The sequence below is a fragment of the Salvelinus alpinus genome, chromosome 35 (genome assembly GCF_045679555.1).
Source record: "Salvelinus alpinus chromosome 35, SLU_Salpinus.1, whole genome shotgun sequence".
Taxonomy (NCBI): domain Eukaryota; kingdom Metazoa; phylum Chordata; class Actinopteri; order Salmoniformes; family Salmonidae; genus Salvelinus; species Salvelinus alpinus.
Window position 1 is genome coordinate 16,862,588 of NC_092120.1, and position 113,782 is coordinate 16,976,369.

The following is a 113,782-nucleotide window of genomic DNA, read 5'->3' on the forward strand; positions in this document are numbered from 1 at the left end:
CCAACAGATCTGGTGCTCTTGCTTGAGTTGCTCAACAGTAATTTAAAAAGACATAATTGATGGGAAGTGAAGGGACATTTGAAATGCCTTTGGTTTTCATTGATGTATGTCAAGTGTAAAGAGGGAATACAGTGTTTTGATTTAGTATTTATAAAGAACATGATAGACAACAGATAAACTGTGGCCTACCTGATAAAAGGAGCAGAAAAATCACTCTAGTCAACCGATTAGAAAACAATCGGGTGCTCTCGTTAACCTCAAATTTGAGTTAAACTGAAAACAGTCGTCATAAAAGAAAAGGGGTGGATGACAACAATAAACGTGTAAAGTAGTACATCATTGACCAAATTTACCACCCATGTATGTTGAATGGATAAAATCTAAAATAAAATCGAAATATCACAATTATGCTCTATACGAAACATTTTACCTGAATAATTTATTTTCCGAAATCTAAATTCTCCCTATTTTTGTAGAATGGTACGGTCGGCCCTTGTGACGTTTTAGAAATTCAGTCGATAGGCACCGCAGTTGGCTGGCTCACTATCCCGGTTTCGGCAAACCGTTGTTGTGAAGAGAGGGAAACGGAAAAGAGAAAGTAGACTACAGCATTTTTAGAAGATATTTTTCGTTTATCTATCGTACATCTTCGTTGTCTCTTTTGAGCAGGCACCATGGCGTGTGGAGCTACGTTAAAGCGCTCGACGGAGTTTGAGGCCCTACTCAGTCCTCAGTCTCCTAAGCGAAGAAGGTGCAATGCACTACCGGGGGCTCCAAGCACTCCGTCCCCTCAAAGGTGCAACCTCCGTCCGCCAGTTGACTGCCCATCATCACACTCGATGTCTCCCCCGGCTATGGGAGGAGAGCACAGGCTAACTCCAGGTAAGAAATGGTCAAAAGTTGGATTTAGCTGCATTTCAGGGGGGTGATATGGGGAGGGGTGTTAGGGTGGAGTGGAATGGGTGGTTCGCGAGAATGGGGGTTGGTGTATAACCTAACGTTAGCTAGTTAGGTACCTAACGTTACAGTAGCTAGCTTAACGTTTGCTCTGTAACGTAAACGCAGTCAGATAGCTAACCTAACGTTATAACTGGCTAACTAGTTAGTCGTTGACTAATGTATATTAAGGAATTAATTTGAATTGCCTGGCATATTAGCTAGCTAGAACCATTATCTATGACACAAAGTAAAAAAAAAAAAAAGGCATGTTTTGTTGTCAGTTTGCTAAAATAGCTAACGTCAGTTTGCTAAGCTAACTGCATAACAACCCTAACCCAGCTAGTTAGCTAACGTAACGTTACATGTTTTCTTTGCATGGTCCACAATCAATGATTTGTTTCGTGTGACTAAAATAAAACATGCGAAGTTAGCAATGACCAGTTGAGTTTGCCTAACTAAATTAGGTACTTAGTGCTGTAAATTTAACCCACTTTATTCCATGAGCAGACTTCATTTTTATGTAGTAGAACGCTGCATTGAAACGTCCAAGCTTTTTCGTTTAGAAGTGTGGGAACGCAGGTTATTTTTTTTGTACCATCTCGCTTTTCCCTGGGCTGAGGGGATTGTTCTACTCCTTTATGTTCGCACCCATCCTGCCCACCCGCTTGAAAATGAGAGTTGAGCCAGTGTGGGGGCTGCAGTGGTGGCAAAATAATTTACCTGGATATCTCGACTGCAATCCAACAAAGCTCATTGAATGTGCCGTCACCTGGGTAGAGGCGAGCTATTTGACAGCATCTAATCTTCACAGCTGTCTAAACCCTAGTTAAAACTCTGCTCCCACTTGGCACAATTTGAACCTATTTCTTTGTTGAGATGTGTGTGTATAATATGTTAACTGGAGGATTACAATGCTGGGTGCCCCATCTTTCATTTTGAACCCCATGTTCGTTTCATGCAGATTTTTTATTTTTAGTTTGGTGCACACCAGTACGTCTTTTTTTTTTTTTTTTTTTTTTTTCTAGTCTCAAATTTAGCTGAGTATAACCCTAATTCAAGCCCTGCATCCTGCTGCAATTCAATGGATGGGCAGCACCTCCTGTCACAATAATAATTTCAATGACTCAAAAACCTAAGAGTTAACCAGATTGCCTCCTGGGCAGTCTGGTTAACTGGTTAACCCCCCTGGTTGGCTTTGTCTGGCCTCTCTCTTTAAATTGTTGACTGCTTTTCCTTCAGCCCCTAACCAAGGCAGTTGGTGGTTGCACCTTTTTTTTACATATTTGCAGGGATGCCAATTTATTCATTGTTTTGATCTCTTCACCATTATACCCCGATGAAGACAGCTATTTCTGTCAACATGTTGGTTATAAAATCATTGCATCGGAGTTCCTGGTGTGCAGCTCTCCTTTTTATTTTTCAAGTGTTCTGCTCCGCTAGCCAGCACCTTGCCTAACGGGTGTTTCTTTCACCTCCAGATTGATCTCAAAATAGGTCATCCATGTGAATCGTGTAGATCCGTAAGGGGGGATGGGGGTGTTGACCATGTTTGCAGACTCAGTATATTACCCATTGAGCAATACAAGAGCGGTTCAAACAGATCTTCCCCTGGTGTGATCACTACCTTCTCTCTCTCTCAAAATGACTGCGCACAGAATGCATCCCCACGTGTCCTACAACTAGAATATCAGAGTACGATGCCAGATATGGCATATCAGAATGAGTGCTTCATCCAATATCACGTGTGGCAGCTGTGAGCAGTCAGCCGCATCCCTTAACCAGCCATTAGTCTACTCAGCTGCTTTTCTCCGTCTGTTCTTTCTGTGCATCTCTCTATCAGTTTTAAAATGTTATTTAGCTGGGGTGTGCAGGCAGTACTTTATTTTGTTACATTTATTTAATTATTGGTGCGGCATGTCTTTTTAATTTTGCCTGTAACAAGCAGGCCCGTCTGAATAGGCTTCGCTGTCACGCAGCGTCAGAGTGCCACAGCCATAGAGGAAAAGCGGACCACAGTAACAGTCATGCTTGTGCCTTTATATCACTGGAAACCGCTCAAATGTTATGCCCCATATTACCGAAGTTACCTCATCCCGCAACAAACTCTTGTTTTGTCATGTTACCTGGCTAGCTAGCTAACAACTTACATTGGCTATGCAAAAATGTGGATGGCACTGGAAAAAGGGATAAATAGCATTCAATGTGTTGGATTGAGTAGAGGTGTGAATGTCAGGAACATGTTTTTGTGCAGCACACGTGCTGAACATATAGAATTGGAACAGGTGTCCTTGGTATCGTGATGGTGGGGGGGCGCAAACCCTGTGGTATCGTGATGGTGGGGGGGCGCAAACTCTGTGGTATCATGATACTACTATTGTGATACCAGGCCAAGTATCACATTATTAGTAAAATGTTGCTATTGTGACAACCCCACTCTGAAAATTGGCACATTTTTCTTGCATTTTACAAACTCTCATCTTCACCTTTTTGGTACATCACCAGTTTGTATCCCTGTATTTGTCCAACATTCCTATCTTCAGAATATTCCATGAAACTGATCTCTCATGGCCACCGGCTTCCTGCGCCCCACCTGTGGTTTTTATTTTTATTTAACCTTTATTTAACTAGGCAAGTCAGTTAAGAACAAATTCTTATTTACAATGACGGCTTACCCCGGCCAAACCCGGACGGCGCTGGGCCAATTGTGCGCCGCCCTCATAGCCGGATGTGATACAGCATAGATTCGAACCAGGGGACTGTAGTGTTGCCTCTTGCACTGAGATGCAGTGCCTTAGACCGCTGTACCACTCGGGAGTTGGTATTCTTCATGGCACCCATTGACCTTTTGAAAGGGGTGAGCGCTCTCCTGGAATGTTCCTAATTGAATGCCCACAGAGTGAATACCTAACATTCCCCAACCACTTTTGTCCTCTGATAATGTTACTCCAAAATGACAATGATATCAAAAAAGGTGAGCGGATATTAGGGGGTAGCTTTGAAATCTTCTGTCCTTGAGATATTTGTGCTTGGCATGAACTGTGGGTTCCCACAAAAGCTTTGACTTGTTGATAGTGAAATGGGAACCGTGTGACTGGCGTCCCAGTTCTGGACAAGCCAAACAAAGACAGTTGGCCTGGTCCTGTCTAGTCTAGCCCCTTGCACCAAATCAGATTGTGCAACTGACATGTAGGCTAGTCCTAAGCCTGTTTGTTTGGACAAGGACTTGTTTCATAGCTACATTTTCTCTCTTTTGTAAAGGAGAAGCTGTGTATCCAGGGTTTATCTGCCAGTGAAATCATTGGGGGCTCCACCTAAGCATTTCTTCGGGACGCTTAAGTCCAAACAGAGTGTATTCATTTTCTGGATGGGGAATAACGCTTTCTGTGTAAAATTAAACAACTGAAACCAGATATAAAGTATGTAGATATCTTTTGAGAACTAACAATCACTGAAATAAAATCTAGGAGTGAATTAAATTCTATAACAATACATTTATTCAGTTTATGTTTGAGCAAAATTAAAACTGCATAGGCCATGGCAAAAGGCAGGAAAATAGCTTTAAAAAGGCAATTCCCTCATCTCAATGGCAGAATGTGTGGAATCATAGGAAATTTGCTTTAAGGGGGACTCTAGAATTCACAAATTTGGCTGTGCCAACAGACCCACCACAGCCCCCACCTAAGCCCCTCTTTGATCCAGAAAAAACCCTGATCCATCACAAGATAAGGCTAATGGCACTTTTGATGCACGAAGCAGAAAATCTAGTAATGTCACAAGGGTGTTGGCAGGTTTACTGTACACGCATGCAGGTTTCAACAGCTGAAGAAGCTCGTGTAATGGGCAGATGGAGGAAGAGGTGTTTGTCTGCCTTCCTGTGTGCAATGCACACAATCTCCTTCTGCAATTTAGCCCCTTTCTCTTGATTAGTTGGGTCTTCTTTCACCACTTTAATGGCTTTTGTGTATGTACAGGCCAGCTATCCTCCTCAATGTACACTGGCATTTTACTCAGTATCCGCCTCGCTTGCTGAATTGCATACTGCAGAGGGGAAAGGAATGTAAGATGTTGGTGTGTCTGCAGACATTGGTTTGCCAGTGAAGGCAGTTTCTTCTGTCCAGCCCCCCCCTGCATATTTATTGGCATTCCCTACAAGCCGGTCAAGTTTCCTTTGTTGTAGTTCCCAGGGCACATGGACGGGTTCTCCTCCCTCTTCAGCCCACTTGATTGGAATAATTAACTGATCTACGAGACTTTAATGAGGACCAGTCAACCTTTTTCATTCAGGATGCAGAGTATTAAAACTGTCACCTGTGATAAAGTGAATGGCGCTATGGTAGAAGGTTTAAGAGTAGTGGCTGCTGCAATCTGGTAAATAGTGTCAACAACTGTCAGGGAAGTTGTCTGTACAATCTGTTTTCTGCTATTTAGGGAGAGCCTAGATCTATTTCAAAAACAAAAAAGCCTGCTTTAAATCTTGGATTTTTAACTAGCTCATCCATGTTTTTTTTAAACATGAAGTCTTTGTCAATCCAATGCTGTACTGGTAGAGAGTGAATTCCTTGACTCCTTCCATGTCGACTCCCATTTCTTTGCGCAAATATTTTTTTATTGAACCCGCATAAGAATGGTGTATATGGACGGTTGAGCAGTTCCAGATGTAGGAAGATGTTCTATAACTTGGCCTCTAATCTGTAGGTATCTGAAGAAGTTACTTTTGGGTAGATTACAGGTTTCCCTTAGCAAATCAAAGGAGGCAAAGTTCCCTTCTATATATAGATCCCCTATGGCAGGGGTGTCAAACTCATTCCACGGAGGGCCTAGTGTCTGCAGGTTTTTGGTTTTTCCTTTCAATAAAGCCCTAGACAACCAGGTGTGGGGAGTTCCTAACTAATTAGTGATGTTAATTCATCAATCAAGTACAAGGGAGGAGCGAAAACCCGCAGACACTCGGCCGCCCGTGGAATGAGTTTGACACCTGTGCCCTATGGTATTGATCCCTAGCTCTCCCCATCGCTCAGTCGTTATCAAGGTAAGCGGGGAAAAGGAGAGATTCCTCACTATAGGTAGGCCAATATCATTCCTGCTAAGGTAAAAAAATCAAATTGCTTCTGGATACAGACTGTGGTATGTATAATATGATTATTACTATAGAGTGACATCACCAAATTGATGGGACATAACCACAGCACCAATAAAGGGGTGGCAATCCTCACGCTCCATACTAAGTGAGCAGCCAAAACATAACAGCACAGAGGTTAGCGGCCCAATAGTTAAATATAACATTTGGAAGAGTCAGTCGGTAGGCCGTCATTGTAAATAAGATTTTGTTCTTAGCTGACTTGGCTAGTTTTATAAAGGTAAAACCAAGGTGTTTAAAAGAAAAAAACATCTATGTTTTTTATAATAGAGTCCAGTTGTTCATTAACCTCTCTGGGATATGTGGGACGCTAGGGTACCGCATGGCCAACATCCAGTGAAAATGCAGAGCTCCAAGTTCAAATAAATTAGTATAAAAATTTCACTTTCATGAAATCACACATGCAATACACCAAATTGAAGCTACACTTGTTGTGAATCCAGTCAACGTGTCAGATTTCAAAAAGGCTTTACGACGAACGCACACCAAACGATTATGTTAGGTCAGTACATAGCCACAGAAAAACACGGCCATTTTTCCAGTCAGAGAGGAGTCGCAAAAAGCATAAATAGAGATTAAATTAGTCACTAACCTTTGATCTTCATCAGATGACACTCATAGGACTTCATGTTACACAATACATGTATGTTCGATAAAGTTCATATTTACAGTAATCCCTCGTTTATCGCGGGGGTTACGTTCCGAAAATGACCCGCGATAAGTGAAATCCGCGAAATAGAAAACTTTTTTTTTTTTGTTTACAATTAGCAACTATTACATGTATACAAATACAGTGACTCACGTGTAGGCCGTTTCGTCGACATTATGGGTTTAGGAGATGTTCGAAATTACAAGATAATTTGGCCAACTTAATGTAAATTTGCCAAGCTGTTTTATGTACGTACACATAACTGCACGAGACGACAAAATGATAGCACAATTCGTAGCATGTTTTGATACAAGAAGCGGGAGTGAGTTTTTAGCGAATCAGAATGCAGAGCACAATGCACCAAAAAAAAAAAAAAAAATGCATTATGAAAATCCGCGAAATAGCGAATCCGCGATAAGTGAACCGCGAAGTGGCGAGGGATCACTGTATATCCAAAAATCTAAGTTTACATTGGCGTGTTTATGTTCAGTAATATTTTGCCTCCAAAACATCCGGTGATTTTGCATTGAGCCACATCAATTTACAGAAATACTCTTTATAAATGTTGATGAAAATACAAGTGTTATGCATGGAACTTTAGATACACTTCTCCTTAACTTCTCTAGGGTAAAATTCTGAATTTTGGATGAAAAGCATGCCCAAATTAAACTGCCTGCTTCTCGGCAGTTTTGGATAGAAAACACTTAAGTTTTCAAAACTGTTTAAAATAGTGTCTGTGAGTATAACAGAACTGATTTGGCAGGCGAAAACCTGAGAAATCCATTCGGGAAGTAGTTTTATTTTTGTTTTTTATTTTTCTATTCAATGCCATTACAGTATCCATTGACTTAGGACTCAAATTGCAGTTCCTATGCCTTCCACTAGATGTCAACAGTCTTTAGAAATTGTTTCAGGCTTGTATTCTGAAAAATGAGGAAGTAAGAGCAGTCTGAATGAGTGGACCCTAAAGTGTCACAGAGCTTTTTCATGCGCGCGACCGAGATTACCTTTCTTGTTTACCTTTTTATATTGATGATGTTATTGTCCGGTTGAAATATGATCGATTATTTAGGCTAAAAACAACCTGAGGATTGAATATAAACATCATTTGACATGTTTCTATGAACTTTACGGATACAATTTGGATTTTTGTCTGCCTGTTTTGACTGCGTTTGAGCCTGTGGATTACTGAAGAGAACGCGCTAACAAAACTTTATTGAGTAAATGAATGTCTGCTGAGTGCAACCATATGACGATCATCAAAGGTAAGGGATTAATTTTATCTCTATTTCTGACTTGTGTAACTCTTCTACTTGGCTGGTTACTGTTTGTAATGATTTGTCTGCTGGGCTATGTTCTCAAATAATCGTAAGGTATGCTTTCGACGTAAAGCATTTTTTAAATGTGACACCGTGGTTGGATTCACAAGAAGTTAATCTTTAAACCTATGTAAAATATGTTTCGTTTTCTGAATTTTTATAATGAGTATTTCTGTATTTGAATTTGGCGCCCAACAGTTTCACTGGCTGTTGAAGAGGTGGGACGCTAAAGTCTCACGTACCCAAGAGAGGTTAATGCAACCGCTGTGTCAGATTTCAAAAAAGCTTTACGGAAAAAGCAAACCATGCAATAATCTGAGTACTGCGCTCAGAGCTCAAACAAGACAAAAGGATATCCACCTTATTGTGCAGTCAACAGAAGTCAGAAATAACATTATAAACATTCACTTTGATCTTCATCAGAATGCACTCCCAGGAATCCCAGTTCCACAATAAATGTTTGTTCGATTATGTCCAAATAACTCAGTTTTGTTCGCGTTCAGTACACAATCTAAACTCACAACGCGCGGGCAGGTCCAGGCAAAAGTTCAGACACAAAGTCATATTACAGTCCGTAGAAACATGTCAAACAAAGTATACAATCAATCTATAGGATGTTTTTAACAAATCTTTAAAAAAAAAAACAACCCGAGAATTCCTTTGTCTTCAGAAATGCGATGGAACAGAGCTCGCTCTCACGTGAACGCGCATGTTCAGCTCATGGCAGACCTTACTTAATCCCCTCTCATTCGGGCCCACCTCACAGTAGAAGCATCAAACAAAGTTCTAAAGACTGTTGACATCCAGTGGAAGCCTTAGGAAGTGCAACATGACCAATATCTCACTGTATCTTCAATAGGGAATGAGTTGTACAACGACCAACCTCACATTTCCTGCTTCCTGGTTGGATTTTTTCTCAGGTTTTTGCCTGCCATATGAGTTCTGTTATACTCAGACACCATTCAAACAGTTTTAGAAACGTCAGAGTTTTCTATCCAAATCTACTAATAATATGCATATTCTAGCTTTTAGGACAGAGTAGCAGGCAGTTACCTCTGGGCACCTTTTTAGCCAAGCTACTCAATACTGCCCCCCTGTCCCAAAGAAGGTAAAGGACTTGGGTATGAATACCATGATGTTCTGGATTAGGTAAAGCATTTGCAGGAGGAAGACCATCTTGCTGGCATTCATTCTTCTGAGCAGGGAAATTGGGAGAGTTCTCTAAAATGTATGTTTGCCTTGAATTTTTGCATCGTAGTTGGGAAATTCTATTTTAACTTATGGCTGCAGTCCCGGTAACGGGATCGATATAACAGCCAGTCGAAGTGCAGGGCGCCAAATTCAAAAAACAGAAATCTCATAATTAAAATTCCTCAGACATTCGTGTTTCTTATCATTTTAAAAGTAATCTTGTTGTTAATCCCACCAAAGTGTCCGATTTCAAATAGGCTTTTCAGCGAAAGCACTACAAACGATTATGTTAGGTCACCACAAAACCACAATCACAGCCATTTTTTCCAGCTAAAGATAGCTTCACAAAAACCAGAATAGAGAAAATGAATCACTAACCTTCGATTATTTTCATCAGATGACACTCATAGGACTTCATGTTACACAATACATGCATGTTTTGTTTGATTAAATTCATATTTATATCAAAAAATTTGAGTTTACATTGAGGCGACTAGATTCACTAGTGGCAAAAACATCAAGTGACTTTGCATAGCCACATCGTTTCAACAGAAATACTCATAAATATAGATGATAATACACGTGGAATTATAGATATACCTCTCCTTAATGCAACCGCTGTGTCAGATTACAAAAAAAGTTTACGGAAAAAGAAACCCACGCTATAATCTGAGACGGCGCTCAAAAGTAAAACACCACAGCCGCAAAGATGGCGTCAACATAAACAAGAAAATATATGATAAATATTCCCTTACCTTTGATCTACATCAGAAAGCACACCAGGAATCCCAGGTCCACAATAAATGTTTGTTTTGTTCGAAAAAATCTGTTATTTATGTCCAAATACCTTCTTTTGTTAGCGCGTCTGGTTTACATATCCAAACGCTAATTCTGGTCAGCGTTATATCGGACAAAAACTTCAAAGTGATATTACCGGTCGAAGAAACATTTCAAACGAAGTACAGAATCAATCATTAGGATGTTTTTAACATATAGCTTCAATAAAGTTCCAACCGGAGTATTCTTTCTTGTCTTCGTGAGCAATGGAACGCAAGTGACTACCACGAGGAAAAAGCATGATCAGAAAATTGATGCTTGATGGACACCTGATTGATTCTGCTATCATTCTCTCCCACAACATCATAGAAGTCTCATTATAATTTCTATTGATGATTGACATCTAATGGAACCCCTATGCAGTGCACAATCATATGTCAAGGTGATTTCATTAGGGACTCTGAATACATACAAGCTCAGCTTTCTGACTTCCTGTTTTGATTTCAACTCAGGATTTTGCCTGCCAATATGAGTTCTGTTAATCTCACAGACATAATTCAAACAGTTTTAGAAACTTGAGTGTTTTCTATCCAATACTAATAATAATATGCAAATATTAGCAACTATGACTGAGGAGCAGGCCGTTTGATATGGGCACCTTTCATCCAAGCTACTCAATACTGCCCCTTCAGCCATAAGAAGTTAAATACAAAAGAGCGTTGTTTGGTAACTACTATTACTAGATAGGAAAACATTTCTGAAGAGCGCACTTAAATGGAAGATGTTCTAACCAAGAGGGGTTTTGCAACTGACTGGGCATTAGTTTGCTCTTGTTCCAATTGGTTCTATGTCACGAGACGGTACCAAACAGGTTAATCAAATAAAAAATAACAAATACTGGATTGTGGTTCTGTTACATAGAGAATGTCATCTGCATATAGAGGAATCTTATTTACAACGTCTTTAGTATTATAGCCTTGTTTTGTTGTGTGAGATCTGACCTCTTGAGCAGGGTTCAATGGCTATAGCAAAAAGCAGAGGCAACAGCGCACAACCTTGTCTTGTCCCTCTAAAGGTTAAATCAGGGCGACTGATTGGTTTGTTGATTATTCTTGCACATGGGGTTCCTATATAGAAGCTGGCTCCATTTATTTATTTTATTTTTATGAACGTGTCTCCAATATTACATTTCTGTAGAACCACAAATAGGACCACTCAACTTGGTCAAAGGCTTTGTCAGTGTTTAGATGTAACGACAAGGTCAACGTTGGGTAACCTGAGAATACATAATGTTGAAGAGGCACCTGAGATTGAAGAATGAGTTTCTGTCAGGGATAATGCCGGTCACCTGCACCACCTGTTCTACTCCAAGTCTCAGAGCGAGTGACGTTTGAAACGCTATTAGCGCGCACCCCGCTAACTATCTAGCCATTTCACATCGGTTACACCAGCCTAATCTCGGGAGTTGATAGGCTTGAATTCATAAACAGCAGAGCTGCTGGCAAAACGCACAAAAGTGCTGTTTGAATGAATGCTTACGAGCCTGCTGGTGCCCACCATTGCTCAGTCAGACTGCTCGATCAAATCATAGACTTAATTATAATATAATAACACACAGAAATATGAGCCTTAGGTCATTAATATGGTCGAATCCGGAAACTATCATATCATATATCATATCATATCATATTATATCATATCATATTTAACCTTTAGAGGGACAAGACAAGGTTGTGCGCTGTTGCCTCTGCTTTTTGCTATAGCCAACTATCATATCGAAAACAAAACATTTATTCTTTCAGTGAAATACTGAATCGTTCCGTATTTTATCTAACGGGTGGCATCATCAGTCTAAATATTTCTGTTACATTGCACAACCTTCAATATTATGTCATAATTGCGTAAAATTCTGGCAAATGTTCGCAATGAGCCAGGCGGCCCAAACTGTTGCATAATCCCTGACTCTGCGTGCAATGAACGCAAGAGAAGTGACACAATTTCACCTGGTTAATATTGCCTGCTAACCTGGATTTCTTTTAGCTAAATATGCAGGTTTAAAAATATATACTTCTGTGTGATTTTAAGAAAGGCATTGATGTTTATGGTTAGGTTTGGTTTGGAGCGAGTAGTTGCATTCCGCTTTGCTCCACAGGTAGTATTACAGGTAGTATTACATTTCATTTCATTACAGTACAACAGTTTGATTTGTTTGATCTTAGCTGGCTACATAGCCGTCTTTGTATCCAAGATAATTGTGTAGTCTAGAGTAATTGTCGAGGTTACCTAGCCAGTTAGAGGTTACCTAGCCAGCTACACTTTCAAACAAAGTCAACAACGCAGCCACTGCTAGCTAGCCTATTTCACCAGCCAGCAGTACTATATCATTTTAGTCAATAAGATTTTTTGCAACGTAAGCTTAACTTTCTGAACATTCGAGACGTGTAGTCCACTTGTCATTCCAATCTCCTTTGCATTAGCGTAGCCTCTTCTGTAGCCTGTCAACTATGTGTCTGTCTATCCCTGTTCTCTCCTCTCTGCACAGACCATACAAACGCTTCACACCGCGTGGCCGCTGCTACTCTAACCTGGTGGTCCCAGCGCGCACGACCCACGTGGAGTTCCAGGTCTCAGGCAGCCTCTGGAACTGCCGATCTGCGGCCAACAAGGCAGAGTTCATCTCAGCCTATGCTTCCCTCCAGTCCCTCGACTTCTTGGCACTGACGGAAACATGGATTACCACTGATAACACTGCTACTCCTACTGCTCTCTCCTCGTCTGCCCACGTGTTCTCGCACACCCCGAGAGCTTCTGGTCAGCGGGGTGGTGGCACTGGGATCCTCATCTCTCCCAAGTGGACATTCTCTCTTTCTCCCCTGACCCATCTGTCTATCGCCTCCTTTGAATTCCATGCTGTCACAGTTACCAGCCCTTTCAAGCTTAACATCCTTATCATTTATCGCCCTCCAGGTTCCCTTGGAGAGTTCATCAATGAGCTTGACGCCCTGATAAGTTCCTTTCCTGAGGATGGCTCACCTCTCACAGTTCTGGGTGACTTTAACCTCCCCACGTCTACCTTTGACTCATTCCTCTCTGCCTCCTTCTTTCCACTCCTCTCCTCTTTTGACCTCACCCTCTCACCTTCCCCCCCTACTCACAAGGCAGGCAATACACTTGACCTCATCTTTACTAGATGCTGTTCTTCCACTAATCTCATTGCAACTCCCCTCCAAGTCTCCGACCACTACCTTGTATCCTTTTCCCTCTCGCTCTCATCCAACACTTCCCACACTGCCCCTACTCGGATGGTATCGCGCCGTCCCAACCTTCGCTCTCTCTCCCCCGCTACTCTCTCCTCTTCCATCCTATCATCTCTTCCCTCTGCTCAAACCTTCTCCAACCTATCTCCTGATTCTGCCTCCTCAACCCTCCTCTCCTCCCTTTCTGCATCCTTTGACTCTCTATGTCCCCTATCCTCCAGGCCGGCTCGGTCCTCCCCTCCTGCTCCGTGGCTCGACGACTCATGGCGAGCTCACAGAACAGGGCTCCGGGCAGCCGAGCGGAAATGGAGGAAAACTCGCCTCCCTGCGGACCTGGCATCCTTTCACTCCCTCCTCTCTACATTCTCCTCTTCTGTCTCTGCTGCTAAAGCCAATTTCTACCACTCTAAATTCCAAGCATCTGCCTCTAACCCTAGGAAGCTCTTTGCCACCTTCTCCTCCCTCCTGAATCCTCCTCCCCCTCCTCCCCCCTCCTCCCTCTCTGCTGATGACTTCGTCAACCATTTTGAAAAGAAGGTCGACGACATCCGATCCTCGTTTGCTAAGTCAAACGACACCGCTGGTTCTGCTCACACTGCCCTACCCTGTGCTTTGACCTCTTTCTCCCCTCTCTCTCCAGATGAAATCTCGCGTCTTGTGACGGCCGGCCGCCCAACAACCTGCCCGCTTGACCCTATCCCCTCCTCTCTTCTCCAGACCATTTCCGGAGACCTTCTCCCTTACCTCACCTCGCTCATCAACTCATCCTTGACCGCTGGCTACGTCCCTTCCGTCTTCAAGAGAGCGAGAGTTGCACCCCTTCTGAAAAAACCTACACTCGATCCCTCCGATGTCAACAACTACAGACCAGTAACCCTTCTTTCTTTTCTCTCCAAAACTCTTGAACGTGCCGTCCTTGGCCAGCTCTCCTGCTATCTCTCTCAGAATGACCTTCTTGATCCAAATCAGTCAGGTTTCAAGACTAGTCATTCAACTGAGACTGCTCTTCTCTGTGTCACGGAGGCGCTCCGCACTGCTAAAGCTAACTCTCTCTCCTCTGCTCTCATCCTTCTAGACCTATCGGCTGCCTTTGATACTGTGAACCATCAGATCCTCCTCTCCACCTTCTCCGAGCTGGGCATCTCCGGCGCGGCCCACGCTTGGATTGCGTCCTACCTGACAGGTCGCTCCTACCAGGTGGCGTGGCGAGAATCTGTCTCCGCACCACGTGCTCTCACCACTGGTGTCCCCCAGGGCTCTGTTCTAGGCCCTCTCCTATTCTCGCTATACACCAAGTCACTTGGCTCTGTCATATCCTCACATGGTCTCTCCTATCATTGCTATGCAGACGACACACAATTAATCTTCTCCTTTCCCCCCTCTGATAACCAGGTGGTGAATCGCATCTCTGCATGTCTGGCAGACATATCAGTGTGGATGACGGATCACCACCTCAAGCTGAACCTCGGCAAGACGGAGCTGCTCTTCCTCCCGGGGAAGGACTGCCCGTTCCATGATCTCGCCATCACGGTTGACAACTCCATTGTGTCCTCCTCCCAGAGTGCTAAGAACCTTGGCGTGATCCTGGACAGCACCCTGTCGTTCTCAACTAACATCAAGGCGGTGACCCGTTCATACTCTACAACATTCGCAGAGTACGACCCTGCCTCACGCAGGAAGCGGCGCAGGTCCTAATCCAGGCACTTGTCATCTCCCGTCTGGATTACTGCAACTCGCTGTTGGCTGGGCTCCCTGCCTGTGCCATTAAACCCCTACAACTCATCCAGAACGCCGCAGCCCGTCTGGTGTTCAACTTTCCCAAGTTCTCTCACGTCACCCCGCTCCTCCGCTCTCTCCACTGGCTTCCAGTTGAAGCTCGCATCCGCTACAAGACCATGGTGCTTGCCTACGGAGCTGTGAGGGGAACGGCACCTCCGTACCTTCAGGCTCTGATCAGGCCCTACACCCAAACAAGGGCACTGCGTTCATCCACCTCTGGCCTGCTCGCCTCCCTACCTCTGAGGAAGTACAGTTCCCGCTCAGCCCAGTCAAAACTGTTCGCTGCTCTGGCACCCCAATGGTGGAACAAACTCCCTCACGACGCCAGGTCAGCGGAGTCAATCACCACCTTCCGGAGACACCTGAAACCCCACCTCTTTAAGGAATACCTAGGATAGGATAAAGTAATCCTTCTAACCCCCCCCCTTAAAAGAGTTAGATGCACTATTGTAAAGTGGTTGTTCCACTGGATATCATAAGGTGAATGCACCAATTTGTAAGTCGCTCTGGATAAGAGCGTCTGCTAAATGACTTAAATGTAATGTAAATGTCATTGAAAATAAGAATGTGTTCTTAACTGACTTGCCTAGTTAAATAAAGGGATATAAAAATATAAAAAATTGGCGTCAAATTACAGATTTCCGTTTTTTATTTTGAAAACTTGAAATCGGCCCTAATTAATCGGCCATTCCGATTTAATCGGTCGACCTCTACACATGACCACCTCTCTGGTATCCATCCACTTTACAAACAGCAGGCCATCTTCACGAATCCATCGCATGGTACCCCGCTCAGCCCGCTTAGGCATGTCGTTCACCTTTGTTTTTGGAAAGCCCACTCTGTTGGTCCAAATGGTGCCACAAGCCCACACATTCTACTTCCTCAGCTCTGTAAACAGGGTAGGGCTTGTGTAGAAGTTGTCCACAAACAGTTTGTAGCCCTTCCCCAGCAGTTGAAAATTCAATATCTCCATAATGGAATCATAACTCAGTCCATTACCGGTAGCAAAACTGTTTTCCCCCTCATAAACAAAAGTAGAAGTGTAGGCACACACAGAATCAGCCAAAACAAACAGTTTGTAACCCCATTTGGTTGGATTGTTACGCATGTATTGTTTGAGGCTGATTCTGGCCTTAGAGGCTACCATCTTCTCATCGATGGACAGGTTCTGGGCAGGCTGAAAATAGGTCTTGCAGGCCTCAATGATGCTGGGGTAGAGGTTTGATTTTGCAGAGCCTATCAAACCTTGCTGTGCCTCTTCTTGTCATTTTTCCCATCAACTTCTGGGTCACTGATGTGAAGCGCCCGTGAGATAGTCAAACCTTTTAGAAGACATGACAGTGGTGGGGAAAGGCAGTTGATAGAGAGCTGACGTTTTCCAGTAGTCAGAGTTTTCAACTTCACCAGCCCCATGTAAATGACCAGTGAAAGAAAGCAGAAAAGGTCTGACATGGAAATGGGCTTCCATGCCTCTTTCTTTCCTGGCTGCTTCTTAGCACCATACTTATTGGTGTTCGCCACCAGGGAATCAACAACTGATGAGGTGAAAAACAGTTGAAAAAGTTGAAGGGGGCTGTACTTTGCGGTCATGTCTAGTTGAGGTCCTGGCTGCCTTTTTAGTCTAAAAACTGGTGGAAGTGGTTCCACATCATCTTACAACACAGAGTGCCAACGACCCTCTGGCCCTCTGTCTGCAGGTTTCTCTCCTCCCCACCTCCGCTTCTTTGTCACTGACTTCAAACCTCTAGATGGCAGGGTAGGTGTGGGGCCAGAGACAGCAGGGGTCCGGCTGGATGAACAAGCTTCAGAGGGGGATGGACACCTAGACATTGGTGGCGCATAATCAGAACCACTGCCACTGTGGGGGGAAAAATTGTTTCAGTAAGAATACTTTCACGTATGAGCCCTGTATCAACACGTAAAATAAACAGATGTATTATATAGAGTACAGGGAACATAATCACTATGGTGAAGTGCTGTTCCACTCCATGATTATTTATATATATATATATATATCAGACACACACACAATGTATAGCCAATGTGTACCGTACACATTTCATTATTGATATTGATTAGATATTGCAAATAAAATAAGAAAAAAAAATAATAATTCTCAAATGATTTAATATTTTATTAATTTCAAACAATGACATTAGCATGAGAATATTTTACCAGTCCAGCATGGCATCCTCTCCGTACAGAAACATGTCTTCCGCCTGGGAGTCAAAACTTGCCTCGCTGAAAGATTAATCTTCCTGAAGCAACTTGGTTTCGCTTTCTCTATCAATTTCTTCTATAATTTGGGTTACATCTGTATATCTAGACTTTGTTTTAGCTTTTCCTGATTTATTCGCCATAATTTAAATATATAAAATTGCTGAAAATGCTCTTCACTATGTACTGCTATGCGTAACTCGTGGCTCCATCAAGTAGGATTTGCAGTGGAGAATGAACCTCTTTTACGCCAGAGTTTACGACAAATGCTGGTCTTCGAACGTATAACCATTACATATTGCCGTTTACCTAAGCTCATTGGCTATCTTCCATGCTAGATTTCAAGATGATCAGTGGTCATTGGGCCAAAATACAGTCAATCACCGATAGACCGCTCCTACCATTGGTGCGCAATGTGGTCATTGATTGGTGTCTTCAAATCGGTTTGTTTCGGTCAATACGTCCTGTCTTGCTAATTGCCTATAATTTCCACCTTTTGTCTATTCCATTTGCACAACAGCATGTGAAATTTATTGTCAATCAGTGTTGCTTCCTATGTGGACAGTTTGATTTCACAGAAGTGTGATTGACTTGGAGTTACATTGTGTTGTTTAGTGTTCCCTTTATTTTTTTGAGCAGTGTATATCCAAAATGTCAATTTTATTTGGCGCGTTTGATCCAGAAAAACACCGGTTCCAACTTGTGAAACGTGACATCAAAATATCTCCAAAACATTTCAAACTACTTTTGTAATACAACTTTAGGTATTTTTTAACATAAATAATCGATAAAATTGAAGACGGGATGATCTGTGTTCAATACAGGATTAAAACAAACTGTAGCTAGCTTTCTGGTCACGTACCTCTAACAGGAAGGACACTTCAAGTGACCCTCGTTCAAGATGGCCGTACTTCTTCATTACACAAAGGAAAAAAAACTCAACCAATTTCTATAGACTGTCGACATCCAGTGGAAGCGGTAGGAACTGCAAGCAGGTGCCTTAGAAATCTGGATTCCCAATGAAAATCCATTGAAAAAAAGTGACCTCAAAAAAATAAAAATAAAATCAATGGTTTGTCCTCGGGGTTTCGCCTGCTAAATAAGTTCTGTTATACTCACAGACATGATTCAAACAGTTTTAGAAACTTCAGTGTTTTCTATCCAAATCTACTAATAATATGCATAGCTTATCTTCTGGGGATGAGTAGCTGGCAGTTTAATTTGGGCATGCTTTTCATCCAAAATTCCGAATGCTGCGCCCCTACCCTAGAGAAGTTAATGGTTACCTGATTAATTTAATCACTTAATTATAAACAGTTAATTATTCAACAAATAACAATTATCACATTAATACCAACGTCACGACACCGTCCAATAAGTTGACTCCCATTTCTGAGTATCAAGATTTGGAGTCGACTCCTAAGATTCAGTATTTTTGGAACGGAGGAGACTGATCTAGTTGCCGTACTTCTGCGAGCACACACACACACCTTTCCTAGCGAGGGACACAGTATAGGCAGGTCGACCACCAGGCAGGCAGACAGAACCTTGCACTAGGCCCATCTATTGGCAATCAAAAGCTGCATCTCGCAATGGAACTCTGTCTTGCATTTCTTCTCTTGCAATGGCTCGCAACTTCAGTAAAGTAGGGCCTATCATCAATGAATAGGCTAGAATATTCTACACACGACTGAACACGTTCACATCCCTACTTGTGGTACGTGTGCTGTATTGTCATGACGGACTGCTGTCTTCAGTGGGTCACTGAGTTGGGGTATGTTGGATTTAAATATATGTGCAGAATTCTTAAGAATACTTTCCAGGTTCTTACCTTGTGCAATAACTGAAGCTGGTTTGTGTTTTGAAGAATACTGCAACCTGACCTACTTCTCTGTGCTAATGTTCAGCACAGCGTGAGCCTAGCTAGTCTAGTCTAGTACTCGTCGCCAGAATTTTCCTTCAATTCATTATACCCCAACTTCCCGGCAGTTAGTAAGCCCTGTGGCCAGTTCCCACCCATAGCCATGCTCTAGTAGCAACCAATGATGTCTCTATACTTTAACAGGGTCTTTGCTACATCAACTTGGCCTGACCCACAATACAGCCTGCTTCCTGGCGGCTTTGCAGTCCGTAAGTCCCCTCACTATACTTCAGCAATGGAGGGTGAAATGAGTCAGACTTTTTTTATTTATTTTTTCACCGCCAACCGTTGTCCCCCACGTCCAACTTATCTGGCCAATCTCTTTCCTTATACACTGTTTTTGTTTGTACTCCCTAATCCTTTTAGCTGAGGCTTTTCCCTCTCGCAGGAAGTCTCTGTGATTGATTGCTTTGGCCTGGCCGTGACAGGGTCATTGTTGCTAGGCAACACCCTAAGATTGGTATTCTGGTGGTTGGCAGTGCTGGCCTGGCTGGCAGTGACTGGCAGCAGGAGAGGGATTTCACTTGTCACTCAAAAGGTTACCCTGGAGCTCTGAGATCATTCAGCACAGACACCCAAGTCCAGATGTGCCCTGATTCGGAAAAGGATGTCTCTTGTCAACTTAATGCGTTTGATCAAATCAGGTGGAGAAATTAAGGAGGTCCAGTATGGCATCCCAGCCAAATAAATAGTGGCGGTACGCCATACTGGTAAAACATCGCCTATTACAATAATTAAAACAATGTCATAAAAACAAGGCTATTACACCATTATTTAACATTAGCCACCTGCATGTCAGAGGCATGAACAATGAGAAAATGTACTTTATTAAAATAGGTGGTATAGCCTACGCTCAAATTCAATGTGGTTCGATGAGAACAGTGACATTTTGCCACGGCAGAGATGAATGGCTTACGCTCGGACAGCAGTGGATGCATGAATTCTGGCCTAATGACAATCGACAAAATGTCATTACACTCTGTGTTTTGCCTAACATGTCTATTTCCATTCACCACTGTTTGGATGTTGGAAATATGTTGCAAGTAGATGAATGTGTGTGTGTGGGTAGCCTAGTAAAGGAGCCCTTTTTGAAGTGGTTTGTTTGACAATCAGATGAAAATATCACAACATGTTGTTTATGCTACAATAACAGGTCATACATCTCAAAAGCTAAATGATGAATCTTTACATCGAGGCCCACAGAGATCGGTTAGTTACATAGAATCCCAATATTAATTCAATGTTTTTAATTTTGTGCACTAAAAGGAAGTCCCGTACGGGGAGGAACTGAAATATACTTTCACCCATGTATCAAATGGAGTGTCTCAATGTAGCCTACAGGAATGGAGATTGAGATTCCGGTGACTTTTGCTGTCATGGCACCGACATAAAGAATCAAACCTTTTGACTACTTAATGTTAGGGAGTGACTTATGACTTGGGCTTAAGCCTCATTGTAGGTAAGCTATTTAGATAAACAATGCGACGCTCATTGCACCAATCTGTTTGGGGTAGCATTGGCAGACAATCTGACAGTGGCCTTTCAACTAGTCCGTTCATGCAGCATCGTGAAACATTTTGAGTCACGCCTCAACTGAGCTTTTCAAGGGGGAAGTCATCCAGGTCTAGTCTAGCCCCCTTCATATACTCCTGTCTCTGGGATAAGTACAGCTTTTAAGTTATGAAAGTTTAGCAATGGCTAAATAAACAAAGCCTGTCAGATTAGAGCTGCATTAACACAGGAAGGCTTCAGCTCATCAACCCCTCTGCTGCTTTTATCATGTACTCTGCTAATTTGAAGCTTCCAGCTTGATAATACAGAGCTAGCCATGTGACTGGCAATCTCACTCTCAAAATGACATCTGAAAATGGCTAGTTTTCAATGAATCTTGCCTAGATTCAGTTCTCTTGTTGCCTCTACAGAGTGCATTGGACACATTCGATATGTCCCTCCCCACTGACTACTGCTTATGATGCATTTTGAGGAGGTGAGGAAAAATGAATTGAGAACGTGCCCATCTAGGCTGGCTTCCCCCGCAGAACAGCTCATGGAGACATGCGTGTGTTTTTATTTTATTTAACCTTTATTTAACTTGGCAAGTCAGTTGAGAACAAATTCCTATTTACAAAACCCACTGTTCCTAGGCAGTCTAACTGCCTTGTTCAGGGGCAGAACAACATCTTGTCAGCTCGGGGATTTGATCTAGCAACCTTTCGGTTACTGGCCCAACGCTCTAACCAATATGTTACCTGCTGCCCCCACACCTCATGTTTGCTCTTACCTTGATATGGCTGTTGCTTTCTCAACCCAAGATAAACGAGGCAGGCCTCCCTAGAGTGGTGCACACAGGCCCTTTGCCCTTTGAGGCAGAATAAGGATAAGTCCTCCTTTCACACTCTGGCTATCAACACTTTTCCCCAATATATATTTTTTTACTTTACACCCAATCTGTGAAATTTCAGTTTAGTACCAGGTTGATGGGTTTACTTGTCTTTGTATGTTTGCTAATGCTTTTATTGAACATGCCTAGTCAAAAACCTTGCAAGTAAGGTGCCAGAAAAGGTTTCCAGTGGGATATGGACTCCTTGCCAAGAAAAGTCTTCACCAATTAGGGGCTAGCTACTTCCCTCCAGGGTTGTTTGCTGAATATTGGAATTGGCCCTGAACTGAAGTCAAAAGGCTTTAGGTGCTCTCCCACTGCTTAGGCTAAGAAGAATGGGTACCACCACTGCCTGAGCACATGTAGGGCCTAGCTCTGCCCACAGATCTCTAGGCTCGTCCCAAGGCTTAGCGGTGTTGCCAAAAACCGGATGCATCCGGTTTTCAAAGCGAATGCTAATTCAACCTAGCTTCCTTTTCCGTTGAGAACCGGATGTGGGAACTCCGCTCTGGTGTTTTGTCTTTTACGCCTGCTACGTTAGATTACCTCACCCCAAATAGCACCCTAATCCCTTTTTAAAGCCTAGTGCCCTACCTTTGACCAGGGCTCTACATGGAGAATAGGGTGCCATTAGGGATGCAGCCTGGCTGAAGCCCAGCTCTGCAGTGATCAAAGACCTTGGAGGATGAAACCCAACCCAGTTTCTCTGGGAAGGAGGCTGTAGCATGTCAGACCGGTGCCCTGTTTCACACTCCTTCCTGCCCTCTGCATTGCAGTCAGATGTCACCCAGATCTATCTAAATAAATCACTCTGCTATTCAGGTAGTTTTCTTGCTGTGTTATTGCCAGACATGCTGGTACAAGACAACCAATCTACCATTTTTGTCTTGTCTGTGAGAGGCCAACTAAGCCATGAAGACCTGTTAAGCCTGACTGTCTCCTAGTCAGCTATGGATGAATCACAATTCCTGAAAGATTTGAAGGAAGAAGTGAAACAAACTCCTTCGCCCCTTCTCACCATTCACGGGATCTCAGAAGGGGTGGTTTCTTTTTGAGGAAGTGTATGTGTGTGCACGCAAGTGTGCTGTGGGGGGTTGACACAGCTGGTGCGTGTTTGTCGCTGACGTTAGTCTCGCCCAGCTTTTAAAGCGCTCCTTCATGTTAGTGTGTATTTTATTTTTTTATTTTTTTGAAAACCACATCAGCTGAACACTGCAGCTCACAGGTTGTGTGCATAGCTGTGGGCCTTCATTGAGGCTTGAGGAAAATATTCTATCATTGAACACTACACCTACTAGGCTTATAGCATGACTAGCTTGTAGTGATCAACAACATGCAATTTTGGAACACATTCAGCTTCTGAAAATGCCTATGTTCTTAGCTATCTGACATGGCTGGTTTGCGATGATCAGAGACCATCTAAAAAGAAACCGGTCACCTTTTTATGTTTGGGTATTCAAGGCAGGCTGTGGCTATTTGTCTTCTAAAATCAACTAGACGGGTACCATCTTCATATTGGTGCTCTAGGCTTTATTTGTCCTCTGAGTGCTGGTTGTTCCTGGCCCTGTTTATGACCGTGTCCCCTGTGTTCTGTCCCCTCTACAGAGCAGATCTTCCAGAACATCCGTCAGGAGTACAGCCGCTACCAGCGGCGACGGCAGTTGGAGGGGGCCTTCAACCAGAGTGAGGTTGCCTGTAGCTCCACCGATGCCCCCAGTTCCTCCCTCACCGGCCCCAGCTCCCCACCAGGTGAGATGGAGGGGTGTGTGTGTGTGGGGGGGGGGGTTTAGATGGTGTGCAAGGTGGGCCAACTGAGTCACCTGCCAAACCCCGTCACCACTCATATGGTGTCCAGTGTGAGCATGCAGTGGTAATACAAACCCCAAACATTTCAGCCTCCATAGACGTTACATAATGATGCTTGGAGTCGGTATATGTTTTTATAGCTCCCATTGACTCAAGTATAGCTAGTCAGTGCCATCTCCTTAAGAACAAATTCTTATTTACATGACTGCTTACCCCAGGCCAAACCCTCCCCTAACCCGGACAACACTGGGCCAATTGTGCGCCGCCCTATGGGACTCCCGATCACGGCCGGTTGTGATACAGCCCAGGATCGAACCAGGATCAGTAGTCCCGCCTCTAGACTGTTGCGCTACTCGGGAGACCATTGATTTGAATGTGAATATCTGTCACTCCGTTCTAGTAATTATACTTCTCTCCTAGTTCTGAGACTATTGCCTGGAATTGAGCTTTTAAAAGCTTTGGTCAGAAATTCAGAATGGGTCAAAGTACACTTAAAATCCCAGGGCATGAATCATTCAGCCTTCCCCTGGATCCAGCTCCAAGCTCAGGAGACTTGGCGACGGGGCCTCGTTAGTGCCACTTTTTTGTGCCTTTTTTGAACCGTGGCACACCTTGATGGGATATTAAATTCTGCGGCACACCTAAAATAGCCCTACTTTATTTAGTCGTAATGACCTCACATATCATCTGACTCATTCCGCAAACAATCTATTTTCTGTGACAATAAAAAAAATATATATATATTGCATCTGGCTTCTCAGCTGCGCTATCGTCTGAGACCGGCCATCTGGACAGCTGATGAAACTCAAGAGTATTTCTGTCTGTAGTAAAGCCCTTTTGTGGGTTAAAACTCAATCTGATTGGCTGGTCCTAGCTCCCCAGTGGGTGGGCCTATGCCCACCCATAGCTGCACCCCTGCCCAGTCATGTGAACGCCTGAGTTCAGGGCACGCAGCACATCGGTTGGGAACCACTGGTCTATGCTGCTGCTGAGTCTAAGGTGACAAACGGCAATAAATACATTATTGCGCAGACATCTGTTCCTAGAGAGGACATTGTGAACTCTGACCTGTAGTGTATGTATAGATGGCATGGGCAATGTCAGCCTACATAAAATGTCACTGTGTGTCCCAGGTGCCTCGAGGAAGGACCAGCCGTCGTTCACACTGAGGCAGGTGAGCTACCTGTGCGAGCGCTTGCTCAAAGACCACGAGGAGAAGATCCGGGAGGAGTATGAACAGATCCTCAACACAAAACTTGCAGGTACATGGCATATCACCATCCTTAAACCTCAGTCAAATGGGCTTTTCACATTACTGAGCCAAGCCGAAACATGCTGCGCTGGCATGGTTATGCATCCACTGTAGATGATGGGAACTATGTAAAAAGTTGTGAAAATGTCAGCTAGCACAGTGGTTCGGGTCAGCATGATAGTGTGAAAATGGCTTTAGTTTGTTCGATCTTACGAAAGTCTTTAATGTTTTCACACCCTTTAGCACTAGCAATGAAGAAAGACTTCTACAAATGGCACCGTGTGTGCAATAGGAGAGGCCTATTTGCTGCTTCCCCCGAATACCTTTTAATGCCTTTTATCTAATGTCCTGCTGATTGTTCTTGTTTAATTAGGGGCTGCTCTTGGCAGATATGGATTTATGTACTAGACACTACTAGCCAGGACTGCTAATGTTTCTAGAATATACAGCTGCTCTGACTGGAGTGATTAATATGATCAACCTTTTTAGCTGATGTTTAGTGAAGGCTGAATCACCAAGTATTATTTTTTGCAACACATGTTGGGGTCCTATCTGGTACTTAAATCTGCACATTCACAGTTTTGTACTAATCCATTGGCCTTTTAATCGTCTGTTGCAGAACAATACGAATCTTTTGTGAAATTCACACAAGACCAGATCATGCGAAGATATGGCGCCAGGCCTGCTAGTTGTAAGTACCAGTTTCAGTGTTCACATTCTGTCCATACACCTTTTTGCTTTTGAAGAGTAAACAAAGCAATCCCTACAGCCACATAAAATAATAGATTTTTCTCTCTGTTCAGAGTTTTAATGCATTATCTTGTCATCTCATTTCTGTCTTCATGCTGTTTTCATCCATTATTCAATCCCTCTGTTTCAGATGTCTCTTGAATTCCCCCATCGACGAGGTACCAGCTTTTCTCACAAGATGGCTGCTCTTCTACTGCCCCTTCCTCCACTAGATTTGTGATTTTTATTTCCCCTTTTTTTCATGCTATTTGGGTACCATGGTTTATCAACATTTTTAATCCAAAACTGATTTCTATAAAATGCTAATGAATCGGAATAAAATGTAAAGATTCAATTATATGCTAGCTCTCTGGATTTTTTTTGACTAAAGCAGATTTTTCGTTCTCCCCGGCGCTGTAGTGGCTATTCTCTGATCCTTCTGTATTATAACCTGCCAGCACTGCCCCTCTGCAGCAGCTGTATTACTAAAGCCCCCTGGCCTCTCATCCACCCAGTTTATTTTTTATCTTTTCCAACTAACTGAGGATGTGGATTTCTTTTGAAATTAAAAGTTCTGTGATTTAAAATGGTTTCCCTCAATTACTTTTTTGTTATGAATGTTGAACAAACTATTATAACCAACTGTTGTTTTGGTCTTTTTTTAAATTCTAAAGTAAATGCATGACGAAGTTAGTCTTGTCAAAGGAAGGTTCATTTGTGCAGTATATGTGCTTTAAGGTTGCATAACCCCCTTGAATTCAGTACATTTAAGACTGTTACAGTGCATTCGGTAAAGAACTCAGACCCTTTTTCCACATTTTGTTACTTTACAGCCTTATTCTGAAATTGATGACATTTGCATTTTTTCTCATCAGTCTACACAATACCCCATAATGACAAAGCGAAAACAGGTTTTTAGAAAAATTATACTTATTTACATAAGTATTAAGATCTTTTGCTATGAGACTCAATTGTGCTCAGGTGCATCCTGTTTCCATTGATCATCCTTGATGTTTCTACAACTTGTTTGGAGTCCACCTGTGGTAAATTCAATTGATTGGACATGATTTGGAAAGGCACACACCTGTCTAAATAAGGTCGGACAGTTGACCCTGAATGTCAGAGCAAAACCCAAGACATGAGGTTGATGGAATTGTCCATAGAGCTCCAAGACAGGATTGTGTTGAGAAACAGATCTGGTGAAGGGTGCCAAAACAGTTCTGCAGCATTCAAGGTCCCCAAGAACACAGTTGCCTCCATCATTCTTAAATGGAAAAAGTTTCGAACCTAGAGCTGACCGCCTGACCAAACTGAGCAATAAGGGGAGAAGGGCCTTGTTCAGGGAGGTGACCAAGAACCCAATGGTCACTCTGACAGAGCTCAAGAGTTCCTCTGTGGAGATGGGAGAACCTTCCAGAAGGACAACCATCTGCGGCACTCCACTAATCAGGCCTTTATGGGAGAGGCCAGACAGAAGCCTCTCCTCAGTAAAAGGCACATGACAGCTCGTTTGGAGTTTGCTGAAAGGCACCTAAAAGACTCCGACCATGAGAAACATTCTCTGGTCTGATGAAACCAAGATTGAACTCTTTGGCCTGAATGGCAAGTGTCATGTCTGGAGACACCTGAAACCCCACCTCTTTAAGGAATACCTAGGATAGGATAAAGTAATCCTTCTCACCCCCCCCCCCCCCTTAAAAGATTTAGATGCACTATTGTAAAGTGGCTGTTCCACTGGATGTCATAAGGTGAATGCACCAATTTGTAAGTCGCTCTGGATAAGAGCGTCTGCTAAATGACTTAAATGTAAATGTAAATGTCTGGTGGAAACCAGGCACTGCTCCTCATCTGGGCAATACCATCCCTACGGTGAAACATGGTGGTGGCAGCATCATGCTGTGGGGATGTTTTTCAGCGAGTGGGAGACCTGTCCGGATCGAGGGGAAAGATGAATGGCTTCCTTGATGAAGTTCCTTGATTGAAAACCTGCTCCAGTGTGCTCAGGACATCAGACTGGGGTGAAGGTTCGCCTTCCAACAGGACAACGATCCTAAGCACACAGCCAAGACAATGCAGGAGTGACTTCGGGACAAGACTCTGAATGTCCTGGCCCAGCCAGAGCCCGGACTTGAACCCGATCGAACATGGCTGGAGAGACCAGAAAATAGCTGTGCAGCTCACCATCCAACCTTACAGAGCTTGAGAAGAATGGGAGATTACCCAAATATAGGTGTGCCAAGCTTGTAACGTCATACCCAAGAAGACTTGAGGCTGTAATCACTGCCAAATGTGCTTCAACAAAGTACTGAGTAAATGGCCTGAATACTTATGTAAAGGTGATTTTAAATATTTATTTATTTTTTATTCATTTACCAAAAAATCTACCTGTTTTTTCTTTGTCATTATGGGGTATTGTGTGTAGCTGGAGGGGGGTCAATTTAATCAATTTGACGATAAGGCTGTAATGTAACAAAGTGGAAAAAGTCAAGGTCTGAGTTCTTTCCGAATGATCTGTATGACTAGAGTTATCAGGTTGCGGTTAACTTTTGTGACAATTCCAAAATGTCTAATTTAACATTACTTCCTACCCCCATGGGCACTTATGAAGATCTGAGAGGATTGGTGTATATGTGAAAATCAACAAGCAGCCCAATAAATTCAGTACATGTAAAACTTGTTTTTTGAGGCGGGTCATTATTATGGGTATTCTTTTGTAATGGTATCTTACACCCTCTACTGGTACAACTCGTATTGTGCAGAAATGGCATTGATGGGATGCTTGACAGTACAGCAGGCTTTTCCTTCGGAATAATTGAAATATGTGGACACCAGAATCGTTGATTGTCTGTGGTCCACGAAACAACGATGCATATCACACTTTTAATCATCAGTTGTTGATGGACATTATGCAGGTAAACTGCCTAGTTAAATAAGGTTTAAATATATATATATGGGGATCTCCAGCCAAAGCCCATGACGACATCACCGATATCAGGTGTTACCGGAAGCGCAGGTGAGTTGTTGCAAAATGCCTGCGAAGTGTGCGCTACATTCAACTTTTTAGATTTGCTTTTCAAGTAGGGACGCTTCAGAGTTTTGTTTGGAAAAAGGAAGTTCCGCTGCAGGAAAAGCTAAGCGAGGTCTATAATTATCTCAAGTCATTTATCAGAATAGACCGTCATTTTCCCAATGTGCAGTAGTGAGGATTTTACCCGCTTGGAATGTCCGGACTGTTTTAGAATTGCGTGAAAATATAAAAACAAAAGTATTTGAGAACTTATACAATTTATGTATTTTAAGATGCTAGTGGAAACGTTGAGTTGAATCATTTTCACGGCAGCTCTTTCAATCAGTACGTAAGTTACTTGCATTGCATTCTATATAGGCCTACAGAGTAAAGACGCTGTTATTATGGAAAATGTGCAGACCAACTTCTGTACTGAATGGGACATGATCATGTGTGTGGGTTAAGTTTACATAGGCTCATGGTTCATATGCAGGGAAACTGAATAAAAAAGAAAAGAAAAATCCATATAGTCGAAAAAGGGTTTAGGGAAATTAACGTGTATTGCCGTGCTTGAAATTGTATTGCCCGCGCTTGTATTTATTTCATTCAAATTGACCCTAGACTCCAAAGTAGCCCATTATATCAGCCATTGATGTGTTAGGCCAGGGTTACCTAATGGGCCGTTCGAATTTATATCCCCCTTAAGTTTTCGGAGAAAATAAATATATCTAGGCCTATATATAGTAAAAAAATGTTTTTTGAAAACCCATGTATTCACACACATAGAGAGGCATATGTGATTGTATCTCAATGTAATCAAGGTTTTAAGTTGTTTTTGACAAATTCTATATTTGTTTGGGATTCATGCGGTACATTTTCTGGCCCCCGAAAGCATCCGATCTGTGTGCCCGAAAGAGTTGCGTAACTACTCTAATTGTCCCGAGAGACAACAATTTTATACTTCAAAACTGAACTTTACATGTTTATCACAGTATCAAATACCTCACTAATGTGTCGTTAACCCTTTTAGCTACTCAACCCGTAATTCAGAAGCCAATATCTCACCCTTAGTTTTGTTAATCCCATTTAACACAACATACACTCTAACAAATCAGTGAAATCCTGACCTTTATGGTTTTAGTCCAAATAAATCCTCCGTAGTTTCCCAGACACCGATTAAGTCAAAGCCCTCATTGTATGTCTATCGACACATACTGAAAAGACATTGACATACTTTCATAGGGAAAGCATGATCTAAAATGGAGAAATGTAGCATGTTCTTCCTGTCAATTCATTTGACTCATCCACTCTATTTGTCTAGGCTACAATCTGAGGAGTGATGGACATAGACATTGAAGAGCAGGACCCCCTCGCTGTAGACCCTGTTGACCGAGATGGGAGACGGATGGGGGATACGGGAGGTGATGATGACGGGAATAGGAAGGTTGGATGCTGCGAGAGGTTCCATCGCTCCATCTCCAAGTGGATGCTTCCGGAAGAACTCCACGAACAGTACCGGGAGCGAGCCAACTGCTGCCCCCCTCCTATCTTCATCATCCTCATCAGCATCGGAGAGGTGAGGGTTGATACGCATCATACTAATGGCAGCACAGCGCTGACAACAAGTAGCCTCTATTGCATCTGCATACGTTATGATGATTGTGTTGTTATACCTGGGTGAATTTTCAATTTCAGGAAATTCTCTGGACGTAGTATTTAAAGAGAGAGGTGCAGCTGAAATTGTACCTCCACCATGGTTCATTGGACAAAGCCTATGGGAAAATAAACACAAACACTTTTTAAAATAAACACTGAAAATAAGGTCTGGGTAAACACAGGCTCAGGAGATCTTATACGTTTTGCTCTATGAGATAATCTTCATCCGCTAACACCACTTTTGTACTTAATAAAGGTCATGTTAACGGACTGATATCTCATTAGAACAAAACGTATAAACTCTCCTAAGCCTGTGTTAACCTCCGACCTTATTTTCGATGTTTATGTCCAAAACCCTATTCTTTCCCCATTAATTTTCCCAATAGGAATGGCTGAACGAACCCGAGGTAACAGATTTCTGTTTTTTAGGACTACAAGCTGGCGAGCTCTATTAAATGGCTCAACATTGGTATTTGTGTATTCAAACTCTGAGTTTGGATGCGGCTAAGGTTCTGAACTGTAGAGCTCTTGTACCTGACATTCCTTCTGCTGTGGGAAGTCTCGGCCAGCTTATCCATCTCAATGTCTGAATTCATCCAAGATTCTTAGAGCAATCCCTAGACCTATGCATTGGCTCAATGAAAATAGAGTTTGAGCACAATTGACATTGGGACCAGGGTTTAAGGAATGTGTTTTTAATCATACTCAACCGTACACTGTGTCCATGACATTTCACTGCTATTTTAGTAGTATGGTGAGCTTGTTATGGCAGAATCATTGAGATGTGGGTTTTTATGTTAAAGGTGAAGTGAGTTAAAGGGAGTGGAAAAATGTGCCATGTCAATGCAGTTTTTTTAAGGAATTTGTCTAGGGTTCTCCGCTTTTCTCATTAACTTTGTTGCCATTGTGTGTTATCAGTCTGAAATATGTTTGTATGCTGCTGTAATGGTCTGCTCTGCCCACACTGGAACACTTTATGAAAGGCTGACTAATGGCTACATTTAAAACAACTGTTTAGCCTTTCAGGACCCCTCCTGTCAGTATGTAACTAGTCACTGATCTACCCTGTGTTTGTCTGGACAGTTAGCAGTGTTTATCTACTATGCGGTGTGGAAGCCCCAGAAGCAGTGGGTCACCCTGGGCGAGGGCATCTGGAACAGCCCACTCACTTACAAGTCTGACCGGCGGGAGGAGGCGTGGCGCTTCGTCTCCTACATGTTTGTCCACGCTGGGTAAGGGTCACTTCACCTCACACAGATGCCCAAGACCACTGGAGATTCACCATTAACCAAACTTTTTAGTCAATCAAATTTATTTATAAAGCCCTTACATCAGCTGATGTCACAAAGTGCTGCACAGAAACCCAGCCTAAAACCACAAACTGCAAGCAATGCAGGTGTAGAAGCACAGTGGCTAGGAAAAACTCCCTAGAAAGGCCAGAACCTAGGAAGAAACCTAGAGAGGAACCAGGCTATGAGGGGTGGCCAGTCCTCTTCTGGCTGTGCCGGGTGGAGATTATAACAGAACATGGCCAAGATGTTCAAATGTTCATAGATGACCAGCAGGGTCAAATAATAATAATCGCAGTGGTTGTCGAGGGTGCAACAGGTCAGCACCTCAGGAGTAAATGTCAGTTGGCTTTTCATAGCCGATCATTCAGAGTATCTCTACCGCTCCTGCTGTCTCTAGAGAGTTGAAAACAGCATTTCTGGGAATGGTAGCACGTCCGGTGAACAGGTCAGGGTTCCATAGCCGCAGGCAGAACAGTTGAAACTGGAGCAGCAGCACGGCCAGGTGGACTGGGGACAGCAAAGAGTCATCAGGCCAGGTAGTCCTGAGGCATGGTCCTAGGGCTCAGGTCCTCCGAAAGAGAGAGAATTAGAGAGAGCATACTTAAATTCACACAGGACACCGGATAAGAAAGGAGAAATACTCCAGATATAACAGACTGACCCTAGCCCCCCCAACACATAAACTACTGCAGCATAAATACTGGAGGCTGAGACAGGAGGTGTCGAGGGACACTGTGACCCCGTCCGACAATACCCCCGGACAGGGCCAAACAGGCAGGATATAGCCCCACCCACTTTGCCAAAGCACAGCCCCCACACCACTAGAGGGATATCTTCAACCACCAACTTACCATCCTGAGACCAGGCCGAGTATAGCCCACAAAGATCTCCGCCACGGCACAACCCAAGGGGGGGCGCCAACCCGGACAGGAAGATCACGTCAGTGACTCAACCCACTCAAGTGACACACCCCTCCTAGGGATGGCATGGAAGAGCACCAGTAAGCCAGTGACTCAGCCCCTGTAATAGGGTTAGAGGCAGAGAATCCCAGTGGAGAGAGGGCAACCGGCCAGGCAGAGACAGCAAGGGCGGTTCGATGCTTCAGTGCCTTTCCATTCACATTCCCACTCCTGGGCCAGACTACACTCAATCATAGGACCTACTGAGGAGATGAGTCTTCAATAAAGACTTAAAGGTTGAGACCGAGTCTGCGTCTCTCACATGGGTAGGCAGACCATTCCATAAAAATGGAGCTCTATAGGAGAAAGCCCTGCCTCCAGCTGTTTGCTTAGAAATCTAGGAACAGTAAGGAGGCCTGCGTCTTGTGACCGTAGCGTACGTGTAGGTATGTACGGCAGGACCAAATCGGAGAGACAGGTAGGAGCAAGCCCATGTAATGCTTTGTAGGTTAGCAGTAAAACCTTGAAATCAGCCCTTGCCTCGACGGGAAGCCAGTGTAGAGAGGCTAGCACTGGAGTAATAAGATAAAAAATGTCAGTTCTAGTCAAGATTTTAGCAGTCGTGTTTAGCACTAACTGAAGTTTATTTAGTGCTTTATCCGCGTAGCTGCAAAGTAGAGTATTGCAGTACTATAACCTAGAAGTGACAAAAGCATGGATTCATTTTTCTGCATCATTTTTGGACCGAAAGTTTCAGATTTTTGCAATGTTACGTAGATGGAAAAAAGCTGTCCTTGAAACAGTCTTGATATGTTCATCAAAAGAGAGATCAGGGTCCAGAGTAACTCCGAGGTCCTTCACAGTTTTATTTGAGACGACTGTACAACCATCAAGATTAATTGTCAGATTCAACAGAAGAACTTTCTTTATTGGGACCTAGAACAAGCATTTCTGTTTTGTCTGAGTTTAAAAGTAGAACATTTGCAGCCATCCACTTCCTTCTGAAACACAGGCTTCCAGGGAGGGCAATTTTGGGGCTTCACCATGTTTCATTGAAATGTACAGCTGTGTGTCATCCTCATTGCAGTGAAAGTTAACATTATGTTTCCGAATGACATCACCAAGAGGTAAAATATATAGTGAAAACAATAATGGTCCTAAAACGGAGCCTTGACAGATAAGATCTAAACCAGGCCAGAACTTGTCCGTGTAGACCAATTTGGGTTTCCAATTTCTCCAAAAGAATGTGGTGATCGATGGTATCAAAAGCAGCACTGAGGTCTAGGAGCACGAGGACAGATGCAGAGCCTCAGTCTGACGCCATTAAAGGGTAATTTACCACCTTCACAAGTGCAGTCTCAGTGCTATGATGGGGTCTAAAACGTTTCGTATACATTGTTTGTCTTCAGGAAGGCTGTGAGTTGCCGTGCAACAGCTTTTTCAATTTTTTTTGAGAAGAATGGGAGATTCGATATAGGCCAATTTTTTTTGTTTTTTAAATATTTTCTAGGTCAAGGTTTGACTTTCTCAAGAGAGGCTTTATTACTGCCACTTTTAGTGAGTTTGGTACACATCCGGTTTATTATGTTCAACATAGGAGGGCCAAGCACAGGAAGCAGCTCTTTCAGTAGTTTAGTTGGAATAGGGTCCGGTATGCAGCTTGACGGTTTAGAGGCCATGATTATTTTCATCAGTGTGTCAAGAGAGTGTCTCCCTTGATCCTACGTCCTGGCAGAGTTGTGCAGACTCAGGACAACTGAGCTTTGGTGGAATACGCAGATTTAAAGAGGAGTCCGTAATTTGCTTTCTCATGATCTTTTCCTCAAAGAAGTTCATGAATTTATCACTGCTGAAGTGAAAGCCATCCTCTCTTCGGGAATGCTGCTTTTTAGTTAGCTTTGCTTTACAGTATCTTTACAGTATCAAATTGTTTGGGGGGATTGTTCTTATTTTCCTCAATTAAGTTGGAAAAATATGATGATCAACCAGCAGTGAGGGCTCTTCGATACTGCATGGTACTGTCTTTGCAAGCTAGTCGGAAGACTTCCAGTTTGATGTTGCGCCATTTCCGTTGCAATTTTCTGGAAGCTTGCTTCAGAGCTCGGGTATTTTCTGTATACCAGGGAGCTAGTTACTAATGACAAATGTTTTTAGGGGTGCGACTGCATCTAGGGTATTGCGCAAGGTTAAATTGAGTTCCTCAGTTAGGTGGTTAACTGATTTTTGTACTCTGACGTCCTTGGGTAGGCGGAGGGAGTCTGGAAGGGCATCTAGGAATCTTTGGGTTGTCCGAGAATTTATAGCACGGCTTTTGATGATCCTTGGTTGGATTCTGAGCAGATTATTTGTTGCGATTGCGAACATAATAAAATGGTGGTCCGATAGTCCAGGATTATGAGGAAAAACATTAAGATCCACAACATTTATTCCACGGGACAAAACTAGTTCCAGAGTATGACGGTGGCAGTGAGTAGGTCCGGAGACATGTTGGACAAAACCCACCGAGTCGATGATGGCTCCGAAAGTCTTTTGGAGTGGATCTGTGGACTTTTCCATGTGAATATTAAAGTCACCAAAAATTGGAATATTATCTGCCATGACGACAAGGTATGATAGGAATTCAGGGAACTCAGTGAGGAACGCTGTATATGGCCCAGGAGGCCTGTAAACAGTAGCTATAAAAAGTGACTGAGTAGGCCGCATAGATTTCATGACTAGAAGCTCAAAAGACAAATATTTATTTTATTTTTTTGTAAATTGAAATTTGCTATCATAAATGTTAGCAACACCTCCGCCTTTGTGGGATGCACGGGGGATATGGTCACTAGTGTAACCAGGAGGTGAGGCCTCATTTAACACAGTAAATTCATCAGGCTTAAGCCATGTTTCAGTCAGGCCAATCACATCAAGATTATGATCAGTGATTAGTTCATTGACTATAAATGCCTTGGAAGTGAGGGATCTAACATTAGGTAGCCCTATTTTGAGATGTGAGGTATCACAATCTCTTTCAATAATGGCAGGAATGGAGGAGGTCTTTATTCTAGTGAGATTGCTAAGGCGAACACTGCTATGTTTAGTTTTGCCCAACCTAGGTCGAGGCACAGACACGGTCTCAATGGGGATAGCTGAGCTGACTACACTGACTATGCTAGTGGCAGACTCCACTATGCTGGCTAACAGCCTGCTGCCTGGCCTGCACCCTATCTCATTGTGGAGCTAGGGGAGTTAGATCCCTGTCTATGTTCGTAGATAAGATGAGAGCACCCCTCCAGCTAGGATGGAGTCCTTCACTCCTTAACAGGCCAGGCTTGGTCCTGTTTGTGGGTGAGTCCCAGAAAGTGGGCCAATTATCTACAAATTCTATCTTTTGGGAGGGGCAGAAAACAGTTTTCAACAAGCGATTGAGTTGTGAGACTCTGATGTAGAGCTCATCACTCCCCCTAACTGGGTGGGGGCCAGAGACAATTACTCGATGCCAACACATCTTTCTAGCTGATTTACACGCTGAAGCTATGTTGCGCTTGGTGACCTCTGACTGTTTCATCCTAACATCGTTGGTGCCGACGTGGATAACAATATCCCTATGCTCTCTACACTCGCCAGTTTTAGCTTTAGCCAGCACCATCTTCAGATTAGCCTTAACGTCGGTAGTGTATGATCGCTGGAGGATTCGTTTTAAGTCTAATACTACGGGTAATGGAGTCGCCAATGACTAGGGTTTTCAATTTGTCAGAGCTAATGGTGGGATGCTTCGGCGTCTCAGACCCCATAACGGGAGGAGTAGAGACCAGAGAAGGCTCAGCCTCTGACTCCGACTCGCTGCTTAATGGGGAGAACCGATTGAAAGTTTCTGTTGGCTGAATGAGCGACACCGGTTGAGCATTCCTACAGCATTTCCTTCCAGAAGCCATGAGAAAGTTGTCCGGCTGCGGGGACTGTGCGAGGGGATTTATACTATCTGTAAATTACCCTTGCCTAACTGTGTTCAATACCGGAGGAAAACAAAGTGGAGCGTGCTTTTCAGGTCACGCGCCTCTATCAAAGAGTACACTTCTCTCTACCCTCGTTCTTAACAGTGCTACTTCTTCATTTCTCAAAGGAAAACCCTCAACCAATTTCTAAAGACAAACCATCCAGTGGAAGCGATAGGAACTGCAAGAAAGTCCCTTAGAAATCTGGATTCCCAATGAAAACCCATTGAAAAGAGAGTGACCTAAAAACAAAAAAAAATCTGAATGGTTTGTCCTTGGGGTTTCGCCTGCCAAATAAGTTCTGTTATACTCACAGACATGATTCAAACAGTTTTCTATCCAAATCTATTAATAATATGCATATCTTAGCTTCTGGGCCTGAGTAGCAGGCAGTTTACTTTGGACACGCTTTTCATCCGGACGTGTAAATACTGCCCCCTATCCCAAAGAAGTTAATGTTTCTACTTAGCGTCGGCTGGTGGAGGTCCTGACGAACCACATCCAGATAAAGCGTCCATAGTGAAAAAGTTGAATGAAAAAAAGTTCAGCGAGGGAAAAACTAAAAATATAAACAGTAATTCAAAAGTAAAAACCGTGAAGTTGGCAGGTAGTAAAGTAAGGTTAGCAACAAAACGCACAGCAGCACGTAAAGAAGTCCAGGCTTAATCCACAGGAGGCTGCTGAGGGGAGGACGGCTCATAATAATGGTTGAAACAGAGTGAATGGAATGGCAACAAAAATTATACCATTCCACTGATTCTGCTGCAGCCATTACCACAAGCTCGTCCTCCCCAATTAAGGTGCTACCAACCTCCTGTGGCTTAATCTGGCTCCCAAGAAACCATCCCAAAGAGTAGAGCATTGAAGATCATTCTTCTTGCCACATCTCCCTGAAATGATTCACTCTCTCCCCTATCATCTGTTTATACAACACATGGACACCTGCTAAAGCAGTTCTGGGTTCTCCGGAGTTTGAGGTCACGATTCAATCCAAGTGAAAGGCTTTTAAAGGCAATTTCCCAAATGTTCACAGAGATTGCATTCACTGTAAACGCTGTGGATGTCGACTCAAGCAAAAATGTTCTTTTAATAAAGGGTCAATTGCAGTGTGTTTGTGTTTCTTTGAATCCTGGCCTGAGTCTTTCCACAGGTTCTGATTCATGGGTAAGATATTCACTTGCCTATCCACTCCCACACTTGCGGCGCCATGGGGTAGCAAGACGGTGCTGAAGCCCCTTCTAGAATTGGCCTATGTTTTAAATTCTCAGTATATATACACTGCTCAAAGAAATAAAGGGAACACTAAAATAACACATCCTAGAGCTGAATGAATGAAATATTCTTATTAAATACTTTTTTCTTTACATAGTTGAATGTGCTGACAACAAAATCACACAAAAATGATCAATGGAAATCAAATTTATCAACCCATGGAGGTCTGGATTTGGAGTCGCACTCAAAATTAAAGTGGAAAACCACACTACAGGCTGATCCAACTTTGATGTAATGTCCTTAAAACAAGTCAAAATGAGGCTCAGTAGTGTGTGTGGCCTCCACGTGCCTGTATGACCTCCCTACAACGCCTGGGCATGCTCCTGAGGTGGCGGATGGTCTCCTGAGGGATCTCCTCCCAGACCTGGACTAAAGCATCCGCCAACTCCTGGACAGTCTGTGGTGCAACGTGGCATTGGTGGATGGAGCGAGACATGATGTCCCAGATGTGCTCAATTGGATTCAGGTCTGGGGAACGGGCGGGCCAGTCCATAGCATCAATGCCTTCCTCTTGCAGGAACTGCTGACACACTCCAGCCACATGAGGTCTAGCATTGTCTTGCATTAGGAGGAACCCAGGGCCAACCGCACCAGCATATGGTCTCACAAGGGGTCTGAGGATCTCATCTCGGTACCTAATGGCAGCCAGGCTACCTCTGGCGAGCACATGGAGGGCTGTGCGGCCCCCCAAAGAAATGCCACCCCACACCATGACTGACCCACCGCCAAACCGGTCATGCTGGAGGATGTTGCAGGCAGCAGAACGTTCTCCACGGCGTCTCCAGACTCTGTCACGTCTGTCACATGTGCGTGTGAACCTGCTTTCATCTGTGAAGAGCACAGGGCGCCAGTGGCGAATTTGCCAATCTTGGTGTTCTCTGGCAAATGCCAAACGTCCTGCACGGTGTTGGGCTGTAAGCACAACCCCCACCTGTGGACGTCGGGCCCTCACACCACCCTCATGGAGTCTGTTTCTGACCGTTTGAGCAGACACATGCACATTTGTGGCCTGCTGGAGGTCATTTTGCAGGGCTCTGGCAGTGCTCCTCCTTAAACAAAGGCGGAGGTAGCGGTCCTGCTGCTGGGTTGTTGCCCTCCTACGGCCTCCTCCACGTCTCCTGATGTACTGGCCTGTCTCCTGGTAGCGTCTCCATGCTCTGGACACTACGCTGACAGACACGGCAAACCTTCTTGCCACAGCTCGCATTGATGTGGCAGGACTTTCAGCGCAATCTGCGTCAGAAATAGAAAGGAGTTCTATTTTAGCCCTTCACGTCGCAGACGCTCATTGGCACGCAGGCACTGTGAGTGCAATAATTGAATAACATGGATTTCTAAATTTATTTTGTGACGTGTCACATGCTGACCAGACCGGACAAGTCATTTTTCCAACAATTGTTTACAGACAGATTATTTCACTTATAATTCACTGTATCACAATTCCAGTGGGTCAGAAGTATACATACATTAACTTGACTGTGCCTTTAAACAGCTTGGAAATTCCAGAAAATGATGACATGGCTTTAGAAGCTTCTGATAGGCTAATTGGCATCATTCGAGTCAATTGGGGATGTACCTGTGGATGTATTTCAAGGCCTAACTTCAAACTCAGTGCCTCTTTGCTTGACATCATGGGAAAATCAAACGAAATCAGCCAAGACCTCAGAAAAAAAATTGTAGACCTCCACAAGTCTGGTTCATCCTTGGGAGCAATTTCCAAATGCCTGGAGGTACCACGTTCATCTGTACAAACAATAGTACGCAAGTACTACCGCTCATACCGTTCAGGAAGGAGACGCGTTCTGTCTCCTATAGATTAATGTACTTTGGTGCGAAAAGTGCAAATCAATCCCAGAACAACAGCAAAGGACCTTGTGAAGATGCTGGAGGAAACAGGTACAAAAGTATCTATATCCACAGTAAAACGAGTCCTATATCGACATAACCTGAACGGCCGCTCGGCAAGGAAGAAGCCACTACTCCAAAACTGCCATAAAAAAACAGACTACGGTTTGCAACTGCACATGGGGACAAAGATCGTACTTTTTGGAGAAATGTCCTCTGGTCTGATGAAACAAAAATAGAACTGTTTGGCCATAATGACCATCGTTATGTTTGGAGGAAAAAGGGGGAGGCTTGCAAGCCCGAAGAACACCATCCCAAACATGAAGCACGGGGGTTGCAGCTTGAAGTAGCTGGAGCAGTTTTGCCTTGAGGAATGGGCAAAATTCCCAGTGGCTAGATGTGCCAGGCTTATAGAGACATACCCCAAGAGACTTGCAGATGTAATTGCTGCGAAGTGTGGCTCTACAAAGTATTGACTTTGGGGGTATGCACGCTCAAGTTGTCAGTTTGTTTTGTCTTATTTCTTGTTTGTGTCACAAGAAAAAATATTTTGCATCTTCAAAGTGGTAGGCATGTTGTGTAAATCAAATGATACAACCCCCCCCCAAAAATAAATTTTTATTCCATGTTATAAGGCAATAAAATAGGAAAAATGCAAAGGGGGTGAATCCTTTCGCATGCCACTGTACTTCTGGATGCATGACCGGTACTGTTTTTGAATGGGCTTCAATCTTATTTGATCAAATTCATGAAAATGTGGTAATTTAAGATATGTACAATTTTATGTTCATGGCTTAATTTACTTCTCTACCTGATGTCTTTCATGAAGGTTCTGGATTGCATTTTTTTCTCATATTTGGAAACCTTTATAAAAGGCATTGGGCAAAGGTTAATACAGTAAATCTCCTAATATAATTTAGCAACTTAAAATGACCCCATCTTCATGAATTTGATGATATTAGCTTGATGTCCATTCAAAATCGTTGCCCTTGAGTTGAATATGTTAGCTAGTTAGCTTGCCAGTGGGCTAAATTATGCTGTGGAATTTACCCCATAAGGAGTTTTTACCAGAAATAATTTAAGAGGATCTTCTCAGGTAAAATAATGTTTTGAGGATGTGTTGAAATGTACTTTGCTTGCAAACATGGGAACAGGATGGGACCAAAGTTGTGGAAAGCTGAACTTTATCCATATACTCCACAATATCTCGTCAATTTTGACCAATCAAAGCTGACTATAGCTTCTAGCCCCTGCTGGATTGGCTGTTGATGCTTGCTTTCTAGTTTTTCTAGCAGCCACATGAGGGCGACGCTAGCGTGGCTATCCGATTTAACGCTGATAGTGGAAACCCGCCTTGAGGCTATTAGCTACTACTAGCTTGAAAATATTGAATGCTAGAATGCACAGTTGTTTTCACTTTGGTTGGCAAGTTTACCAGCTGACACTTCTGCTTCTGATATAATTTTTGTGGCTTCAATGATTTATGAACTTCTCTGACACTGGCCCCAGTGTACAGGTATCCTGGGGCAAAGAGGCTACTATTGTCAACATAGTATCTAACTAGCTTGGATTTTAGCTAGTGTGTGTGTGCGTGAGCGTACTTCGTAGATTGCAAGAACCCCTTTGCAATGACCAATCTACCCCAGTGAAAAATTCCTGGCGCCACCACTGTACTCTCAAGTCTCAACTCCCATGTCTCCATCTCCCCTCTGTCTTCCTCCCCCACAGCGTGGAGCACATCCTGGGCAACCTGGTGATGCAGCTACTGCTGGGCATCCCGCTGGAGCTGGTCCACAAAGGCTTTGAAGTGGGCATGGTCTACATGGCAGGTGTCCTAGCAGGTGGGCATCCACATACACCCCCCTTTTCCATTGACACACAGTCAATTAGACACAGTTGTCTTCAAAGGTTTGTTACGACTGAATAAAGTTGCTTTTTAAGTTGACTCTGTTTTGGTTAGTGACATGAATAGTATAGCATATGATTGGTTAACCAACACAATGTGCGCGACAGGTTGCCTTAGTTAATATTAGCTCGCTTGTTACATACCACCTCTGGATTTTTCCTGATCATGACTGCACAATGCTAGCAACTCACAGGCACAGAGCTGTGTAGATGGTATTCACGTTTCACACTTAAGTGTCCTCAAATTCTTTCGCTTCTCAAAAGTTAGATTTTTCCTGTTTGGGTTTCATAGCTGAAATGTTTGTAATGCTATAGATGACCTTCTCATGCATGTTTTCTTCAGGCTCTCTGGCCAGCTCCATATTTGATCCTCTCAGTGCTCTGGTAGGGGCCTCTGGGGGGGTATATGCCCTCATAGGTGGATACTTCATGAATGCTGTTGTGGTGAGTTCTGGCAAACTGCTGATTCTACTATTTTAGCAGATTTATTTTCTCTCTCATTATTTCCCTGTTCCTTCCTCTTGTGTTACACCCTGGCCTACAGAACTTCAGAGAGATGATTCCTCTCCTTGGAGTGTTTCGTATTGGAGTGATTGTGATTATTGGTAGGTCTCTTCTCAGATCCACTCTTATTGTTTTCCCACCAGTGCCTCAAGGTTTACTGTTCCAGCAGCGCCCACGCCTCTGTGGTCGTATTTCAGTAACTAAACGTTCAATGTTTTCTTTCTCAAGTCGGGACAGATGTCGGATTCGCCCTTTACAGAAGGTTTCTTACTCACGAAGTTGGCTTGAAGGTAAGACATCTTTTTTTTTTCACATGCCCTTTCTCTTCTTAAAATGCCTGGCATTGAAATATTTTCCACAAACAGATAAGTATTGTTTCAGCAGAGAGCAATGCTTTTTTAGAACAGTCTTTAGTTCACAGCTGGAGAGGCTCTTAAGTGAAGTCCAACCCTAGACCAATATAACAGTGAGTAGATCTGGCTTTTATCAGTGTATGTAAATAGAAAACTAGAGACAAAAAAACTGCAGTAGCAGTACCACCCAGCTGCATTATACGGGTTACAGTTACACAGGGCTGACTAATCTCTAAACCAGATTGCCCTCTACACACACTGTCACACAACCTGTCTTTCCCCCTGAATTATTGCACCCATACCATTCCTGTCACTAGACTGAGTGTGATCCTTGATTCTGTTCTCTCTGCTTTAGGAGAAGCTGAGAGCATGATAAGGGTTGCAGCTGTTTGTCTTTCCAGCAGCCTAACTGACTGGCCTATAGGCTACTAATCTATCACCTGCTTCCCCTCTCTCATCTTGCATTTATTTCCTGTTTTCTTGGTCTTCGTGAGAAGTGCAGTTCCACATTCACTGGCTGCTTTAAAACTGGTCCTGCTAGTTTTACTGGCTGTCCACCCTTTGCATACTAACCACAGTGACAGGGCAGAGGGCACTAATTGTAAGGCTGCAGCACAGCATGTCTTTGTTGGTTTGAAGGGAAACCGCGACTGAAATGAGACTCCTCCCTGGTCTCCCCCAGGTCTCGTTTGTGGCGCACATCGGAGGAGGAGTAGCTGGGATGACCATTGGCTACGTGTTCTTCAGCGCCTACAACCAGAAGCTCCTGAAGGACCCGCGCTTCTGGCTCTGCATAGTCGGCTACGTTGTCTTCCTCTTGTTCGCTGTGCTCTTCAACATCTTCCTTTCCCCTGCATAATTTCACACTACACGAATGAATGTGTTTTGAATAACGGAAATAGGGCATTTCAGGGACTTGGAAGGTTATCCCCAAAAATGTAAACCTCTACTGCAGGAGAGAAGAGATTTAAATGGAAAGAGGGACCCCCTGTTGCTGAAGTGTAGTATTACACACAGCACACATTCTCTTTGTTACATGTGTTTTTTTAGTGATGTTGATAATGATCTCTAGGTTTTGTACTGAACTCAATATATCTCAGTTTGTTGGTGTTACAGGTCTTTTTTTCATATGATGTTTGTCCTGATTGGTCAGTGAGGTAGGACATTATTTCCCCAAGCAGGTCCTTTCCTCCAAGTTCTAGATTGGCCTACAAGTGTCTTTTGTGTATTTTCAAGCCATCAGGAGCAGCACTTTCCATTGTATATCTGTTGGTGACTGGAGTGTCAATTCATAAACAAGCAATGACAATGGCCCAATGCCAGGTTATTGTTTCACTTCCCTGTTGACAGGATGAGACGCTGTCTGCCAATAGTACATATCAATGTAAATCTGCTCACACATCCTTGGCTAAGCCTCTTTTAATGATAATTTATTGAACGCATCTTTTTAATTTGTTTTTCTCTTTTGCTACTTGCCAGCAGTTTGTAATTCATCAGTCAGTCTGTTAGTCCATTGGGTGTTTTAGGATGTTTGTGTACAGTGGAACAGTAGAGGGCAGCACTTTCCATTGTATATTAGGCATTTTCTATATCATTTCAATTGTACCAGTGTGTATTAGTCTACATAACCTTTTAGTAAAATGAAACGGCCTCAACTTAAGGCCATCTGGATGGCATATTTTTACTGAAGATATCTTCAAATGTTTTTTCCTAAATTTATTTGTGGTGATATTTGTTAGTTGGCATCTGAAACCAAATGGTGGTTCAACAAATCTCTAAGAAACCAAATACATACTTTAGGTATTTAATTATGTAATTACAACTTTACCATGTACTTTCTAAGTAAATCTTAGGTAGACAGCATAACATTCCAATTGTAAATGACTTGTTTTGTATTTGAACCTCTTTTTATTTTTATCACCAGACTTGATATTGTATCTTTTCATCACTTTTACATTAAATAAATATTTTACATTTCCAAAATCCCTTCAGATCATAGATCTGTGTGTTGACAAAGCCATGCATAATCCAATCTCTGAAAATGATTAGATAATGAGTTTTTGTTGTGTAAACTCTATTTGGTGTTAAATGACTAATACGTTAATCTTGGCAAAACAATCTTAATTCATCTGGCTTTCAGCAAGCCAGACATGGGGGTTAGTGAATGGGTATGGAGCAGGATATTTGCTTGGCTGATGTCTGACCTGAACCAGGGTGCCAAGCAGCCTCGCTTCTATGGCTCTCATTAGCTGACAGTGGCTTCAAAAAAAAAAGACAATTGATCGTACCCCAATGACAGCCACCACTCTAGCCAGTTTATGTGGAACATTCCATAGTTCCAGACTCGGAACATCAATACAGTGCCATTTATTTAATTGTGTGCTAGTTAGTGCTTGCTTGTTGCTTTGTGGACACTTAAGCCATTGGGTAAGAGGGGTAATGAAGCTTCAGAAAGTACTGATAAATTAGTAATGGCCAAGTTGTCATTGCAAATAAATATTGGTTCTTAAATTCACCAAACTGATTGAATCTAGGCTAAATAAAATCCTCAAACAAGGTTCACCTATTGTGAATCCCTGACTATAAATGTGTTTGAATCAGACTAATTTGGAAAGTGACTCAATCCCCCTAGTGTTGCCAAATGATTTGACTTGTATTCTAAAGAGAGACGATTTCAGGGCAGTACACAGTTGAATGGTATAGTCAGTCTATATTGGGTACCAGACTGTTTGGGATTGAACAATGTTAGCTCCTGTATTAAAGTAGAGTAAAGCAGAACCAGACTGGCACACAGTCTACTCAGCAATAATCCACCCAGGATTTGGGGTTAAGGTTTTGTACTGAGAACCAATATTTCCACATTTTCCCTTTGTGCAGGTCATTAGTTAGAGCATGACAATCTGGTTTACTCATCATGGGGAGATACTAGTAGAAAATGTTTGGATTTGGGCCAGTAGGTAAATGTAATTGATTATTCTGCCAAATGTAACATGAATGAGTGGCAGGTGCTTTGGAAAGCTATAAAGTGTTTGAGATAGACATTAGGGAATGCATTTGAAAGAATGTCTGTGTTTGAGTACTCTGATAAATTATTTTGAGTACGCCATATTAGGTTTAAATGAAACAGGTTTGAAGGGGGAAAAATCCTGTATGCTATTGGTTGTTCCAATTACTGGTTGTTCTGAAAACAAAACATATAATGTATTTTCACTGCACTTGATACACCACAAACTATAAACAGAGTTTGAAATTGTGGCAGTGCGCATACATTTAACCTGCTAAATATACTGAACAAAAATGGGAGGCAGACCCAGCCAATCAGAATGGGTTTTTCCCCACAAAAGGGCTTAATTACAAATGTAAATACTCCTGTCTCATCAGCTTTCCGGGTGGCTGGTATCAGACAATCCCGTAGGTGAAGAAGCCGGATGAGGGGTCCGAGGCTGGCGTGGTTACAAGTGGTCTGCGGTTGTGAGGCTGGTTGGACGTAATGCCAAATTCTCTAAAGCGAAGTTGAGGCGGCTTATTTCAGAGAATTAACATCAAATTCTCTGGCAACAGCTTTGGTGGACAGTCCTGCTGTCAGTATGCCAAAACTTGAGACATCTGTGGCATTGTGTTGTGTGACAAAACTGCAAATTTTAGAGCTGCCTTTTATTGTCCCCAGCACAAGGTGCACCTCATGCTGTTTAATCAGTTTCTTGATATGCCACACCTGTCAGGTGGATGGATTATCTTGGCAAAGGAAAAATGCTCACAAACAAGGATGTAAAAAAAAGTGTGCACAAAATGTGGGAGAAATAAGCTTTTTGTGCGTACGGAAACGTTGAAATCTTTTATTTCAGCTCATGAAAGATGGGACCAACACTTTACATGTTGCATTTATATTTTTGTTCAGTATAGTTACATTTTGTAAATTTAGTGTACAGGAATTTGATTATTAGTAATAGAATATAAACCTTGTATCAAGTACTCACGCCCATCCCTAATAGACATCAATTGCACATCACACAGATTGGCCAACTCCAATTGGTGTTAGTCTACGAGTTGATAGACAAAATAACAGACCTACTGTAGGCCAACATGTAACTGCACTGTGCATTGACCAAAGTCGATTATCAAAATCTCATTGACATCTATTCCTTTGGAAATAATGATAGTATGATCTGGTTAAAGGAAAACCACAAAGAAAGTTGTGTATTTTGATCATGACATGAGACTATATGTAGGCTAATACGTACAATGATCATAACTGCATTTCAATTTGTAACTGCTTTATAAACACTGTTTTGTAATTGTTTTCGGGTTGAGTTACAGGACCCAGATTATGCCAACTCCTGGACAAAAAAAACTGATTGCAAGTTTTGAATAAGCAGTTGAAGTCGGAAGTTTACATACACCTTAGCCAAATACATTTAAACTCAGTTTTCACAATTCCTGACATAAAATCCTAGTAAAAATTCCCTGTCTTAGGTCAGGGAATTTAGATCACCACTTTATTTTAAGAATGTGAAATGTCAGAATAATAGTAGAGAGAATTATTTATTTCAGCTTTTAATTCTTTCATCACATTCCCAGTAGGTCGGAAGTTTACGTACACTCAATTAGTATTTGGTAGCGTTTCCTTTAAATTGTTTAACTTGGGTCAAACGTTTCGGGTAGCCTTCCACAAGCTTCCCACAATAAGTTGGGTGAATTTTGGCCCATTCCTCCTAACAGAGCTGGAGTAACTGTGTCAGGTTTGTAGGCCTCCTTGCTCGCACACACCTTTTCAGTTCTGCCCACACATTTTCTATAGGATTGAGGTCAGGACTTTGTGATGGCCACTCCAATACCTTGACTTTGTTGTCCTTAAGCCATTTTGCCACATCTTTGGAAGTATGCTTGGGGTCATTGTCCATTTGGAAGACCCATTTGCGACCAAGCTTTAACTTCCTGACTGATGAACTTGTTGCTTCAAAATATCCACATAATTTTCCTTCCTCATAATGCCATCTATTTTGTGAAGTGCACCAGTCCCTCCTGCAGCAAAGCACCCCCACAACATGATGCCACCCGATGTCACAGGAAGGCCAAAAAGATCATCAAGGACAACAACCACCCGAGCCACTGCATGTTCACCCCGCTATCATCCAGAAGGCGAGGTCAGTACAGGTGCATCAAAGCGGGGACCGAGAGACTGAAAAACAGCTTCTATCTCAAGGCCATCAGACTGTTAAACAGACATCACTAACATTGAGTGGCTGCTGCCAACATACTGACTCAACCCTAGCCACTTTAATAATGGAAAAATGTATGTAATCAATTTTTCACTAGCCACTTTATATAATGCTTACATACCCTACATTGCTCATCTCATATGTATATACTGTACGCTAAACCATCTACTGCATCTTGCCATCTTGATGTAATGTATCACTAGCCACTTTTAACAATGCCACTTTATATAATGTTTTCATACCCTACATTGCTCATCTCATATGTATATACTGTACTCTATACCATCTACTGCATCTTGCCTATGCCGTTCGGGCATCACTCATATATTTTTATGTACATATTCGTATTCATTCCTTTACACTTGTGTGTATAAGGTAGTTGTTGTGAAATTGTTAGGTTATATTACTTGTTAGATATTACTGCATGGTCGGAACTAGAAGCACAAGCATTTCGCTACAGTCGCATTAACATCTGCTAACCATGTGTATGTGACAAATAAATTAGATTTGATGATGCTGCCACCCCCGTGCTTCACGGTTGGAATGGTGTTCTTCGGCTTGCAAGCATCCCCCCTTTTCCTCCAAACATAACAATAATTATGTCCAAAAGTTTTATTTTTGTTTCATCAGACCAGAGGACATTTCTCCAAAAAGTACGATCTTTGTCCCCATGTGCAGTTGCAAACCGTAGTCTGGCTTTTTTATGGCGGTTTTGGAGCAGTGGCTTCTTCCTTGCGGAGTGGCCTTTCAGGTTATGTCGATATAGGACTCGTTTTACTGTGGATATAGATACTTTTGAACCTGTTTCCTCCAGCATCTTCACAAGGTCCTTTGCTGTTGATCTGGGATTTATTTGCACTTTTCGCACCAAAGTATGTTCATATCTAGGAGACAGAACACGTCTCCTTCCTGAGTGGTATGATGACTGCGTGGTCCCATGGTGTTTATACTTGCGTACTATTGTTTGTACAGATGAACGTGGTACCTTCAGGCCTTTGGAAATTGCTCCCAATGATGAACCAGACTTGTGGAGGTCTACAATGTTTTTTCTGAGGTCTTGGCTGATTTCTTTGATTTTCCCATGATGTCAAGCAAAGAGGCACTGAGTTTGAAGTTAGGCCTTGAAATACATCCACAGGTACACCTCCAATTGACTCAAATTATCTCAATTAGCCTATCAGAAGCTTCTAAAGCCATGACATCATTTTCTGGAATTTCCCAAACTGTTTAAAGGCACAGTGAACTTAGTGTATGTAAACTTCTGACCCACTGGAATTGTGATACAGTGAATTATAAGTGAAATAATCTGTCTGTAAACAATTGTTGAAAAAATTACTTGTGTCATGCACAAAGTAGATGTCCTAACCGACTATCCAAAACTATAGTTTGTTAACAAGAAGTTTGTGGAGTGGTTGAAAAATGAGTTTTAGTGACTCCAACCTAAGTGTATGTAAACTCCCGACTTCAACTGTACCCTTAACATCTGTGGTAATTAGGTTTGAGCTCATTTCAAAATTGAGGCAGTCAATTTAGAAGTAAACTGAAATTCCAATTGAATAATTGAAAAAGGGAATCTATTTTCTGAAAAGGAGAAGCTATTTATGTCAGAAGTTGTAAAATGTTTGGATTTTAAAATTCATATCACTTCCTGAATTGACTGACTTCAATTGCCACAAGCCAGAGTAATTGATTTCTTGTAAATGGATAAAAATATTGTCAACTGCCAGAGACAACTTAATTACAGAGGGGACGCACCAGAGTATGAAATCGGACATGACCCATTGATTGCATTACAAGAGTAAAAAAAAAAGATAGATCTGAAAGAGTTGTGGCACAGTGTGTCATAGCGTTATGTTGTTCGGGGGATACCAGAACCAGTAACTGATTTCAAAAGAAACTCCCATTACATTACCTATATATACCATGATCACCAAACATCTCTCATGGGGGCTATGGAGTCTCCAACAACAGCCTATATAATCTTCAGACGGTAGACAAGAGTGAACCTAATAAGTTAGCCATCTGTCCAGTACAACAACTTTCCATGCTTCGCTCTTAGAACCCTGGCTATGCATTCAAGCCATACTAGACTGTTCAAATTTAAGTTCAGCTATTCCTTTAGGAGAAGCCAAATATATATTTTTTAAGTAATTTTTGGGGACTAATTCCACTGTTTCTTTTTAATTAAGGACATATTACTTAACTAACCTATAACCCTGAATCAATACATGGCAAGCATGAATAGGCTGAAACAATTGCTGTGTGGCTATGATTTATCTTGTACTGTATTGGTAGAACTCGGATTATTGATTTTATCATCTCGCTGACTGACCAGAATCTGGCACTGGCAGCCTTCTCAACTGTTCAGTCGTACGTAGTGTACTGTCCCTATTGCTGACACTGGCAACCCTGGTAACATTCGGGTCACAGAAGTTCAGGTGATGCGCATCGACAGATGTGGAGGGGGCACAAACGATTTTTTTTAAAGCTTTTGTGGCCTCATCGCGGCTGGATGACCCGCAGGGATTTAAATCACCGGCAGTCTGTCCATGCTGCTGCAAGGTAAATGGAAATGACTCTCATTGATTTCTCTCATTGTTTATAAGTTAAATCACCGAGGGTAATGCCTTTATTTTTGGTAAAACAGGACTACTGAACGGAGCAAGAGGAAAATAATAAACATGATGCTAACCGACTGCTTGCTTATTCGTACATTTTGATATGCTTTACAAATATGTGATGCTCCATATTCATGATAAATTTAAAATCTGTCTTCGATGTACATTTCCCTTTTTTTCCTGATAAAGGTAGGTTGCAATTCATTTTTTGTATGTCAATGACTTAACCATGTTTAGTTTTAATTATATTTATTGATATGAAAGGACTGATGCATTATTTTAATTGGTAAAGCAACCTTTGTGGGGTTAAAATAGTCTGCGGAATAATATATTTTTCATTGAGTATTTGTTAATGAAATACAGATTTTAAAACAAACTGCATAGAAAATAACATTTACATTTAGTTTTTAAGATGTACTGTTGAAAATACTAATGTCAGGAATTTAGTTGCTAATTGTTAAACACCAAATTGTGACTTGAAAGTTGGCTGTATGGTTTATATATAGATATTAATATGAATAAATGTCTTATTTCACAACAACAAAAAATCCTTGGTTTTAGGTAAACCCTAAATGCTTTTGCTCATTATTGGGGAGGAATGTCCCTTTATGTCCAATTAGAATTTCTAAGCAATATTTCTGTCCATTGAGGGGCCTTAGGCTCAAGAGCCATCCCAAAAGGCAAAAGTTCCATATAACCTCTAACATGACAAAATTATATAATTGCCTCCATCCTCTCTCCGCCCCTGCCTTGCCTCCTACTGACAGACACAACGATGCCCGTGTAAAGATGGGGGATTGGAATTTTCTAGGGGGGATATTGGAGGAGGTGCATATCCACTCCACTATGGTGGGAAAGATCTGGCTCACCATCCTATTCATCTTCCGAATGCTGGTGCTGGGTGTGGCGGCCGAGGACGTGTGGAACGATGAGCAGGCCGATTTCATCTGCAATACGGAGCAGCCCGGGTGCCGGAACGTCTGCTACGACCTGGCTTTCCCCATCTCCCTCATCCGCTTCTGGGTCCTTCAGGTCATCTTTGTCTCATCGCCCTCGCTGGTGTACATGGGCCATGCTCTCTACCGCCTCCGAGCCCTGGAGAAGGAGCGGCAGAAAAAGAAGGTCCTGCTGCGTCGCGAGCTAGAGCTGGTGGACGTGGAGATGGTGGCGGCTCGGAAAACGATTGAGCGAGAGGTGAGGCAGCTGGAGCAAGGTAAGCTCAACAAGGCTCCGCTGTCGGGGTCCCTGCTGCGCACCTACGTGGCCCACATCATTACCCGCTCCGCCGTGGAGGTAGGCTTTATAACGGGCCAGTACATCCTCTATGGCTTCCAGCTCTCCCCTCTCTTCAAGTGCGAGCGTGAGCCTTGCCCCAACGCGGTGGACTGCTTCGTCTCCCGGCCCACAGAGAAGAGTGTCTTCATGGTCTTTATGCAATGCATCGCTGTAGTCTCCCTTTTCCTAAACATCTTGGAGATCATGCACCTGGGCTACAAGAAGGTCAAGAAGGGCATCCTGGACTACTATCCACACCTGCAAGACGAGCTTGACGACTTCTACTCAAGCAAAGCCAAGAAAGACTCCGTGGTGCATCAGACATGCATTGCTTCCTCCGGCTGCAAGCCCACCATGGCCTCCGCGCCCAGTGGCTACAACCTCCTACTGGAGCGGGCCCAGGACGGTCACACCTACCCTTCCCTTATCAACCCATCTGCCTTCCTCCCTGTTCAGGGTGAACTGGCTGGTAAACAGAGTGCGGAAGAACTCAAAAATGCTGCACATAGCCTGACGGAGCACAACTCCAACTCCAATAACACCAGCAGTGACAGCCGCTCACCGCCCTGCGACTCAGTGACCCCGCCAAAGCAGGAGGAGCCAGAGGAGTCTGCAGACTCTCCCATGCGCCCAAGGAACGCATCTCACGCTTCCTCCTGCCCAACATTGCTAGTAGGTGCCGGAAGGAAAACATGGAGGGTCAACGCTCCCTCAAATTGTTCCACAGTGGTGGAGGGCAAAGGCTCAGACACAGATTCTTATGGGGGTGCTAAGGCCAGTGGTGGGTACCAAGCCCGGACTGCATCGAAATCAGAACCCAAAATGCATTCCTCCACCCCAGACTCACTGGAGGACTCAAGTTCAGGGTCACAGCATAGTCCGAGACCACCCTCTTCCAATCGCCGACCATCATCCACAAGCAACGCAAGCAGTAGGCGAGCCCCCACAGATTTACAAGTTTGAATGCTAAGAGTAAAACCTAATATTTTGTCCCTCATCAGACAAGAAAACTTCAGTTCAAACAAGATCAAAAGAACATGACACGAGTTGTGACATTGTGCGAACTGCTTTGGAGGTGGATCTGTTGCAGTAGTCCAGTAAAATGTATAGCTGTCTTATAAGATGGCACCTCTTTGTTTCTGTACTGTTGATCTCTACGTGGTAGTTTATTTTTGTAATCACCAGCTTCAAAGCCTCTGTCATACTTTGTGATGACGTAAGACATCGATCAAACATTGGGTGTGGGGATTTGCTATTGGGAATATTGACCTGCTTTTGAAAGTGTTGCGGCTAAGACAGGAAAAACAACAGTATAGATCACACAGCAGTGACACCGTTGAATGCTTTCTGTGTGTTTCGGTCCATTTTAAACACCATTGTTTAGAGAGAAACCATGAAAACGTCTTAGTGCTAGAACTATGGCTGCGTTTAGACAGGCAGTCCAATTCAGAATTTTGATTCATTAAATTGGTCTTTTGAACAATCAAATCAGCTCTGAAAAAGATCTGATTGGTCAAAAGACCAATTAGTGGGAAAATATCAGAATTGGGTTGCCTGTCTAAAACTCAGCCAAACAGCTTATTGACCACTGAAAATAGAGTATGTAGTCTAAATAATGTATATTGCATGAAAGACCTAATTTCATATTTATAAAAGCTTCTATCTAGATTTTTATTTTGCATTAACTATGTCCATACTATCATCGTAAAACCATGTATGATGGTTACAATGGCCCTCCACGTTCTTTTAGGCACAGCTTTTCTGTTAAGGTTTGTGGGGTATTTCAGTTCCTTATGCATTTCAAGTAAACGCCAGCAGAGCCTCTGTGCACACAGTACAAAAGTGATATCATGATGTAAGATTTCTATATTGTAACAAATATGTGAACGTGATTAAAAAGAAAAAGACCATTATGTTACCGTTTGTTTACTCAAGACAAAGCATTGGTATGCAGTAGGCTGATGTACACTGAAAACAGAAAAAGGGGGTTCGCTTTTATGAGAGGGAGGAGACAATCATAAGGGATAAAAGCGATTATATTTCAAATATACAAAATAAGTTAAATATTTAAACAGAGTATAAAGAAAATAAAAAACAGGTGTATAAACTCCTTGCCTCCCGTTGTTGGTTTCGACTTGCCATAGAAATTGTAGTTTCTAACAAAATGACTTCAATAAAGCCGAGTCATTTTTTATTCGGCAGCTCCATCTTCTTGCGTAGGCTCATAGCGTTGAAGCTAAGGAAATGTGTAAAAACAGAGGTTCGAGTAATTCATTAGTTATGAAAAGTTCAAGTCTACCATGTATAGATCAACATACTCAATGAAAAACAATCATAGGCAGGCCTACCCTGTTCTTGAGGTCTTTGTTCTCCTCGGCCAGCAGCTCACACCTCTGCCTCATGTCTCTTAGCTCCTGCTGGAGTGCCTCAGTATCTGCAGACTCCTGGCCAGCCACACCCAAGTGCTGCTTGAGGAAACTGGATCTTGTTAAAGAAATTACAGTGTGCTGAGGAGGAATTAAATTCATTCTCAACCTCGTTGTCATTGAAAATGTGTTATTTTAATATTTTTGAAAAGATCTGTGCCAGTCTACACTTGTTCTGTCTGAGTGAGCAATTCAGGTCGCTAGACACTAAAGGCAACAGAAAGGTCAGATTCTGAATGGGGGGTCTCTGTTTCATCACCTTCCAAAAACATAGTTATGCATGTCTACATTATGTAGGAAATATTAATTACAAAAACATTTTTTAAAGGATACTCAAGTGCATTGTTGGGTTTCTCCGTCTCTTCATACAATGCCACCAGCACTGCAATAAGGCACAAGCCGTTTTCGTAATTTGCATAGGTCAAATAAGATTAACTATTAAAGTTAATGAAATATTCGAAATAAACACACCACTGGTGAGGCTGTCAAGGACACCAGCCTTCTCCAGGTATCTCCGAAACTGCTCTCGTTTGGACTCTGAAGCCTGTAGACACATTGGTATTGAGACAAATTATACTCCCAATTTATTCAGGGTTCAGTAACTAGCTAGTTCATCCATGATACTGCTGGATGTTTGCTGGCACCATTTTGCCAAAGAAAGGGAAGGAACAAGGCTCTGTGCATTCATACCTCCCTTGATGTAATAATCACTGCTAATAATACATAATTGACAGGTGGAAGCAAGGGCTCCACACCTGTCCAGTCATGGCTTTCACCTGTCCAGTCATTTCTAATCAATGATTCCATCAAGGAATCTATATCTTAATGGAACTAGAACGATTGCAAGAAAGATTATAGCCTTCCTTATTGTATTGAGAAAAACAACTCATCCAAATTGAGTATTGTACCTTGGTAATAAACGAACTAGCTACAGGTTTAGCTAGCCAGCCAGTAACGGACTAAACTCCATGGTTACCGATGAACTTCACCTGAGTGTAGCCGAGGACAGGCTCTGTGGAAACTAGCTCAGACTACAGCGATTCGCCCAAGGTCAATACTTTAAATTATAAAACTTGTACCCATGTTTGCATGCCTTTGTTTGCTAAAATCCATACTTTTCAATAGACGTTAATCAAATACAACCACTTTTCTCACTGCTCTAAGATGGCAACTAATCGCAAATGCGCATGTGCCAATTGAATATCAACAAGGAAACAGTCGGTGGTGGTATCAATATGAAGATAAGCTAATACTGCTTCGTCAGTAGCAAAACCCGTCACAAGGTAGACGACTTCAAGGAGATGTCGGCTAGAAAAGCGCATGCGTAGAAACACGTCATCGGGTCGAAAGGTCGTCTCGCGCTGAGCTGCGCATGTGCAATCCGTCAAACCAAAGGTACTCCTATATAAAGTTGTTTTTGACGAAAATTCAAAACGTGTCAGTTTGTCACTAATGAAATTGGAGTAATAACATGTTCAACTACTTAAGACATTGGCTCGAATGCAAGCTTTCTCGGAAGTCTCGCGATGTTGCGCCTCGGTTTGGAAACTGACTATACCTGTGGTATTAGATTAGTTTATTGAAAAAGTATGATTTCAGCAAACAAAGGGCACGCAACTACAGAGGACAAACATAGGTACAATGTGGGCGTTTCATAATTTACATTTTTTTAAGTAATTGACCTTGAGCGAATCGATGTAGTTGGGACTACATTCCACAACGCCTGGTCTCGGCTCCACTCAGTTGAAGTTCATCAGAAAATTCCTTCACCATAGTTGGCTCCTCTACCTATCCAGCTAACTAGCAAATGTGTAACGCGATAAATTAGCTCGCTAACGCGTTATAACGTTACATCTGGGAACTTTAAGCTCTCCTGGTTGTGGAAACCATGCCATTTTTCTATCGTTACTCACGCCAATGTAAAACATGATATGCAGTCCACTTACTCTGTAGTGTGCCATTATGAAATGAACGTTAAACCTTGGCTTTACTGCTAACTGACGTTCTTACGACTCGCACCGCCTCAAGCAAGTTTCCCTGGTAGCCTTGAAGTCAATACAAGCACGCTCGTGCTTAGAGCATGCGCAGTATAGTTTATTGAAATACTTTCTGTACGGTCCTTTTCTCCCCTCTGCTGGTGATTTTGTAGGCTTCACACAGACAGTTTTACACTTTATATTTTGATTGTTGGAAAACAATACTGGAATGACATTGATTGTATAATTTTACTATGAATCAAAGGGATACATCCATCGTGAGTTGACCCCCCCCCCCCAGTCAAAAATAAATCAATCAAAACTATACATTTCCAGCCAAAATAACTCCAGCTGAAAGATCACAAAATAAGTATGTGCCCTAGCAGAGATACTGTATATAATGACAAGATGCTCTTATCTCCGCACTAACTATCGGGAAGGCATACGGTCTGCTTATCGGTCTCATTTGAGGCATAAATGAATAAATTCGGTCTGCTTTTCGCTGTATTCCCGCAGGGACAGATTTTGACGGGAGTGGACCCTCTCGCTTCGTTTCGTCCTCTCTGGCACTAGCCTACTTGGTCAGCTGACTGCAAAACATCTGACAAGGAAAGAACCAGTCTCGACAGATTGACACCCTGGTTAACCAACTACTATTCGCATCCTATGTACATCGTCCAATTAGATTCGGAGGTTGGTTGAAGAGCAGGGTTTTCGGCGAAAGGGAAACATAGGGTACCCGAAGATCTAAAGGAGAATATTACAACACACTCTCAGGATTTGCAAGTAACATTGGCATTATTGATGCATTTAAACTGTATTTTACGTTTTATCGGCGGTGTGGAAGGATTTGTCGGTAAAAGCAGGACTGCGTAAAACTAATAGGGTGAGGGGGGGATTGGGGGAAGCGAGCGTCGTCGGGTCAAAATGTCGATTCAGTACGAAGTGGAACCGCTGGCAGACAGCTACGGGGTAGCGGACTCGTTTCCCAAAGATTTTGGCTATGGAGAAGAGGAGGCCGACATCGAGGATAGCCCAACTCCATCTGACAGCAAACCTAGAATTCTGTTGATGGGTTTGCGAAGAAGTGGCAAGTCGTCAATACAGAAGGTAGGAACGATCTCGGCGGACATGATTCATCTGTCTTTACATAACGCCTTATTTTAGTTCAATCAGCAACTATAGCTATCATTGCCAGTTATTGAGATGGCTTGCTAACATTGCCACAACTTCTAAACATTCCTGAGGTTAATATAGTAACATGTATCCACTCTGAACGTCAGACCGTACTTCTATGTCAAAGACCAGTTGTCATCCTGGTCTGGATAGCAAGTTACTGCTACATGACAAGCAAGCAAACACGTTAGTATAGCTAGCATCTACAGAGATGGTCTGATTTATAAACTCCATGGTGTTGCATTCTTTCTAGGCAGTGGTGTAAAAATATTTGGTTTCTAAAGTAGTTTTTTGTGGTATCTGTACTTTACTATTTATATTTTGGATTACTTTTACTTCACTACATTCCTAAAAAAACATGAATGTACTTTTTACTCTACATTTTCCCTGACACCCAAAAGTACTCGTTACATTTTGCATGGCTAACAGGACAGGAAAATGGTCCAATTCACGCACTTACCAAGTGAACATCCCTGGTCACCCCTTATTGCATCTGATCTGGCGGACTCACTAAACACAAATACTTCGTTTGTAAATGTTGTCTGAGTGTTGGCGTGTGTCCCTGGCTATCTGTAAATCAAAAATGGTGCAGTCTGGTTTGTTTAATATAGGGAATTTTTTATTATTTTTACTTTCAATACTTAAGTATATTTTAGCAATTACATTTACTTTTTATACATACGTATATTTAAAACAAAATACTTTTACTAATTTTACTGGGTGACTTTCACTTTTTAACGTTAGTTGAGTAATTTTCTATTAAGGTATCTTAACTTTTACTCAAGTATGACAATTGGGTACTTTTCCCACCACTGTTTCTAGGGAGGTTCAGCCAACTATTTCAATTGATGTTAGCCACTGAGCTAGCTAGTTGGTTCAGCTAACGAGTGCAAACAATATACAATTAATTCAACCGTATTTATGTAAAAGAAACGTTTGCTAGGTAACTTGTTAATCATTTATCAGGTGAAAGCGTGTTTCTTGCACAGTACTCGTGTGCGCGGTGACTGTCTGCCTGTCTAAAATCCCTTCTCTGGCGTTCCAAATCTTGGCAGACACTCTCATTCAACATTATATTGCTAAACCACCTCACTCATGACGGGGGAAATGGCAAGACACAGCATCAATAAAACAGTCGCTTTCAAACTAAGGATTGTGTGGCTAATTGAGGTAAATAAGTAATTCTGCTCATAGATTATGCATGTATGAACATTGACACATCCAGCCCAAGGTGGGAGGTTTAAATAAAATACTTTTACTCGTCAAAGTACTGGAGCATGTCTTTTTAACGGCGCCAAACTATTTAGTTACATGGCTTATTTGTGTTCTTCTCATATATTTGAATTCATAGACTATAGTTGTGCAGTGCTACACTGTTGTTGAAGGCACATCTAAATCCATGACCCTAAGTGCTAAGCCAACGAGTACTTTCTTCCCTTTAGCCTCCTGCTAGTCCAGAAACGTGCTTTGGCTTTTTCCTCTATTAGTAGTGACCCTAGGTACTTGACGGAATAACAGATTCTCAAAATGGAGTCTCTTGGTATTTTGAGAAGGAAGCAGTAGGTCTAGGTGTTGTCATTTTGTCTTAACAGCACTATGTCTAATTTCCTGTTTCAGGTGGTATTCCACAAAATGTCTCCCAACGAGACGCTGTTCCTGGAGAGCACCAACAAGATCTACAAGGACGACATCTCCAGTAGCTCGTTTGTCAACTTCCAGATCTGGGACTTCCCGGGTCAAGTGGACTTCTTCGACCCTACCTTTGACTACGAGATGATCTTCAGAGGCACGGGGGCTTTGATATTCGTCATTGACGCACAGGTGAAAAGATTGAGTGGAAACGTGTATTAAAAACACAATGGTTGACTTACTTACTGACATGTTGAACCATAATTGACTTACTGACATGTTGAACAACATAATTGACAAATGTCTGATCTCCTAGAATTACTAGAAAGGGAAAAAGCCCTTCAGATCACAGCATTTTAACAGAATACTCATGTCATGGGTAATGTCTGAACCTGTTCTATGGTCTTTAAAATAAATGTATTCAAACTGAGTGAACTGTATAGTTTATCAACTTAATTTGTGTTTATAGAGAAGTGGATGATATAAGCGTATTCTAGATTACTTCTACTCTGCAGCACAGAATACGCTTCTAATGTTGAAATGTTAAGTGACCCACCGCTTCAAAGACAATTGATTGTCACAGACGTTTTCCCAAGACGGTGCACATTTTTATCCTAACTGCTGGAACAAAGGGATCTTAACTGTTATCTAAATCAAAGCTAATTTAATCAGGTAGGCCACAGTTTATCTCAATTTAATGATCACGTTGAAAGGAGTTCTCAGCCACTACATTTCTATCTTTTCAACAGAATAGGAAATTGAGCATTTCTCATTGTACTTGTCCAAGTAGTCCCTCCCTGTTTCACTCCGTTCTTCCTTTTGGTGCCTAATGAACTAGGGGTGTGAAAGTTTAAAACGTTTAAACGAAATTGGGATCCTTAACGTTAAGAAAAATCCCTAACCGAAAAACAATATATTACATTTTTTACTTAGATGCAGAAAGTAAACGGCTTAGTAGGTCAGGTTCTGCAACAACTAGGAGGGTTGAAGCGCGAGGATCAACTTCTCAGCTGTTTTGGTGCCCTGGCTACCTCGCTGTGAACAGCATGTGAAGTGAACCCGTGCACATGTGCATATACTGTGAGTGACTGAGAGCGAAGTGTTGCATCTCGCTCAATATCCTGGCCTATTCATTAATGGTAGGCCCTGCTTTACTGAAGTTGCGAGACATTGCAAGCTCAGAAATTGAGATACAGCATTCCATTGCGAGAGACCGCTTTTAATTGCTGATAGATAGGCCAAGTGCACGGTTTTGACTGTCTGTCTGTCGGCTGACCTGCCTATATTATGCCCTTCACTCCGTCCCACACTAGCACGCTATGAAAGATGCAAGTGTTTGTATTTTCGGAAGTACGGCAACTAATCAGCCTCCTCCGTTCCAAAAATACTGAATCTTAGGAGTGGATTCGTAGCTGAATCGAATCTTGACACTCAGAAATGGGAGTCAAGGAATAAATTATTTTGGAGTCGACTAACCACCACTACGTCATCACGTTAACAGTTCGTAAAAAGGCAAGCGACAGCAGTGAAGTTCTGTATGGCAACACTTTGAGAAGGAAATGCAAACTTTGCATGGTGGAATTGAGGTAGAGTTTTATATATGTTTTTGTTAACGGACCCCCCCCCCCCCCCCCATTTTTATTTTTTGTAGTTGAAATATTAAGAAAAATTGTCCATTTGTCACATCCCTATGACCCGGAACAGGACACCGTGTATTCATTGCTGGTGTTTTTTCTCAACCTTAAAGGGATAATCCACCCTAAACCACTAATTCCTATGATTATCAGTCTTGAATAACAATATTTTTTGTGAACAAATGTTTAATTTTGTCGTTGCTACCAACCTTACAATGTGAAAATTGTTGTGGAAATCTGCGGCGCAAGTTAACTACAAAACCCACAATGCAATACTCTCTCTGGGCTGGCTAGGTAGCTAGCTAACATAGCTACACACAATAATAACAAAGTCAATATCAGCATGTGAAGTAGCTTGCTGTAAAATTGCCTAAATTGTAAATTGCCTAAATTGCCTACTATTTAGCAGTCTCTCACAGAGTTCGCCTCTCCCCAGAGCGAGTACAGAGTACGTGGCTATAGCAATAACGGCCTTTTCCCACATTTCCAACAGGCACACAGGGCGCATTGCAATATAGTACTTGAAGGAGAAACTGACTTGAATAAATTTGGTTCACTGTTTAGATTGAGTACATCTAAGCGAAAAACAGTATATACTTTGTTATGACGATTTAAATGGATGTATTTGTTCTAGACAAGTATGCCCATACCATCTATTGGCTGATTTGGTGATCTGGAGTGCAGGTAGGCCTAATTGTTTTAAAAGCTTTGTGAAATGTCATAGTGTGTTATCCCATATCTCCAGTGACGAGAACCATGTAGCTATGACGCGTTCCTACACGATTTCCTGATTTCAGACGGACCACTTAGAAGTTAAATCACTGGGGGGAATTGTTATTTTACCCACTGATAGAACATAGGCTTTCACCAAATTGAAAGGAGTTTCATGATTCTTATTTCTGGGGGTGGATTATCCCATTAATGCTGTCAATTATCTGTGAGGTGTAACTAGGTTGTAACGACGTAACGTGTCCTAAGTGTTGTATGTCCGACAAACCTACTGTATCATTTTGCCAGTTCATTTAGATTTTCCAGCTGAGTAAATTTGAGGAAGTGTTTGTACAAGCCACTGTACTGAGGCAGAGTGGCACTCCATATCTCACTAACGTTCAGTATCTCTCAGTGCAGATGCAGAATTCGCAGGGAAATAAATTGGCAGGCTTGCTCAACACGTCATTTTTGCAGTGGGACTTTGAGATTTTGCGATGTGAAGCATTATGATAAATTATGTTAATCTTCGATTGCTTTAATCTCAAAAGTAGCCTAATTCTCCAGGAATTCTGTCTAACCCCCCCCCCCCCCCCCACCGGGGACTGTAACAAGTAGGATGTCGGGGATTGCAATTTGGCATAGGGGATTGCGTTATGCATGTTGGATAGTATGGACATGGAAATGTGCATGCAGGCAGCAAGATGCATGTAGTCTACTTTTTAGGCACACTTGTACACTACTTTTGTTTTAAGCCACCTTTTCTAAGGCTCTATGTCTCTCTGTGTGTCTGTCTCTGTTTGTGCGTGTGTTCTTCTTTTTATCTTCTTTCTGCCCAGGATGACTATGTGGAGGCGTTGGGCAGACTCCACCTCACCGTCTCTCGGGCCTACAGGGTCAACCCCGAGATTAACTTTGAGGTGTTCATCCACAAAGTGGACGGCCTCTCCGACGACCACAAGATCGAGACCCAGAGAGACATCCACCAGAGAGCCAACGACGACCTGGCAGACGCCAGCCTAGAGAAGCTTCACCTCAGGTAGATCCACAGACACTCACCCTTTTTAAAGGGATAGTTCCCAAAAATATCTAACCATTCCTTTAATCCTCCCCTTTTTGAGTTTACAGTATGCCAAGGGAAAAGCATTGAAACCCTACAGAAAGAGCAGCTACACTAAATTAATTAGCCTTCTCAGCTTATTGCCTTGCTATTGTGGGTTAGTATTCTATTGTTGGCCTAATTCTCCTTTTCTACTGTTCAAACCAGCAATGACCTCATGGGAGTTCAGTCCATGTGCATTTGACTAAAATGCTAGCAGTTTTAGTATTGGTCAGCCATCTTTTTCGCGCAGCAAGCTAGTCATCTGTGCTGCCAAGTCATTTCTTGTAACCTCTGTCACTTTATTTTCTAGGTTTTGGAATCTGACTGAATCAGATCGCACTTGCGATTCCATATTGATACAGTGAAAATAGCTTCCGGTAGTCTCATGTTATCATGTACTCTTATGCTCATACTGCCTTCAATGTTTGCTATTTTCTCTTTTGAAGTTGAAACTTTAGCCTCAAATTTGAACTCTGCTGAAATGGTTGTTTTCGATAGGGATATCATCACATGCCCTGATGATCATTTCCCAGATACAGGCCTAGGGCCTTTATACATTAATGATACTGAGCCTAGCAAGTCGTTTTATGAAAAGACAAACCGGTTCCAACACGCTCTGCAGATTTTCAGTACTTGGTTTTTCAATCGGCTGTCTGCTTTTCCTTTCTTGAGATGTAGGCCTATTTTATGAAAGGTGAGATTGCTGTTGGTGCACGCCAGACAGTTGGATCAATGGTGGATTTATAGTGAAGCTGGGAGGAGGGATGTTGAGTTGTTGTGTTCTGTTCTCTGCACTGCAAAGACGTCTCTGTGCGAAGTCTGTAGTCACATCCACTGGCCTCTTCTTTAGGACCTTTGGTTCTGTTGGTTAGAACTGCAGTCCTTAAAGTTTCCCAATTTTCTATTTGGAACTATCACTATACTATCACTACAATTATTTATAGAATTCCTTAAAATGTTACGCTACCTTAATGCTTTTTAATACATTGCTAATATTTTTGTTTCTGCAGTTGGACGGCCCCAAATTGTACCATCATGGTCATTTATTAGGCTATAGCTTATCCTTGTGTGTTTTAAAGCTGAGAAATGCTTTCAGTTTCTAATGTTTCCTACTGTTTTGGGACATGATCCAGTCTCACTTTGTGTTTTTACTTGAACTACAGAGCACGAGGAACTAAGTTATCAAATTAGTCCTAACCTGTGCAAACCTATAGCTAACTTCCCTTTTATATATCTTTCAGTTTCTATTTGACAAGTATCTATGACCACTCAATATTCGAGGCCTTCAGTAAAGTGGTCCAGAAGCTTATCCCACAGCTGCCAACACTGGAAAACCTTCTAAACATCTTTATATCTGTAAGTACCAAATTCCCTCTTGATTTAGTTCTTGCTGTTTGATTTGAAGGCATTTTTTGCATTTCTTTCATTCATTTGACCTGGGTCGGATTCATTAGTGCACACCATAACAAAACATTTTACATCGGAAACTAATGTTTGTCATTGGACAAGTTCAGCAAGTCCCTCCCTGCTAGTTGTCTGTACCTGTACCAAAACTCTGTTTGTTTTTTCCCCCTGCACTTTTATTTCTATGGCTGATCAAAACTTGTTTCCTCATGGCTCCCTCTTGTCCCTCTGCAGCAATATGTGTGGAACATCGAGTCGCAATAAAATCCTAGTATCGAACCACAATACATATAGAATCGTGAGAATTGCAATACATATCGTATTGGCACCAAAATATTATGACAATATTGTATCAGGAGTAGGGCTGTTGCGGTGATCGTATTACTGCCACACCGGCAGTCATGAGTCCTGACCGCAGTCAAATTCCACGTGACCGTTGAGTCACGGTAATCTGCTCTTTTGCACTGTGGACATGCGTTGGTAGTACCCAACTCGCTAACTACCATCAGGTCCTAATGGCCTGGTACTCAGGGCTCCATTTCCCCTCTAACTAACCACTCTGACATCAATGCAAATACCATCGAAAATCACATCAAACACTTTTCATCAAAACGGTATCATGCTCAGCTCACTGTGATGATCAATTTGAAGAAAGAAGTCCAACAACAAGTTGAAACTGAGTGGAAAACATGGTCGTTGTGGATTTTGTTTCAAAGCCTTAACACCACGAAGTGGACAGCGCTTTCTAAGGTGATGATTCATTCAAAACACCCATACTGTATATCACCCCGAAAACCCCCAGAAATAAAACAATGATTGCCGCTATACAATACATAGCCTGCCGCATATTACGCATGGCGGAAAAACATGGAGGGGGAAAAAACGGATTTAAGATGTATTTGGTACATAGTTGGTCTAGCCTAAACTCTAGTAATGACCTTTTTGAGTGTAGACTGTATTATTATGCATACTGGATGGACTGGTTACCTTATACTACGCTCCAAACTCTATCCGTGAGTCTGGGAGAGAACATATAGGTCTAGGCGACGCTGTTGGTTCGTTGATTGTGCAGGGCGGCTTACAGAGTTGGCCTACAATTTATAGTGCATTTGTATAGCCTAGCAATAGGGAATTGTTTTATATTTTCCAAATCAATAGGTTGACACATCACCTTTTAGCTACAGAATATCTCACCACTGTGCGTTTCCATCTCTCCTCTCACTCGGTTTCCCATTTAAGCACTGGGTAGCTGCGGTAACAAGGTTTGAGAGCCCGTGGCATACAGAGGCTGCATGCTCCTCAAACAGTGGTTGATGCATGGTGTGAAATAACCAGAGTTGCCGACCCGGCATAATTGAAAAACGAACTGGCGGGAAAGCGGCCTCCATTCGCTATTCAAGTGCATCCCCTGTTCCTGCCCATTTGATAATGAGCCATCATCATGCAGCCTATATATGTTTTGATTTCTAAGACATTCTAAGGTTTATATACATTCACCACTAAAGTTGCCAAATAACTCTGAATCTACCGTATAAGACCTGTTTCAAATGGTCACTTTTACGCTCAACATAGCCACTTCATATGCGTACTCACTTTGGAATGGGAAAAATATCCTTTCTGTTTTATTCAACTAAGTTCAATTATATTCTTCTTGGTATTAAATCATATAAAATAATGTCCCTGGACTTATAGATAAGCATATCTTGTCTACTAAATGAACAAGCCTACAGCCTATGGCATGGCACATAGCCAGATAGCGTACTGTAGACCAATTCATATTCAGTAGACCAACTGATATTCTGTTCTTCTGAAATACATTTTCTTCATATCAAAATGTTTCTTTAGACCTGCATAATATAAATAATGGATTTATTGTGAGGGTGTACATTCAATTAATTTTATTAGACTTTTTAAAACGTAGATGTTCCAACGGCGCTCATCAGCGTCTTGTATGCGTGCAGGCCTGGAGATGCTAAACGTGTTTCTGTTCATTAACGGTCAATTACCGCGGGACCGGAAGTCTTTTGCATGACAATAACCGTCTGACAAAATGTCATGACGGCCACAGCCCTTACCATGAGGTCCCTGGCAATTCCCAGCCCTGCCTTAGCAGAAATGGTCTCTGGTGTGTGACTCACAGTGTGACGTGTCGTCATCATCATCGTCAGCCCTGATGACCCTTTCATGCAATGCTTTTATAGTTGTTGTATAATACCGACCTTCCAGACCCCAAAGTCTCTTCAATCCCGGTCAAAATACATGTACGCTAAGCCACCGCAGTTTTGCATTGGTAAATAAATGATGTCCTTTTTTTAACTTAGGAGCTCAATAATTCATTTGGAAACCCTTGAAACCGTTGCTGTTGACATGACCTGAAAGATGGCTCTGAGAGATTTCTGCCACGCTACCTTTTAGGAGTACCAAATGGCCCCTCCTCCTTCCTCCATCTCCCTTCCTCCCCTATACCTCTCATCCCCTCATCTCCCTTCCTCCCCTATACCTCTCATCCCCTCATCTCCCTTTTTCCCCTCCTTCCGTCCTCAGAACTCGGGCATAGAGAAGGCCTTTCTGTTTGACGTGGTCAGTAAGATCTACATCGCCACAGACAGCAGTCCGGTGGACATGCAGTCTTATGAGCTGTGCTGCGACATGATCGACGTGGTTATAGATGTCTCCTGCATCTATGGGTTCGTCCCCTTTTTAACTGAATTCCTGTCAGATATGTGTAGTTTACAGCTGTGTGTTTTGTGGTCATTTTTTTGACAACACTTTACTACAAGCTGACAAGTATAAACTAGTATAAACAAGTATAAACTTGTTATAAGCATGTATGAGGCATTTAATGTCTTATAAAGTTTGATATGTTAGGTCTCTGTATCAAACACGTTTTCAATTTGAATAAGTTCCTTACACTGACTGTTCTATATTGTCTGTGTTATTCCAGTCTGAAGGAGGACGGCAGTGGTAGTGCCTACGACAAGGAGTCCATGGCCATCATCAAGCTGAACAACACCACAGTCCTCTACCTGAAAGAGGTCACCAAGTTCCTGGCGTTGGTCTGCATCCTCCGGGAGGAGAGCTTTGAGCGCAAAGGCAAGCCATCCACCCCAGCATTTCCTCATTACTGCATTGAGCTGTCTCTCAATAGCTGCTTACCCATTATCGTTCAATCCAGTGTGACTTCACCCCCACAAGCGCAAAATGCAGACAGATGTCAATGGAAGAGTGGCTCCGTCTTATTTAAGGAAGTAATCATGTCTTGAGTCAATTGAATTTCAAGCTTCTCAGGCGATAGCACTCATTTGAACTGGTTTAGTTATTCTTTGCCATTGTTTTTGTAAATGTTCTTCACACTGGGCGTTATTGGTTTATCTGATAGGGGTGATAACTTGAATAAAGTTTCTTCTTTGTTTCAACAGCACATGACTCATGGAGTAATCGACTGAGTGATATTCAAAGTCTCGGAATTGAAAATAGATTCATACCTTTTTCTTACTGACACGTATCTCTCCCCAGGCTTGATAGACTACAACTTCCACTGTTTCCGGAAGGCCATCCACGAGGTGTTTGAGGTGGGCGTTTCCACACCGTGGACGGGCTCCCAGGCGGCCGGCACGCCCTGCACCAAGGCTGTGACACTCAACGGCACGCCCCGGAGCACTGTCTAAACACAGACAGACAGACCGACGGAGAGATGATAGGAACGACAGAAAGATCTAAAATGAAGATGGGGAGGGATTGTGTGGAGAAGACTATTGGATTGGGGTTTTCAGTAAACCAATCATATCTCTCGCACCCAGATCCTAAAAATCACAGGAAGAGGACTAGAGCTAAAAATTCAAATGGAAGAATCAGGGCTGAACCCGAAGCTCAGAGGGTAAGGAGGACTGCGAGCTTACAAAGCTAGGATGGAAGGGAAACTAAATGCAGAGATACCAGGAACATTCGTACATTTTGTGGGAATACAAGGCATTGTTTTCCGCTGTTCGGCACGAAAACAGCGAAATGAAAGTCCAACTGGACTGGTATACACAAGCAAAAGCGTATTTGGCATTTGGGAACTTTCAGTGAGATTAGGCCTCACGTGCTGCAAGTCCCAAGAGCCCTGAGGAAGCTTGGTAATATCGCTGTCTGTTTTAGCTGCTGGTTCATCCATGTGAAGAAGTACTTAAAAAAAAAAAAATGAAACCTTGAGTAACCCTCGATAAGGACAAGAAACTGCAAAGGCAGTGTGGGGATCAGTATAGTTGTGTAACCCTGTGCAGACTTATGGGTCGAAGCCTCTAAGAAATGCTTGGTGTTTATCCAAAACGCACATAGTAACACTTTCCCAAGGCCTTACTTAGATTGAGCTTGCCTGTTGCAAACTTTCTCTCACTACTCACTTGCCTGTATGCTGCCCAAGACTTTGCTTCTGGTTTCACTACTTCTGAAGAAAACAGTGTTCCTCAGAGTGCAAAAGGGATTGTAGTGTCCACATTTTTCTGCTTCTGTTCTGCGTGTGTGTGTCCGTAAAAGAGGATAGTTGGTGTTTATGGATTCATGACTGCCCCATCATGTTGATTTGCCAGTGTAGGCCCTATGCTCAAAGTTGTTGAAGTGTCATACTGTATAATGCTATGCCATGTTGGAAAACTGAGATAAAAAATAAAACTGTTACCAGCGGTTTGTTCAGTGATGCTTTGCTGTCTTGCCAAGGCGTGACCATGAATAAAATAGTTGGCAAGACGGCACAAACAGATCTCGGACTAGTCTAACTAGGAAAGGTCTCTGATGGGATCTGTACATTCCGGTTGTGTGGCATAGAGCGACATATCATTTTAATGATGGTTACGATAATGATAAACAGAATAGTGGCAATTAAATGCCGGTCACCACTTCTTCAAACCTTGCCTTACGTGATTAGTCGATTCATTCACTCATTCCCCATCGCTCCGTCTGGGGCATATAGGACAGAAACAACGACTTTGGAAATCTTCTCCACTGTGCTTTAGCTCTACTGATGATGGTCAGCATTTCGGTGTCTGTTAGGTCAGTCTGAGTCACAAGGAGTTGGGCCATTGCTTCTTGTTTGTCTGAGGAGGTTGGGGTTTAATGCATTAGGCCAACAGATGTGGAGTGTCCTTCGCAGACAAGTTGTGTGGAAGGTGAATTGTTTGTTCAGGTCCAGTTCAGTCACTTTCCAGCACTCTGTACCATATAGAACAACACTGGTGGATTTAGAATTTGGTCTTTGTGCTGTTATCTTCACTTACACATTTGTTGGAACTTTGTGAAGGTTTCACTTTAGCTGAGGGTTCTGTGCAAGGACTTTGTCAGTTTTATCACAGCAATCCACACGCAAAACAAGAGCCGCCGCATGAAGCCAATAGGAAAACCCATTCCAAGCATGTATGCAATAATGTGTCGTCAAGCTAAATTATTCTCAACATAACATTGCTCATTGTATTTCACTGTGGGTAAGGGAGACCAGGTCTAACAATGAAAAATTGACCAAATTGCGTTTTTCTGCCCTGAATGCAAGAAAGGTGTTGTTTTTTTGCCTTGTTTGTTTTGTTCATTAGATTTTTGCAAATAGTAGACATTTGGGACTATAGTAAATCCACTGTTGTCAGTTCTGCCAAAGTTTTTATCATTCACATGAAATAAACACTTGCACATCAAAAGAAAATGTTTCTGGTTTTACTTAATGTTTTAGGACATTAGGTACACTATCGTTCAAAAGTTTGGGATCACTTAGAAATGTCCTTGTTTTTGAAAGAAAAGTAACTTTTTTTTGTCCATTTAAACAACATCAAATTGATCAGAAATACAGTGTAGACATTGTTAATGTTGTAAATGACTATTGTGGCTGGAAATGGTAGATTTCTTTTCATAAAAAAAAAATGTTTTTTTAAATGGAATATCTACGTAGGCGTAGAGGCCCATTATCAGCAACCATCACTCCTGTGTTCCAATGGCATGTTGTGGTAGCCTTTTTAAAATTATAAACTTGGATTTGCTAATTGATCATTAGAAAACCCTTTTGCAATTATGTTAGCACAGCTAAGAACTGTTATGCTGATTTTAAAGAAGTAATAAAACTGGCCTTTAGAATAGTCAAGTATTTGGAGCATCAGCATTTGTGGGTTCGATTACAGGCTCAAAATGGCCAGAAACAAAGAACTTTCTTCTGAAACCCGTCAGTCTATTCTTGTTCTGAGAAATGAAGGCTATTCCGTGCGAGAAATTGCCAAGAAACTGAAGATCTCGTACAACGCTGTGTACTACTCCCTTCACAGAAAAGTGCAAACTGGCTCTAACCAGAATAGAAAGAGTAATGGGAGGTCCCGGTGCAGTCCTTAATTGGCAGCTTCATTAAATAGTACCCGCAAAACACCAGTCTCAACGTCAACAGTGAAGAGGTGACACCGGGATGCTGGCCTTTTACGCAGAGTTGCAAAGAAAAAGCCGTATCTCAGACTGGCCAATAAAAGATTAAGATGGGCCAAAGAACACAGACACTGGACAGAGGAAGATTGGAAAAAACGTGTTATGGGCAGACGAAGTTTGAGGTGTTCAGATCACAAATAAGAACATTCGTGAGATGCAGAAAAAATTAAAAGATGCTAGAGGAGTGCTTGACGCCATCTGTCAAGCATGGTGGAGGCAATGTGATGATCTGGGGATGTTTTGGTGGTGGTAAAGTAGGAGATTTATACAGGTTAAAAGGGATCTTGAAGAAGGAAGGCTATCACTCCATTTTGCAACGCCATGCCATACCCTGTGGACAACGCTTAATTGGAGCCAATTTCCTCCTACAACAGGACAATGACCCAAAGCACAGCTCCAAACTATGCAAGAACTATTTAGGGAAGAAGCAGTCAGGTGGTGTTCTGTCTATAATGGAGTGGCCAGCACAGTCACCGGATCTCAACCCTATTGAGCTGTTGTGGGAGCAGCTTGACTGTATAGTACGTAGGAAGTGCCAACCCAACTTGTGGGAGGTGCTTCAGGAAGCATGGGGTGAAATCTCTTCAGATTACCACAACAAATTGAGAACTAGAATGCCAAAGGTCTGCAAGGCTGTAATTGCCGCAAATGGAGGATTCTTTGACGAAGCAAAGTTTGAAGGACAATTTTTTCAATTAAAAATCATTATTTATAACCTTGTCAACGTCTTGACTATATTTCCTATTCATTTTGCAAATCATTTCATGTATGTTTTCATGGAAAACAAGGACATTTCTAAGTGACCCCCAAACTTTTGAATGGTAGTGTATTTGGCAGACTAGGGCACAATGATGTATCATGAAATCTGGTGCAGTATCATAGGCTCATGTGCCGGCTTGCCAAATCTCCAGGCTCTTTTGACACACCTGGAAATGAACGCTAGATGGTGCCAAGTGACTGTTCCAATTTTTTTCATTGTGTATTGCAATTCACAGTTGTTTGCCAAACTACCTGAATAATTTCACTATGCATTTCAGGGATGACTACATTGGCTATGATCGACTCTGCAAATGTTTTTAACCCTAGCCACAACCACAGGGATCGATCCAGAAACACTTGGAGGAGAGATGACTGAGAGCGGTCTCAACGGGTTCGCTGTGGAACAACTTGCTCCGAACCGAGAGAGATGGAGAACAATGGCCTTCGTCAATGGCCTATGCTGAAGGTAAAGTATATAAATCCGACAACCACGTTTTTCAAAAAACAACACAACACCATAACATGCCTAAAAACATCTGTGTTTGATGTGTATACTTTCCATATGTAATAACATAGGCTAATCAAATCGTAGGCTAAACACATAGGCCTACATTTTCAACAATGCTATTATTTGAAACCTTAGCCCAAAAATGGCACATTTTGTTGAGTTTGCTGTGGTTCAACATTGTGTGGTCTTTTTAATAAATGTACCAAACCATAAACCCCCACTGGTTTACTGTGTAAAAATATCAGTTGAATGGCTCCACTACGAAAGTGCCTTGCCAGTTAAAATAAGCCTCACAGCCACTGACGACCCATTATGTGCAGAGGTAGGCGAGGCAACTCAACACCCTTTCCCCACAATTTAGATGCAATAATACACTGACAGCTTTTTTATCCACTTCATTAAGCCTCTAATTTCTTATAAAAATCCTGCATTAATCTTGGCGACGGCTTCCCCGCGGTTCTTTAAACTCTCCTCCAACCTTCCCGCGTTGGTTTGATGGCTCCTCAAATAGGCTCTAATTTGAGATAAATAATGCATTCCCACTGTAGTAACAATGCCAAGGACTCTAAAATGTCACTGTGACATACTGGAATCATACATTAACAATCAAAATATAAGGTCTCTCAAACCCTACATCCCAAACCATTCTGCCTCCTCTGGTCTCTTGGCCATCCCACCCCTACGGAAGGCCAGTTCCCGTTCAGTTAAAGCTCTTTTCTGTCCTGGCACCACAGTGGTGGAACCAGCTTTTCCCTGAAGGTAGGACAGCAGAGTCCCTACCCATCTTCAGAAAACATCTGAAACCCTCTCTATTCAAAGCGTGTCCTAAAGAATCCCACAACACCCCCTGACTTTGCTAATAGCAAATTTATTGAGGAAAAATGTACTTACTATGACTGAGATATGTGGTTGTTCCACCTAGCTCTCTTAATATGAATGCATTAACTGTAAGTCACTCTGGATAAGAGGGTCTGCTAAATGACTATAATGTAAATGTCTCAAATTGTAGACGAATCACATTCTCTGATAGGTCGCCTGTCAGCCAGATGTTATGTGAATACTTAAGGTATTGCTCTGCAGTTTTAAGATGTATTTATTATTATTTTAAAAATGTTCATAAGATGATAAGTTTGACCTTTTGGTATGGTGCGAATAAAGTACTTAAGGTCCTGGCTTACTATGTTGAAGTCAATGTTTTTGGGCTCTACTGCCAACATTGGTCATAAACCTGAAGTCATTGTGATGTGATGATGGTACACCATATACTGTACAGTGCATTCGGAAAGTATTCAGACCCCTTGACTTTTTCCACATTTTGATACGTTACAGCCTTATTCCAAAATGGATTAAATAGTTTCCCCCCCCCTCATCAATCTACACGCAATACCCCATAATGACAAAGCAAAAACAGGTTTCATTTATTTTTTTTGCAACTGTATTAAAAATATAAAAACTGAAATATTACACTTACATTAATATTCAGACCCTTTACTCAGTACTTTGTTGAAGCACCTTTGGGAGCAATTACAGCCTCGAGTCTTCTTGGGTATGATGCTACAAGTTTGGCACACCTGTATTTGGGGAGTTTCTCCCATTGTTCTCTGCAGATTCTCTCAAGCTCTGTCAGGTTGGATGGGGAGCATCGCTGCACAGCTATTTTCAGGTCTCTCCAGAGATGTTTGATCAGGTTCAAGTCTGGACTCTGGCTGGGCCAGGACATTCAGAGTCTTGTCCCGAAGCCACTCCTGCGTTGTCTTGGCTGTGTGCTTAGGGTCGTTGTCCTGTTGGAAGGTGAACCTTCACCCCAGTCTGAGGTCCTGGAGCAGGTTTTCATCAGTGATCTCTCTGTATTTTTCTCTGTTCATCTTTCCCTCAACCCTGACTGGTCTCCCAGTCCCTCCCGCTGAAAAACATCCCCACAGCATGATGCTGCAACCACAATGCTTCACCGTAGGGATGGTGCCAGGTTTCCTCCAAACGTGACACTTGGCTTTCAGGCCAAGGAGTTCAATCTTGGCTTCATCAGACCAGAGAATCTTATTTCTTATGGTCAGAGTCTTTCGGTGCCTTTTGGCAAACTCCCAACTCCAAGCGGGCTGTCACGTGCCTTTTACTGAGGAGTAGCTTCCGTCTGGCCACTCTACCATAAAGGCCTGATTGGTGGAGTGCCACAGAGATGGTTGTCCTTCTGGAAGTTTCTCCCATCTACACAGAGGAACTCTGGAGCTCTGTCAGAGAGACCATTAAATACCACCTTCCTGACCAAGGCCCTTCTCCCCCGTTTTCTCAGTTTGGCTGGGCAGACAGCTCTAGGACGGGTCTTGGTGGTTCCAAACTTACATTTAAGAATGATGGAGGCCATTGTGTTCTTGGGGACCTTCAATGCTACAGAAATGTTTTGATACCCTTCCCCAGATCTGTGCCTAGACACAATCCTGTCTCGGAGCTCTACCGACAATTCCTTTGACCTCATGGCTTGGTTTTTGCTCTGACATGCACTGTCAACTGTGGGACCTTAAATAGACAGGTGTGTGCCTTTCCAAATCATATCCAATCAATTGAATTTACCACAGGTGGACTCCAATCAAGTTGTAGAAACATCAAGGATGATCAATGGAAACAGGATTCACCTGAGCTCAATTTGAAATCTCATAGCAAAGGGTCTGAGTACTTATGTAAATAAGGTATTTCTGTTATAATAATAAAAAAAATAAAAAAAAAAGCAAAATATTCTAAAAACCTGTTTTCTCTTTGTCATTATGGGGTATTGTGTGTAGATTGATTTTAAATCCATTTTAGAATAAGGCTGTAACGTAACAAAATGTGGAAAAAGTCAAGGGGTCTGAATACTTCCTGAATTAGTACATAGGCCTATGTATGATGCTGGCCTATGTTGATATGTACCAGCTAAGCACTCCAGTCTATTAGCAAAACAAAATATAGTGATGAAAGGCACAGCAACAGATCTTTATTAATGACAAACCTTTACTGTCCAACATAATGTGGATTATATTCAAATCAATCACATTTAAAACTTTTTCAGGCAGGCTGACGTGACTGCCGTAAACATTGGCGTTTCATACTCCAGAATCCCCGTAGCACTTCCATTCAGTCTCTAGATGGCAGTAGTGTCTACGTTTCCCTCTTCCTGAGTCACTAATATTCCATCCTCACCCACACTCTCACAGTGGTGGGCAACATGCAAAGGAAATGTTAACATCACAGACTTGCACAATGAGAGAGAGGGAGAGTAGCTTTGATGTACGTCTGTAATTTGGCACTATAGCAGCTCCTGAAATTGCCTTGTTTTATCAAAACAGACGCTTGTCTTCTCCTCGCCATCTAATAAGGAAACTCGCCCAATAATGAAATTAAACCAGCAGAACATACTTTTGCCTGTCTGTGATGTCACACACTCGTGCGTTCACTCGCAATGTAATGGAACGTCGCGTTGAGCCTTTATCTCATGTGCGTGCGCTGTCGTTGTAGCGACAAGACAGTCGGTGAAACCCTTAACAGAGCGCTCTCGTTTTGATCTGTGTGTTAGTATTAGACGTGACGAGGAGGAAATGAAGTCACCCCTGGTAGGCATGTTGGAATCTCTGACAAATGTGAAAGTAGTTAATTGATTTCTTTCCATTGTAAGGCAACACATCCTCACAGTGTGTACTGTAGTATTCAAGCACATTAGGATTAATTCATTGGGATTGTATGGTTTTAAAATCAGGAGTCACTTTTTATATTAGATCAGCCTTATATCAGAGTAATTACAATTCAATAACATTACGTAACAAAACTAGTAAGTATATGGAATAACATTTGTACTCATTTGAAGGTAGAAGTCGACTTGGTACATGATTCCCCTGTTCTCCTATATATAGATACCCTGAACTCAGTGTTGTCATGTTCAGTAGCCTTGAAACATGGGTCTCAGTGGAGGGGCAGGAGCACCTATATCTGGGCCCTGACTGTCAAACCCCCTTGCCTTATTTCCTCTCCCCTTCCACCCTCTGACCCTGCACTGGAGGGGGAAAAGAGGAAGAGGAGAGACAGAGGGAGGTAGAGGCAGCCGTCTCCTTTATTTCCGTGGCTGGTCAGCCAGTAGACCATGTAGTGCAGGGCCAGTCAGACAACAGCCAGCTAATGGGCAGTAGCAGAGCAGCCACGGTGACAAAAGGAGCGGTGACAGATGCCATTATCTCAGCCTCATGCAGATACAACTGGATGCAGGCACAGGCCGGGAGACAGACAGACAGGCAGCCCTGTGTTTGTGTGTGTGTGGAGGGAGTGAAGTGGTGTGTGTGTGTGGAGGGGATAGTGTGTGTGTTTACACATGCACTAGTGTGGGAGAGCGAGTACGTGGGTGGATGCATGTCTGCGTGTGCAAAGTTAATGAAACAGCCTAGAGAAGCACTAGATTATCACTGGGACTAGACTTGCCTGTTCACACTCGTCTGAGCACCTCCATACTCCTCCAAGTGTGTGTGTGTGTGTGCAACTGACTGTGTGCGTGTGCTTGAGTATGCATGACCAGTTTAGTTACCGCTAGACATTTGGATCACTCACCCAGTTCTCGCTCAGTATTCAGGGGGATCGTGAAAACTATATTGCATCCTCTCCGAATTTCATCTGGTGTTGGGTTTATAACATATGCAGTTTCCACTTCACCAAGGATGTCCTGGTCATTTGGAGAACCAAAATGGGGCACGTACGGGGGATATAGCAGCATATTTAACAGGCTTGGCAGAGGGAGAGAGAGTCGTTATGCAGCGTTTTGGGGGTATAACACATTTGTGCAAGCTCTGCTCAGTGTGGTGTGGTGATATGGGACAGTGATATAGATTGTGGAGATGGATGTTGACAGTGGAATGTCAGCCCTCCAGTCATTTGCTAGACTGAGACCGAACACTTTTGGATTGGAGTTTCCGGACCTTAGCAGGAGAGGGGGAAAGATGGACGGAGAGGGAAAGAGAGGGCAAGAAAGGGAAAGAGAGGGCGAGAACGGGAAAGAGAGGGCGAGAACGGGAAAGAGAGGCAGACAGACAGATTGTGGTCTATGATGGAGGCGTGAAGGTGTCTGCGGTGATACTTTTCCTCCCATCGTCTTTGAATCTCCACAGGTGAATGAGAAATCCAGTTACTTGTGAGGAAGCAGATCTTTGCAGTAGGCCTCTCTTTACTCATTACTGTCACTACGGCATTTCAGCCTCAACCACCACTGACGCTTGCGCACACACTACACACACATACGCACACAAACACACATACAGCCTCTACCCCCTCCCCCCCCCCCCTCCCGCTGAGTGTCTGACACCGTTGCTGCCAGACTAATCAGGGCACTACTGTACCCCCTCCAGCCCTGCATTCTAAATTCTCTCTCTCTCTCTCTCTCGCTCTCTCGCTCTAATCAGTGTGACTGGAAACAGACCTTCAGTATGACGTCATGCCTTGCTTAGATGTCAGTGATCAGCCTCATTGGAGATGTATGTGGCTGTGTTTTTGTGTTTCGTTAAAGGAGGACAAACTATCACGTCAGACTAATGTACCTGCTTTCTGTTGTGGAACCTTCTGCTGCGGATACTGGTGTCTAAAGTCAAGGTTTAAAATGAGGGGAAACTATATGGTCTCCCTCTCTCACACAGAAACGCAGAAAAACCATGTTCAAATCCAGATTAAGAAGGCGATATCTATTAAAGGATGCAGTCAGTGCAGTCATGGTGAGGCCTTTTTCTAAGACAGGCCAGTATGTGAGCATATGAGACATAGGAGTCATATGCTGCTGGGTCTTCTCAGGAAGAGGAGCGCATTACAGGGAAACCGTAATAGAGCCCTGATATATATATATATATATATATATATATATATATATATATATATATATATATATATATATATATATATACACACACACTTGTGCATGCAGAAGCGTACACACACACACACACACACACACACACACACACACACACACACACACACACACACACACACACACACACACACAGTCACTCACTTGTGCATGCAGAAGCGTGCACACACACACACACACACAGTCACTCACTTGTGCATGCAGAAGCGTGTATGCACACACACACACACACACACACACACACACACACACCCTTCTATTGCACTGTGAAGCAGCAGCATGGACATCCAGCAGAGCGATGTCCTGATGCTGTGTGAAGTGCAGTCTCTCCATGGTAACTACTGGAGCCGTGTATTCAAATGGCACTGCAAGACACCACCCCCACCACATCCCATACTTAGTCTCTATCCCTGGGTCTCTGCCTTCTCTATTTAGCTCTAAAGCTAACTCTCTTGTTGTACTGACGAGCTTCTTATAGTCTGGTAGTGTACTTAGTATTCTCCTCTGAAGCGATCTGTCTTCTTTATTCTTCTTTATTTAAGAGAGTGTGTGTGTGTGTATGTGTGTGTTTGCCCCTCAGAGCCTTCCAGGGGCAACACACTGAGAGAGTGCAAGTGAGAAGTGAGTGTGACGGATTGCATCCTGCCGCCGTGTGTGTTTGCGCGCGCGTGTGTGTGTGTGCGTGCGCATGAAAACGAGAGCAGCTACATGTAACCAGCCGTGGGACAGAGGAAGATGACGGTAGAGGAGTGGAGCGGGACGTGAATGTGGATGGAGAGGTGCTGCTACGTAACACCGTAGAGTACCCGAGGAGAGAGAAGGAGAGAGACCAATAGGAAGCAAGGCTGAGAGAGGAGGTCTAGGGCATGGGGATGCAGACAAGAGCCCAGCCTGCATACATTGCATCCACTGCTCCTTATACAGTATCTGGAGCCAGGCAAGCAACACACAGGAACACATTAACCCAAGATCCACCTGCACATGCTAATGGTATGGCCCTGACATTTGTGCAGAGCATTGGAGTATAGGCCCTTTGAGCTGTGCACCCACTCTTACTCAATGCACACACATATGCATGCACAAACCCTGACACGCACGTACACACACACACGGATGGATTCACATGTCCGCACACTTGGACACGCGCACACAGACACAGAAACAGTGGGAGATGGGCCTGGAGGTCCTGGGTGTTTTGCAGCTTGGATCCACACCAGTGGTTTCCCCTCACTGCAGTATTGTTATTTAAATGTGGGAGAGCGATCAGTGAGCATTAATGGCACCCTCAACACTGCAGAGGCAATTCTCCTCCAGTTCCCTCCTCTCCTTTCTCTCACACATGGCTCGTGGGCACACCTTGAGGGGCATATGAATACCAAATATCCCCGGCATTCGCAATACAACACATTTCCTAGTTTTTCTGCACATTTTGGCATATTAGTCAGCAATATTCCAATTTGAGGTTCAGTAACAGCAAATAGTGTATTTGTCATCACTGCACGTCAGCAATAATTTGGGCATGGAGGTAGAACCCATACTTACAGGGACTATCGATGTATCTGGGCTTGTTGTTGTCAGAAGTAGGTGGGTTTTAGGTTGTTTACAAAGCTCTGTGTTATTTGATGGAAATTTAGTGTCAGGCCTGCCCCGACCTTGTCTGTCTTTCAGAGTTTGACGTTCCTGAAGCCCTCGTGATGTTTACTCTGTCACGGACAATCAGAGCCCGGCTTTAACACCTGTGGTGATGGGATCGTTTTAGCTGCATATGAAGAAAACAAATCCCCAACTCAACAGTAAATAGAATGAGACTGGACAAGCACCCCTGGCAATTGCCCCTTAGTCCTTACCTGTTTTAATTTATTTTTGTAAACCAACTAGGACGATTGTCACAAAATTCAACACATTCTTCCCCTTTTCTAGTTCTCTGGTGTGTCCTAATGCTTTATTTTAAGAATGCGTAAATAGTTATTTTTTTAACCCTAAATGAGATATTTCATGTTTTGATGTTTGATATGGTAGAGAGGCTTCCTGATGTTAGTGGTCAAGCAATTAATAACATGTCTTGTGGGCTCAGTATTGGAACACATAACACCAGCTATATTCAAGTCAAAAATTCGATGTAAGAACGACAAGTTAAACCGCACAGAGGACAGGTAATGGGGACATTTCATTGCATACCCTGAAGTGTTGTGTATTTGGTGAGCAATTTACATATCCGTTTTGCCCCACAATTAGCTAGACAATGAAATCCTCTGTCACATTTGTATTTTAAACAAGAGAATGAAAGCACATATAAATCACGTGAGTTAATAAACTTGCGGAAGACATGTTAAATAGAATAGGGGCACAATGCACATTTTAAACAGTCCACCTTCTTTGGACAAACTGACATTTTATTTAGCACAAAATATTTCCTTCCAATTTAAGATTGATAAATGTAACCAAATTGCAGAGCAACCTTTTTTTTTCTTCTTTAAAATGCAATTTAAATTGAATGAATGTGTTACTTTGCAGATGTATTTAAATGGAATAGAGAATAGGGCAAATGTGGTGATTGTTCACTAAACTCAGTCCGCCACCTTAAGTTGGGAGCATGGTTGACTCATAGGGCTACGGGTGTAGGTGTGTGTGCTAACACATGCCATTTCTATGTGTTTGTTTGAGTGTGCATTTATTTGTGAGTGTGTGTGTGTGTGTGTCTTTATCTGGGTGTGTGTTTGTATGTTTGTCTGAGTTTGTGTGTGTGTGCGCCAATGCGTGTCTTTCTCTGTGTATTTGAGTGGACGTTTCTTTCTGTGTGTGTGGGTTCAAGCCTGTACACACACACACACCACAGTAGGTGTTGTCAGAAATGATCCCATTTTCATTACTCACCAGTTCAAAGAAGGAGGTGAGGCCCTGCCTTGCTGCAGTGATAAATGCATTACCCCAATAAACCCTGTCTCCACAGAGGTGCTGAGTAGGGAGACACACACAAACACCGTTGTGATGAAGAGAGCGAGAGGGTCATAGAGAGAGAGGGAGAGAAAGAAAGCGAGAGGAATGAAGGGAGTGAAGAGACGATCAGATGAGAAAAGAAGATGAATGACAACGAAGAAGTGATGGAGAGAGAGGAGGAGGAGGAGGAGGAGAGGGAGAAAAACAGCACAGAGAGCGAAGGAAAAAGGAGAAGTAAAAGAAAAGTAACAGATGTCAGAGAGGAAAGAGAAGGGACCGGGAACGATAGACACAAGAGGAAGAGAGACAGACAGACGCCGAGGAGGGAGGGAGGAAGCGAACGATCGAAGGAGGGAGGGAGGGGTTAAGAGACAGAAGGTTAGGGGTAGAGGAGGGCTAATGCAGGATTTGTGGCACTGGGTGTGTGGATGGAGGGAAGAGGGAGAGCTCAGGGACCACTGATGTCCAGCTAACCCCTGCCTATGCCCCTCATTAGAACAGGGCCATGGCCCTGTCCCGAATAGTAATCCAGGGAGGAGATGGAGAGAGGGGAGGAGGTGGAGATGGAGAGAGGGGAGGAGGTGGAGATGGAGAGAGGGGAGGAGGTGGAGATGGAGAGAGGGGAGGAGGTGGAGATGGAGAGAGGGGAGGAGGTGGAGATGGAGAGAGGGGAGGAGGTGGAGATGGAGAGAGGGGAGGAGGAGAACAACGGTGTGTGTGGGTAAATAGATGTGTGTGCTTGCATACATGCACAAATGTGTGTGTGCGTGTGTGTCTTTGCTAACTGCGGATCGGCCTTTCTCTCTGCCCGGCCACCACCTCCGGTACTGAGGAGAGGGGAAACGGATCAGAACCTTTTAGAGGAAGTGGACCAGCGTTGCTTCAGTTAAACACACAAGGTCACGATTCTTCGTTACCATCAAATGACATCAGAGTGCCAAAGCCCCACGCGTGCAAATTGAAACGGGCGGCGAGTTCATCAAAATCAAATCCAAACCTGAACCAACGCAACGGCAGGGACTTTTCAACATAACCACCAGGTCTTCCCTCTCTTTTTCCACTCCGTAAGGAACAATGATTTGGGTATGGAGGGGTGGAGGGCATGCGGCATACAATTAAAAGGCGAAGCAGCGAGTCAAGGGGACTGACCCGGGTGGAGAAAGTGTTGTGTGTGTGCACCACATAATGAAAGGTTGAACTTTGCAGTTACCGGGGTGGCATACCAAATCAACTCACCGCTGGGAGAGGCAAGTAGAGAGGGGGGGAGAGGGAGGGAGGGAGGGACTTGGCTAGTGAGAGGGGAGGGAGAGTGGGACCGAGGGAGAGAGGGACTGAGTGGGAGGGAGAGGGACCGAGAGCAAGCAATGGAGGGAGGGAGAGCCAGAGCGCGTCGTAGCCACAGGGGCTGAGTGACAGAAATTAATAATTAGTGACAATGATTGACAGCGCTCCCTCCATCTGCGGCTCTCCGCTGCCTCGCAGGCGCTCGCCTCCGCCGGCGACCGGCGGGCACAATGAGTTCCAGAGGGATTCTGGGAGAAGCACATGATTGACAACTGCCTCCTGGAGAGAGGGGGAAAGGGAGCGTGGCGGGGCGGTGAGTTAGGGGGGAGGATAGAGGGGGCAGGGGGACAGAGTTAGGAGGAGGGAGAGGATGGGGTACTTTGGGAGAGGGGGTCAGAGATGGTCCCCACACCACACCATGATCCCTCCACCAAATCAAATCAAATCAAATTTTATTAGTCACATACACATGGTTAGCAGATGTTAATGCGAGTGTAGCGAAATGCTTGTGCTTCTAGTTCCGACAATGCAGTAATAACCAACAAGTAATCTAACCTAACAATTCCACAACTACTACCTTATACACACACAAGTGTAAAGGGATAAAGAATATGTACATAAAGATATATGAATGAGTGGTGGTACAGAACGGCATAGGCAAGATGCAGTAGATGGTATAGAGTACGGTATATACATATGAGATGAGTACTGTAGGGTATGTAAACATAAAGTGGCATAGTTTAAAGTGGCTAGTGGTACATGTATTACATAAAGATGGCAAGATGCAGTAGATGATATAGAGTACAGTATATACATATGAGATGGGTAATGTAGGGTATGTAAACATTATATTAAGTGGCATTGTTTAAAGTGGCTAGTGGTACATTTTTACATAATTTCCATCAATCCCCATTTTTAAAGTGGCTGGAGTTGAGTCAGTATGTTGGCAGCGGCCGCTAAATGTTAGTGGTGGCTGTTTAACAGTCTGATGGCCTTGAGATAGAAGCTGTTTTTCAGTCTCTCGGTCCCTGCTTTGATGCACCTGTACTGACCTCGCCTTCTGGATGATAGCGGGGTGAACAGGCAGTGGCTTGGGTGGTTGTTGTCCTTGATGATCTTTATGGCCTTCCTGTGACATCGGGTGGTGTAGGTGTCCTGGAGGGCAGGTAGTTTGCCCCCGGTGATGCGTTCTGCAGACCTCACTACCCTCTGGAGAGCCTTACGGTTGTGGGCGGAGCAGTTGCCGTACCAGGCGGTGATACAGCCCGACAGGATGCTCTCGATTGTGCATCTGTAGAAGTTTGTGAGTGCTTTTGGTGACAAGCCGAATTTCTTCAGCCTCCTGAGGTTGAAGAGGCGCTGCTGCGCCTTCTTCACGACGCTGTCTGTGTGGGTGGACCAATTCAGTTTGTCCGTGATGTGTACACCGAGGAACTTAAAACTTTCCACCTTCTCCACTACTGACCCGTCGATGTGGATAGGGGGGTGCTCCCTCTGCTGTTTCCTGAAGTCCACAATCATCTCCTTTGTTTTGTTGACGTTGAGTTTGATGTTATTTTCCTGACACCACACTCCGAGGGCCCTCACCTCCTCCCTGTAGGCCGTCTCGTCGTTGTTGGTAATCAAGCCTACCACTGTAGTGTCATCCGCAAACTTGATGATTGAGTTGGAGGCGTGCATGGCCACGCAGTCGTGGGTGAACAGGGAGTACAGGAGAGGGCTCAGAACGCACCCTTGTGGGGCCCCAGTGTTGAGGATCAGCGGGGTGGAGATGTTGTTACCTACCCTCACCACCTGGGGGCGGCCCGTCAGGAAGTCCAGGACCCAGTTGCACAGGGCGGGGTCGAGACCCAGGGTCTCGAGCTTGATGACGAGTTTGGAGGGTACTATGGTGTTAAATGCTGAGCTGTAATCGATGAACAGCATTCTCACATGGGTATTCCTCTTGTCCAGATGGGTTATGGCAGTGTGCAGTGTGGTTGCGATTGCGTCGTCTGTGGACCTATTGGGTCGGTAAGCAAATTGGAGTGGGTCTAGGGTGTCCGGTAGGGTGGAGGTGATATGGTCCTTGACTAGTCTCTCAAAGCACTTCATGATGACGGAAGTGAGTGCTACGGGGCGGTAGTCGTTTAGCTCAGTTACCTTAGCTTTCTTGGGAACAGGAACAATGGTGGCCCTCTTGAAGCATGTGGGAACAGCAGACTGGGATAAGGATTGATTGAATATGTCCGTAAACACACCAGCCAGCTGGTCTGCGCATGCTCTGAGGACGCGGCTGGGAATGCCGTCTGGGCCTGCAGCCTTGCGAGGGTTAACACGTTTAAATGTTTTACTCACCTCGGCTGCAGTGAAGGAGAGCCCGCAGGTTTTGGTAGGGGGCCGTGTCAGTGGCACTGTATTGTCCTCAAAGCGGGCAAAAAAGTTGTTTAGCCTGTCTGGGAGCAAGACATCCTGGTCCGCGACGGGGCTGGTTTTCTTTTTGTAATCCGTGATTGACTGTAGACCCTGCCACATACCTCTTGTGTCTGAGCTGTTGAATTGCGACTCGATTTTGTCTCTGTACTGGGACTTAGCCTGTTTGATTGCCTTGCGGAGAGAATAGCTACACTGTTTGTATTCGGTCATGCTTCCGGTCACCTTGCCCTGGTTAAAAGCAGTGGTTCGCGCTTTCAGTTTCACGCGAATGCTGCCGTCAATCCACGGTTTCTGGTTTGGGAATGTTTTAATCGTTGCTGTGGGTACGACATCGTCAATGCACTTCCTAATGAACTCGCTCACCGAATCAGCATATTCGTCAATATTGTTGTTGGACGCAATGCGGAACATATTCCAATCCGCGTGATCGAAGCAGTCTTGAAGCGTGGAATCAGATTGGTCGGACCAGCGTTGAACAGACCTGAGCGCGGGAGCTTGTTGTTTTAGTTTCTGTTTGTAGGCTGGAATCAACAAAATGGAGTCGTGGTCAGCTTTTCCGAAAGGGGGGCGGGGGAGGGCCTTATATGCGTCGCGGAAATTAGTATAACAATGATCTAGGGTTTTTCCAGCCCTGGTAGCACAATCGATATGCTGATAGAATTTAGGGAGTTTTGTTTTTAGATTAGCCTTGTTAAAATCCCCAGCTACGATGAATGCAGCCTCAGGGTGTGTGGTTTCCAGTTTACAAAGAGTCAGATAAAGTTCGTTCAGGGCCATCGATGTGTCTGCTTGGGGGGGAATATATACGGCTGTGATTATGATTGAAGAGAATTCCCTTGGTAGATAATGCGGTCGACATTTGATTGTGAGGAGTTCTAGATCAGGTGAACAGAATGACTTGAGTTCCTGTGTGTTGTTATGATGATCACACCACGTCTCGTTAATCATAAGGCATACCCCCCCGCCCCTCTTCTTACCAGAAAGATGTTTGTTTCTGTCGGCGCGATGCATGAAGAAACCAGCTGGCTGCACCGACTCCGTTAGCGTCTCTTGAGTTAGCCATGTTTCCGTGAAGCAGAGCACGTTGCAATCCCTGATGTCTCTCTGGAATGCTACCCGTGCTCGGATTTCATCAACCTTATTGTCAAGAGACTGGACATTGGCGAGTAGTATGCTAGGGAGTGGAGCGCGATGTGCCCGTCTCCGAAGCCTGGCCAGGAGACCGCCTCGTTTGCCCCTTTTACGGCGTCGCACAGGGTCGCCGGCTGGGATCAGATCCATTGTATTGGGTGGAAGGCAAAACACTGGATCCGTTTCGGGAAAGTCATATTCCTGGTAGGAACGATGATGAGTTGACGTTAATCGTATATTCAGTAGTTCCTCCCGACTGTATGTAATGAAACCTAAGATTACCTGGGGTACCGATGTAAGAAATAACACATAAAAAAACAAAATACTGCATATTTTCCAAGGAACGCGAAGCGAGGCGGCCATCTCGTTTCGGCGCCGGAAACTGAACACCACACCCCGATCCCTCTACCACACCACGATCCCTCTACCACACCACGATCCCTCTACCACACTATAGTATTATGCAAAGCAAACAAATTTACTGCAGAGAGAGGGAGGGAGGGAGCGAGAGAGAGAGAGAGGGGGAAATAAACAGAAGAAAATGAGAAGTGTTCAAGTCATGGCTTCTGCGGTGAGGGGGAATAGCCCTCTAAATATCCATCACCTGTGAACTTGTCAGCCTTCTCTCCTCTGTCACCCCTTCTCATTCTGTCACCCCTTCTCATTCTGTCACCCCTTCTCATTCTGTCACCCCTTCTCATTCTGTCACCCCTTCTCATTCTGTCACCCCTTCTCATTCTGTCACCCCTTTTCATTCTGTCTCCCCTTCTCATTCTGTCTCCCCTTCTCTCCTCTGTCACCCCTTCTCATTCTGTCTCATTCCCTTCTTCAACCTGACCTGCCGTGCAGCTCTCCCAGCTGTCTGTCTTTCACTGTCAAAACTGACACCATATTGCTGTAAAAAAGTGATTTCATAGCGTGTGACGATACATAGCCTACCTTTTAATTGTACAACGATAGAATTCCACTATTGGCCTTTTACTGAAACACTATCAAGTTGTAGGCCTGAACAAAGGTGAAGTTTGCCCAATCTTCACATGCTTTTTTTGATCAGGACATTTCCCCCCAAATCTCTTCTCTGTCTCTGTCTCTCTCTCTCTCTAACTCCCTCCCTCTCTTTGCCCAGCGAGCGGACAGACACATTTCTCCCATGCCAGGCCAGCTTTAGCCCTCTTTGACATGGGCCTGGCTAATATGCTCCAGCACAGCAAGGCGGTCTCCAAGGCTCACAGCTACAACACTGTAACAAAGTACCGCCAAATGCCTCAGGGGCACAGGGAAGATTGTGCAGAGCAAAGGAAAATACAGTGGGGAAATGGTTCATATCACAAGACATTATTGATTTTCCCCCAAACAGCTTTGTTTTTCAGCATTTCTTCTGTGGTCGGCTGGGGGTTTCCTAAGTCATGCCCTGGAAGTGAGTGCAGTAAGTTGTCTCATTTTTCAGGGTAGTCCGACTGTTATTTCACAAATTGTTACGTTGAAACGGATTTGGAAAGGATTCTTTGAGGGACTCGGATGTTGTATGACTTCAGGTTGAGCACGGACTGTTTGATAAGGGAGTACATGTTTTTGAAAGGAGCCACGGAGGGGGATCGTGTTGTTTTTGTGGTGTACCTCGATGTGTGTGTGAGTTTGTTTATGTGTGTGTGTTTTCAGAAGCGCCACAGGATAGTCTGACCAGTCACACACCTGGCAGGCTGTTTCTAGTCGATTAGTACTGGAAGATAGTGTGTGTGTGTGTGTGTGGGGGGGGGGGGTTAATATAGCATTATTGGTCATCTCCTTCACCCCTTATATACCCTTAAGGGTCTCTCAGCCCTCCCAACTCACCAGCTGAGCCACACAACTTTGTTTCTTTCCCTTTTCCTGGACTAACACACACACACACACACACACACACACACACACACACACAACCCCCCCACCCTCCCTCCCACACATACACACCAATAAACAGACGTGGGGGCACACGTGGAGTTGTAGACTTGACAGCTGGTTACTGCAGGGCCCGGCAGGTGTGGTGTGTGTGGGCCCAGAGGGCCCCTGACTCATGGGCAGAGAGGTGTGTCCTGGGCTGACTAGCCTGGAGTTTACTTCACCTCCACTACACTGATTGATTGGAACAGGCCTGGACAAACAGGCTTGCATCGCCTTTGGACATCCAACCCAGCTTTTCCTACCGCCAACCCTCTGACATTATATATTCATCTATTTGTCTCTCTCTCTCTCTCTGTCTCTCTCTGTCTCTGTCTCTCTCTCTCCATCACACATTCTTTTTGTTTTTGTCCAAACTCTCCAACTTAGAAAGTTGACTAGTATAGGTGATTCACAGAAGAGCTTGGGTAAAAAGTTGAATCATTGTGGAGTATGAATTAAATAGTACGATAGGCCCTTTGCTCCACTAGTGGCTAAAAGGAACAAGTCACGTATGAGAGCCGGGTGTTCAGTGTACAGTATGTTCATTCTGGTAATTAGTAATGGAATGACACATTGATAGTGACATCAAACATAATGATATGTTTTAGTCTGGGTCAGGAACTGTGTTAGAAAAATGCTCTGTGCGAGATCAGATCAAAATATCCCTATTTTCACTGATTAATTTATGAATACTAAGTGATGATGTACAGATGAGAGGATGACTGTGATGAGGTTCTTACCCTGACACACTATCTCCATATACCTCTCTATTTCTCTCCTTCTCGCTCTGTATCCATCCCTCTCTCTTTCTCTCTCTCTACTTCCCTCTCTCTGTGTCTCTCTCCCTACTTCTCCCCTTCTCTTTAGCTTTTTCTCTCCTTCTCTTTCTCTGTCGCCCTCTCTTTCTCACCCCTCCCTCTCTGTCTCTCTGTCTCCCTCTCTTTCTCTCCCCCTATTTCCCCCTTTCTTTCTCTCCCTCTCTCTCTCTCTCTCTGTCTCCCTCTCTTTCTCTCTGACTCCCTCTTTCTCTCTCTCCCCCGTTCCCTCTTTCTCTGTCTTCCCCCTCTCTCTGTCTCCCCTTCTCTCTCTTTCTCTGTCTCCTTTTCTTTCTCTCCACCTCTCTCTTTCTCTTTGTCTCCCTCTCTTTTTCTTCCCCCTCTCTCTTTCTCTCGGTCTCCCCCCTCTCTCTTTCTCTCGGTCTCCCCCCTCTCTCTTTCTCCCCCCTATCTCTTTCTCCCCCCTCTCTCTTTCTCTCGGTCTCCCCCCTCTCCCGTTCTCTCGGTCTCCCCCCTCTCTCTTTCTCCCCCCTCTCTCTTTCTCCCCCCTCTCTCTTTCTCTCGGTCTCCCCCCTCTCTCTTTCTCCCCCCTCTCTCTTTCTCTCGGTCTCCCCCCTCTCTCTTTCTCCCCCCTCTCTCTTTCTCTCGGTCTCCCCCCTCTCTCTTTCTATCTGTCTCCCCCCTCTCTCTTTCTCTCTGTCTCCTCTCTCTCTCTCTGTCTCTCTCTCTCACCGCCACCGGAACAAGCCTGTTCTTGGTCAGTGTCCGAGCTCAGTGCGGTCTTGAAAGGCGCCGCGCCACACACACCTGGCCCGCCGGCTGCCTCTTTGGTCTGCGTCACCTTTTGTCAGCGCCATGTTAATGAAGCCTCCACACACACTGGGGCGCCTTTTAATGAGCGCGGCATTTGATCGCAATAGACACCCGACCCTGGCTTCGGCCGCGTTGTTTTATTTCTGGACACCACCGTTGTATGTGTGTTCTGAGGAGGCTAGGATGAGTAGGAGGGAGGGGGCAGGTCAGCTGATGAGAGATTGTTTATTGAAAAAAAGGGGGTGTTTGTCATCTATTTTTTCTTTCTTTCTCTCTTTTTCTTTTTTTGCACCCAAGTCAGACGTGCATCATGGCTCTCTCCCTTTTCAAGCAGGGAGATGAAAGGGGCCCCGCGCAGGGCTTCCAACAAAAGTGCCAGCGATCACAAACAAACCTTCAAATGAAACACATCAAAGCCGCTGCCCCAATTGTTAGCCTCTCGTATCCGAGGAAAATTGGCTCATTAAGGGCAAAAAATGACATTGTTTACATTAGCCGGGGCCCTGATTAGATCCCGCCATGTTTGTTGTGTTGTGTTGTCCGCCTTCGCCCCGCTGCCGCTTACCAACAGACCACTTCAGCCCCAACGCAGCACAATCACTCCTTTGAAGGCTTTCTTTATTTCTCCGGCAAAAAAAAAGAGTGGGACGAGAAACACACAACACACAATCACCATCGCAAACACACACAGATGGACATGATAGCTGTGGCTTTTTTCCTCTCCTCCTCGTTTCTCTCTCTCTCTTTAGAACTAATTAGGTTGCCTGTGGAAATAGAGCCGATTGGAGAGGACAGTTGGGTCCGTGATGAGACTGTTTGTGGCGTAATTGTGCTGATAAAGAGCAGGGTGTTGTTGGAGGTAAAATAAAAATAAATGCTTGACAATGAAAGGGACCCGGGCTCTTTTGGCGCCTACAGGCTCGGCTCCATCTCCTCAATGAAAATAACACCTTTTGTCGTCTTTTGAGTCTTTTGTAAGCGGAGATGATTTCTAATCTCTGCGTCGCATGTTTTTGGACCGGCCGACCAGGCGCTGTGTCATGAATTTGTTGCTGTGTAAGAGCCCTTCTGCTGTCATTCATCTCCCACTCAAGCTCTCTCTCTCTTTTTTCTCTCTTCAAGCCTTTCTCCAGCCCGGATCATTCTTTTATGGAACACATGCCGGATAGAGCACGACCGTGATCAATGAAGAGCTATAATAAAATTCAATCTTTCAAAGCAGATTCATGATCAATTATGAGTTTCTTTACACTGAACTGAAGTCACCAGGGGAAAGTATTTGGAACTGAAAATTCAGGTGTAATTGATATGTTGCACAATAAAACTGCAAGAGCAACCAACAGTTTATCTATGCTTTATTGACTTTTTTTTGTACGCTGCACCTGCAATTTACTGGATGTGTGTACACTACTTCCAAACAAATGGTACTTTGCCCAGTAAGTCCTGAGTCATAGTGGTGAAGATGGACAGACAGGGGTGGAACAAACTTAAAGATGAGGTGAGCGTCGCTAGCATCGTTGCATCGCTAACGACAGCCAGTGACCCTGGCCGTGCCCTCCGCTGGCCCTCAACTCTCCTCATTCCCCGGGCTCCCCCCGAGAGAGAGCCCTCTTTCCTCACACACTGATGACCTCTCCCAAACATAATAATAACCACTGAGAGATGGCCACTAGCCCCTCGGCCCCCAAACACCCAGCCCTCAGGTCACAGGGCACCAGCATTATTCAGACCGCTTCCTCCTGAACTTTGACTCCCTATTTACATATCTTCTGTTTTTTTCTCACTCTCTCTCTCTCTTCCCTGTAGCTCTCTCTTTCTCTCTTTTTCTCTCTTAGCGTCTTTCAGTCAATTCCTTTCCTTCCTCTTATTCTCTCTGTTTCTGTCTCTGTCTTTGTTTCTCTCACTCTCTCTCTCTCTCTCATTCCTCCCTTCCTTTTTCTCTCTCTTTGTCTTTTGCATTGTGGCAGTCAAGTCGAATCAACTTATAATTACCATTTAGAATAGTATGGAATCTGTCAGGGAGGGGGCCCGGAGTTTACCCAGTTGCCTATAGAATGGTTGAGCTGTTTGGTTTGTTTTGGAGCGGAATCTGAATTTCTTTGACTTTTGACCGCCTCGGTCTCCAGGGGGGAGCTGGGAGAGAAAGAAGGGCACGCAATGAGTTCCATTTTCCATTTAAGGACCCATATGGAAAATAAAAATTGGTAGCAGCAGGAAGGAGAGGGAGGAGAGGCGACGTTGCCGTTCTGGGGCAGCCGCCATTTGAATTCATGAGGTTGTGTTGTGTGTCTCTGCCCACGCTTCTCGATTGGAATATAAAGTTGTCCTTTCTTGAACTGTCTTCCTCTTTTATTTTCTCCTCTTAGAGTAGGGTATAACACGTTTAGATAATGTTTTTTTTCTGATTATAATTAGTTGAAATTAAGTAGTTTAAACTATTTTAAGAAATCATGTTTTGCATATTGTATTGTATACATGTCGTGAAATATAGTAAAATACACTGAGGGTAGAAAACATTATGAACATGACATAGCCTGGCTAGATGAAAGCTATGCTCCCTTCAAGATCACTTTCACAGGTAAAATGCAAGCCGAGATCTACCGCTTAGATTTTTTTATTTTAAACTTGACTCTCTTTCTCTGACAACCTCATCAGAATGGTGTCACGTACCGTATAGCTCCCTGTCTCTCTGCTACTCCTCTATATCTCTATGGAGGAACGACAGTGAGAGGAGGGAGGAGCTGGTGCTGAGAGTAGGCGAGGGGGAGATGGGGGTGCGGCGAGGGGGGCAGGACCAGTGGGGGACTACATTAGGTGGGTTTGTGTCCGGCTCGTGGGACAGGGGTCCGGTCCGTGACCTTGCGGATAATAACTGTCACAGAGGTCAGCGCTTCAGGTCCACGTCCCCGGGCTGCTCTTAGGAAGGACCGGGAAGAGAATAAAACCACATCACTTCCTCTCTTTCTCTCTCTGTCTCCATCATCCCATCTTCCTCCGAGTGCCCTCCACCGCTCATGTCACCGCTATCAGTTTAAATAGTGCATTATGCAAAGCGGAGATGATTTAGCTGGGGGGTATGATAGGGAGAATTACTCGGGGGCGAGAGAAAAAGAAAGAGGGGATTTTTTTGGTAGAATGTAAGGGGAGTGGGTGAGAGGTTTTGGAGGGTTGGAGGAGTTTGGGGTGTAGAGGAGGGTTAATATAACTGACATGGGAGTCCTTCATTCTATCTAAGCTAGCCTCCAAGACAGGTAACTCACTTAGTGCATCGGCTCACTGAGATGGGCTGTTGAGAGGATCTTCACTTTGGTGTCTCTCTCAATATGAGCCGGAGGCGATACAGGGCCTGGGGGTCCCACTTTACCATGCAGAGGGGCCGCCGGAGTACCACCGCAATAAAGATGACTTAGGCAGGTGCAATATGGCCGGAGGGGAATTTGTGAAAAACAGATTTGGGGAATGAAATTGAAACTCAAGAATGATGATTTTCTTAAAATCAAAAACCCCAGGTTGACTTAGGAGAGTCATCCATATAAGATCTATGGTTATATCGTCTAGTTAAATGAATTTGGTTTTACCTGACTCAGAGAAAAAAGTTATTGCGGAATAAGATTTTGGGGGGGGGGTATGGTTCCCGATGTGCCAAATATTTCCTAAGTATTTTTGATTTCCAATTCATGCCACAATATTCTCCAAAACAATCAACTTCTTAAAACATGCAGCCAAAAAAAGGCTTTCACGGTTAGCTTCTAAAGTATTTCGAGACATGCTTATGGTGCTTTATAGTTAAGATATGAAAATGTGAATCTCTTTGTTTATCTCATATCTCAGTCATGTGGCTAATGATATGCACAAGTTCATTTGGCATGCTTTGTTCTGTTTATTTATCTCTCCAACCTTACTGGAGGGACGACGCAATGTGACTGTTTAAAGAGGCAGATTGCGATTGTTTGAAAGGCGGCCATTTTGTCCGTCAAAGTGGCCATTGATTAGCCCAAGGCATCCCCCTGGAGTGAGTTAAATGGTTTCTGTGTATCGCTATTACAGAGGTTAACAATCATTTTTTTCACTGAAATGAAGGGCACTGACCCTAATATGGGGCTACGTAGCGTCCATAATATGATGATAATTGGCCAGTGATGATGATCCTGCCCTCTCCCCCCACCACCAAAACTGTCAGTTAACAGTAATAGATTACCGATGCATAACTTACATTTATCTTTTCTGAAATGAGCCACGGAGAGTGTGTGTGTGTGTGTGTGTGTGTGTGTGTGTGTGTGTGCCTGGAGTAGTGGGGCTAGGATAAGACTTGAAATGATAATACTTCAAATCGTTTCCTCCCTCTGTCTCTATCCTGATATTTTCTTCTGCAGGATGCTCCTCTTCTTCACGTGCACGCTTCACTGGTGACTGTCGTAATTGCGGGTGCACAGGCACGATTTCCCCCGAGGGGTCCCCAAATTAAAAGAAGTCATCCCATCCCTCCCTCCAGCACCATCACTCCCTGCTCCAGGGACCCCATGCTTATTTGAATGGAACTTTATATTTTTCTCTCTTCTTTGCTAAGCTTCGTGTCACTAATGAATAAATAAAACACAAGCGTGCAGTGGATTGACTTTCACGCCTGGGTGCTCCGGCTTTGATGAGATCTCCTCTTCTTCTAGATAAGCTGGAGAGGAGAGGACAGTCATCTTTAGTCTTGCCCCACTGCTCTAGCTCACTTGATGCAGATAGAGGAGCTGTTGAGTGCTGCAGTCTATAGGACCAGACATGTCGCTAATATGTTTCTGCTGCTTTCATGGATCTGGTATTGTTTGACAAATAGATTTGATAAAATAAGAGATATGTACTGTAGATGAATGAAGGTGAAACAAAAAATATGATATTCTGAGGCTGGTTTTCCTTCTAGCTGGTTAAAATTCTGATAGAGGAAGTCACTTTCTAGTGGTCTCTCAGTTGTTCCTTTTGAGGATATAAAGCAGCTACTTTTCAAGGCCTGCTCTGTGATACTTACAGCAGCTTTTGATCATTTAAATTAGTGATAAATACCCATTGATTATTGAAGAATATCACTTCTGAATACATATTGAGCTGAGTTCAACTGTCTAACCCTTTCCATGATTTACAATGTAGCATGACTGATAATATAGTCTTTGTTACTAGCTTTAGAGTTAGAAAGGTAGCCGTGTGAGCGCTAACTGTGTGCTGTGCTGAGCTGAACAGGGCACAGGGATTGTGGCACTAATTAGCCCATAATGGCATCATAAATTATGGTCAAATCAAGGCCGGTCGTCGGGCAGACGTTTTAATGAAAAGTTGTAATGGGTCACCCCAGACGCCTGAGGGGGGCTGGGGGTCCTCACTCATGCCATGGCCATCCATCACCTAGCCTCTTGCAACAGTTACTGGTACTGTGCTAATGCGTTATCCACCAAACCAGAGAACCATGGCATAAACAACACTGGTATAGAGATACAGCAGCCTAGTGCTAGCCAATATGGCCATGGAGACTGGACAGCAGACCTGTCGTTTGAGTGAGGGGTGTGTTGGTGCCCCTGGGTTCTGTCGTTTTATTTTAGAGGAGTATGGAGCATTCTGAAATCTATCTTAATATGGCCAATATCGTTAGAAGGGTGCTGTAATTGATGTTTAATTTGCTGGTTTGGAATCCCTGAAACACAATGTGGAGCATCCAAACTAGACTGGTCCCACATCTGTTTGTACTGTCTTGCCATTTGTTGTGCATGACAATGACCATAGGAGTTGGCAAGATCGCGCCAATAGATCTGGAACTGGGTTCTACAAATGCCAAATGTCTGGAGTTTGTTGTTTGCAAATACCAAGTGCTTATACATGCCCAGACATGTCATCCTTGGACATGTGATGCAATGATGACCATGACTTTTCACTGACTTCTCTTTCCTTCTGAGAAATCCTTGATTAACAGGATGTCATTTATCGCCCTCCAGGTTCCCTTGGAGAGTTCATCAATGAGCTTGACGCCCTGATAAGTTCCTTTCCTGAGGATGGCTCACCTCTCACAGTTCTGGGTGACTTTAACCTCCCCACGTCTACCTTTGACTCATTCCTCTCTGCCTCCTTCTTTCCACTCCTCTCCTCTTTTGACCTCACCCGCTCACCTTCCCCCCCTACTCACAAGGCAGGCAATACGCTTGACCTCATCTTTACTAGATGCTGTTCTTCCACTAATCTCATTGCAACTCCCCTCCAAGTCTCCGACCACTACCTTGTATCCTTTTCCCTCTCGCTCTCATCCAACACTTCCCACACTGCCCCTACTCGGATGGTATCGCGCCGTCCCAACCTTCGCTCTCTCTCCCCCGCTACTCTCTCCTCTTCCATCCTATCATCTCTTCCCTCTGCTCAAACCTTCTCCAACCTATCTCCTGATTCTGTCCTCCCTCCTCCTCCCTTTCTGCATCCTTTGACTCTCTATGTCCCCTATCCTCCAGGCCGGCTCGGTCCTCCCCTCCTGCTCCGTGGCTCGACGACTCATTGCGAGCTCACAGAACAGGGCTCCGGGCAGCCGAGCGGAAATGGAGGAAAACTCGCCTCCCTGCGGACCTGGCATCCTTTCACTCCCTCCTCTCTACATTCTCCTCTTCTGTCTCTGCTGCTAAAGCCAATTTCTACCACTCTAAATTCCAAGCATCTGCCTCTAACCCTAGGAAGCTCTTTGCCACCTTCTCCTCCCTCCTGAATCCTCCTCCCCCTCCTCCTCCTCCCTCTCTGCTGATGACTTCGTCAACCATTTTGAAAAGAAGGTCGACGACATCCGATCCTCGTTTGCTAAGTCAAACGACACCGCTGGTTCTGCTCACACTGCCCTACCCTGTGCTTTGACCTCTTTCTCCCCTCTCTCTCCAGATGAAATCTCGCGTCTTGTGACGGCCGGCCGCCCAACAACCTGCCCGCTTGACCCTATCCCCTCCTCTCTTCTCCAGACCATTTCCGGAGACCTTCTCCCTTACCTCACCTCGCTCATCAACTCATCCTTGACCGCTGGCTACGTCCCTTCCGTCTTCAAGAGAGCGAGAGTTGCACCCCTTCTGAAAAAACCTACACTCGATCCCTCCGATGTCAACAACTACAGACCAGTATCCCTTCTTTCTTTTCTCTCCAAAACTCTTGAACGTGCCGTCCTTGGCCAGCTCTCCTGCTATCTCTCTCAGAATGACCTTCTTGATCCAAATCAGTCAGGTTTCAAGACTAGTCATTCAACTGAGACTGCTCTTCTCTGTGTCACGGAGGCGCTCCGCACTGCTAAAGCTAACTCTCTCTCCTCTGCTCTCATCCTTCTAGACCTATCGGCTGCCTTTGATACTGTGAACCATCAGATCCTCCTCTCCACCCTCTCCGAGCTGGGCATCTCCGGCGCGGCCCACGCTTGGATTGCGTCCTACCTGACAGGTCGCTCCTACCAGGTGGCGTGGCGAGAATCTGTCTCCGCACCACGTGCTCTCACCACTGTTGTCCCCCAGGGCTCTGTTCTAGGCCCTCTCCTATTCTCGCTATACACCAAGTCACTTGGCTCTGTCATATCCTCACATGGTCTCTCCTATCATTGCTATGCAGACGACACACAATTAATCTTCTCCTTTCCCCCCTCTGATAACCAGGTGGTGAATCGCATCTCTGCATGTCTGGCAGACATATCAGTGTGGATGACGGATCACCACCTCAAGCTGAACCTCGGCAAGACGGAGCTGCTCTTCCTCCCGGGGAAGGACTGCCCGTTCCATGATCTCGCCATCACGGTTGACAACTCCATTGTGTCCTCCTCCCAGAGTGCTAAGAACCTTGGCGTGATCCTGGACAACACCCTGTCGTTCTCAACTAACATCAAGGCGGTGACCCGTTCCTGTAGGTTCATGCTCTACAACATTCGCAGAGTACGACCCTGCCTCACGCAGGAAGCGGCGCAGGTCCTAATCCAGGCACTTGTCATCTCCCGTCTGGATTACTGCAACTCGCTGTTGGCTGGGCTCCCTGCCTGTGCCATTAAACCCCTACAACTCATCCAGAACGCCGCAGCCCGTCTGGTGTTCAACTTTCCCAAGTTCTCTCACGTCACCCCGCTCCTCCGCTCTCTCCACTGGCTTCCAGTTGAAGCTCGCATCCGCTACAAGACCATGGTGCTTGCTTACGGAGCTGTGAGGGGAACGGCACCTCCGTACCTTCAGGCTCTGATCAGGCCCTACACCCAAACAAGGGCACTGCGTTCATCCACCTCTGGCCTGCTCGCCTCCCTACCTCTGAGGAAGTACAGTTCCCGCTCAGCCCAGTCAAAACTGTTCGCTGCTCTGGCACCCCAATGGTGGAACAAACTCCCTCACGACGCCAGGTCAGCGGAGTCAATCACCACCTTCCGGAGACACCTGAAACCCCACCTCTTTAAGGAATACCTAGGATAGGATAAAGTAATCCTTCTAACCCCACCCCCCCCCCTTAAAAGAGTTAGATGCACTATTGTAAAGTGGTTGTTCCACTGGATATCATAAGGTGAATGCACCAATTTGTAAGTCGCTCTGGATAGGAGCGTCTGCTAAATGACTTAAATGTAAATGTAAATGTCAATGCCTTGAAAGAGTGGTGAGATGAAATAGTTTTGGGACTTATTGATGTTTTTTTTTTGTCCCCCCATACACGACTCGATGGGTTCTTGCCGGATCCTGCCAGACGTGCGGGTGAGAAGAGTCATTAACGAGGCTGCTGTGATTTACGTCCTCTGTAGATGGGCCACCCAAATTATCTGCCTTGCCATCGCTCTCATCAATCACCCACAACCAGAGGGCACTGCAGGCACACAGAGTGGGGCGCCGCATGGCGCGTGGGGTGACACTGAAATGCACCGAGAGGTGTGTGTGTACGTGCATGCGTACGTGGGTATCTGTATCTGTGTGTGTACGCACAATCTGCGCATGTGTGAGTGGGGGGGGCTAATGACAAATGGCTGCTTTTATACATCGGAGAGGGATGAGTGATTTACTGACCCCATTCCATTGGCTGAGCAGAGTGTTGTGGTTGGCAGCCTTCCACACAGTGTTGTAAACTCTGAGTGGGCTGGCAGCCGCTCCAAACCTCAGTAGGATAGCATAATGTGCACGGTTTAGATTCCATCGCACTGTTGCGTCAGAAAATAATCTACTCAAGCCAACAACACACAGGGAAATGAATCAGAATCATCGGTTCCGTTGACTTCATCCTAACCTCCTAGAATCTCATCCAAATCCTATTGAAAGACCATAGAGGAAATATTGGAATATACATACAGGGCTATTCATCTGAGATACACTATATCTACACCCCTTCAAATTAGTGGATTCAGCTATTTCAGCCACACCCGCTGCTGACAGTTGTATAAAATCAAGCACACAGCCATGCAATCTCCATAGACAGACATTGGCAGTAGAATGGCCTTACTGAAGAGCTCAGTGACATGGCACCATTATAGGATGCCACCTTTCCAACAAGTCGGTTCGTCAAATGTCTGCCCTGCTAGAGCTGCCACGGTCAACTGAAGGGCTGTTATTGTGAAGTGGAGACATCTAGGAGCATCCAGCGAAGTGGTAGGCCACACAAGCTTACAGAACAGGATCGCCGAGTGCTGAAGCGCGTAGCGCGTACAAAGCATCTGTCCTCAGTTGCAACACTCCAAACTGCCTCTGGAAGCAACTTCTGCACAAGAACTGTTCGTCGGGAGCTTCATGAAATGGGTTTCCATGGCCGAGCAGCCATGCTTCGTCTGGAGTGGTGTAAAGCTTGCAGTCATTGGACTCTGGTGCAGTGGAAACAGTTCTCTGGAGTGATGAATCAAGCTTCACTATCTGGCAGTCCGATGGACGAATCTGGTTTTGGCGGATGCCAGGAGAACTCTGCCTGCCCAAATACATAGTGCCAACTGTAAAGTTTGATGGAGGAGGAACAATGGTCTGGGGCTGTTTTTCATGGTTTGTGCTAGGCCCCTTAGTTCCAGTGAAGGGAAATCTTAACGCTACAGCATATAATGACATTCTAGACAATTCTGTGCTTCCAACTTTGTGGCAACAGTTTGGGGAAGACCCGTTCCTGTTTCAGCATGACAATGCACCATGCAATAAAGCGAGGTCCATACAGAAATGGTTTGTTGAGATTGGTGTGGAAGAATTTGACTGGCCTGCACAGAGCCCTGACCTCAACCCCATCGAACACCTTTGGGATGAATTGGAACGCCGACTGCGAGCCAGACCTAATCGCCCAACATGAGTGCCCGACCTCACTAATGCTCTTGTGGCTGAATTGACGCAAGTCCCCGCAGCAATGTTCCAACATCTAGTGGAAAGGTTTCCCAGAAGAGTGGAGGCTGTTTTAACAGCAAAGGGGGGACCAACTCCATATTAATGCCCGTGATTTTGGAATGAGATGTTCGACGAGCAGGTGTCTACATACTTTTGGTAATGTAGTGTATGTTAATGAAAATGATAATTTCTGATATTATCATACATTAGCTGGTGTTATTTTACACCTTTAAAGCAATCAACATAGTGGTCAAAATATTAACCATAGAATCCTCTCTTCTCTGTAGCACTGTTGGTTTAGCAACTTGAAATATCACCTATTGGGGGAGACGAGGGGAGAAAATGGGGGGGGGTTTGCAGGATTAGCCTGGTTGTGTAAGCAATTATTGGGGCAGGGTATGTAGCTAAGCACCCTAATATGTATCTAGAGGCGGCATTATTCAATTAAGGTGGCGGCTGGCAGTGCGCGGGGGACAGAGCACCGGTGACAGCGGCGGTGTCTTCTCCTTATGAAACAACCTATTTAAGCTAAATCAACTCCCACTTAAGAGCGGCGGTAATAAGCGCTGGTGCGACACTCGCCAGCCCGCAGGGGCCCATCCGTCATGCTGTAATACGGAATCAGAATGAGTGATAACACCTTGCTAGGCCGCTATTCTCCTCGCTCCGAGCCGAGGTGTTGCTATACACACACAGAGACACACACATAGTGAAACAAAAATGAACACGCACACAAACAAACACATACATGTTTTGTTCTTCTATCCTCATGGGGACCTGAAGTTAATTTCCATAAAAAAATCCTATTTTTCCAACCATTACCCTTACCATAACCCTAACATTGACCTTAATCCGTAACTCTGACCTAAACCATGAACAAATTCCTAACCCTAACCCCTTACCCTAATTCTACACCTAACCGTAACCCTAATTGTAACCCTAACCTTTAACCTAACCTTAAAATAGCCTTTGTCCTCATGGGGACATAGGAAATGTCCCAGCGAGAGATCATTTTCCTTGATTTACTGTCCTTGTGGGGACTTTGGGGGATTTTAGGTCCCCACAAGGATAGAAGAACCAACCAACATAGAAACACGCACGCACGCACGCACGCACAGCCAGCCAGCTTTACAGACTCATTCTCTTATTCCTCCTCCTTTCCCACACACCTACCTACCTTTTTACCAAACAAGCTCTCACAGTCTCACTGCATAATTAGATTTTTTTTTGAAACTCTGGATTACGGGGGCCTAGGGGTGGCTGGGGATTATGCCCATCTGCCAACGCTGCCCACAACACCCTAGCAAAAACCAAGCCAACTTAATGCTTATAGTGCTCACTGTTTCCCCTAGTGGTCGGTTTTGAGAAAGCATTCCCCGATGTCCTCAGGACATGGCTAGACGTCCAATGCTGAAGTCACTCTTGAGTAATCTGCCTGATCTACCGCCCAGCTCTGCATATGCACAGGGAAATTGTGGTTGGACGCAGTTGCATGCATATGCTTGAGATTGCATACAGATGTGCGACAGTGTGAAGTGTTTGGGGTGTGTGAGGTGTATCTTTCTGTGTATCTTTCTTTCTCCCTGTGTGTGTGTGTGTGTGTGTGTGTGTGTGTGTGTGTGTGTGTGTGTGTGTGTACTGTATGAGGGTCTCTCTGTAATGTCTGAAACTCCTTAACTCAGAAGACCAACTATTGTATCTGATGTGTCACTCCTACCAGGTCCTGTATCCACAGTCTTTACCCTGGTAATCATATAGAGCTTATGTTTACTAAGATCAACACAGAACACAGACTCTATCAAGCTCCACAACTAACAGAAACAAACATATGAACAGATAAATTAATAGATAAAAACAGAAACGACAACAAAACATCTTTGATGAAAAAAGCGAAATGGAAAAAAAACTAAATGAGTGGCACGCCTGGAATGTTTGTCGGTTCTCCTTTCTTTCTTTCTTTCTTTCTTTCTTTCTTTCTTTCTTTCTTTCTTTCTTTCTTTCTTTCTTTCTTTCTTTCTTTCTTTCTTTCTTTCTTTCTTTCTTGTTTGTTTTTCTCCATCCCCCATCTCTCTCTCTCTCTCTCTCTCTCTCTCTCTCTCTCTCTCTCTCTCTCTCTCTCTCTCTCTCTCTCTGCTCATCAGTGTGGTGTGTGCTCGGTAATGACTCCCACTGTGGCAGGGCTCCTTTAAGGCTGGCGTCCCCCCCTCCACTCCCCTAACTATGCATTATTCATTCAAATCAAATGAGGGAACAACAGTAGCAGGAGACATGGTGCATGGCTCTTCCTCCAAAACTCCCTGAGGTGCCCCCATCGCCCCCCACTCCTCATCCCCAGCCCCATGGCAGATATTTAAGGGTGGACAGAGACAGAGGAGGCCCCAGCCCCACCACTGTGTTTGTTGGCACTCAGTCTTTTTTTGAGCTTGCACGTCCGTGATGACCTCTGTTGCTCTTTGTGGTCCTTGCTTTCTCTTGCTCGCCAAAACATTTTGAGGCTTTTGCTGTTATTTGGTGGGGGGGGGGTGATCGGTTATCATTTCAGTAGCATTGCCATGCTATCAAAGGTTATGTGTGGTTTATATGTGTATGTTTTGTATTGTTTATAAAAGATCAAATTAAATCTTACTACAACAAAAACAAAAAGGCAGTTTTAGAAAGGCAGTTTAAAAATGAATGTGATTGTAAAGTGAGGTCCAAACTGTAGATTCTTGAGAAATAAATCAGAAGTCTGTACTTTGACCTTTTTGTAGCAGGCAAACGGTGTGTGTTGTTATTATTGTGAATACTGTCTTGAGTACTGTGAGTTACTGTACACTTTACAAGTCAGTATCATCTCTTTCATATGTGTACATTCCTCTCTGTCCTTCCCTTCTCCCTCCTTTGGTAAATGAGTATGATCTTAGCGGCCCCAGAGGAGCAGAGGAGGTTTCACACCCTCTCTGATGCTGCTCTAATATTTGCCTGAGCACAGGAGGTGGCTGATGGAGTTCCCTGATTCCATTACACTAGTATAGTGATTTCTGCTCTGCATTAGAAAAGTAGGACACAGAGATGAGCGAGAGAGTGTGTGAGAGAGAGAGAGATACCTGACCAAAAGTATGTGGATACCTGCTCGTCGAACATCTCATTCCAAAATCATGGGCATTAATATGGAGTTGGTCCCCCCCCTTTGTTGCTATAACGGCTTCCACTCTTCTGCAGGGACTTGTTTCGTTTCACCCACAAGCGCATCAGTGAGTTCGGACACTGATGTTGGGTGATTAGCCTGGCTTGCAGTCGGCGTTCCAATTCATCCCAAGGGCGTTCGATGGGGTTGAGGTCAGGGCTCTGTGCAGGCCAGTCAAGCTCTTCCACACTGATCTCGACGAACCATTTCTTTATAGACCTCGCTTTGTGCACAGGGGCATTGTCTTGCTGAAAGAGGAAGGGCCTTCCCCAAACTGTTGCCACAAAGTTGGAAGCACAGAATTGTCTGAATGTCATTGTATGCTGTAGCATTAAGATTTCCCTTCACTGGAACTAAGGGGCCTAGCCCGAAACATGAAAAACAGCCCCAGTGTCACGCCTTGACCTTAGAGAGCCTTTTTTATGTCTCTTTTTGGTTTGGTCAAGGTGTGATTTGGGTGGGCATTCTATGTCCTTTACTTCTATGATTTTGTGTTTCTATGTGTTGGCCGGGTATGGCTCTCAATCAATTGTCTCTGATTGGGAATCATACTTAGGCAGCCCTTTTTCCCACCTGTGATTGTGGGTAGTTAACTTTGTTTGTGGCACTAATGCCCTGTAAGCTTCACGGTTGTTTCTTTCGTTTGTTGTTTTGTTGGCGACATTTAAAATAAAAAGGAAAATGGACGCTAACCACGCTGCACTTTGGTCCACTTCTTTCAACGGCCGTGTCACCCACACCATTATTCCTCCTCCACCAAACTTTACAGTTGGTACTATGCATTGGGGCAGGTATTGTTCTCCTGGCATCCGCCAAACCCAGATTTGGCCATCGGACTGCCAGATGGAGAAGCTTGATTCATCACTCCAGAGAACGTGTTTCCACTGCTCGAGAGTCCAATAGTGGCGAGCTTTACATCACTCCAGCCGACGCTTGGTATTGTGCATGGCGATCTTAGGCTTGTGTGCGGATGCTCAGCCATGAAAACTCCCGATGAACAGTTCTTGTGCTGACGTTGCTTCAACATGCAGTTTGGAACTCGGAGTGTTGCAACTGAGGACAGATGTGCTTTAGCACTCAGCGGCCCCATTCTATGAGCTTGTGTGGCCTACCACTTTGCGGCTGAGCCGTTGTTGCTCCTAGATGTTTCCACTTCACAGTAACAGCCCTTACAGTTAACTGGAGCGGATCTAGCAGGGCAGATATTTGACAAACTGACTTGTTGGAAAGGTGGCATCCTATGACGGTGCCACGTTGAAAGTCACTGAGCATTTTAGTAAGGTCATTCTACTGCCAATGTTAGTCTATGGAGATTGCATGTCTATGTTGCTGATTGCATGTAAGCAACAGGTGTGGCTGAAATAGCCGAATCCACTAATTTGAAGGGGTGTCCACATACTTTTGTATATATACAGTGCCTTGCAAAAGTATTCACCCCCTTGGAGTTTTTCCTATTTTGTTGCATTACAACCTGTAATTTAAAATGATTTTTTATTTGGATTTCATGTAATAGACATACACAAAGTAGTCCAAATAGGTGAAGTGAAATGAAAAAAATAACAAAAAAATTAAACACTGAAAAGTGGTGCGTGCATATGGATTCACCACCTTTGCTTTGAAGCCCCTAAATAAGATCTGGTGCAACCAATTACCTCCAGAAGTCACATAATTAGTTAAACAATGTCCACCTGTGTGCAATCTAAGTGTCACATGATCTGTCACATGATCTCAGTATATATACACCTGTTCTGAAGGCCCCAGAGTCTGCAACACCACCAAGCAAGCAGCACCATGAAGACCAAGGAGCTCTCCAAACAGGTCAGGGACAAAGTTGTGGAGAAGTACAGATCAGGGTTGGGTTATAAAAAAAATATCCAAAACATTGAACATCCCACGGAGCACCATTTAAATCCATTATTAAAAAATGGAAAGAATATGGCACCACAATAAACCTGCCAAGAGAGGGCCGCCCACCAAAACTCACTGACCAGGCAAGGAGGGCATTAATCAGAGAGGCAACAAAGAGACCAAAGATAACCCTGAAGGAGCTGCAAAGCTCCACAGAGGAGATTGGAGTATCTGTCCATAGGACCACTTTAAGCCATACACTCCACAGAGCTGGGCTTTACAGAAGAGTGGACAGAAAAAAGCCATTGCTTAAAGAAAAAAATAAACACATTTGGTGTTTGCCAAAAGGGATGTGGGAGACTCCCCAAACATATGGAAGAAGGTAATCTGGTCAGGTGAGGCTATAATTGAGCTTTTTGCCCATCAAGGAAAATGCTATGTCTGGTACAAACCCAACACCTCTCATCACCCTGAGAACAACATCCCCACAGTGAAGCATGATGGTGGCAGCATCATGTTGTGGGGATGTTTTTCATTGGCAGGGACTGGGAAACTGGTCAGAATTGAAGGAATGATGGATGGCGCTAAATACAGGGAAATTCTTGAGGCAAACCTGTTTCAGTCTTCCAGACATTTGAGACTGGGACAGAGGTTCACCTTCCAGTAGGACAATGACCCTAAGCATACTGCTAAAGCAACACTTGAGTGGTTTAAGGGGAAACATTTAAATGTCTTGGAATGCCTAGTCAAAGCCCAGACCTCAATCCAATTGAGAATCTGTGGTATGATTTAAAGATTGCTGTACACCAGCAGGAACCCATCCAACTTGAATGAGCTGCAGCAGTTTTGCCTTGAAAATGGGCAAGAATCCCAGTGGCTAGATGTGCCAAGCTTATAGAGACATACCCCAAGAGACTTGCAGCTGTAATTGCTGCAAAAGGTGGCTCTACAAAGTATTGACTTTGGGGGGGGGGGGGAATAGTTATACACGCTCAAGTTGTCTGTTTTTTTTGTCTTATTTCTTGTTTGTTTCACAATAAAAAATACTTTGCATCTTCAAAGTGGTAGGCATGTTGTGTACATCAAATGATACAAACCCCCTAAAAATCTATTTTAATTTCAGGTTACAAGGCAAAAATATAGGAAAAATGCCAAGGGGGGTGAATACTTTCGCAAGGTAGTGTATATATGAATATGTAATGGCATGCGTCCATACAGTGCTCTCTCTTTGAGGAATTCTGTTTTCTGAAGAAGAGGCCCACCAGAGATCTTTAGGATCTGACAGATTATTGCACAGACCTTCATCACCGGGTCTTTCTTCATGGCCAATCCTGTTTCATGGTATATGCTTATGTAACCCTCAAGGTTCTGTGGTACCCTGAGATAGGCTGTGGACTAGGTCCCGGTCACTCCCTAGCCACATCCATAGTCACTTCCTGGTTTTTCATGAAGAGGGAAGCCATGTTGTGGTCCGAATGTTTGTTAACTAGAAAACTGTTTCTAGTCTAAAAGTCTAGTTCTCTCACTCCACACGTGAAAACTTTCACAAAGACGTGTAAGGTATATTGTATTGATTATTAAAATACGTTTTCTTTGTGTGGACTATTGATTTCCAAGAAATGTGGACGGCTGTTACTAAGGCCTACTTCCATATTTTGGGGTTTTCTCTATGGGCTCTTTTTCCTTGGATTATTACACAGACGTACAGCTGAAGAGGTTAGATCAATCCTTATTATATTTATTGCTGCTGGAATATTTAGATTTTTGCTCATTTTTGGTTTTCTTGCTGGATTTGGGGATTTTTCTATTAGCGACATTGCTAACTGACCGTTATACCGATGTAAAACATACCGTGTCTGATTGATGTTCAGTACCACGTAGTTCTGGTTAGGACACAGTAATATTATGTCCACATTGCTTTTTAACAATTTGTTAGAAGTTATGGACTGAATTGGTCACTTATGAGTCGTTCAACTGGCACTCCAATGGCCTGAGTCGCCATTTCAGAGACTCATCAGTTATACAATACAAAATCCTAATATTCCCTTTACTTCCGAAGCATCCCTTTCGGGAGAAAAAAAAATAAAATAAACTTATCAGAAAGACTCCTCTCCTTCTCATATCCCTCCCAGGCAATAAATATGCCATGATGGTTTTATTATTGTACTCATTATTTGGGTGGTGGGAGTCTCATCACCTCCTCTAATCTGGGTCTAATGGCTCTGACCCACCCGGGACACAGGTGGTCGCCAGAACCACCCTGATTGGGTCCATTTATTAGGCCGGTCGCAGACGGTGCCGGCCCGACTTGTCATTACGTTCTGAGGTTCCATGGTTTCATTCCCTGGCCAATGAGGGGCTAATATGTGGATATTAGCCCGCTCCGCTCACGTCTCCCAATAGCCCTAGCTCTGTTCTCTTCTAATGGGTCAATTAGGCTAGGTTAATTCTGAATTGGACCCTCTGCAAATCACTGATTACCACCTACCCTCAACCACAACCCCCGTCTGACCGCAACTCCCCTCCAACCAGCGACCGCCATCCCTCCATTTATTATTCATCGCAATCAAGTGTGGTGGCTGGAGAAAGTTGCTTTTCTCTCCCTCTCCACCTCCCTCCCTTCATCCCTCGCCTCTCCTCCTCTCTTTTATCCACCTCTCCTCTCCTCTCCTCTTGGAAGAATTGCTTTTATTGAGTAACGGCAGGCAAACACTCCCCACTCCTGGATGCCACGCTTCCAGCAGCCAGCCCTCCCACCCTATAGCCCTCCCCTTGTGGAAAATGAGGCAATTCTCTCATTGTAATAATGCACCTCTGTCATCTCCTCATTATCGGCATGATAAAAGATGAAATATTCACAGAGGCTGGCCTCCTAACCTGATCTGGGCTTGATATTGGGGCTTTGGAAAATGAGTTTTATCAGCTTTAATATACTCCTTGGCAGACTGACCCTTGAAATTAAACATTATTACAGAGCGGATATTTAAAAAACCGGGGCCACAAATTACATCAAAATGAAAATATTAAAGAACATTACGAATATATCAAGTGGCGCTCGGTGGCTTGGCGGCTCCATGCCCCCCCCCCCCCCTTCTCTGCCTGCCACCATTGAGGAGCATTGCCGGTTGGGGCGGCGGTGGCGGCGGCGTTGTAAGTGTCACCGCGGCAACGTCGGGGCTGGAGAAATAATAACAATGCAGCCTGTCCCACCGTCATGTGTCTGCATAAACTAATTATCCTCCCGGCACTTCTCATCGCAAAGCTTTATTAGGAGAAAACAGCACTGGCGGAAGTGTCGCACTCAGAGTCAGAGTGCTTGTGTGCTTGTGTGTGTGTGTGTGTGTGTGTGTGTGTGTGTGTGTGTGTGTGTGTGTGTGTGTGTGTGTGTGTGTGTGTGTGTGTGTTTAAGAGTGTTGGATTGTTTCAGAGTGGGAGTGCATTTATGTGTGTGTGCAAGCATGCGTGTGTGTGTGTATGTGTTTTAAGAGTGGGAGAGCGTTCATATGTGGGAGTGTATTTGTATGTCTGTGTGTGGGTGGGTGGGTATGTGTAGGATAGGTGGAATTGGCATGCTTTTCCTGCCTCTTTCTCCTATCTGGTGGCTACAGGTTCACTGCATGTTTCTCTGCAACACAATGGTCATTAGATAGATAATTGAAGCCAGTAGGCAGTCGGTCTCTCTCTCTCAGTAATCACTTTAAAAGTGAAGCCCAAATCCCAAAAATGGAGAGAAAACTGATCCAGTTCCCTGAAGTGTGTGGTGATTTGTCACTTTGTGATCGGGGATATGAGAAATGCAATAAAAAGCGGAGGAGATGTGATTTGAATAGATTTCAGAGGAAGTCACTCCTCAGGGGACCAGGATGAGTAAGCAGCCTCCCCGAGGACCGAATTAAAACTTTACTTTTGGTCACGGCACTCTCCTCACAGTGCTGTCGCTTATCGTGTGTGTGTGTGTGTGTGTGTGTGTGTGTGTGTGTGTGTGTGTGTGTGTGTGTGTGTGTGTGTGTGTGTGTGTGTGTGTGTGTGTGTGTGTGTGTGTGTGTGTGTTTGTGTGTGTGTGTGTGTGTGTGTGTGTGTGTGTGTGTGTGTGTGTGTGTGTGTGTGTGTGTGTGTGTGTGTGTGTGTGTGTGTGTGTGTGTGTGTGTGTGTGTGTGTCCTGCGTGAATGGAAACCCAACCGCTGCCCCTCACCCTGAGGTTATGGGGGGAGACACAGCACAGCTCTTCTCCGGTCTCAGATGAGTATTCACAGCAGCACTTCTCTCTCTCTCTCTCAAAACCCGGTGCCGGGGCTTTGCATACTGAGGCGTTATGTGTGTGTGCTCCCCACACTCAATTCCCCCCAGAAACAAGAAACCGGGTAGACTCCAGTCCATGCACATGCATTTTTATTCCTAAGTGGGGATCCGCTCAGCCAAAGTCACGCAGCTGCATTACACCCCAAGATACATTCACGCTATCTGGTATTACGTTACCTATGTGTTGTGTAAATGTTGTATAAATGTTGCTGGAAATTCTGAGGGTTAAGATGTATCTGTGACAGAAGGTCTTAAGGCATCTTTTCAGAGACATTTAATATTACATTGCCTATATGTTGTGTAACCGTTTAATAAATGTTGCTTGGAGGTTGAATCATCATCATGAGGGTTAACATGTATCTGTGACAGAGACAGAATGATCAGCCCAAGGAGAGAATGACTAGGGAACAATGGCTTCTTCCCTTCACTATTTCTCTATCTCTCTCTATCTCTCTCTATCTATCTATCTATCTATCTATCTATCTATCTATCTATCTATCTATCTATCTATCTATCTATCTATCTATCTATCTATCTATCTATCTATGTATCTATTCAATGGGGCTTTATTGGCATTGGAAACATATGTTCACATTTCCAAAGCAGGTGAATAAACAAACGTGAGAAGAAACTCATTTAACAATTAGAAATCATCAGTAAACATTGCACTCAAAAAGGTTTCAAAAAGATAAATACATTTCAAGTGTTATTTTATCAGTGTTTTAACAATGTGAAAATTGTTGTAGTACGAAAAGTGGGGGAAGATAAATAAACACACGTATTGGTGGTATTTCCAATGTTGTTTGTGTTCCACTGGTTGCCCTATTCTCATGGCAATGGCCCACAAATATTGCTGCTGTGATTGCAATTTATCAATGTCAGATTTGTTTTCAAAATCTTTGAGTCTGTGTGATCTGTGCGAAATATTTACATTTACATTTAAGTCATTTAGCAGACGCTCTTATCCAGAGCGACTTACAAATTGGTGCATTCACCTTATGATATCCAGTGGAACAACCACTTTACAATAGTGCATCTAACTCTTTTAAGGGGGGGGGGGGTTAGAAGGATTACTTTATCCTATCCTAGGTATTCCTTAAAGAGGTGGGGTTTCAGGTGTCTCCGGAAGGTGGTGATTGACTCCGCTGACCTGGCGTCGTGAGGGAGTTTGTTCCACCATTGGGGTGCCAGAGCAGCGAACAGTTTTGACTGGGCTGAGCGGGAACTGTACTTCCTCAGAGGTAGGGAGGCGAGCAGGCCAGAGGTGGATGAACGCAGTGCCCTTGTTTGGGTGTAGGGCCTGATCAGAGCCTGAAGGTACGGAGGTGCCGTTCCCCTCACAGCTCCGTAGGCAAGCACCATGGTCTTGTAGCGGATGCGAGCTTCAACTGGAAGCCAGTGGAGAGAGCGGAGGAGCGGGGTGACGTGAGAGAACTTGGGAAAGTTGAACACCAGACGGGCTGCGGCGTTCTGGATGAGTTGTAGGGGTTTAATGGCACAGGCAGGGAGCCCAGCCAACAGCGAGTTGCAGTAATCCAGACGGGAGATGACAAGTGCCTGGATTAGGACCTGCGCCGCTTCCTGCGTGAGGCAGGGTCGTACTCTGCGAATGTTGTAGAGCATGAACCTACAGGAACGGGTCACCGCCTTGATGTTAGTTGAGAACGACAGGGTGTTGTCCAGGATCACGCCAAGGTTCTTAGCACTCTGGGAGGAGGACACAATGGAGTTGTCAACCGTGATGGCGAGATCATGGAACGGGCAGTCCTTCCCCGGGAGGAAGAGCAGCTCCGTCTTGCCGAGGTTCAGCTTGAGGTGGTGATCCGTCATCCACACTGATATGTCTGCCAGACATGCAGAGATGCGATTCACCACCTGGTTATCAGAGGGGGGAAAGAAGAAGATTAATTGTGTGTCGTCTGCATAGCAATGATAGGAGAGACCATGTGAGGATATGACAGAGCCAAGTGACTTGGTGTATAGCGAGAATAGGAGAGGGCCTAGAACAGAGCCCTGGGGGACACCAGTGGTGAGAGCACGTGGTGCGGAGACAGATTCTCGCCACGCCACCTGGTAGGAGCGACCTGTCAGGTAGGACGCAATCCAAGCGTGGGCCGCGCCGGAGATGCCCAGCTCGGAGAGGGTGGAGAGGAGGATCTGATGGTTCACAGTATCAAAGGCAGCCGATAGGTCTAGAAGGATGAGAGCAGAGGAGAGAGAGTTAGCTTTAGCAGTGCGGAGCGCCTCCGTGACACAGAGAAGAGCAGTCTCAGTTGAATGACTAGTCTTGAAACCTGACTGATTTGGATCAAGAAGGTCATTCTGAGAGAGATAGCAGGAGAGCTGGCCAAGGACGGCACGTTCAAGAGTTTTGGAGAGAAAAGAAAGAAGGGATACTGGTCTGTAGTTGTTGACATCGGAGGGATCGAGTGTAGGTTTTTTCAGAAGGGGTGCAACTCTCGCTCTCTTGAAGACGGAAGGGACGTAGCCAGCGGTCAAGGATGAGTTGATGAGCGAGGTGAGGTAAGGGAGAAGGTCTCCGGAAATGGTCTGGAGAAGAGAGGAGGGGATAGGGTCAAGCGGGCAGGTTGTTGGGCGGCCGGCCGTCACAAGACGCGAGATTTCATCTGGAGAGAGAGGGGAGAAAGAGGTCAAAGCACAGGGTAGGGCAGTGTGAGCAGAACCAGCGGTGTCGTTTGACTTAGCAAACGAGGATCGGATGTCGTCGACCTTCTTTTCAAAATGGTTGACGAAGTCATCAGCAGAGAGGGAGGAGGGGGGAGGAGGGGGAGGAGGATTCAGGAGGGAGGAGAAGGTGGCAAAGAGCTTCCTAGGGTTAGAGGCAGATGCTTGGAATTTAGAGTGGTAGAAATTGGCTTTAGCAGCAGAGACAGAAGAGGAGAATGTAGAGAGGAGGGAGTGACAGGATGCCAGGTCCGCAGGGAGGCGAGTTTTCCTCCATTTCCGCTCGGCTGCCCGGAGCCCTGTTCTGTGAGCTCGCAATGAGTCGTCGAGCCACGGAGCAGGAGGGGAGGACCGAGCCGGCCTGGAGGATAGGGGACATAGAGAGTCAAATATGTGTCTCTAATGTGGTCTGTCACACCCTGATCTGTTTCACCTGTCTTTGTGCTTGTCTCCACCCCCCTCCAGGTGTCGCCAATCTTCCCCATTATCCCCAGTGTATTTATACCTGTGATCTCTGTTTGTCTGTTGCCAGTTCGTTTTGTTTTGTGAAACCTACCAGCGGTTTTCCCCTTGCTCCTGTCTGTTCTAGTTCCTGTTTTCTAGTTTTTCCCTGTTTTGACCTTTCTGCCTGCCCTGACCCTGAGCCTGCCTGACGTTCTGTACCTTGCCACACCACACTGGATTATTGACCCCTGCCTGCTCTGACCCTGAGACTGCCTGCCGTGCTGGACCTTTTTGAACCCTATCTGGATTACTGACCTCTGCCTGCCCTTGACCTGTTGTTTTGCCTGCCCCTGTACTAGGAATAAACTTTTGTTACTTCGACACTGACTGCATCTGGGTATTACCTGAAACGTGATATGGTCATACATTTGGCAGGAGGTTAGGAAGTGCAGCTCAGTTTACACTAGAGTTGAATGGCGGGAACCCAGTTACTGGGATTTACTGCCTAAAACCACTCCCTTTTCCCAGGACAAATAACTGCAAGAAATTATTTACATGAGCAGCATGGCGTGAAATGGAACTGTTATTAAATTGTATGCAATATACTGAATAGCCCTATATATAGATGTCTTAGCCTACCTTTTTCTGTTAATGAATTCAATGGAGTATTAACCTTCACATTTAGCTAATTATGTCTCTTGCGCAATATGCACGCTCCTGTGTTCCGCTGGCCTCTCTCCTAAAAAAATGCTCCTTAGCTCTTGGAGTCCCATGCGGTAAAAGCTAGAATAGCTTGCTGGAATTTTTTTTTTAAGCATTTCTTATACCAATAGACTATTTGAAGAGGGACACAAGCGCTTGTTTGCTGAATGTTAAATACAGCAGGCAATAGAACTCACCGGTAGTTTGAAAGAAGAGCGAATGTGCGATGGTGGTAGGCTATAGAGTTATTTAATCGGACCCATAACCATTCAATCTTCGTGAAGAGAAGTGAAAGCATTCTGCAAGGATGACATTAGAATGATGAAGATAAGGACAATGAAACATTTTTCATTTAGCTCTTGACAGTGAGGAAGGAATGAAGTAACAATAGAGAGAGAAAGTGGAGGTAGGCTAGTAATATTAGTGGAAATATTATGAATTTTATATATGCAGCAGTAGACTAATTATACAAATAGGCCCTATTATATTTAAATCAAATTCGCTAGCCTATACTTGTAACTTTGTAGGGCACATGTTCTGCACCAGAATCACATGTTCTCTCCCTGTTTTAACATGGTTTGACCAATGTGCCTAATTCCAGTCCATATAATACAATATAATACATTACAGTACAGTAATACAGTTTACACTCAAAAAGATTAGCCTACTGGAGCTGGTTTTATTTATTTAACTAAAAGAGCACATAGCTAAATATATCTATGGTTTTTATGTTTTTCTGTTGTGCATAATGTGCAGTAGCCTATATCATATATGTATTGGATAACGACACAATCATTTGGGCTATTTTGGACTTGGGCTCATTAAATGTCTTGAATGTAGAGCTCATAAAATGTATTTAATGTATGGCTCATCAGGCCCAGGTAGCATCAGGCTTGAATTTTCGATCACCTCATTTTGTGGACAGTGGGCACTTTCTCAAATGCAAGGGTATACTTACTGAGTCTGTACATAGTCAAGGATTTTCTTAATTTGGGGTCAGTCACAGTGGTCAGGTATTCTGCCACTGTGTACTCTCTGTTTAGGGCCAGATAGCATTCCAATTTGCTCCGTTTTTTGGTTGATTATTTTCAGTGTGTCAAATAAATATATTTTTGCTGTCTCATAATTTGGTTTGGTCTAATTGTGTTGCTGGCCTGGGGCTCTGTGGGTTCTTTGTGTTTGTGAACAGAGCTCCAGAATCAGCTGGCTGAGGGTACTCATCCCTAGGTTAATCTCTCTGTAGGTGAGGACTTTGTGGGGGAATTTGTGGGCATCACTTCCTTTTAGGTGGTTGAAGAATGAACAGCTCTTGTCTGGATTTTGATAACTAGTGGGTATAGTCCTAATTCTCCTCTGCATCCATTGTTTGAAGTTTTGCATTGTACACAAAGTATATTTTAACTGGCGCCGGACGGGAAGGCTGCTGTTTTATGGGCTCCTAGCCAACTGTGCTATTTTATTAGTTTTTTTGCATTGTTTGTAACGTGTTATATACATAATCTCTTATGACCAAAAAGAGCTTCTGGACATCAGAACAGCGATTACTCATCTCGAACTGAACAAAGATTTTTTCTTTAATGAGTCCGACGTGAAGGATAAAGTCGGGATGTCTTGTTAGGATTCGTAGGTGAGTGAGTAAATCGCCGCTACCGTTGGTTCTATTGGCCAACGTGCAATCACTGGAAAACAAACTGGATGATCTACGGTCGAGATTATCCTACAAACGGGACACTAAAAATTGAATGACGACACTGATAACATAGAGCTGGCTGGGTTTTCTGTGTATTGCCAGGACAGAATAGCTACGTGTGTACACTTGTTGTATTAGGCACATGTGACAAATACAATTTGATTTGATTTTAATTGGGTTTTTGTCCCATTTTGTGAATTCTTGGTAGTGAGTGGACCCCAGACCTCACAACCATAGAGTGCAATGGGTTCTTCAACTAATTTAAGTATTTTTTGTCAGATCCTAATTGGGATGTCGAGTTTTATGTTCATTTTGATGGCATAGAAGGCCCTTCTTGCTTTGTCTCTTAGATCATTCACAGCCTTGTGGAAGTTACAGTACCTGTGGTGTTGATGTTTAGACCGAGGTAGGTATAATTATTTGTGTGCTCTAGGGAAACAGTGTCTAGATATAATTTGTAGTTGTTGTCCTTTTTTTGGAACACTACTATTTGTGTCTTACTGAGATTCACTGTCATGGCCAAAGTCTGATAGAATCTGTGGAGAAGATCTAGGTACTGCCGTAGGCCCTTCATGGTT

At 44.0% G+C, this 113,782-nt stretch overlaps 5 protein-coding genes across 9 annotated transcripts; 4 read left to right on the forward strand and 1 right to left on the reverse strand.

Moving 5' to 3' along the window:
• Positions 1–498: 498 nt before the first annotated feature.
• On the forward strand, positions 499–25,940 carry LOC139564295 (akirin-1-like). The gene is made up of 5 exons (XM_071383701.1): positions 499–882; positions 23,172–23,315; positions 24,506–24,634; positions 25,244–25,315; positions 25,505–25,940. Exons 1-5 carry the CDS (start codon positions 675–677, stop codon positions 25,513–25,515), a joined length of 564 nt encoding a protein of 187 aa, XP_071239802.1. The 5' UTR covers positions 499–674; the 3' UTR covers positions 25,516–25,940.
• A 2,174-nt stretch (positions 25,941–28,114) lies between these two features.
• On the forward strand, positions 28,115–44,043 carry rhbdl2 (rhomboid, veinlet-like 2 (Drosophila)). Of its 4 annotated transcripts, none has more exons than XM_071383699.1 (8): positions 28,115–28,366; positions 29,682–29,936; positions 31,100–31,248; positions 41,027–41,139; positions 41,547–41,647; positions 41,748–41,808; positions 41,936–41,997; positions 42,743–44,043. In XM_071383699.1, the coding sequence occupies exons 2-8, from the start codon at positions 29,700–29,702 to the stop codon at positions 42,917–42,919; spliced, it is 900 nt and encodes a 299-aa protein (XP_071239800.1). In that variant the 5' UTR covers positions 28,115–28,366; positions 29,682–29,699; the 3' UTR covers positions 42,920–44,043. The 4 variants fall into 4 exon arrangements, with proteins under 4 accessions (XP_071239800.1, XP_071239797.1, XP_071239798.1 ...); XM_071383696.1 differs by having other exon boundaries at positions 28,351–28,705; XM_071383697.1 differs by having other exon boundaries at positions 28,357–28,709.
• A 6,643-nt stretch (positions 44,044–50,686) lies between these two features.
• gja9a (gap junction protein alpha 9a) lies at positions 50,687–52,135 on the forward strand. Its single transcript, XM_071384214.1, has one exon. The coding sequence runs from the start codon at positions 50,687–50,689 to the stop codon at positions 52,133–52,135; it is 1,449 nt and encodes a 482-aa protein (XP_071240315.1).
• A 947-nt stretch (positions 52,136–53,082) lies between these two features.
• LOC139564586 (c-Myc-binding protein-like) lies at positions 53,083–55,942 on the reverse strand. The gene is made up of 5 exons (XM_071384217.1): positions 55,545–55,942; positions 54,070–54,142; positions 53,932–53,980; positions 53,521–53,650; positions 53,083–53,408 (listed from the first exon to the last, which is right to left on the reverse strand). The coding sequence occupies exons 1-5, from the start codon at positions 55,557–55,559 to the stop codon at positions 53,364–53,366; spliced, it is 312 nt and encodes a 103-aa protein (XP_071240318.1). The 5' UTR covers positions 55,560–55,942; the 3' UTR covers positions 53,083–53,363.
• A 267-nt stretch (positions 55,943–56,209) lies between these two features.
• On the forward strand, positions 56,210–68,898 carry rragca (Ras-related GTP binding Ca). 2 transcript variants are annotated; one of them, XM_071384215.1, is made up of 7 exons: positions 56,210–56,684; positions 58,368–58,571; positions 61,561–61,760; positions 63,065–63,179; positions 65,772–65,914; positions 66,172–66,320; positions 66,744–68,898. In XM_071384215.1, exons 1-7 carry the CDS (start codon positions 56,502–56,504, stop codon positions 66,893–66,895), a joined length of 1,146 nt encoding a protein of 381 aa, XP_071240316.1. In that variant the 5' UTR covers positions 56,210–56,501; the 3' UTR covers positions 66,896–68,898. The 2 variants fall into 2 exon arrangements, with proteins under 2 accessions (XP_071240316.1, XP_071240317.1); XM_071384216.1 differs by lacking the exon at positions 56,210–56,684 and adding an exon at positions 57,598–57,920.
• The last annotated feature ends 44,884 nt before the right edge of the window (positions 68,899–113,782 follow it).

Coding starts and splice junctions, on each gene's coding strand:
- LOC139564295 (XM_071383701.1), top strand. CDS start 675: ATGGCGTGTGGAGCTACGTTAAAGCGCTCGACGGAGTTTGAGGCCCTA. Junction 883..23,171: donor AGAGCACAGGCTAACTCCAG/GTAAGAAATGGT, acceptor TCCCCTCTACAG/AGCAGATCTTCCAGAACATC. Junction 24,635..25,243: donor CCTCAACACAAAACTTGCAG/GTACATGGCATA, acceptor CGTCTGTTGCAG/AACAATACGAATCTTTTGTG.
- rhbdl2 (XM_071383699.1), top strand. CDS start 29,700: ATGGACATAGACATTGAAGAGCAGGACCCCCTCGCTGTAGACCCTGTT. Junction 41,648..41,747: donor ACTTCATGAATGCTGTTGTG/GTGAGTTCTGGC, acceptor CCTGGCCTACAG/AACTTCAGAGAGATGATTCC. Junction 41,998..42,742: donor CTCACGAAGTTGGCTTGAAG/GTAAGACATCTT, acceptor GGTCTCCCCCAG/GTCTCGTTTGTGGCGCACAT.
- gja9a (XM_071384214.1), top strand. CDS start 50,687: ATGGGGGATTGGAATTTTCTAGGGGGGATATTGGAGGAGGTGCATATC.
- LOC139564586 (XM_071384217.1), bottom strand. Junction 53,981..54,069: donor CCTTGACAGCCTCACCAGTG/GTGTGTTTATTT, acceptor GCCTTATTGCAG/TGCTGGTGGCATTGTATGAA. Junction 53,651..53,931: donor AAACCCAACAATGCACTTGA/GTATCCTTTAAA, acceptor AACAAGATCCAG/TTTCCTCAAGCAGCACTTGG.
- rragca (XM_071384215.1), top strand. CDS start 56,502: ATGTCGATTCAGTACGAAGTGGAACCGCTGGCAGACAGCTACGGGGTA. Junction 61,761..63,064: donor CTAGAGAAGCTTCACCTCAG/GTAGATCCACAG, acceptor TATATCTTTCAG/TTTCTATTTGACAAGTATCT. Junction 66,321..66,743: donor GGAGAGCTTTGAGCGCAAAG/GCAAGCCATCCA, acceptor ATCTCTCCCCAG/GCTTGATAGACTACAACTTC.